General features: G+C 20.1%; 10 protein-coding genes across 12 annotated transcripts; 4 read left to right on the top strand and 6 right to left on the bottom strand.

Annotated features, from left to right (window-relative positions):
• Positions 1-9,213: 9,213 nt before the first annotated feature.
• LOC105361480 (uncharacterized) lies at positions 9,214-14,534 on the bottom strand. The gene is made up of 6 exons (XM_011498672.1): positions 14,095-14,534; positions 12,697-13,265; positions 12,234-12,480; positions 12,001-12,132; positions 10,979-11,517; positions 9,214-10,046 (listed from the first exon to the last, which is right to left on the bottom strand). The coding sequence occupies exons 1-6, from the start codon at positions 14,516-14,518 to the stop codon at positions 9,378-9,380; spliced, it is 2,580 nt and encodes an 859-aa protein (XP_011496974.1). The 5' UTR covers positions 14,519-14,534; the 3' UTR covers positions 9,214-9,377.
• A 146-nt stretch (positions 14,535-14,680) lies between these two features.
• On the top strand, positions 14,681-32,574 carry LOC105361483 (protein fem-1 homolog C). Of its 3 annotated transcripts, XM_011498675.1 has the most exons (10): positions 24,402-24,622; positions 27,245-27,728; positions 28,125-28,433; positions 28,944-29,310; positions 29,700-29,760; positions 30,503-30,682; positions 30,789-31,034; positions 31,580-31,705; positions 32,162-32,386; positions 32,485-32,574. In XM_011498675.1, exons 2-9 carry the CDS (start codon positions 27,287-27,289, stop codon positions 32,381-32,383), a joined length of 1,953 nt encoding a protein of 650 aa, XP_011496977.1. In that variant the 5' UTR covers positions 24,402-24,622; positions 27,245-27,286; the 3' UTR covers positions 32,384-32,386; positions 32,485-32,574. The 3 variants fall into 3 exon arrangements, with proteins under 3 accessions (XP_011496978.1, XP_011496977.1, XP_011496976.1); XM_011498676.1 differs by lacking the exon at positions 24,402-24,622 and adding an exon at positions 14,681-14,757 and having other exon boundaries at positions 32,162-32,574; XM_011498674.1 differs by having other exon boundaries at positions 32,162-32,574.
• On the bottom strand, positions 16,215-19,555 carry St2 (Sulfotransferase 2). The gene is made up of 6 exons (XM_011498673.1): positions 19,112-19,555; positions 18,188-18,287; positions 17,960-18,116; positions 17,558-17,678; positions 17,363-17,457; positions 16,215-16,617 (listed from the first exon to the last, which is right to left on the bottom strand). The coding sequence occupies exons 1-6, from the start codon at positions 19,305-19,307 to the stop codon at positions 16,306-16,308; spliced, it is 981 nt and encodes a 326-aa protein (XP_011496975.1). The 5' UTR covers positions 19,308-19,555; the 3' UTR covers positions 16,215-16,305.
• A 1,399-nt stretch (positions 32,575-33,973) lies between the features above and the next one.
• On the bottom strand, positions 33,974-40,832 carry LOC105361686 (protein Skeletor knk). The gene is made up of 13 exons (XM_011498938.1): positions 40,829-40,832; positions 40,517-40,733; positions 39,934-40,042; positions 39,096-39,334; positions 38,486-38,654; positions 38,296-38,407; positions 37,899-38,035; positions 37,334-37,469; positions 36,887-37,076; positions 36,610-36,710; positions 35,688-35,942; positions 35,261-35,368; positions 33,974-34,171 (listed from the first exon to the last, which is right to left on the bottom strand). Exons 1-13 carry the CDS (start codon positions 40,830-40,832, stop codon positions 33,984-33,986), a joined length of 1,965 nt encoding a protein of 654 aa, XP_011497240.1. The 3' UTR covers positions 33,974-33,983.
• Positions 40,833-49,636: 8,804 nt separating this feature from the next.
• Positions 49,637-58,157, bottom strand: LOC105361685 (uncharacterized). Its single transcript, XM_011498937.1, has 11 exons — positions 57,458-58,157; positions 55,598-55,969; positions 54,995-55,262; positions 53,864-54,337; positions 53,508-53,772; positions 52,770-53,322; positions 52,152-52,458; positions 51,406-51,733; positions 50,603-50,972; positions 50,244-50,418; positions 49,637-49,908 (listed from the first exon to the last, which is right to left on the bottom strand). The coding sequence occupies exons 1-11, from the start codon at positions 57,608-57,610 to the stop codon at positions 49,685-49,687; spliced, it is 3,489 nt and encodes a 1,162-aa protein (XP_011497239.1). The 5' UTR covers positions 57,611-58,157; the 3' UTR covers positions 49,637-49,684.
• A 5,009-nt stretch (positions 58,158-63,166) lies between these two features.
• Positions 63,167-67,079, top strand: eIF3j (eukaryotic translation initiation factor 3 subunit J). Its single transcript, XM_011498671.1, has 6 exons — positions 63,167-63,403; positions 63,496-63,575; positions 64,681-64,794; positions 64,882-65,020; positions 66,347-66,508; positions 66,801-67,079. Exons 1-6 carry the CDS (start codon positions 63,391-63,393, stop codon positions 66,980-66,982), a joined length of 690 nt encoding a protein of 229 aa, XP_011496973.1. The 5' UTR covers positions 63,167-63,390; the 3' UTR covers positions 66,983-67,079.
• Positions 67,080-68,340: 1,261 nt separating this feature from the next.
• Positions 68,341-71,856, bottom strand: Rcd5 (microspherule protein Rcd5). The gene is made up of 6 exons (XM_011498670.1): positions 71,720-71,856; positions 71,281-71,647; positions 70,986-71,186; positions 70,033-70,452; positions 69,304-69,519; positions 68,341-68,458 (listed from the first exon to the last, which is right to left on the bottom strand). Exons 1-6 carry the CDS (start codon positions 71,776-71,778, stop codon positions 68,369-68,371), a joined length of 1,353 nt encoding a protein of 450 aa, XP_011496972.1. The 5' UTR covers positions 71,779-71,856; the 3' UTR covers positions 68,341-68,368.
• Positions 71,857-78,364: 6,508 nt separating this feature from the next.
• LOC105361684 (cleft lip and palate transmembrane protein 1-like protein) lies at positions 78,365-83,754 on the bottom strand (the record flags this gene model as incomplete). The annotated part of the gene is made up of 8 exons (XM_011498936.1): positions 83,446-83,754; positions 83,241-83,355; positions 82,920-83,146; positions 82,540-82,825; positions 82,168-82,356; positions 78,972-79,180; positions 78,642-78,893; positions 78,365-78,449 (listed from the first exon to the last, which is right to left on the bottom strand). Coding segments are annotated over exons 1-8 (1,617 nt in total), but the record flags the coding sequence as incomplete, so codon positions are not given.
• A 6,797-nt stretch (positions 83,755-90,551) lies between these two features.
• LOC105361683 (serpin B4) lies at positions 90,552-100,502 on the top strand. Its single transcript, XM_011498935.1, has 4 exons — positions 90,552-90,563; positions 96,874-97,236; positions 97,882-98,257; positions 99,925-100,502. The coding sequence occupies exons 1-4, from the start codon at positions 90,552-90,554 to the stop codon at positions 100,500-100,502; spliced, it is 1,329 nt and encodes a 442-aa protein (XP_011497237.1).
• Positions 100,503-114,394: 13,892 nt separating this feature from the next.
• Positions 114,395-116,115, top strand: LOC105361477 (odorant receptor 46a, isoform A-like). The gene is made up of 4 exons (XM_011498669.1): positions 114,395-115,171; positions 115,454-115,558; positions 115,813-115,968; positions 116,062-116,115. The coding sequence occupies exons 1-4, from the start codon at positions 114,395-114,397 to the stop codon at positions 116,113-116,115; spliced, it is 1,092 nt and encodes a 363-aa protein (XP_011496971.1).
• Positions 116,116-120,812: the final 4,697 nt, after the last annotated feature.

The raw sequence follows: 120,812 nt of genomic DNA, 5'->3' as shown, positions 1-120,812 counted from the left end.
ATAGAGAATATAACTTCTCGTAATTTATGTACTTCATTATAAATTTAAAACCATGGATATCTTTATATGAACTGTAAAAATTAATATATTTTAAATTATTGCGTAAGACATTATTAAAAGTTTGTATTTTAATATATAACTCCTTCCAATTTATAATTTTTACATTTATCAGTAAGTAAATTAAATCACTACTATTTTTATTTTATGGTTACTTACAAGTATAAATGTGTAAAATTTTCATTTGACAATATATTTATACCTTTCATAATACTTGGCTTTTAAAAGTTACTATAATGCTTATCCATTGACAATTGGGATTTTCCTCTTAATTTATTGAAAAGCATATCGTTGAATATTTATTTGATTTTATATTGCGTAAGTGTATATATGAAATGTGTTTTATGATCAATAAGAATATAAAATAACATTTTAAAATTATGTACCAAATTTATGGATATTAAATAGTATGAATCTGAATTAAAATCATAATAATAGTAATAATATCTTAACTTGATAAACCATGTTTGTCTATACATATACAGTCACGTAATACTAATTGTCTCAATGGTAAAGTAAAATACTTAAGAAAAATATATTTGAAAAGTTTGAAATTATAATTTATTATTTGTCAAAACTAATTTAAGCTGAGTAATTTAAATATGATTCAATAACATCGAATGAATTATATTTTATTTTCCAATTAATTCTTCTGTATTATAATTAGCAAATATAATAGTTGTAAAATAAAATCACGTTTTAATATAATACAGATAAAATTCTGAACAGATACAATGTTCTTTAAATTCAAATTTAAATTAATTTGAAATTAAAAAAATATATATATAATAAAACAAATTGGTTTCGTATGAAAATTATTAATCTCTAAAAACATGTAATGATAATTAAAAATACATACAATTAAAAAAGTTGTAAATTTTAAAAAACTCAAACTGAACTGGAAAGTTATAATATTTTTTATACAAATCAAAACTATTCCAGTAACGGGAAAATAATACAATTTCACAAAAAGGTAAGAAATATATAATAAAAAATAATATTAAAAAAAACAATTATCAACGTAACAAATACGAATTAATTACAAAGAAAAGCATCAATTAAACGTTTATTTTTTATCTCTTGGTCGTTTATATTACACGAATTGTATTTGCAATGTATTATTGTACAATTGTATTAACATTTTTTGGACTGTAAATAACGTGAAGGTTCTATTCGCGAAAATTAATTTTTGTAAAAATTATAATACACGTCAATATCAAACCAAAAGTATCTTGTAAGCAAAACTTCTTACCGTCACTAGAAACAGCAAATGTCCGCGTTTGTCAACACATACTGCCTTTTTGATTGCACCACTCCAAATGCGAAGAGAGAGGGAACGTAACCACGCCGCCTGCAACGTGATCATACGGAATCCGTAAGTGGTCAGCATGCATGCGTCCAATCACGTGTCCAATCACGTTGTGCCTGCGGTGCATTTAGTCGAGGCCACAGGTTAGCCATTATCTCTATCCGATCGACGAGATTATCACCATTCTCTTTTTCATGGAGGCCGGCTCAAAAATATTTTCAGGTGAAATTTTCTATATTTTATCTGGATTACCTTCAATTATTGGAAATTATATAATTTACAATGAAATAGCTTAAAAATATCATAGCATGCATTATAAAATACAAGCTATTTTATAGAAGCTACTTATGTATTATTGATTAAGGCAGCATGCCAAGCTCTCTTTCATATTAAAATATTGATTTTTTATTCTTATACCGAATAATATCAATATTTTTATTCTATACATATGAATTCACTATAGCATGCGTGACAAATTCGAGTTTCGATGCAATTTACTTAATAATTCAAATAAATCCTTTATCTAATGTCATTGACTTAAACTAATAATAATTAAATTTGTGCAATGTTAATATTATGATTTTGAGAATACAAGATTAATAATTCAACTATATAATATATATTAGAATTCTATGTTTCATATTCTATCTATAAATTTAATATTTATAGATATTTATAGATTATATAAATAGGTTTATAATAAATTATTTATTTACAAACATAAAAAATTTTGTCTCTTTCTTTTATTATCCGTTATCTTCCTCATTTTCATAATAAAACAAGTAGAACCTAATTCACATATAATAATAATTATAATATAAAATATGAAAATTATTTTTCAGTATTCAATGTCTATTTAAATAAAATGATTTTATCTATAAATATAATAACATGGCATTTATATTAATATTCACATCAATTAATTTTTTTAGTATTACATTTTCTTAAATTTACAATTGAAAAATAAAATTTTTTATTTATCTTCTATATAACGTGTTTAAGAAATATAGTTATTAATTGTCATTATAGATTTTCACGTTAAATATATTTAATTTTATAGATTCAAAATATTCAAATGGTAATATTCTTTATTTTCTACTTTTATCAAAGTATTTTTTCTTATTTTAAAAAAGTTATTAAATTTGTATTATCTAGAAATAGTTCCACTTCCCTAAATATAAACTTAATACTATAAAACTATATAAGAATTCTATATAGAATATAGGACTACACAGGATATTCTAATTATAAAGGTAATTAAACGAGTTCCTTATTTACAATTAAAGTAAATGTGTATATATTTTCATTTATAATAATTTTATCGAGTGTTAATAATTGCATATAAATGTATTTTGAATGAATAAGAAACAAATTTTTAAAAATATTCAGATATTTTTCGCTTTCTACTCTAAGAATTAATGGTAAACTTTTCATTTCATAGACTTACTTCTCTATTAATTTATTATTTTATTTAAACCTACACAAGTGGAATTATTTTCTCTTTTTGTAAAATAGTTTTTTTGAATTTCTCATATTATTGATAAAAAAAAATAAAAATTTAATTGTATTATTTAAACCCTGGTATACAGGTAACCTATACTAAAGAAATAATTTTCGTTATATAATATCAATAATATCAACAATAGTATACTTACCTTTTATTAAATGTGATTTCCAATAACTTGGAATATTTTTATATAGTCTTAATTACAATATTATTATATTAGAAATATTTTAAATAACTTCTTTGATTAATTTAATATTTTAATATAACTAAATTAATCAAAAGTTTTGTATCATTAAAATTATTATAGAAATTATTATTATACAAATAGGTATTTATCTGTATAATTATTAATTCTACATTTACACAATTTTATTATGTAAAAAAACATTGACTAATAGATTAAAATTTGTAAAAATAATAAGAATATTAATGCTAATAAATAATTATTGGACTATGACATTTTGAATGTATATATATATATATATACGATTCAAATATAAATATATATATATTACATTTTTTAAAATATATTTTAAATTATTTATATAATATAAATAATGGATTAATTTAATTAATTATGTATAATACATTAAAAGAAAAACATATATTTCTGTACATGAACAAAAGTAATGGGATTAATATAACTAGAATTATTTAAATTTCAAAATATAAATTTCATATTAAAACAATTACATATATTAACAAAAATTCAATTTTTAATGAGTAGTGCCTTAATATTATGGTAACACTATAATTATGATTTAAAACAGATTATAAATATTATTTTTCAGTTAATAGAATTATATGTTTATTCATTGGTAATTATGTTTAACATGAATTTTATATGTAGATTGCACATATCTATACTTAATAATAATATACTTGTTTCGTAAGTACACGCAGAAATGAGTTGCTATTTATTCAAATTTTAATAAAGATTTTGTTTCACTTTTGAAATGATTTATAATATAATAAACGATCATGCTTAAGCATGTTATAAATATAATATCAATTTATTTCTTTGGATCCTATATAATCCTTATAACCACCTACTGATATACTTCTATACATATATAACGTATCTATATACATATATAATATTATATTATATTATAATATATATTATATAATATATACAAGATTGATTAAACTTGGCATTGTAGTTATTTTCATTTTTTTTATATACAATTCTGTATAATTATTATAAATGTGTCTGTGGTTGGCTATTATTGATAAAAATTGTTTTATTAAAAATGTTAATTTTTTAAAAATACTTTTTGTAGTTATAAGATCAACTTTTATAAATAAGATTATTCAAAATATTATATAAGATAACATTCATTTTTTATAAAATATATAATACATAATTTAAATATTTTATAAATTAAATCGTGAAAAGCCTTTTATTGTTTATTCAATCGTAATAATTCTAAAAACGCTAAATTTTCATCATCTTTGTTATTTGATAGGAATAATTATGTATATTAAAACATTAATATTAAATAAAATGTATAGCCAACTTTGAGTTACAAAAGTTAATTGAATTTGGAAGAATGAAGGTAAATTTAAAAAAAAATTATAAACTTATAAACTTGTAATTAATAATTGTATTTATTTTTAATAATTTGTGCAACTTTTTCATTATACATATTTAATATTATTTGCACATACTTTTATTAGAAATAAAAAACATTAAAAATTACAAACGTAATTGTTTATCCTTTTTAATTATAAATTATACGTGGTATTTATTAAAAAATTCTATCTATTTGTTACAAGTAATAAAAGTATGTAACTTAATTTTATATAACATGTATTGTATGGATTAACCAAATAGTTTATTATAAGTATAATTAATTTTAATTAATTTTTATTTTTTTAATTTAAAAAATTTTTCCAATTACATTTAAAATTTTTTATTTTACGATTATTTTAAATTTTAAATATGTTTGTTTCATATTTGCTGAAAAAATCTTATATTATAAACTTTTCGCTTTACAATAAATTTTTGTAACTAGTTCCTAACTATTATTATTTATATAACTATTTATATTTACATTAATACAGTTAATTTCACAAGGTTTTTACTTTAAACAGTGAATTAAACAGCAAAATAAAAAGTCAACTTTTTATTAAAAATATTATATTTTTATTTGAATATAATAGTTTTTTCATTTTAATTAATATCTAAGATGATCATAAAACATGAGGACAAAAATCATTATAAATCATAATTCAGTTAATATACGTGCATATTTTATCGTGTATTTTTTAAACAGTACCTTATTTAAAAATATGTTTAATTTATATAAATAGCACTTTTAATAATGTTTTTATTGATTACATTTAAAGTAGTTTTTACAGATTTTTTTAATTCATTTTTGGAAAAGCATCTACAATTTTGCGTACAGTAAGTAAAACATCGATACAAAATTATATAATACAAAAAATAGACTAAATGTACATTTATATTTCTTAAGATTTATTTATCAATATTAAATTTTATATATTTTTATCTGGACGATTAATAGAAAATCCCGTAAGAAACACATTACATAATACTAGAATTATTTTTTATAATTTTAGTATTATGAATAAATAGTATTGTACAAATTAAATCATAATCGTAGCAAAATATACAGTAATTGATATTTTACACGTCATTATACATCATATATATCGATATTAACGTACAAAAATAATAAAATTAATTCATTTAGCAACTGCTATTTATTATTCACTTCCAAGCAAACATTGAATATAAATGTACGTTTGTATGAAATATGCACGAATACACACTATCAAAATATTTAACCATACATTCGCACTATATATTTTAATCATACATATATAAGAAAATTTTATAACAATACGATTTTTATTATTTGTCTGTACATTATATGACAAAAACCTGACAATAACTATTTTTTGTCAAAAATGAAAAACTGAGTTTGTTCGAATTACATTTGTTTTGATTTTTTCAAGTACATTAAGTAGGATTCGATTAAAATTTTGTTGATAATAACAATAGAGTTATGTAATTTATAATACTCATTCAAAAATAACAAAATAATGTAAAAGTGGCACATAATATGAATAAAAATACTGTTAATCTTTAATGTAATATAAAGCATAGTAATCACCGGTGCTGAATAATAAATAATGGATTTATATAATTATATTCCAAAAAATATATTCAATTAATATATAAAAATTAATTCTCTACTTGTCTATTATAAAAATATAATTATTTATTATTTATTTAATAGAAATCATATTTATCTGTAATACCTGAGTTTAAATTATATATGTATATAAACAAATTCCGAAAATTAAAAAAATTATTAGAATAAAAACATCAGAAATAATATTAGAGTCTGATAAGAAACATAATCAATTTAGGTGTACTTAACAAAATTGTTGATATTTATAATTTTCAGTTTCTATTTCAATTTAAATTAAAATAAAAAATTATTTTTAACAAAAGATATTGATTACTACTTTACTAAAATAGAGATACATATTAAAAGAAAGTTTTTCAGTGATAAATTACAACAATATTTTCATTTTAATCGAACTCAAAATTCCAAAATCCGGAAACTAAACTATCAAAATGTTATGAGTTTCATTTACGTTACTACATTGCTATTTAAAGAACTAATAGATGTTTGATAAATGTATGATGTCAAATACAAAGTTATAAATATATTGTTTCGTTAAATTACATATTTTATATTAAATGCTATTTATGTAATGTTACTTTTTTTGGTGTTAATTAAAATTAATAAAATAATTTTTTTAATTAAAGTAATATTTCATAAAATATTAATTTATCGTGAATAAAAAAGATATTGTTTGTAAATAATTATATATAATTAGTCTATGCACTAAAAACTAAAGAACTTTTAAATAAAATTAACATTCTCCAAATAAATATTTTTTCATCGTTTAATATTCTTATACAGAACATATTGTATTTTTAATAATTTACTTTTTAAATTAAAACTATAAATTAAAATATCATCAATAAAATACAACTAATTTGATCACGTTTTCACTGTCGTTCAAAATGTTATTTCTATTGCTATAGAAAAAGCCTGAAGTGGAATGTAATCACTTATATAATTAAAAATTGAACAAGTTTTTATTAAATATATTCTGTATTAATTTTTATATTGTCCAATAAATAAAATTTTATGCTTCACGGAAGCTAATCTTAAATTTTATTTTTAATACAAATATAATTTATAATTTTTTGACTATATATTTAGAAATTAATAAAATTTATTTTATATTCTTATTCTATATACTATAATTAATAATTTAAAATAAGTAATTGAATTTTTTAAAATGTCTGAAGTTTTGAAAAAGATACCTTTGTAAAATAAAAATATTTTTGAAACTATAAAATAAAATATAATAAATATTTTTATGTTTCAAATAACAAATTTTCTCAAAGGTGGCTATTTTAAAGATGGAAAGTGCAGTAACTTTTACATAGTCTGAACATTAAACATGTATATTTATATGAATGATAAATATGGACCATTTTTTGTTCATAGATAAAATGAAGTTCTTGTTAATACTTTTGAACAGATCTTAAATTACAGAGATAATAAATAGGAACAATGCTGCTAAATAACACCTTGAATATGCGAAAAACATAAACTAAACACAATTTTTGTTTTCGTTTCATTAAAAATGCATATTTTAATTTATAAAATTATGAAGACGTATAATTATACTGTATTTAGAAAAGATTAATAATTTTAGTTTATTGATTTACCTAATAATTGTTAATAAGTATAATTTAAAAATTATTTATAGTTTAAAATATTTTTACAATGCACTAATAGTATTGCAATAGTTTACTATTTTCGAGGATTACTATGTAACCGTTAGTATATCACAAGAAGCATTCTATAAAAAAATGTTTAGATTTTATTTTATAAAAATCTATTTTAAGTATTATTCTTAAATGACACTAATAATTTTAAATTTTTTATTTTATTATAACAGAAAGATAAGTGGGTATAAAATAATTACGATAATATAGGTAGTGACGTGTTTTAAATGCAAGATTACAGTTAATCTTAGTTAATTTACATTTAAATTTTATAAATATATCATTAAAGAAAATTTATATAATTATTTGTATTTAAAAAATGTTTAACCTGTTATTTTAATCGAATTATTTTAAAATTATTTCATCACAAAATCACAACCAACAATTAGTTATAAAACATTTATACCTTAAATATCATGATAAAATTGAAACTAACCGCATTTAACAAAAAAAGACTGCAAGAAAATTCATTTGAATCATAATTAAAATAGTTTGTTCTTTTTAATGATTTGTGCAAATAGAGTAATATATTAGAAAACTCCCTCAAATGGAGTAATATATTAGAAAACCTCCACTGTCTCCCAAAAATATGACAATGTAAAAACAAATAGTTTGTTTTATGCTTTATATTATATTTTTTTATTGTATCGTTTACTATATTTGCAATTTGTTTTATAACATGAATTTTTAATAACAAATGTTAAACATTTAGAAAAACGCTTCTTTGCATTTTTATGAATCACTTGAAACAAAAAAATATATATTAAAAAAATTTTCTAATTTTTTAAAATATACACTTTCTAATTTTATGCAATTCATAAAAATATAAAAATGTGTTTATGTAACGTAAATGCTTAATTTTTACATCATATAAATTTAAAACAAGCAAAATTTATATAAAAGGGTGCTTTTCAAAATAAAATTATTTAATCCAATGATATAATAAATCGAAGTTTATTGTTCTCTCTAATCTTTTATATTATAACTCTACTGAACAAAGTATAAATGTATAATAATTACTTTAAGGCATGAAAAAATATGTATCTTAAAAAATGAAGCAATATAATAAAGGAAAGGTTTTTTAATGTAAAGGAAAAAATTGCATTCCAAATAAAAATTAAATGGCATCTTAGGCACAAATTAAATTAATAAAATATAAATTACTAATTATTTTATTTTACACTAATTGTTTGAACTAATTGTTCAAAATATTGTGATTTAGCAATATGGGATTGAGCACGATCTTTTATAAAATAACTGTTATATAAAACAGAGCTATTGCTACATAATTCGATTGTCTTTGTTCTTAGTCTTTAATAAGTCTGTTTAATTAACAAAAAAAACCAATATCAAATTTAATACAAAATTTGTTTTCATCAAATAATCCGAAATTTTTATAACATGCTTCTCATTGGAATAAAAATGTTGAATTATTTAATATACGAAGTAAATACTTAATCTACTTTTTAAAATGACTATTTAAATATCTTATAATAAATCTGTTATTGGAATCTATTGTAACCACTTGCTTCTTAATAATTTTTCTTAATAATAAAAATTATCTTTTAATCAGTTAAGAGTGAACAAAATTGCCATTTGCAACCTTTTTTGATACTTATGAGTATCTTAAAAATATTGATTAAAATACACTCGATCTACTAATTTAGTAAAGGATTGGGTATACGAGCAGCTCCACGCCTTGTCCTTCCAGCAATTCGTTCCATAGCATTGAAACGGGCTTGTAATTTAAAGGCAAGTTCGCGATCTTCACGCTCCTGTACTGCTAATTGCTCAAGCCGCTGTTGTTCCTTAATGATCTCCTTTTCTTCGTCATCGTTAGAATTCGGGGAAGTTTTAGCAACTATAGTCATTGTAGTAGCTGCTGCAGTTGAAATTGATTTTTTTATTTTCTTCTGTTTACTATTTTTACAATAATTTTTTGAAGACGTCAAATATGAACAATTTACATTGAATCTGTTGAGCTCCACTTTCTCATTCATATTCATTTGTTTTTGTTTCTGTATTCCATCCAAAATAATATTTTCTTCTTCATTTTCCTCCTCCTCTCGCTCAACCTCATTATCTTCCTCCTCTTCCCGTTCAACCTCATTTGCTTCCTCCTCTGAATCCTCAGTGTATTTACGACGCTTTATGGATTTCGCCGTTAACCTTTTAATCTGACTCGTTACTGTTGTCACTGTCCGCATTTTCGTCTTAGTTTTTGGCTTCATCTTTATGGTCATATTCATTTCCATTATTTTTGACTTAAGACTTTTTGTATGGGATTTTTTACTTTTAAGTTTTATTAACTGCTCATCAGTTGTCATCTACAAAACGTAAATTATTAATATATTTAAATATTCTTTTTATTCCTAATGTTATTTTAAGATATTTTGCCAAACAAGATATACTAAAATAATTACTTGTAAATTTATTTTACTTTAATTATTTATACAATATCTATTCAACTATCTTTATTCAGATTTTAAATAATAATACTTTTTTCTTGTTTATAATTTTCCTAGATAAATGCTTAGTTAATTTATATTTATACATAACCCATTAGAAAAAAATTTTAATTTATATAAATTTTTAAAAATATTTTAATAGTTTTAATTAAGAAGTTGTAAAATGAAAATTATTTAAATATAAATCTGTAATCTTAAAATTTTTCGATTAATTTGAAGAAAACAGAAATACATATTGATATTTTATAAAATCAACAATTAAATTTTTTTATACTTCAATTATTTTTGTATTTAAAACCGATTCTTAAGTAAACAAAATTAAATTAACGAAGTTAATAAGAACGAGTAAGAATATTTATTAATTTAATTTAAAATTTATTTTTATTTATTCACATGTACTGAATTTATCATTATAAAAAATAAATATTTAAAAACTTATTTTTTATAATACATTTATTGAAACTAATATTAAATATATTGTTTGTTTTCTTAAGTTCTGTACACTGAAGGAACAAATAATTATTCTGTACCATTAATGGTATTTTTTATATTTTTATAAAATGATATAACATTTAAATTGTACAAGTAAAAATATAGATTTTTCAGTAAGCTAATTTTTCTATTTGTAAGCTATAAAACATAAAATAAGTTACTTTAATAATTTGTTGGAAAGTCATATTAAAATTACATTCAAATATTATAACTATAATTATATCTACTTATATTTATAAGATTACAGGATGATAGATTATAAAATTACTTGATGCTAATTTATAAAAATATTTACTAACCAAGTTAAATGGACTTTGGACGTTTTCAGTATTATTACTTGTTCTAGTAATCTTTCTTTTTTTAATTCTCTCAGCAATATTTTCCATAGCTATTTCTAGCACTGGACTCAATGGTTTAGTTTTAAATTTGGATATAATTTTCAAAGGATCTGAAGTGTATATGTGTTGCGAATTCTGCTTATTATCTTCAATTTCTACGATCTCAATAGTTTTATTGATGCTCTTCTTATTTTTACGAAGTAACCCATTTTTAAGCTTACCTTCCTTGCTCCTTTTTACTGAAATACTGTCATTTGGTTCTTTACAATCTAAGTTTAGTTTTTTATTAAACTTAGCACCATTTATTATTTGTGTAACGTTTTTAGTATAATTTTTATTTTTATCAAAATTCATGGGTGTGTTATGCATATCGATTTCTTGCAGAGATTTGTTTGATTTGATGATTTGCAATTGCTCTGATTTTATTTCAGTCTTTTGTGTTTCTTGTTGATAGATACTAGATACATCTTTCAATAACGTTTGTTGTTGCCTTGATATTCCTAAAATAATTTTTATATATTAAATGACAAAAAATCAATAATTATATAATTATATATTATTAGAAACTATAAATTATATTATTTCAAAAAATTTTTAATTTGTTCAAATAATTTTAAAATAATACCTTATTTATTATATAATTTGAATTAATAAAATTTTTTTACTAAGAAACAAACATACCGAATTATTATTTTATGATTTTAATATTTATAGTCTTATATTACACAAATTTCACTCATATTCATTTATAAAAAAATAATATTAATAGTTATATTATTGTACAAAATTCAGTAATTTTTCAATTTAAAATTAATAAAATAATAGTTTTTACATAAAAAAATTCACATACATTAAACGTAAGAACAACGAACAAATAGTAAATTTAAAATACTTCTTTAAATGCTTAGAAGTTTACACTAGTTCAAAATATAAAAATAATATATTTAATAAATAAGAGAATTTACAATAACTTAAGTATTTACTTTTAAAAGCACTCCAAGAACATCCAAATATTTTTTTTAAATGTGTTGGTGTAGGAGGTTTTGGTATAACATTAGATACTTGTTTCAAAACAGGCAATACCCTAATGAGTTTTGGATCGATTTGTCTTCCATCTAAAAATAGTATTACATATAATATAATTAAATTATCATTGAATCAATTGCATTCATTTAATGAATAAAATTATTAAAATTTCAAATGGAACACATAATACCCAATGTTATTCTTAATGGGGTACGAGGCAAAGCTTTGATTGGTTTAAAGTGATGAATTTCCTGATTTATACTATCATGACTACCAGCACTTTCAGCACTTCCAATCCTCTCTTCACCCTCAATTGTTCCAATACAAATTTCTACACCCAATTTTTTCTTCTTATTACTAAGAATATCTTTGGGTACATGTAGTTCTTCTTTATTCTGTAATCCATATATTTTAGAAGTGGAACCAATGAAATCTCCCTAATTATAAAATTTAAATTTAAATAAAAGTAATAAGATTAGCAATACACTTATTACTACAATAATACAATTTAGTAATACAATATAAATGTAAAGGCTTAGTAAAATAATAAATAATAAAGATTTAATTGAACATTGAATTTAGATAATTCCTTAAAAATTATTTATAAAAAATTATAAAAAACAAATTCTGAAAAATAGTTAAAATTTTCTAACCATAACATATGAACAGGTAGAATTGTTAGATTGACTAACTCTACTTTGATGAGTTACAATTCTAGTAACAGCATTATAAATTGGCACTGGTTTATGAGAACTGAATGTCTCTGAAGAATCTTTATATGCATTTGTTGAATTGCACTTTACACTACATGCATACCTTTCAGATCTAATTTTAGATATTAGAATCAAATTTTGTTTTCTTTTATCAATAGTTTCCTTTGTCTTAACTGACATTTTCTGATTAACTATAGATTTTGATTGATTAACATCAGATTTTGATTTATAAGAATTTAATATTGTAGACTTATTAGAACAATTATGTTTGGTATTTGAATTCTTGAGAACTTCTTGTTTTGCTAATGTTTTAGCTAATAACTGATCCTGTGCCAATTGCATCAATTTATGCTGCTCTTCCTCTTCTTGAATTTTTTGTATAAAAGTCTCACTTGCTAGTCTTTCTTTTTCTTGCTGTCGCCATGTTTCTTCTTTGGCCATTTGAAGTTGAACTTCATATTCTCTTCTAATCTCACCAGCTGCACTGATTATCTTTTTTGTATTAAATTCTTAAATAAAAAAAAGTATTTTTGCTAATACTTAGATTTATCATTTCTTAATGTTTAAAAAATAATTATGTTTTATTTAATAAATATTCATTATAGTATTAAAAAAGTACTTAAATAACACAATAAATTGTCATTTTTCTAAAATATTATGTAATTGAATATTAGTATTTTATAGTTTATTATACTAAAATATAATTTATTGTATTATTTATAATATACTAAATAATTTAATTAATTATATTTAGTATAATAAATTACATTAGTGATAATTATATCGATACCTTGTTTATTATACTAAAATTATATTTGAATTTGTTAAAACAAAAATATGCTATTACAGCTATTTTCGTTAAATTGTTGGTATTTATATTGAAAATTAAATACAAAAATAAATATATATGTTTTTAATTATTATTAGCTTTGAAATATAAAGTCTACATAAACACCATTAATCAAAACAATATTATTTAAATACTTAAAATTCTGGAAGTACTAACACTAAAATGTCTAATTAAATTAATTAAAATAATATCACTAATCCAGAAATGAAATATTCACTGACTTTTTACAATTAAGCTAAAAAACTGAATATTATTTTAAAACTACATACTCTACCCAATAAAGTCAAAAACTTCCTGTATTCTTATATGATATATTCTAGACCGTCATTCTATATAAAAAAAATTCAATATACGGATTCAAGGTAAGGTTAGCCCTTGTTTATTTATCAGTCGCACCCAATCATAAACCATTCATATATATTCTTAAGTATTTCAGGGATGCAATTATCTCTTTCTTTTTTCTTTCTTTGCTAACTTCCAAGGCTCACCAGAATGAAGATCGAGGTCTATACCAACGGCACCGTCACCGCTGCTTTCGCCAACAGCTAATTCAAGCTCGTCAGGAAATCTTCGTCTAATCAGATGCCAGAGTTCAATATTGACTAGGCTTTCGGTTTTAGTAGCGTTACGTAGCCAAGAACCAACCCTCTGTCTGCAAAGCGGGCAGCTGAGACTATTATACTCAACTGTGCCGCGAAGGCAGCGCAGACAGAGGTTATGAGCACAAGGTAGCGTAACCGGCTCACGTAAAATCGTACGACACACCGGGCAAATAACGTCGCGCAGCAACGGTTCTATGGATATACGATTATTGTTTCGGGTGCTGCTAGTGTTACTGTTGTTTGTGCGACCCGAGTTGACGGCAGCCAGTCGCTCAAGTAGCTTTGAAGATCTTTTTAAATATGTCGCCATCTTTCCTCCGCGAACCCTCGAACGTCTCCCGATTTCTCTCTGCATGATAGTTCGCATGTAGTTGTATCTCCGTGTGTATGTACACTATGGCTTGATATGAAGAAAGAGAGCATGTCTGTCTCTCTCAACAGATAGTATCACGCCAATAAAATCTCACCTTTATAAAGGTTAAAATCAACTATCTCACTCGTGCAATTCTGCCAAACACAGTAAAATGAGAAATTATACTATCACTAAAGGTACAAAAACTGTTTTGTAATTTGCATTAAAAAAGCATAGAGTATAAGACATATTAAGATGAATTACATACTAATGTGTATTTCATAATTTACAGTAATTACAGTATTTTCAATAATGAACTTGGTATAATGCACAAATAGAGGTTAAAACTTGAATCTTAAATTTTAATTGTATCTTATTTCGCAATAAAAATAGTATAACATTTTATAATTTTTTGCAAACAATTCAATTTTCGCTTTTATAATCAAATCTGAGTATTAAACTGAGAATTATAAATATGCAAGCAATAAAAGTTTGATTGTATTATTTAATTGTGTAATTTATTTCCACATTACAAAGAATTCAACAATTGGTTTTAATAACGATAAAAAAATTGAATTTTGTATTTTAAAAGTGTATGTACCAAAATTATTAAGTATATTGTAAAAACTGAATATTTCCATTTATACAATTTTTATGGAATATAATTTTAATTAGAATATTACAAAACTATTAAACCTGCAATATTAATTAAAATTTATAAAAGTTATATTTAGAAAATATCGCTAATATTTTCTTAATTTATTTTTTAATGATTGATTAAACATTTGATTGTTTAATTATTTTAATTAAACTGTAAAATTAATAAGGGAAACCATTTAACTATTTATTTTGTTATTGATACTTATATTTTTGTAAAAAAGTATAAAATCATATTTTCTTCAATATTATAAATAAAAAAGTGATTACTAATAATTATTATCTAAATATGTATATGAAAGATAATTTATATTAGATTTATCAAAATAGTATAACATAAGTTAAAAACAAATCTAATGATAAAATATAGAATACATTATCAATAGCTAATTTAATTCTTTATTTCTAAATAACCACAAATTTTAATTCATGAATCAGATTACATTTTAAATGGAAATCAATTTTATTTTTTAATGTTTTATATTGTTTTTTATAAATAATTTAAATTAAAAAATATAGAATATTATAATTATTTAATATAACATAAATAATCTTATTATAAACATAATAAATCTCATGCCCACAACAATGCAGTTAAAATTATAAAAAGTTTACCAATATAATATTTTTATAAATTTAAAATTAAAACATTTAATTATAGTTTTATTACACTGTAACTTTTAATAAATGAATTTTAATTTGATTATGCACTTTATATATTTACATATACTTTTATCTTTCATGTAAATCTATCAAAACCAATTATAAATGTTTTCCATATTCTTAATACATGTTTTTTATTATAAAAATCCAAAAATTATTAATATTGTAACTTTAGTTCTCAATTACTTTTATTTTACTCATGAACAAATATTTGAAATCAACCATTAATCATTTCAATGTTATACATGCAATATTGATATTCAAAACAACTTTATATTTTGAAGCTTATGAATATTATAATATTTACTTAAAATTAAAAATATAACTTCAAAACTTTACTGTACAATAAAGGGATATATCGTAAGTTAGAGTAAGAGTAAATATGCCTTTATACAGTTTAAAAGAAATAAAATTTTCCTGAAAATTCAATCTTGAAAATCAGCCATCATAAACTTTAGATTTATTCCTTTAAGATTTCTGTCAGTCCAGTCATTAAACTTACATGATAAATTATCAGTCATGTAATGACGCCAATCACCCACTTTACCTTTACGAATAAATTTAGTGTTGGGATCATTTGAACAGACATTTTTTTGTGCCAATATTTGTTCAAAGTTTATTGAAGGGTTAGCTGCCATTTTTGAAAATGATAAGTGATCAGTCAATTGAATGATTTGATTATCTGTTAATTTTTTTTTTAAAAATTTTGCTGTTTCCTTTATAGCTGCTTCTTGATCCTTAACAAATAAAGCCTTTAATAATTACTGAAAATAGGTATTCATATTTTGATTCGATATATAAATTATGAAATAGATAAATGCATATAAAAATGATAAAATCTGTTATAAATACATAATTGTATGTGGACATAGATTTTCAAATATATAATATCATATCTTAGGTTATATATTTATATAGGGTATATAAAGTTATATATTTCAAATATATAACTGATATACATTTAATTTTTGATGTGTGAAAGTGTAAAACAGTGTTTTTTTATCATGTTATTGATATAAATTATTAATATTATTACTGTAAATATTAAATAATTTTTGAGCTTTAAATAAAATAAATATTTTATTATATTATTTTAAATATATATATTTTTTTTTTCTTTTATCTCAAATTATAATATAAATAATCATCAACACCATTAAATTTATATTTTTTTGTATGTTGCACAATAATTTTGAATAGCATATATGAATATATTGTTAAATTTATTAATATACTACAGCATATATAATATTAATAATATATACATCATAATATCATACAAATATTATCAACTTATATCTATTATAAAGTTTAATATTGGCTTATGTAGAACATATAACAAGTAAATATCTATTCCATACAGTTAAACTTTTACTTTGTAATTATAAAATCAATATTATTCATAAATTTAAATTTTTTATTGTTACATTTAATTATATTTTTACTAAGTTTAAATTAATGAATTTAATAAATTTATATTACTTTTTTCATTTCTTCATAAGTAAGAAAAAGAATATTTTCTTGATGACGACGTTCCCAAAAAGGTAAAACATGACTCCAAAAAGGTCCTGGTGGAGCTACAAAATTTCGAATTTAAATTAATAGAATATTTATATATATTTAAATGTAAAATCTTGTTATTAAAATAATCATCGCATGTTTAATATATATAAATACCATTATCTGCTAACATTAGTTCAGCAAATTCTTCAAAAGATCCATGAAAATCATGAAAAAGTCTACAATAATGAAAAAAACTTACACACATGTCCTTTGGATTTCTCGTAATGTAGATTATCTGGAAATCAAAATATATAATCAATTTTTATCTGCTTATAATAAAACGAAAATAATAGTTTTTTCTTTAATATTTTTCAATATTATAATTAAATTTTTTAAGTATAATCTATATTTACTTTAATAAAAATATTCAATATTAATCCAATAATACACAGATTTTAAATAATTAAATAAATAAATTATAAAGAAAATTGGTGTGAAACACTATCAAGATTATCAAAATTAATGAAATCAATACTATTTTACAAGTGAAAGTGTATTTGAAAGCAATTATGATACCTTTGGTTTCTTCTCAAAAAGTTGTTTTGGAAGTAAATCTAACGGCAAGTGAGTTTTTATATATCGTGGACTGGGTAACTTTTCTACCGTCTCAACAGACTCTCCTAGTTTTGAAAACCATTCAACAAATGATCCATTAACCATTAGAGCAGATGATCTAAATATTCAATAATTTTTATAAATTAATATTGAATTGTTATACTAAATAATTATGTATATACAATTTACTCTAAAAGAGGACTTCTTAGTACAAAATGAGTTTTTCGAGCTTCTTCAAAATTCAAATCATTGCCAATTAACCATGCCATTTCCTGTACCCAATGGCTTCCTACGATAGAACAGAAATATATTTTATTAGCATTAATTGATACTAGGGCTTATACAATATCATTTTGAGTAATATATACAATATAACTGAAAAATAAGTTAAATTTCTTAAGCATAAACAATATCCATAAAAAGTGCAAATATTTTATTAATATAACTATCTAATAAATGATGAATTTTGTATTGTTAATCCATAATTTGTATAATGTTTGAAAAAAACTAAGTATACTAAAAAACTAAAAACATTTTGTAAATTCTGATGTATCTAAAATCTAAATATTAAAAAATTATTTTTCAATTGTTTTTTTCAAAAACAATTCGTATAAAGAAAAAAGTATTACAAACAAAATTATAAAAACAGTTATTAAACTTTACCACTATAAATTATAGACTATAAAATGTAATTTTTAATTATTTTGTTTTAATGAATAACTTTTTATGTGTTCTTTATATTTAAAAAATAATGAGAGTATATATTGAAGAAATTGTTATAGTGTTTTTGAATATATCTTTCCAAATTTTTCAAATTTTTAAACAGATGTATTCTAATTTTTTAATTATTCTATTTGAAAACCAATAAGCCCTAGTTCCATATTAATGCTTTCAACTTATATTAAGTTATTGCTTGAATTTAAAAAAAAAGTTAAGTTAATGGAAATGTTGTTTTTTACATTTACTGTTGTATTAAATACTATTAAGATTTTAAAATATTTCATACAAATTTTGTATTATAAATTTTTTAAAAATAAAAATACTATTTTTTTATAAAAAGTATGTAAGTATACAAAATTGGGAGCCATCTAAAAGTTATCACTATTGTCATACCTGTTCTGGGATAAGACACCAACCAGACATCACTATCACGTACTTCCAAGTCACGTATTTTTTGCCCAATAAAAACATAATTTGGTGGTAGTAAACAGTTTCCAGGATTAACACGTAAAAAACTATATTTTACACCGAACATCTTGTCCAGCTTTTGCCCTAATAAATCTTCTACTGTTGAATATGAAATTGCCATTTTTAATTCTTTCTATCTCTGATTCGTCGATTGCCTCACAATACTTAAGAAAAAAAAAACAAATAAAAAAAATAATATACGTGTTAAAGAGAAAATAAGTTTTTATTTAGATGTTAATAATGCAAGTGCACAGAACAGAATGACGATTGAACTTCATTGCATCTTTTCACTTTAATTAAGTTCAGACTTGGTCGATTCGTTACCACTTTTTCTTTTCTTTTCTCTTTTATTGGGCCTACCGCGCAACTTTCATTCAGTATATACATGTATTAATTAAGGATTATTAGTATACTTCAAAATGTTGCAGTATCATATATTTATTTACCTCCTATATTTAATTATATCCGTATCACGATAGTTATCGTTATTTAATATATCTATTTAAAATATATTTAAAGAGTAACATTAACAATAAAAATATTTGAAAGTTATGAAAAGAATGGCATGAATATTTGTTAAAAAAAAAAATGAAATAAGATTGATTTTCGAGATATTTTCATAATATTAAATTGAAAATGTATATTCCAAGATTATGAAAAAATTATTAGTAATTATCTTCCTTTTTATTTATTTATTAATTTGAGTTTCTAATTTTTTTTTTCGATCATAATTTATCGGATAATTTAGTAAAATATTAATGGTACCTTCTCTCTCTTGCATGCATACATCACGCGCGCGCGCGCGCGCGCACACGCATTTATTCATTACAAATTATTATAAAATACTAATTAAATAATAATTAAATGACAAATAATAAGCATATATTATAAATATTTAGAAATTCAATAATTATAAAAACAACTTTTATTTCTATAAATTGAAAAATATAGAATCAATTTTTAACGAATACTACTTAATATATACATAATTTTATAATACACGATACACTCCGCTTGGATTAGTTAACTCTAGTTGAATTAGTGTTGAGACTTTTTACCTATTTTAATAAAAACTTTTAGTAAATAAAGAACAATATATTATTTATATTATTTTTTTTGACGAATTGAAAATACTAAAAATTTATACCGTTTAAATTTGTAATAATAATTTGTTTTATAACTTAATTAATAACAATTATATATAAAAACTTCGAAATCGTATTAAATTTTCAGTATAAATGAAATTTTAATTGTAAATAATACATATTAATTTACATAACTTCAAATTATCTGATGTAAAGAAAGAATTATTAAATATAAATAAATATTATATATGATATGTATAAAAGTATATTACATTATATAAATAAATATAAATAAATAATATTTGCATACAACGTAAGCATATTATTTTTTCTGATATGACTTTTTTTATAAAATATAATATTTTTCTGGTTTCAATTATTATACATTAATTAATTAAATTTTAAAAAATTGATACTATATTTAAAATATTATAATATATATTATACTATATAATACTATAATAATAATAAACAATAGATACATAAATTTCTTTATAATTTAATTGTATTAAAAGTACATATTAAAAATAAAATCTTAACTAAACATTCTAGTTAAAAAATTTAGATGTTCCAATTAATTATTAATTTCCTGAAAATAAAATTTGTGAAAAAATTGTAACAATAAAAGATAATTGTATCAATAAAAAATCTGTACACAATAAATATTTTATATTAATCAATCTTATTTATCATGATTTATTTTAGCTTAATATAAATCTATAATTTAAAAAAAGAAATTTTTTTAATGAGTATTTTTTTCTAAATTTTTGTAATAGTTATAAAGTATATCATTTATGAAAATATAATTGAATGTATGTTTGTTTTATTGATAAGATGTAAATTATAATATATTCTAATATATTATTCTAATAAATTATAATATATTCTAATATATTATAATTATTTATAGTTAATCAATCGTATTTATTATTTTATAACAACAAATTTAGTTTAACTTGATCATATTCACAAATCGTTGAAGAATTCATCAATCATGAGCCATATGCAAATAATAAGAAATTTTTTTTTTAACCACTCTAACTAAATGATTTTAATTATTAGTAATGCATAATTAAGCTTTAGTGTATCATATTTAATGATAATTGTCCAAAATAAACAACCAAATTTAAAATTCTAAAATAAATTTACAATGAAATTAATGCACGTGATTATCTGTCTTAATGTCGTACAATTTTTTAATATTTGCAATTGAAGATCTAATAACAATCATAGTAATAAACATATGGAAAGTATATTAAGACTATACTAGATATAATTAGTTATATATGACATAAAGTCGCTTATGGTAAAGGCTGCACTTAAATTTCACTCTTGAGAGAAAGTACAATCAGCCTATTGACCCCTTTGTCCTTCTTTCAACACCTTTCTTTTCCATCAACTCTCTCTCTCTCTCTCTCCCTCCCACTCTCTCCCTCCCTCTCTCTCCCTCTCCCTGTATATATATAAATATATATGTATATATGGATCCTGAAAGATATACTTATTCTTTCCTAAATTACAAATTACAGCTGAATGCCAGACGCTCATTGAAGCTATCAGTATTTGTAATACTATATCAAAAATAGTAAGTATAATACAAATATAACAATGTGTAAATATTTAGATACATATAATTACAGATTTATGTTTATTGTTTATTTACGTATGTTAAAGTTTAACTATATTTTACAACCTGAATATCTATCATTTTTTATACAAATAGTTTGCAAATAAAATAATACTTTAATAACGATTTTACAAACTGTATATTATTAAATAATTCCTACAGCCTCTAAATTTTTAATGATTAAAAATATAAATAACTGATAATTTCTTATTAATATTAATTAATTTTTATTGACGTTTTTAATTGACTGCATTTATTAGTAGAATTTTACATATTCTACATTTTTTACATAGAAAAAATTATGAATTTAAAGTTTATAGCAAATAATTAATTTAATATAAAAATATTATACGTACAATAAAATCAAACAAATGCAATGATTACATTAAAAATTTATAATTAATATTTCAAAATAAATTATAATTTATTGTAAATTTTACCTTAATATACATTTAATTGATTTTTTATTATTAATCGAGTTCTATTTTAAATAATTATAATATTAATAAAACATGAAATAAAATTCAATTATATATATAGATATATGAGATATATATACTATGTATTTGTACTATATATATATATGTAAATAACATTTCATAAAAATTAGGAAGATAACATAAGCATTGTAACAAATTTAGAAGTTGTTGAAAAGTAATAATTTAAAAATGTTAAATAAAAAATTGTGTTAAAAAACTAAGAAATGATTCTTACTTTTAAATTATATGTTATTTATTTTACAAACTAAAGTTTTTCATGTTTGTTTAAATTTATAATATAATGTATAATATTTACAATAAAAATATAATTTACGTTAATAACATAGTATAAATAAATAATAAAAATATTAAAGTTTAATTAAAGAAAAATATCAATCTATATATATTAATAATAACAAAATAGTATAATATTCAATACTGTCTTGAAAGCATAGTCTCTTAATTTCTAAAAATGTCATTTAACATAAAATATATCCAGTATATACATATTTTTTTACATTTAAATATTCAATATATAAAAATATAAATATATAAGTAAAATCCTCAATATGTAAAAAAAATTTATTACACTTTAATTCCTAAGAAATAAAAGCTTAGACTTTAATATTATTTAAATAATTTTTTATGTCTTAAATTTTGTTATTGTTGACACGTTTAATTAATATTTAATATCAAATCGTTATTATAAAATTCATAATAATTTTAAGAAATTTATTTAAGAATAATAATGTTAATGAATTTGTTTAAATACTAAAAAGAAATTTACATTTTTTCAATAATTCAATGAAATAAAATTCGATCTCAAAATAACATGTTAAAATCTAATGCGATTAATGATACGAAATAAAAATCTTTTTTTTTTAATTAATTTCAAAATTATTTATTTTAATAACTAAGTTTTATAGTTAGAAGTGTAATATATTTAACAATAGAAAATTTTATTATTAATTTAATTTGATATTTGTATATGATATATCATTCAGCATTTTAAAGTTAGTTTATTAATATTTATTAAACGACATTTTTCATTGTATTACAAACAAATTTAAACTTAATAAATAGAAAATAAACAAAATGAAAATATAAAAGTATTTTATTACGAAACCCCAACAGTACATGAATAATATTTAATTAAACTAGCAAAAAAAAAACTTATATTTCGTTCCCATTTTTAAATGTGGGACAAAATTACGTAATTCATTAATTCAGTTATATCATTGGCTTCTATCTATGCATTGTTAAAGGTATGAACAAATTGAGGCTAATTCATATTTATACAATGAAAAATAAATATAACTTTAAATTTTAGTCAATACATAATTTATATATTTTATTTTAATCACTTTGAAAATTATTAACTGTTATACTTATTAGTATATGCACATATTATTATATTATACGCATATGCGTACCTCCCACTATTATGACACTCGTATTTTACACATTCCCATACAATTTATTATATGGATCTTTTGATTCTTATGCAGATATACAAATATGAAGTTTTTTAGGCTACAGTACGTCTATATAAATAATTCGTGTTAAGAATAACTTAACCCCTTATGAAAGACAAATCGGGAGAAAGAAAAAATATTTAATAACTGTAATTAAAAAAAATCTGTTGGCAAAAATTAGAAAACATGAATAAATACTTAAACAATCAGGTATAGTATTTTGATTATTTGATAAATCATACTGTAATAAAAATAATTACAAATTTTTAGATAATAAAAAAATACAAAACAACGCTTTTTTCATTTACACAAGTGTATAACTGTATTATAAAAAATGTTAAGTAATAAAAAGATATAAAGATAAATATAAAAATGGCTAATCTTATTATTTTATCTGAAAAATTGTAATAATGTTTCTAAAAAAAAAAATTATTTATTAATTAAATATCTAAAGAGTTAAATGTATTTTTTTAAAGCAAATAATAAATATGTCGTTACTTCTATGGTTCAATCTTTCTATCTATTACAGTTTTATCTTTCTATCTATGAAAAAGATAGAATGTACAACATATTCAGACAATTCAGATGTCAGCAATGTTAATTTGTAGAAAGTTTGTGAAATGTTTTATGCAAAATCAAACTATATCAATTGAAACCTACATAAATTCTTAACATCACAAAAAGAATTTTATTTATAATAATATATCCGAGAATGAATTTGTGACAAGTTTATAAATTTATATAAATGGAACTTCCACAGCATTCTAAAGGTTAGAATTTTCATTTAATAAAATAATACACACACATATATATATATATATATATATATATTAGCTCTTAAAAATTAAAAAATTTTTAAATATTTTAAACATTTTTACCTTTTTCTAAATTATTATTCCTCCGTCATTGTATTATTTAAAAATTTCAGGAATACTTAAGATATATATTTTTTCTTTCCTATTTTGAAACTACAAAAATAATACATAGTTTTATAAAAAATAATTAATAATTTATGTTTTTCTTATCAGTATTTACTATATAAATAATTATAACTTGCTTTTACTATTTTAATATATTTAATCTTCACCATGGCATAGAATTATTTTATATATTAAATAGATATTTAAAAATTCATTGTTACATTAAAGTATAATGTAATGTATAAATGTAATGTACAACATTTATTGAATAATAGTAATAATAAATTATGTATTAAATTAAGAAAAAACTAGAATCTAATTTAATGACATTTTACTGAACTAATTTTTATGATCAAATCTAAAATATTCAAAATTGTCTTAATTAGATTTTATTATAATCAATACTTATATTGTTATAGTTATAAAACATCATGATATTAATACATCATTGTATGACAGTTTTATGGGTTTTTATATTTATGAGTTTTGTAAATATTTTAAATACAAAATGTATTAAAGCATAAATAAAAAATCTTGATTATAATTTATAAATCTTTTACAATATATAATTATTTAAAAATGAACAGTAAAATTAATTTTTCTTAATATATTCAATTGTTAATAAACTCAATTGTTTAATGAATATTTTAAAATATAACAATTCAAAATGAATTTTTTTTAATTCAATTTTAAATTCAAAATAGAAATTCAATGTGATGTTTATTTTAAAAATGTTTAAAATTAGAGTTTTTAACAATAAACATGATCTAATTCAATGAAACTGAAAATTGAAATCACTTATAAACAGTTGTAATTTATAACGAATGCTTATTATTTTAATTAATTAGTACCTTTATACTTTTAAGAACAAAGTTTTATTAACTTTTTTTTTATTAAATATACTTATTTCCTCTGACATCTGTTAATAATTGTATATGTTAGAAATGAATATTTCTTTTTGATATGTACTTTTGATTTCTAGTTTTTTTTAATCAAATAATATACAAATGTATAATCTACTAGAAAAAAATTCACTGACAGATATCCCTGTAATAGTATCCCTGTAATAATATTCACAGTTTTCTTCTCATTTTTTTTCGTTCCATGTTACAGCGTCGCTTAGTTAATCGTAGTTCTAATTAAAGTTTTTATGCATTAATTATTTAAAATATATAAATTTTGACTTGATCTTGAATACGTTGTAATAATTATTTTTACTTTAAATGATTTTCAGATAGTTAATCAGTAATTAGTATTGTAATATAAACAATTTTAATGTAAACAAAATTGATGTTTTATAAAGAATTATTTTTATTGAATATTTAAAATTAGCGTTAAATGATAAAATATTACTAATAAACATTTTATAAATAATTAGTTTTTAAATATATTAGTTAATTTTACTTTATTTTACTTTATTTACTGTAATATGAAATATTTTTTATGTTATTTTTATAATAAATATTTTTATTTATATTACGAAGTAATTTTTTAATATGAAGCAAGTTATGTATTCTTTATTTATTTATAAAAAATTGATAAGAATTTATGGACTAATATTAACAATACATTTTATTATTAATTTATATGTTTTATAACTAATTGAAAAATAAGTTTGTGTATGAAAATATTAAATATGAATATATAAAAATATGAAAATATATAAAATATGAAAATATAAAATATGAAAATATTCTATTCTAAAACTTAAAAACTATTCTATTCTTTTAATTTTTCATGATAACTTATTTTATATTTAAAAATTTAAAATGTTAATAATTTTAATGTGACATATAAATCAATTCAAATATATTTTAATATGATTAAGATTTTATTTGATGAAATACTGTAATATCAAATGTTTACTTATCATAAATTTCAATATATCAATTCATCTAAGATAATTTAATATTTTAACACTTTAATAACACGACGTATTCATCTGATAATTTTCTAAATTTTACACAAATCTTCTTTCGGTATTATTTAAATACAATTAATATAAATAATACATTCATATAATAGTTACAACTATTAGATTATATTATTTATGATTCAAAAATTTTAACCAGTGTGATTAAATTAATAATTTAAGTTGAATTTAAATGTATAACTCTACTTGATAAATTATTTAAAATTAAAAATTATAATTAATTATCTTGAGAAAATATTGTTTTTAAATTTGGTTAAATAACAATATCTCCCATAGACTTTATAAATTAATATGTAATAAACATCCGTACTTATTAATTATTTATATTTTACGTGATTATTAATTATATTTTTATTATTTCAATTATAATTTTTTTATTCTATTTATTTCACGATAATAAATAAATATTATTATTTTATTCTGAATAGCATACACTATTTATATAACAGACATAAACATTATTTTATAATACATATTTATAAAATTTTTTTTCTATAAATAAATTATTAAGACATTTACTGTAATTTTTTAAAATACAGAAAGAAGTAGTTTCTAAAAGAACTTACTTTCATTGGAATACAATGTGGTTCAAAAGTCCAGAGATCAATACTTCCATAGATTATTTATTTCATGATCTTATTAAAGAATGTGATGATGAAACACCAGGTGCCAAGTTGTCAAATAATTTGCAGTATCGATTGGAAAAACACAAGCCAGAGGATTTAAAAGAACTGGTTAGTCGTGAAATTGAAGGATGTGCTCCTCTTTTTATAGCTTGTAAAAGGGGTCATGTAGATATTGTGGACTATTTAATAAAAGTTTGTCATGCAGATATAGAACAAACAGGTGTCTATGAAGTACCAGAAGATCGTTCAGTTCACATTGTTACACCTCTCTGGTGTGCAGCTGTATCAGGAAAGCTGCGTATTTTAAAATATCTGGTTTCTCAAGGAGCTGAAATAAACACTGTGTCCGATACAGGCTCTACACCTGTTAGATCTGCTTGCTATATGACTCATGTTGGTAAGATATTGATTGCTCTTTAATTTTGATTGAAGAAAAAGCTACCTAAATCTACGTTTACTTTAATTAGAACTACAGTTAATAATTAGATAGATATATTATAAATTCTTTAAATGTATTAAAAAATTTAAACTTAGAAAAGGTTATATATTTTTATAGTAAATTACTTCAATATTTATTTTAAATGACATTGATAAATAAATTTAAACTTGAGCCAAGATTTTTATGCCAAGATAAGTCTAGGTCAATATTTAATTTTCAACATTATGTTGTAACGTTTTTTTAAATTTAATACTATATTTAAAAAAAAAATTTAATATTAAATTGGTATTTAAAAATTATTATAAAATCTATTTAATTTTTGTTAAAAATGTATTCATTAGCTTATGTTTTCAGATATTGTTTCCTATTTAGTAGAAAATGGTGCAGATATTTTAAAAGCAAATTACAATGGTGGAACTTGTTTAATCAATTCTGTACAGAGCTTGGAGCTCTGTTCGTTGCTTCTTAAGCATGGAGCTGATGTCAATGCCACAGATATACAAAGTAAAACTGCTTTGCATTATGCTATTCAAGAGCATAGATTTGAAACAACAAAACTTTTATTAAATCACAATGCTAATCCTCATTTGAGATCTAGATATAATGATGATGCACTGCAAACAGCATGTCTTAAGGGCGCAACACAAATTTTTGATGATCTAAGTAAATGTTCATACTGCTATTTGTTTTAATTAATAGATGATTTTCAGATAACTGTTTATTTGACATAAATTGTTTGTTATTTCATTGTGAAAAAATAATTTAATTGATGGCAATGTTGAATATTTGTAACAAAATAATGCAATGCAAATAGATTCAATGATAATTATGATTTTATTCTGATTAATGTCTGCTTGAATAATTGAACAATAAATATTTTAGATTTATACAAATTAGACAAGTCTAATCTAGATCAGTAGACTTGATTACTTTTTTATATTATTAATAAAAAATGTATTCATAATTCAATCTATGAGAATCCATTGAAATAAATTTTATTTAGAACTTGTATTACTTCTTAAAACATTTTCTCATTTTTGACTAATATCTAAATAATTCGATAATCTATGAAAATTATATTTAACATATGTAGTCGAGTATGTAAGTCGACGTACAAAATATATAAATAAAATACAAAGCATACAGTAATGAATAAATAAATTCTTTCTTTAGTTGAGAAAATAAAAGAATATTCGCCGGAACAATTAGCAGATGCACACGAACTCATTGGCTCAACATTTTTCGATGAGCATAGTGACACACATATGGCGTTTGAGTATTGGCGTAGGGCTTTGGTGATTCGCAGTGTTAATGAGATAGATGGTATACCACTTCCAAAGAGATCAATGTACCCAAAAAGAGGTAGTTTCAGTAATGTAACCGAGTTCACATCTTTAGAAGAACTAAACATTATAATGTTGGATCTTGATGCTATACGCATTCAAAGTTTATTAATATGTGAAAGAATTCTTGGGCCATACCACAAAGATACACTGTTTAGGTTAATGTATAGGGGAGCCTCCTATGCTGATGCCTTACGGTATATATATATATATATATATTGTATTTTATTATTTAATAAATTTAAAAATACATTAATACTATTAATCTAAATATTAATGATTTCAAACACTATTTTAAAAAATAATAAATAATTAATTTTCTTAAAATTATTTTGAACTTTATATTGTTTCTAAAAATAATGTTTTAATTTTATTGATCAATATTGATAGTTATTAATTAATTAATTATATTGTATTTGTTATTTATATTGTTTTAATTTTAATATAAATATATTTAAAACATCAATACGTTTATTTTTATATGTTAAAAATAATAAAAGTATAATTATTATAGAATTATAAAGTTATATATAAATATATATAAAATAAATAATTTAAATTAAATTGAAACTAAATAATTTTTCAGTTATCAGTATTGTATAGATATGTGGAGACGTGTTTTAGAAATTCGTGTCGATAAAGATTCCGTAAGTTCAGCTGTTATTCTTTTTGTATATTCAAACAGAATATATTTTTGTGCATTCAAATTATTGTTGAAATTAAACATAAATGTTTGCAGATGTTTGTATGCACTATCAATAAATTATATTAACTTAGAAAATAATCTCATAACAATGTTTTAAAAATATTTTAAATAATATAATATTATCAATAACGTTATTAAAAATAAAATATACAAAATTTTTCTATTTCTAAACAAATGAATCAATTTAGTTCATAAACTCTGAAATTTGATATATAATTTATAACCACCATTATAATAATTCGAACTTTCCATATTTTTCATTATATATTTCTTACAATAAGAATTTTTTAAATATATTTATAATGTACACATATATAAATTATATTGTAGCATAAAATGAAATATTTATTAATTTATAAAAGAAATTTTCAAAATTACTATTGCAATTAATTTATTTTTACTTTTATTGAAATTGTGAAAATATTAGTATTACCATAACTATTATTATTTGCTTACCAATTATAAATACTTTAAAAGTATTTATGTTAATGAATTAAAAAATGAATTATTCACACGTTTTTTTAATTAGATTTTGAGTAGGATTGATTTAGTTTTTTATAAAAAATCTGAAATCAAATAGTATACAAATTGTGGTTAAAGATAATTTATTAAGAGTTAAGCTACTCTATATTTATAATAATATAAATATAATATACTTTCCAAATAAGTTACTAATATTGTAGATTTTATATACCGATACATGCTTTACTGCTCAAGCCCTTGTCCGACTTATGGTTGATTTAAATGAAAAAACTCTAGAATTAGATAGAAATCGAGAGAACCAAGAACCAAGATTTTGTGACGTTGTGGAAATATTCAAATTACTCACCAATCAACTTACCGAAGCTAAACAATTACTTGAGGTATACTAAATAATGAAACAATAACATTTTTATTATCTGCAATATCATTTCTAATGCAAAAAATTAAAAATTAAATTAAATTTCTATTTTATATTTATTTTAAAAGCAACGTCCAGTACATCAAAGACAACGAGACAGTTTTGATAGTATTTTAAAATGTATTGCCTACTTAATATACTTACTTATTAAGACAGCACAATCAAGCGAAGAAATAATGGAAATGCGACAGTTAGTGTACAATTTAGTCAGAATAAATCCTAGAGCATCTTTAACAGAAGATACTCTTTTACATCTATGTGTCTCAAGTTTAACTGCAATTCATTCAAGTTACTTTAATGTTGAAGATGTTATAGTAAGTTAATGTCTATGCTCTTAATTTAAAAACGATTACAAAATAATTACTATTACAATATTATCAATTATGTTTATTGTTATTTTCTTAAGGCAATATTAACTATTTGACTATCAATAAAAGAGATAAATAAAAGACATCAATAATTTAATTGTTTTTAAATTATAAATATAGATTATGAAAATTAATTTCTTAAATAAGGTATTAATCAACAGTTTCATGATTTTATTTAGGACTATTAATTTGAATTACTTTATACTTTTTGGAAATAACATTAAAATTTCAAATGAGAAAGTTAATAAATTACATATCATATTTTGCTATATTAAAAATATGATAGAATTACAAATCATATGTATATATATTTCACTATAATAAATTGTAATTATTCTAAAATAAGCTATATTTAATAAGTTCGTCATTTACATTAAACATAAAATAAATTATAATTATAACAATAAATTTTATTTTACCATAGTATTTAAATTTCGTTAATATGGAATTTTTAATTTAATTAATTTGTAATTTATTTATGTAAATTTCAGAATATATTTCCTCACTATGAAGCAGTAAAACTTCTTCTAGAATGTGGAGCTCATGTTAATGCTCGTAATAGATTGCGATCTACACCTTTACATGTAGCAAGTAGTACATGCAATTTTCAAAATTCGGTAGGTAAATTTAATAAACATTAAGAAAAAGCTAAAAAAATTTCGATTTAAAAACTTTAAGAGTAAATATATTTTTAATCATTAAAATTCTAAAAATAAGAAAATGTGTTTATATTAAAAAGGTTGATATTTTTATGAATAAATTTTAAGAATCTACTAACATAGATTTTTCTTGATGTTTAATTATTTTAAATTAAAATTTTTAAATACAATAAAATGAATAAAATTAAATAAAAGATGCATTTCTAATTTAAAAAAAAGTGTTTTCTATAATTAAGCAGCTTTTAATTTTTCTAATAATAAAAAATTTTTTAAATATTAATAATACTATTAATCATTAATATTTATAATAGTAATGAAATCTTTTGAAATACAAAAAATAATAATAAATTAAAGGGTGCTACTCTGAAAATATTGATGAAAAAATATTAATAACTATTACCATTTTTTTTACAGTTGATAAAGCTACTGTTAGATTTTGGTGCACATGTTGATGTTCCTAATAAGATAGGGGACACTCCAGCTCGCTTAATATCTTCAAACACTGTAAACAATATCAATCTTGTTAACTATATAACACTTCGGTGCCATGCTGCTCAAGCTATTTGCAAATATGGTCTTAAGAGCAAAGAACTTCCTATTACATTACATCATTTTCTTGAATCTCATAGAAAATAATATGTGTGTACATGTGTTATTTAAAAATTCATAATTTTTTTATGTTTAGTAGTTTAAATAACGTTAATTTTTATTCATTTGCATATTTGACTTATTTCCAGGGTTTAAAATTAAAATATTTAAAACTATTTTTGTTACTCAACTAGAGTAGAGATAAATTGATGTTACAAATAGTAAAGAACAAATAAATAGACTAACTTGATTATTTAGAATATTTTTTAAATTATATTATTACAGCTGTGTACAATGTATAAAATAAAAAAGCATGATGTTTTAGTTTTAAACCTTCTATATTTTTATTTTTAATTTGTTTCTTATAAATAGAATTTTAAGCATAAAATATAACCTCTTCTATTTCAACTCCAAAATGGATATAGGTAAATGCAAGTATAAAAAAATTAAATTTTTAAATTTTGTATATCTAATTTTAATTAAAAGGCTGCAAAATATGACAAACTTAGCAAAGTTTGTACATGGTGATTAAATATAAGTCTTGTATTGGAGTGGAAATATTTTTTAAATGTGTAACTTTTAAAAACTATATAAAGAAAAACTTGGGAAGAACAAGTAAAGAAGAATAAAATACAAAATATAGTATTGAATAAATAATAATGAATTATTAATGATTTAAACATATTGGTAAAAAAATAGATGATGCATTTAGTATGTAAATATTGTGAAGTATAAACAATATTGTTTTTAGCTTCTATTATTGCAATAGCTATAATGATAATGATAACGATTTGTACAAACAATGATGTAGTGGTGGCGTCGATGGTGGTGGTAATTATAAGGAAGAGACGGAAAAGTTGGTGGATGATAATACAATAATATTCAATAGGATATCTAATCAATCATAACTTTTTAAGTAAAATACATCAAAAAATACAAAGCAAAAAGTAGTTGAGAACAATCAGAAGTAGTAAATTCTTAAAACAAAAAGCTTTTTTCATTTATATATTAGAATCATCTTATATTGTGGGTGAAGGTTGAAAATTTTATTCAACAAACACGTTTTCATAGAATTAGATTGAAATTGGCATATTGATTATCTTCTCTAGCAATCACTAGCAATATTTAAAATACCAGTTTTTAAACCAATTGAATAATTTAATTAAACTTAATTAAAATTTATCAATGTCATTTATTTAGTTATATTATAATATTTACATTCAATAAATTTATTTTGATTCATAGATAAATCAAGATCAACTTAATATAATGCTTTTATTATTTAAATCTTCAAAAGGTAAGTAGAATAAAAACGATTATGAACTTAAGATACTTTTTAAATTGAAATATTCAAATATTGATTATTATAAATTTGACTTAGTTGAAAATAAAACTAAAATTTAATTTAGAGTTACATGCTTTTTAAATTAAACTATTCAATATGGATTAACTTTTCATGTGAGATTTCAACTTGAAGCTAAATACATAAAAGAAAATAAATTGAGAATTTCTTACTATTTTATAACTTTTGACATGTAAATATTATAAAATATAAATACATTTTATTTTCTGCTCAATAAACATTCATTACAGAATTTTTTATATTCATAAATCGTTATAAAAATTAAACTATAAAAAACTAACCATATTATTGTATCATTAATATACTTGTTAAAAATATTATTATATAACTAAGACTTATTGAAGTAGCAATATTTTTAGAGTAGGCGTCAACTACATGAATTTTCCACCCCATATTTGCATGAGTAAAAGAATTGTAATAAACAATATCTGGCCAGGTAAAATTTGGGGTTACTTCCAATATTCCTGCATCTCCTGCAAATATATTTTATTATGTAATGTAGGCATGTATATTATTAAGTTAAATTTCTGAATACAAGTCATATTTATTTTGACATTTACAAATTTTAGAAATATAATAATTTATTGAATGATTTTCTATTAAATTCGTTATTTCGTACTTAAACCAATGAAAACCATAAATGTATTATTATCTACTAAATAAAAATGTTTTATATTGTTATTATTAATTATATTATCAAGTCATATAATATTTTATAGATATTTTATGTTTGCAAAATTTAAATAAAAGTGGGTTCTAATTTACATTTAGAAAATGAGAAAAATTTTATTTTCCAGTACATACTTTATGGCAAATGCATTACTTAAAAATAAGCTATATATTTAGAATAGTTTCACATTTTGTGTTATAAACTTGCAGTTATATATATTTTGTTATTAATTTTTTATATATTTTTAAAATAATTATAGCTAATATTTTATTATCTAGACTTCAAGAAAATATTTCTTTTTAATTTCTATGTAGGTAATGTAAATGCAAATTATTAATTAAATTTTTTAATTATACTTGAAGAATATACAATAAATATTGAGATCAAATTCGATATTAGTTTTTTGCTAAGTAAATTTGTACCCTTTTTGTAGTTTAAGTTATTTTCTGCTATTAACAAAAAATTGATTAGTGATTTAAATTCAATAAATATTTATGTTACATTTGGTAACAAAAATAAAAATTTAAAGATACTATATAGTTTAATCTTAAATTATTTTAAGTACCTTTGATTAAATTTTTCAAATATGTTGAATAATTTAAATAGTTGTAATTGCATTAAAAGGGCAGTTTTTAATAAATAAGTTATTTATTTGTACATATTATTTTCAATATTTGTTATTTACAATATAAATACTTTTATACTTAATTTGGTGGGAGTAAAAAAATTATACATCTTTTATTAAATTGCAGATAATTTAAAAATTGAAATTGTATTTATTTTATAAATTAAAGTTTTTGCACTATCTACGAAAATTACGATTATATTTAACTAAAACTATGATAAATGAATTTTATAATAAATTATAATAATTATAATAAAAAATATTCACCAGGTTCACACAAGTGAATCAAAGTTCTGTTGAATTTTTGAAAGGTTGGAAAATCATCATCAAGTCTTCTATCTTGAATACTATGATTACTTAAACATAATGGTCCAACTGAAAATTTATTATAAAATTTAATAAAAATTGAGATTTATTTTATTTTTATACATTAAAACTTTTCATATATTCAAAAGAATTAATTGTATAATTGCTTATATAATTAATGAATTACAATAAGAAGTATTTAAAACTTCAACATTTAATTCATAAGATAATTTCTTATTATTTTATAGGACAAACAAATAACTAAAAACATATTCCAATAAAATTAAGAAGTTAAATTTAAATAAAAATTTGAAAGATAAATGCAGTTATAGAAATACAATATGATAAAGATAAGAATTATCAAACAAAATATATAATGTATTTTAACCTGCTGTAGGTCTTGGTCGTCCTCTTCTCGTGAATTCGACGCCGGCTAAAACCCGAATTTTGTTTTGAGCAACATCACTCAGTCTGTCATAGCCACCATGGGGATCATCGGTTATAATTAGTGGATGATAGAGATTTGGACTATGAGGATTATTGCCTCCATAAACTAGGAAATTGTAAATTAAACCCCGACGTAGATAGAGTTCAGGAACTAACTGGCCATTTATGTACCAAGCTAGACCCATTGATGTTTGACCTGCATTATATTATCATTATTAATTATATTATTTCGATTTATAAATTAACATATATTATAAAATAACATAAATGTTGAATGTAAATGTAAATGTAAATTGAGTGTAAATGTTGAATGTCTTTCTGTAAATAAGGTTAAAATTTTTTTATTCTAAATTTATAAATTTTAAAAGTACTTAAAATATATAATAAAATTCTTCTATGAAACATAAATTATTTCAATTTTATCAATCAATTGATAAATTTAATATTAAAAAAAAACAAATATAATAATTTTAATGAAATGTTATATTTCTGATAAGTAACAATCTAAATTATCTAAAATATGAATAAGAATATATTTATTTATAAAAATATTATATTCCTTTGTTTTATCATGAATAGCACATTTATATTCAATTAAAATAATGAAGACTTAATTATTACAAATAATATTTAAAATTCAGTTTTTTATACTTCAGTTTCAATATTCATTATTTTAGTGTAATGAATAGTAATATAAAGTTAATATTAGTTCATATTTTACATTCTATTATTAGAATGTAAAATATGAATTACTACTCTTATATATATATATATATATATTTTTGTATATATTATAGATTATTAGAAAGATAACTGTAAACTATAATGAGGAAAATAGTTTAAATTAAATGAAAATATTATACCAGTAATAGCTTGGTAGCCTCTTGTTCCTCCAGATAGTCCTACAGTTGCTTTAAATGTTCTTATGCTTCTATCAAATATCTCTTCCTTTTCCCAAGACTTTCTAAAAAAATATGTTCATACATTATATGTTAAATATACATAAATTTGAATTACACTAAAATAGCAAAAAATTCATATCAATAATAATAAATATAATAAATTTAACAAAATTTGTTTATAAAATAAATACGGCATATTTTAATAATCAAATGGAATTGTGCAAATTCATATATTTACCTCAATTTTTCATGAATAACTGTAAAATCCATACAGGTATTTTCAGACATTGTATGGCCAAATTCAAGTTTTAAATGACTTTTTGGATAAATATCATGAAAGCTAGGCTCGTTATTTTCATCTAATCTTCCAAGTGCCCATATAATAAACACAGGCTCATTGGTAAGATATTCCATGTCTCCTGGATCAGCTGTTTGGTGTGTATTAAAAAATATTTTTGTAATATTTCAAGTTAGATATATAAAACAAAATTTCTTTTATTTATAATTTTTTGTAAATATAATTTAATTGTACATTATTATGATTCTAAACACTTTATTCTATGACTAATTTAATTAATGGAAACTTGGTATATGAATCTTTTTTCATTATATTATAAGCTATTTATTCATTTTTCAATATACATTGAAAAATTTAACCACAGTAAATCAATGTTGATTAACTTACGAGAAACTAAAAATCTTCTATAAGTAATGATAGTTATTTCATTATCTCTAACCGCAGTATAAAGTTGATTACTATCTTGACCACCTACAAGTTCATCTTTACACACTCCTTTATATTGTCCTAGAACTTTGGCACACTATAAAAAAACAAAACAAAAATATTTTTCTTAATTACTTAATTAGATAAAAATAAATTTTTTAATATTTTCAATGTTCTGAATTATCTTCATTAAGTAACAAAGATAAAAAATACTCATAATATGGGAAATTATAATTTCTCTAAAACTATTAAAATATAAAAATAAATGAAATATGAATTTAAAAATATTTTATATAATTTGTATGCAATTTCAAGTAGTTTTAAGTATAACATTTCAAATAACATTTTGAAAGAACTAAATTTCATTAAATATAATATTAATATTCTACTTTCAGTAAAATATTTTTAATAGTCGATTTAATAGTAGTTTAATTGCTGAAAAGTAATTTAGTTAAATTGTCTATATTAATCAAACTAAGTTCAATTTTATAATAATATTACATATATTATCTAAGTAATTATTTACTGGCGTTTTTGCAGTAATATTATAGTCAGTGGCAAAACCTCTAGTACCGTCCATGTATGCAATCGTTATATCTGCCCCTTCCATTTGACTCTTATCTTGTGAACCAGAAATTCCAAATGCCATATATTCAAATTCAGCTAAAAATGTAATAAATAGTGTTATGAATATTATTTTTATCAATATTAATGAATAAAAAAAATTATTTATTATATAATCCCAAACTATTTATTCATTGAAAATGTTAAAGTTTTAAATAAAATTGAAAATATTTATATATTTACACAAAAAATATCTATTATAAATTTAATATTAATAAAATATTAAATTATTTAGGTTTTTTATATTTTTCTGCAACTACTCAAATTTTGAAAGAAAGAAATTAAATCAATATACTGACAAATTTGACCAGTAAGTTGGAGTGTTATTTGAGGTCCAAAGATTTCCCAGCCTATTTGAAGTCTTTTATGAAGTTGTATACAATTTGGCATTGATTTGGAATGCTTAATGATCTAATTGAATAAGAGAAAAGCATATAAATAAGTTATTAATATTTAATTGCAACATATAAGTTTAAAATTTATATATACTTTAACAAGAGATGGCGGTACATTAAGTTTATTTGGAATGGTAACAGAACCAAAGTTGGTTTTCGTTTTGACATCATAGATACTTAACCAATCAATATCAAAAATTGTAGTTTCTCCAGGCAACTGAATGATCACATTGTCTTCGTTATATGATCGAAGTGGATCTAAGCTAAATATAGAAAAAATCCATTATTGGAAAAAATGAAAATTTGAATGAAATAATCATGAAAATAATCTTATTTAATATAAAAGATTGTTGTTTAGTCTAAATTCTATAATTTAAGATCCTAATATTTTAAATATAAAAACATTAGAATAATAGGTAATTCTAGGAAATCACAAAAAAATAAATGAATAGAAATAATATTTGATTTTTCAGAAAATTCTTTGACAAAATATTTCACACCAAAAATACTACTATCTTATAAATATTCATTTTATGTGTTGAAAATGATGTATATTTACTTTTAAAACTTAATTCATAAAGTATTTATTACTGACTAATATCCGTAAATTAAAATCACAATGTATCTCTTATTAAATTTTATAAATCTGAATAAAAATATATAGTTAATTACTATTTATATATTGTTAATTAAATAAGACTTACTACCCATATTCATCTGGAACTTTCATACCTTTTGGTGATGGTTGTGAGCCTTGACCTACTAAAAAATAGGTATCCTCACCTTTTCTATTATACGTAAGTTTTTGAATACTAATAGTTTTGGCATCCAATATAATAATGGATTCTGATGACACATTATGCAATGATTTTGAGAGCTGTGTAATTCTTTGTGGTGCTGGTGGATCAAATTCCTCAGGAATATATATATCGCCGAAAATGTTCTTAAAAAAAAAATATTTATATATTTTCAATTTACACAAAATTTAAATTTAACAATATCTTATTTAATAATTTTATGTCACATATATTTAAAAGCATTGTTATTATGTTAATTTTCATAATATAGACATAAAACATAGGTTATGTAATTTTACATGTTATCAATCCTACCGTAGTATTAATATAAATTAAATAAATTATTAAATCCTATCAATATATTATAATGATACATTAACACAAATGTAACCTTCATAAATGATTTTGGAAACAAGCTGTATTTATAGAATAAAATAATTTGATAAGCCTAACAAAACACAATGCATATAATTATAAAATTATTTAAATTTAATTTCAAAGTATTTACTATTAATAAAAGTAATATTTAATATAATTAATTTCATATATATTTTCAGTTATATATTAAATTACATATGTTTCAATACTGAAAACATTTTAATTTCAAAAACATTTTAAAATCAAAAACATTGAAAATAATAAATACTCTTATTATTGTATCATAATTCTTGATTATTTTTTAAAAAATAAAATTTTTTTTATAGTTAATAGATTTATTATAAAAAAATATCTATTTAGATCCTACCTGTGTTGACAAATCATAAACTGCAAACCATTTAATTTCAGTGATTTTTTTATTATCTGGCAAATTTAAAGTAAAATCTTTGTTGTGATACCGCATAAGAACATTGGTTCTTAAAAAGAAAAGATCATTTTATTAGTTTTAATTAAAATATAATTTAATTATAGAGAAAAAATTATTGAATAGAATTTAAACTTGATCGTTATTTGTGGATATTATTAAAGGTATTAATTATTAGGTTTTATTTTTATATAATTTTTAATTTATATAAAAATTTATAATTATAATATAAAAGAATATACTTATAGTAAAAACAAATATTGAAAGCTCCTTTATTGAAAACAAGTACTGTAAAATTAGGGATCAACCACTTTGAAAAATTATGATACTAAATTATTTAAAAGATTGATTAGAGTTATTTTAGTTTTAAGAACAAAGAAATAATTTAGTTCTAAAAAAATTTAATATTAATATAAAATATGTATACTCTATTGTAATAATCTTATAAATTTAAAATCAAATAATTATATTGATTTCTTATATTCATTATTTAATTATTAAATATTTTCCAATATATTATACGTACTTGCCATATTCATCTGGTACAATAAAACCTTGAGATCCTGGACGATTTGAAGCTCCAGCCCAAAAAAATGTATCTGCTCCATTCCCATCATAATTGAATGATGTGAGTAAAAGTGTATATTCATCAACTGCATAAACATCACCATTAACCTGATGATGATATACATTTAATTTCCCAAGGTATTTGCCTTTGTATTCATTATCTTGTTGATTCCTAACTAAAACAATTTTTTTTAAATTAATTAATCTATGAAATATTATATATCAAATATAAAAACTTTAGATGTTTTTTTACTGCTTTTTATAAACCAACTCATTTGTGGTAATATAAAATATAAATAAATTTCTATGTATTAAACTATACAACTAATGCTAACGTAAAAGTAATTTAATAAAATTTAATATAATTTTATTTAATTTAAAATTCACTTAAAAAAGGATTTCATTATGTACATTTAAATATTGTATGAAATAATAATTTTACTGTAAAATATAAAATTCTGTATTAAATATTAATAAAAACATTATATAATTTGATTTCTTCAGTGCTGTAAATTTATTTAAAACACATAAAAATATTGCAACAAAAATCGTGTATTTTAATCCATCTTTGATAAAATTAATAATTCATTGGTAATTTTTTTTAATATGCCATTATAATAAAATAAAATTATTTCGAATTCCATTCTTTTAAGATAATGTTTTTAATGTACATCTCAAAAATGTTTATTACTTTATAATCCATAAAAAATAAAAATGAACAATTCAGGAATAATAACAATAATTTAACAGATACCAGGGAAGACGAAAACCAGTAGTAGCTGCAACGTGGGCCAACAGTGACACATTTTCAGAATAGTTGCCATACCTTTAACATTGCGTTTTCTTATACTTTGTAACATTAACTTCTATTCAGTTAAATCGTCATTTAACTCTATTATTTTTCATTTTTTTAAACACGTTTACGTGCACTATATAAATACTATTTAATATGCATTTGTATAAAAAGAATACTGATACTTAAAATATATATATTCCACAAAATTGTACCTTGCTCTTGACAATAAATGTCTGATTGGTTTCACTTTCATTGAAGTTTTCAACTACAGTTATAAAGACAATAGTCAGGCTTAGAAAGCAACGAAAGCGTGATGAAGGAGAAGGGATAATACGAAAAGAGATAGTCTTTTAATAATAGGGGCCTTCGAAATTCTTTAGATCTTTGTAATGATATTAATTTATATTAATGTCTCAGTCAACCTATACCTTTTTTAGAATTATTTCTAGCTTTCAATATATTTAATGAAACTTACGTATAATACATTTAGTTATAATATCTAGTTATAATACTTAAAATTTGGTGATGAATGATTTTTTGTATCACTAATATTTTGCTTATGTATAAACATCGAATTTTTACTATATTTTAAATGTTCTCAGACAAAATTAAATAGAAGATGATGTAAAAACTATTATTTTAATGTTATATTTGCATATACTTCAATATATAAAAATTAGTTCAAAAGTAATATATAGTATATAAAATGTGTCAATTTAAACTGACAATGAAAATTGAATGACAAATGTTTTTATTAGATAAATATTTAAAAAATCGCTTTATTTACATTAATTTTCTTATTAGATTTCTTATTATAATTGTTAGTTAAAATAAAATTTAGCTACATATTTGTTTTATTTTTCATTAGTTCTAAAGTGATGAAAATAAAGAAACACTGTGTCTCTTCTATTTTTTATAATAGAAATAAATTAAACAATCGAACGTTGTTCATGCTTTGTTAAATATTCCTAATTATATATATATATATATAATATACTCTTATATACAAATATATTAAAAATAAATATACTCTTATCATATAATTTAATATTATTACGTAATTTTTAGATAGTAAAATTAAGAAATTTCCAAGATAGATTACAATTCATTTTTATAATAAATTCGTCTGAATAAGTCTATCAAAGTTTAAAAATAGATTTAACATATTAACTTTGTTATTTGTTTATTTTGTTTGATTTTGCCAAGTTTTCAAGATTTTGTAATATTTTTGCATTTATTCTTAAATTAAAGTTTGCATTTTTATTATTGAATTATTCATTTTCTGTCCATTTTATTACGTATATATATACTATTATTAATTGAAGTTTAAACATGTTGGAATATAAAAAGAGTTGATTATTAATAACTATAATAAAGGAACTGTCTTTATTTTACTATTTAACTATTGCCATTCATCGATTTCATTGTTTACTTTATGTATTTATTTATTTATTTATTTATGATTTACTTGACTACGAGAAACAATGCGTAAAGGATTATTAGTATTCTACTTATAATTAATTTATTTCTGAATGCAATTGGATACAAATACATTTATTTTGTACAGTACTATTCTATTATTATTTTCAATTATTCACAGAATAATTACTAATTTAATCCAAAAATATTTACATAATAAATACTATTTAACTAAAATAATAATAATATTATATATAATTTTAATTTACGGAAATTACTCGGCAATATTGAAAAATTTTTCTTTATTATCTATTGGAATGAATATATATTCAATAAGTTTTGTTACGTGAATTGTAAAATATGTATATTTCTTTATGATTCATCTTATTTATTAGTACTTTTTATTCATATTTCAATTTATTTAACCACAGACTTTTTCGTATATGCATATATTGCCTTACAATCATTGCAATTTGCTATACATGACCATAATTTTTGTATGACCATTGAATTTCATTTTATAATCATACAATTTCAGATAAAACTTCACTTTCTACAGTGACTATATTGAACGTTTATGTAATATTATAAACAATTATCTATCTTATTTATTAAATACTAGAAGCTGGTGTTTGTGAATTTTAATTTTTTAATAAATGGATATTGTTTCTTTCTTTTATAAGTGATTAGATTATTTCTGTGCCGTTCGATGTTGGTTTTCATAAAGCATAATAGGCTAGTTAAAAATTTATTTATAATTTATTTTTTATTTATACACTATTGTATAATTTTGTCACTTTGATAATAAATTTGTTTTTATAATATTATTGTTTCTGTAACCTATTTCAGGTTTATTATTGATATAATCTTGATTTAAATTTAAATATTGTTTCTAATACACAATTTATATTTTATAGTGTATATTATAATTTACTTATAAAACACTGGGTTTTCATTAATGCACGTAATTTCCTTAAAAATCTTCATTTTTAAATGACAAACGAACTTAAATATCTTTTTTATAAAAATACTTTATAAATTTCTCTATTTTAAAAAAATCGCAATATTCTCATTCATAATTTTCTGAAAAACATTTTTATTTTGTATTTTTATTTTTGTATAAACAAATAATTCATAATAATTAAAAATTATTCAACACTAGATTATGTAATGTATCTATTAAATTTGTTACATTAAATTTCCAATCTGCACAATTTCAGTTACTTATATGTACATTGAAGTATATATTTGTTAAATCTAATTTAAGTTTTCTAATAAATTGTATAATAAGAAATTATATATCTATAACAATAAGAAACTCCATCTTGATTTTCAAACATTTTTGTTTTAATAAATCTCTTCAAAATTGAATGTTTTATTTTCATTTGAATATTATTTAGATATCTATAAAATGAATATTGACTTTAATTAAATGTAGTAATACAATAGATGTTTTTGTAATACAATGTAATTGTCATCCATTATCAATTATAATAGCTTAATTATTTTTAGAGTTTTTATCTCTGATATTTATTAAATTTATTGATAATAGTACTTGTGAAGAAATTCTGACACATTAATTTTTAATTCTACAAAAGTTCTATTTTTTTATATGAATTTAGACTATGCATTTAAGTAATAAAAATATTACTTGTTTTACAGGATTAGCTCGTTATCTAATGTCTATTTTTAAAATTATTATACGTATTAATATTTAATACAAATTTAATAAATGATATAGATTATTGTATTTACACAATAAAAACATTTATTTAGTTTTCAAATTTGATAACGATAAGAGACATTTTGAATGAATAAAATTAGGGATATTGAATACTACTTGAATATACTAATTTTTCGCATTTTTAATATCCATGAATCATGAATTTACTGTTCTTAATCTTTTCAAAAGGGTAAATGGGCGTAAAATCAATCGTTTGAACAAATTTCAAATAATGTAGTTTTTGGTGATACTGATTATTATAAATATTTTATTGTAATTTTTATGTAAATAAATATTAATAATAATAATTAATAAAAATTAATAATTAATAAAAATTAATATTTATGTAAATAAATATTTTATTTTAGAAGTTATGCTACAGTTTCTAGATATAAATTAGTTAAAAATTGTACTCCTCCACCTGATTCAGTAGTATAGGAATAACACTAGTTTTCATTATGTGCCTCCTAAATCTATGCATTACAATTATTATTAATTGAATAACAGTAATCTTTATTGAGAATAACAAATTTATTTAAATTATTAAGGAAAGACAATTCATTGTATGTAATTAATTATTAGATAAGTGTTGTTGGACGTCGCTCATCTGAAAAATATATGGTATATATTAAATAATTTTTATTATAAATTCTATGATATATCAAGTTTTCAATTATTGATTATTTTAATATCAATAAATCATTTACCATTTTTAAAACATATGAACCTTTTCAAACTGAATTTTTCGAATTCAAATAAATATGTAATTTATTAGAAATCCTTCGAATCGATTAATAAACAGTTTCGCTATAATATAAATTAACGAAGAATTGCTTATTGTTAACGAAATATGTATGAAACATTAAAAAATAAATTAACCACATGTTAATCTGTGTTTTCTTTAACTTATATTTTTACGTGATGTAAAAAATACCGTTTTAATATCGGATTATTAAAAATAAATGTACATATATTTATTATAATAATTGTAATTAGATATTTATATTATTTTATCATTCATTCTCACTGATTTTATTTTAGTAATAAATATTTTTGTCCTAAATTTATATTAATTACCGCAAATTTTATTTGATATTTTATTTTATTCCTTATATTTTTTTCGTATTTATTTTGTTTTATAATCATTGTTATTATTGATTTGAATGTTATAATTATTTTTTGTAAATAAATTAAACTAATATTAATAAAATTGTTATATATGTGTAATGTGTGTAATAAATGTTAACTTTAAATGTAAAGTGTAATCTTTAAATTCTGTCATAATTTCATGATTTTAGCTCATCTCGATTTTTTAGTCTTAATTTGAAAGCGAAACATATATATATATATATATATATATATATATATATATAAATAATCGAAAAATATTTATCTACATCGCAATAATTAAAATTATTACAGATTATAGGTTTCGGTAGTCTTAAATTAAATATTAAATGTATTAGAAATTGTCGAGTAAATAATAAAGATCATGTTTCTTTAATTATTCTCATTGTCTCATATTTGAGTAATTATTGACTTAGTAGAACAGTATTGAATTTTCAAAATATTCATTTTTTTTAATATCTTTTACATCAATTATATTACATTACATTACACATATTTCTAAGATATATTGTTAATTAATAAGTTTTATATAAACATGTGCGAGATAACTAATATATATAATATCTATTGATATTTCAAACAAGAACACATTTATTTTAATTCAATCACCATTAAATGTACTTTAAAATATTTTTCAGTTACTCCTTTTAAGATATGTGTATACTCTTGGGTAAGAGCGATATTGATAAAAGAATTATATATACATATATATATGTATTTCTTTTTATTGCACATATATAAAATATAATACATGGTCGTTATAAATATGTTTGAAATTTTGAAAATATTTAAGATGCTATTTGTGAATTTTTTTATAGAAGTTCTTTTTTATAGAAGAAATTTTTGTGTTTTTAAAACAATTTTTTTAAATCTTGAAATTGAATTTAAAGTTTCAAAGTATATTTTAAATTTAAATTCGTTATATAAATTTAATTTTTGTAAAATGATGTCGTAAGTAATAGAAAAGAATTCATATACATGAAACGGGTGACGTTAGTATATTTCAAAGTAATTACTTTTTTTAATTTAAATAAAAATAAAAAACAATAACTAAAACTGATAACTATTTATATATTATTTAAGGTTTATGGTAATTATACTAATTAAATAGTCGTTTATCACAGAGATTGTATATTAAAATTTTTTAATTACATACGATAAAATCAATAAAACTAGGTAAAAATGAAAACATGAAATCTAAAAAATTTAGTAAAATTATATTTTTGTAGTCAATTATAGGCATTATATATTTACACTCAGAAGTGATATATAATTGTAATATATTATATACCTTCCTGATGTATAATTTTTTTCCGCTTGTCACATATGTATCATAAATGTCCTACATTCTTAAAATTATCTAATACATCCATCACTATATGTTAAAGAATGCTGTTTTCGATGAACTTAAATTAATTAATTAAATTTTATAATTTTCATCTAAAAATTTTGAATAAATAACAATTTCATTTTACATAGATGAGTTATGTCTGGTTAGATTATCTTTCTAATATATCTATAAATATAAAAAAAAGATTGATTAATCAATATAATAAAAAATATTTTTTATATGCAGCTAAAAATGTACATATTTCTAAATACAGACAAATACGACAAATAAGACAAATAAATAAGTATCATAAAATATAATAATATTAAAGTTGTATATTTTAAACGATAAATGTATGATATTTTTAATTGAGTTCTTTTATATATGTATTGAAATACATCATAGAAAATTAAAAGCTAATCTTAAGAATATTAAATATGGTTTTGTATTCAATATGACTGATATAAATTTAAAAGCTCAATATTTTTCTTTATTATCATTTAATGTAGCTATTCTTTTAGATATATATAAATTATTATTTAATTTTCATGGTAATTTTTTAATAATTGTTTTGTAAATATATTTGTATTTTATTTACCTCTACAATATTTCGGAAATAAAACAAGATAACTGATAATCTTAAATATTTAACAACTGAATTGCATATATTTTTTATTGTCATATTTTTATGTGATTTTGTTGTTAAAAAATAACTTATAACAAAAAAGTATATTTTAATTAATATATTGGAAAAAAATAGTTTCTATTTTTATTTTAAAGTAATTTTCATTTATTTTTTGCATTACAAATTACTTATTGCATAAATTATAAAAGTTCATGTATTTTAACTCAAATATTATATTGATATAAAATGAAAATGTATTGTTTTTCATATCATAAATACATTTTACAATTTATATTTTTAATAACGTTATTTAAATATTATATAAAAATAGTATTATAAAAAGTTTTTATAAAAAATCTAAAATTTAACTGGTTAAGAATGTAATACTACATCATTATGCTTTAGATACTAGATTTATAGATTAAAATTCTAGAAGTTGGATTATATATACAGGTTACTATAATTACAAATTCATATATAATAAACACTATAATTTTGTATTGTTATTAATAATAAAAGATAATTATAATAAATAATAAACTTAAATACAAAAGCTAATATATAAAATTAAACACTACATGTTTAATATATGCTTATTATTTCAATTTTTATTTCTTTAGAATTGAATATAAATATTACTTTGAAATCATTTAATATAGGAACAGAATATTGCTGAAATAAGATAAGATTCTTGCCAGTTTATTCAAAAACAGTTTCATTAATCAACTTAAATTAAAAACAAACAGTACTTTTGTGCATTTACAAGTATTTACTATTCATAAAGTAGATTTTATTTGGCAAAAAATTATGATATTTACTATTTGGATATTAATATTTTAATTACATTCTATATTAGATATATAATTGTAATTATGATAGTATCTGTTTCTGAATATAAATTTTAAATATATTTAATATCTTTAAAAGATTATTTGGTCTTAGAAAATATATTCCCAAATATTTAAATTATAAAGTACTAAATATAAATTAATTAGAATGATTTTTAGTTTAATATTAATAATTACTAAAAAAATAATTACTCATTGTCTATTTAAGCATTATACACAAAAATATTAAAAATAAAATATTATTTAAAATTATATTCTGTTAATAATTTTCCTGAATGTAATTTTATAAAACTTAAATTGAAAACTAAAATTTCATTGCACAAACAATGTAATGATATTTGACTATATTTATATTACTGTAGACAGTTTTCATTACATAAAAATTATAATTTATTTGTAGAATAAATATTAAATTATTAAATATTTATTTAAAGCCAAAAAATTAATAATGTACTTTGAAAAGTAGAAATAATAGTGGTAGAAATCATAAGCATTAAACTTGATCTCAGATAATTTTTTTACCAAAAACATATACAATTGTATTTATAATTATATTTTATTAGAATATTATACAATATATTCCATTAAAAAAAAAAAAAGCTGTGTTTTACAATAAACAAATTTATAATATTTCGTATATACTTTTATATATATACTTATTTAGAGAAATATTTCAGTCTTTTTCTAATATATTAAATACTTCAATATGAATGAATACTTTTGATAAAATAAAAGTAGCCAATAAATTAATAACTTATTAAATTAATAAAACACTTTTAAAAATGATTTTATAAATGGAAACTTAAATATAAGTCATTAAGTTGTTATGCAGATTATTATATTTTTTTATTGTTCTTATATTTAAAGCCATACTTTTTTATTAAATATAATACTAAAAACGAAATATATAACTATGTTAATTTATGTTTTAAAAAATTAAAAGTTGTATGTCTCAAATTCTAAAGCTAAAATTACACTATCCTTAAATTATAAATATATGTATTTAATTTTTAAAGAATTTGGGCATACATATTTTGTAATAAAAAATGATCAATAATTTTCATTTAGATAGATTTTAGTTACAAACTTTTTAAAAACCAAAAATAATAATTATACGTACTATTAAAAATCACAAACATTTTTGGTAAATACTTTTAAGTAAATCAATAATTGTACAACTTTAAGAAATTGATGTTGTTTCATATTTAAATAAAATAAAATATTACAAATATTTTCTCTTTAGCAAGCATATTTGCTGCTATAAATTTGAAAGAACGCTTACGCTTTGAGATAGGTCAACCTGACCTCGCAATACCTTTTGCTGAAGTTTTTTACAAAATATTTTCGCCATTAGTTTGTTACATCTTGTTTCCTGTTGTAATTTTTGTTGTTTACGTTTAGTTTGATTTTCTGTTAACTGAGAATATCGTTTTCGCAGTCTCATTTTCATGTCTTTATCAGAAATTTTCCTCTGTGTATAATCTGTAAATGAAAAAAATATTTGGTGTAGATATATCTCCTCTTAAATTAATTTTTAACATAAATATAAATATAGGCATATCAAAATAAAAAATACTCTTGATATAGTTCTCTGTTTTAAAATAATGCGCTAATAAAAAATTGTTTAAATTTAAAATAACTTTTATTATTACTTAGTGGTATATTTTTAATAATTTTTATACGTAAACTATATCGAATAAAATATGTTTTATATCATTAAGTCTTAATGTACAATTATAATTCTTATGAAGAATACAAAATGCAAATATTTTATTAATTTAAAATATTTTTATTGTAGTCTATGTGTTAAAACTTACTCGTAACTTTAGCTTGTTTTGATGACATTACTAAATTAGTTGAAATAGTTTTCATTGACAGTAATTGTACTCGTTTCTTTTTCTTAAGTTGACGAAGTCGTTGTATTTCAGATACATACTGACGGCGTATTTCAACATTTTCAGTGAAACCAGGATTGTTAGCAATCAAATAATCCTGTGTTTATTTAAACGAAACAATATTTTATAAAGTCAATAATGTTTTTATTATGTAGACAAGTTTTAATAGAAAGAATGAATGAATTTTATGAAGAAATACAAAAGCTTGAAAAATTTTATGATAAATATGAAATAATATATATTATCTTAAAATTAATGAAAAAGGAAAACTTTCAACCAACCTGTAAAGTTATGCCTTTCTCACTATTCAATTTATATAGTTGTTCGTTATTGTAGTTGTGATTGTATAGATTAATTGTGTGCTGTGATATTTCACACATACAACTTTCTATATTATTCTCATGAATTAACTTGTTTGATATTAAATCTTCTTTTTCTACGTTTTTGGTTTCAAGATCAACCTTCTGTTGAAAGACTATTTCATTAATTTTCTTGTCATTAAAAAAAATTAACTCGTATGCGATAGATTTAGGGTAATTTTTAATAACACATCCACAATTCCGTTCATTTTGAAAAATCATACCACAAATTGGACAACATTTATATTCATTTGATATTGAATCATTGAACATTTGCATACTATGGTTTATACTAAACAAAATAAAATAAGTTTTTAACAAAATATTTATTTAAGTTGCATAAAGTATCGTTATAGCAAATAAATAATTTAATTTTATAACTTTTTAGTAATTCATATTAAAGGCGTTATTTTATAGATAATATTATATTGAAATAACAAAAATCATTAAATGTATTTTTTATAATATTATATCAATAGATGATAAGTAGACATAAAAGAAAATATAAAATTGAAAAAGCTTGAAGATACAAATTAAGAATTTATGAAAATTTCGATCGCATAATTTTATGCTATGCTATTTAATAAATATTTTATTCACTATATCTATTTATATATTTATTGAATACAGGAAATATTTTACTGTATAATTATATTAATAATTTATAAATAAATTATAAATGTTTGCACTATTTTTATTTTTATCTTTAATCATGTCTCATTTACCTGGGATAAATATTTTCTTGATCTTCAGATTTAATCATGCAGCAGTGATCTAAAAAATTATTGATCTCTTTATTTGAATTATCTAAACAGCAAGGTCGAATTTTTCGCTTACTAAAATAATTATTCTCAAGTCTTTTTTTTAAATTATTACACTTGCAATTGTAAACTGTACTAGAAGCATTAGGAAATTTCGTTTCCTTTGAAAATTTCTTTATATTCATTTTTTCAAAATTAGAAACGAATTTATTGTCTTCACAATTGCATTTTCTTGATAATTCTTCAGTAAGCTGTTCAGATAATTTGTATCTTCTACATAAACACATCAAACCTGCAATTAAATTAATTATAATTATACTTATATAAATCTTACAATTATTAAAGAATTGGAGAATATGAAATGTATATAATTATTAATTATCATAAAATGTTTACCAATTTATAATAATTCTTAATACATTCAATATTTTAATTAAATTAATTAATAAAAAAATTAATAGAATTGTCATTACTATTATTAATGCTTACATTTAATTTAAAAAATTATTTTTCAATATAAAAATTAATGACATTTCTAAGTGTAATAATTTTACTGTAAATAAGTTTGTACTTAAATATTATAATTAAAGTATTTATATAATATAAATAGCAATTAAAAAAATAATACAGTATTTATAAAAAACAAAAAATAAAATATTTACATAATACCTTCACTACTACTTAATAATGTATGGAACTTTATTACAAACCTTCACATCTACGTTTATTATGTATTTCTTTATAATCTGTAGATTTCCTTAGCTTTCCTACTTTCTGAATGTTGCATTTTTTATCATTCGGCTCACACATACATTTTACTTTAGTTTTATTAATTTGGTTCTTTATTTCTTTTTCTACATCATTAAATTTACAGTTAATTTTGCTAAGTACATCTGGATTATCATTTGTAAGTAACTGATGATGTAATGGATATTTAGAACTACAAAATAGGCAAACTTGCTCACTACAAGTACAAGTCAAAAAAACAGCTTGATGAACTGGACAACCTGCATATAACTAAAAATGTTTAAGATTATATAAATAAATTAAAATAAATATTAACTTATCAGTAAAATGGAATAATAAATTAATTTCCTTATAAATTTAATAATTAAGTAGGGATTAAGATAAATTTCATTTACGTGAATTAAATTAAAAAAATTATTTGTAAAATAAATTAAATTATGTTCCAGCATTTACATAAAATAGACTTAATTGTACTTGAAAACTTTATAAATAATATTATATATTCTATATTTACTATAAGTCTTATTAATTGCATGTAATATATTATTTCTAAATATTTGAATTCATTTATATTTATATACCTTTGAAGTGGATAAATCTGAAGTAAGAGATTTCAGTGGTTGTAATGTCTGTATATAAGCATTTGTCAATTTTATGTTGGAGCTTTCAACTTTTGCTGATACAATTTCACTACCAGTTCTTGAATAAGCAAATGAATGTTTAGTAGCTGTTTGTGTACAGCTATTACGTTTTTTAAAATGTCTGATTGTGTTTGTATTGATTAGCAATGAACTGTTTGCGAGATTATTGTGAGAAGACCATTGTTTGCTCAATAGATTATTGTCAGTAGCTTGTTGCTGATGATTGACTGTTTTAAATGAAAATTTACCAAGTTTCTTAGATTTTATTTTTGATTCTTCAAGAAGTTTTTTAAGATTTGATAAATGATTTATTTCATTATTTATCCATATGAGCTGATTGCGTTTTTCCTTTTTTGCATATGAGACAAGTTTTGTATCTTCTGAATCAGAATTACTGTATTGACGAAATTTATACATACGCTCCGATAGAGTGGCTGGTAAACGCCAATTCATACTTCTATCAGGTTCATTGCTTGATTCTATTTGATTTTGTCTATTATTATGAAATAAATTATTTTATAGTACAATATTTATATTACATAGATATATTTTTAAAATTTTAGTTAAAAATAATGAAGAAAATGTTTCTTATTAATAATTTTTTAATTATAAGAAATGATTTTAATTTAATTAATTCATTTCATATATCATATTTTATAATTAAATTTCATTTGTCACCTGCTATTAATAACAGCATCTAAAAATGCTCTATTTTTCTCTTGCAGTGAAGTAGAAGTTATGAATATATCTTTCATTTTATTATTTTTATTATATCTTTGTTGAGGTAAAAAACATTCAGAACTTTCACTTTTGGTAATTAGTAAATTACTACTATGTTTGTTACAATCATCATCTTGCAAACCCACGCTCGCATTTCGTCCATCTATTGTAGTTCTATCTATATTTCTATCAAGTTTGTCACTGTTACTACTTTCTATTTCAGCTATATATAAAAAAAACATAAAATATATTATTATTCAAAATAAAATTGAAATGAAATAAAACACAGTTTGTGTTCAATAAAAGAAAATTACTAGGTATATTGATAATATCCTTAATGGTGCTAAATTCATTTGTTGATGCTGATTTTTTAATATTTTTTCTCTTTTGTAATGGCTTCAAATCTTCTGATGATTCTGTAATATTCTTAGCAAGAGCTTGTAAAATTTCTGCTTGGTGAACTTTATTTCTTCCTTCAGCTGGATCCCATGGTACATTTTCTTCTAAATTATGTTTGATTTGATCATCTGTATACTTAGCATTAACAAGTCTTTTAATTACATGGTGTATGAGGCGCTTTTTAACGTGTTTATCAAGTTTATTTGCATCAACAAGACTCTTGAGAATATTAACACTACGTTCAATATCATGTACAAGACTATTAGAATTTCCCCATAATTTTTCATCAACACTTGAACTTGTATTTGGTACAGTTGAGTTTGAACAACCTGTTTCTATCGAAGACACCTGGCTACTACTGCTGTATGGTATATTTTCATAGATTAGAGCTAAATAATAAAATAAATATATATTTAATTTGGAATGATACAATATTTCATCAGAATTTTATACTAAGTCATTAAATTTCAACTTTCATACTAAATAAAAATATAAATAGAACTACTGTTTTTTATCAGCATTTAATTTAAATAATATAATTTGTAATTTATTTTTTGTATTTATTATAACAAAATTATTAATTTATCATTCTTCAAAAATTGCATTTTACATTTTTTAATCTATTAAGTATTTAAATGTTAACATACAACAAAAATATTTTTCTATAAACAAAATTGGTTTAATTTAAAACTGGATTTTAATTTTGTTTAAATTCCATAAGATCAGAAATTACATAGAGGTGGGATTGGACTGTATAGTCTTTCATACTGTTGCAGTCTATAAGTCAAGATCAATGTATAACAGCATTGTCGATGAATCTAATAAGAAGAAATGTCTACACATGGAGAAATATTACTGACATGTAAAAATTACAATAGAATTTTAAAAGTAAAAATACAATGTGAAAATAAACATAAGTTTACTGTCTAAAATTAATTTTATATAAAACAATTTTTATTTTGTTTCATAGGTTGGATAATTGAAATTTTCTATAAATATAAATCACTTTTGTATAATGTATATATCTGACTATATTATAAAGTTACCTGTAGAAATATTAGAACTATTTGGTAAACCAGTAATATTTTCAGTATTATTTTCTTGAAGCATCAATGCAATATTATATGATGAATTTGAACTATTATCTGCCTGTATACGATTTTGTTCATTTTCATTTGTATTTGATATATCCATTATGCTGGATTGTTTTGAGTTTTCATTTTTATATATACCTTTAGAGTTTTTTAATATGGAATTAAGCATCCTTGATGTAAAACTAGTTAATTTATCTGGAAGTGGTAGTTTTTCTTCTTCCTTTAATAAAATAGTAAAATCAAATATGAATTTTTATCTAAATAGTAAATTGATAATAAATAAAGTTTCTTTTGTAATTAAAAAGTAGTTTTATTTTTATGAAATTTTAAAATTAAAAATAAATTATTAATACTAAAAATGAAAACCATAATTTGTTACATAAAATAAGAACTGTTTAATTTTTTAATATTAATTAATACATAATTCATTTGCTATAAAAAATATAAAAGGAAATATGTATTAAATTTAATTAGCACAGTACGTTAATAAAATCTGAATATGTTAATATTAAATCATTTAAATAATGAAATCTAAAAAAAATATTAGTAACTTACCTTTAATACAGGGACCTGCAGCCCTAGAAACTCCTGTGTACACGTTTTTATACTGGTCTCTATAAATTTGTTATTCATGGACGGTTTGTTATCAACTATTGTTGCAGTGGAAGATGTTGAATTGAAAATTAATTGTGGTACAGTTTTTTCTTTACCGTGAAGGTTTAGTTCACTTTGACTGCGCTTAAGTGGTAATGTTGATGACGAGGAAGCCACTAGATGCATCGATGAGCTTCTTTTTAGAGGTAATACTTTGGTTGTATAATTACGGTTATAATATTTAGAGGATTTTAATGTTTTTAATTCATATTTTACAGTATAGAGTTTATATTTATTGGTAAACTCTGAAGTTTCGTTATTTTGTTTTAGATTCTGAAAAAAAATTAATTTTAGAATTGTTTAATAGTACTTTATGGAAGAAATAATATTTTGATGAAAAACAACATGAAAACAATTGCTTTAAATTGATATTAATATTATATAATTCTGAAAAAATATTTAGAAGTTAAATATATATAGATTTAAATATAGATTCAATTGTTTTATATTAACTATATAAAAATTAAATATTACACATTTTTTATAATATTGAAAATGCTAGTCACTTACTTGCTTAGATAAATTATTAGAAAGTCTCTGAATCATTTAATTAAATATAACTAAAAACTGAATTAATTTAAAGTGAAGACAATGAAAATGTAGAAAATACAATGCTATAATAAATTTCTAAATTTAATAAATATGTGAAAAATTTGATTACGTTGTTTAAATTAAATTTATCTAGTTCATTTATCTGTGTACGCTATATATAGTAAAACAATTTAATTATTAAGAGTTGTATTTTTAATTTTAAAATATTAATAATTTTTAAGATTTAATGTATTTAATGCTTTTATGCATATATATAATATTTAAAGTTTTTTATATATTGTTTAATCATAATTAAATCAAATATAAAATATTTTACTTTCTATTAATTTATCAACTATAAATAAAAATAGCAGTTTTAATCATTCATTTTTTCATGAGATTCACTTTAATTTATAAATTATAAATGCCATAATAAATGAGATTTTTAGGTGGTTTACAAAAGAAATAACTTTTTATTATATAAGAAGGTAAAACAACTTATAATGTATAAGCCTGTGATCATATAAAAATATCCTAGGTAAAGCATATGACAGAAATAATATTGATAGTCATTTTTGAAATATTATGATTATATATTAATTCAACCAAATATGTATACCTGACATTACAATAAAATAAATATGGATGTAAGTTTATCCTTCAATAAAATATATTGAGTATTATTAATATATATCTGCTAATTATATAATTTATTCTACTTATTTAAATTAACAATTCTATACTTATTTTAAATCAAATCGTATCTAAAGAAAGTAAAAATTTGTATAAAAAATAAAATATGTATTTTATATATTGTAAATTTATTTGAAGTCTTGAAAAATTTTAAGGATTGTATTAACTCTCAAGTATAATATATTGTGACTTTAAATAGATCTATATATTTAAGAAAATGATTTTTTGACTGAATTTGAATTTTTTTGAGCAAAAAAATCATGACAAATCCGTGTAGGAAAATGTGTTTCCAATTACTTTCTTATTATTTTTAAAATTTAAAATAATTGGGCATTAATATTTCTATTTTTACAACTATATATATCAGAATTATAATACTATAATGTAGTATAATATACTATATATTTTAGACTACATTTGTGAATATATTTATAAATATGTATAGTTCAAGTACAAGAATGGAAATACATAGAATGGAAGTATATATTTTAAATATAAAATATATTATCTACATAAAAATTTATCAAATTTACAAACCTTTATGTCATTACAGTTCTTAATGGTATATTTATTTGATTCTGATACACTTAACAAAAGACCTTTAATAATGGGTGTGATTTCAATTTCACTTTTACTGCTTGAAATGCTATCAAATAGTGGTGTTGAATTAGCATCAGGTTTATCAAGCATTGATGCACAACAGTACAAGATTGATGTTTTTGTTGTGCAGTGGTGCCTTTGGGATCAAGCCTTAAAATGACAGAACAATCATTTGCCAAGGCCATGTGTTTTGCTTCACTACTATACTGAAATTTATAATTGTTACTAGGTTGTTGCTGGTTACCCACTTTATAAACATAGTCTACATCGGCACCACTATTCCTTATAGGGATTTATACGAAGTTATACTAGATATCAGTGAAATCTGTTTAAGAATTATTTCACTATGCAAAATCTGTGGGTTAATCATATAAAGGATGTTTTTATTCTCATTTGTACTACTGGTAATAAATCTACTACTATCATAAATCAAATGCTGCATCTGTTATTCATGTTGCTGACTGTTAGAATCAATTGATTGGAGTTCTGTTGACTGTAGAGCAAATAAAACCATTTACATCTTGCTATATTTCATTATTGAAAAATGTGCAAATTAAAAAAAATTATTGTCTTTAAAAATAATTTAATCAATATTATGTATGTAGGATATCGTAATATGAAACATTTGTTTATTGAGTAACTTTATAAATACACCATTTTATCAATTAAAAAATATTTTTTATAGATAACTGATTTATAATCCACAAATTATTATAAAAACTTATGCTGAAAATATTTTTAAACTAAAAGTAATTTATTAAAAATATTAATTTAATAATTAATATTAAAAAGTATATTTTTATATTTGTTTTGTGTAAGAAAATGACTTTTAGTAAATTAACATAAATTTGCTTTTAGTTTTTAAGTAGCTCTAGAAATTACAAATGAATATTTGTAGCTTGTTTTAATTGATTTATAATTATCAAATAAAAAATGGTGTAACTAATACCAAATAATATTAAATTGTAATATATATATATATCTAAACATTTTAAAAATTATATAAGAATAATGAAAAAATAATTTAGTCTAAATAAGACAAAATCTTAAATAAATAAGAATCATAATTGACATTCTTTTAATTTTATGGATTATAGATGTATAAAAAACTTATAATTTATAAAATCCAAACTGACATTAATATATGTACAAGATTTATCAATAAAAAAAGAGGTCTATCCCATAGTTCTTTTCTTTTGAAATATAAAAATTTAGATAATCTTGATTGATCAAGAGTTATTTTCAATTCTATTAGTAAAAAATGGCAGTTTAATGTAATATTTAAATTTGAAGTCTATGAAAATCCAAGTAAAAAATACCTTTAATATGTATAAACTAAATTGGATTTTATTGATAAAATTAATTGGTAAAATATCAACATTATATATTAAGAAAAATAACATAAGTATGTAATATTTTATTTATTTGAAGAAACATAATATAAAATTCAATTGCATATTATAACACTTTTTATTAAAAGAATTTTTTCAAAACTAAAAAAATATATTGATTTTAAATAAAATATTTGAACATCAGTTTAAAATTTATTAAATATTATTCCCAAAGGTATTTTTGTCTGTATGGAAGAATTTGTAATTATATGATTAATTAATTGACAAAACCTTGCAAAATGAATTGATGAATCTGCATTGTAAAATATTTGATATCCATACTAATTATTCAATTTCTCAGATATTTCTTTAATCTTATATTTATTTTATAATTCTGTACCTGAACGATATTCCATCATTTTTTACATATGAATGTAAATCGTCACATTTTTGAATAATCATGTTATTCCTATGTAGTTTTAGTAATAACACTATGGGTTTTGTTAAATTTATATAATACATAACAAAGAAATTTTCAATATCATCAACAGTTATATTCAAGATTTTGTATATAACACAACTAAAACTACACAAGAGATTATAATACAATGTTATTCGTTATTAAAAACTACTATATTTTTTCAAAAGATCAAATTTTTATGAAAAAATTGTAATTGAAGGATTAAAAAAAAATTACGAATGAATGTTCAAAATAAATTTGTACAAGTAAATTCGAATATAGTGATATCCAAATTATTTCAAGAGATAATTAAAACAGTGGATTCTAAAAATTTCGGTTTAGAGACGCGTCATCCGATGTTATACTATTAAACATTCATGATTTAGCAGTACAAAATGGCGGAATAATAGGCAATTGCATATTTAAGCATGTATTCTTTATGATTTATATGATTGGCTTAGAACTTGGGTACAAAGCAAAACTTTAAATATGATAAATAAAATAAAATGTATTCTTTTTCGAACCAGTATGTAATCAGTATTAAATTATACATTTATTTATTAACAAACCGTATACAAATATTTAGAATGACTAAGTAATAAAAGAATAAGTAAAAGCTAACATTGAAATTTTATTTCAGTTACAAAATTAGACTAGTACCATTTTTTAATTATACAATTCAATAATAATTTTAATCAGTTAGTTATAGGTGGGAATATTCACAATTAATTTAAATATTCTGTTGAGATTAATAACTATATGTATATATACATATATACATAGCATTATGACAAATAAAGTTGGAAGTGTGAACCAAATATTAATAAAAAAAATTTGTAAATATGTGTGCATTGAGAGACCATAAAACTTGGTAGTGTATTGAAAAAATAGAATATACATAATATTTATAAAAATAAAAATACATAATATGGAAGTCATAATTATATTCTAATTTTAATAAATATAAAACTTCAAAAGTTTATAAATTATTTGTGAAAAATTGTATTTTATATCTTATAAATGTTTTATTTGCATATTATCATTTTATAGAATAATCCATACTTATTTTTAATTTACATAGTATATAAAAATGGTAGATTTACAGAATAATTACAAAAGTTGTAGATTTATTGTGAAATAATAAATGTTATTAATCAAATATTTATGTTTAATGTTTTTAACAAGAACTTGATCATTTTTTTTTTATTTCGTAGAGAAAATCATCCATCATTTAAGAATGTAGAAAAGCACTATATAATGGATTAGCAAATTTATCAAATATGCACAGATTTCAATTGAAATTTCATCATACCTGAAAGTAAAAAGATGATATGGTATTATTATTAGAAATTTATCGAATTGTATTATAGAAATAGTGTTTTCTTTATTATATTTGTTTTTTTTAAGAATAAATAATTTTTATAGTATTTCAATATTCGGATGATAAATTATCAAAGTATTATATACTAAATGATATAATATATAAAATTTTACATTATAATTTTGTTAGTGCAAAATATGAAATAATTGCATATTTATATGAATTATAATTGTATTTAAGTTGTAAAAATATATTTGAACTTAAAAATGATTTTTTTTTAAGTTTGTTCATAAACATAATTCTCTTATTTGTATTTAGATAATTATTTATTAATATATTTATATTAATATTAGTATATTTATATTAATAAATAATAATAAAATTTTGGAACTATTCTATTTTTGAGTATTTGAAATATTTTTCTTGTTGAATTATTAATGTTTTTATTTTGTCTTTGTATTTAATATCACTAATATTTATGATATTTTCCAAATATTCTGTATTAGAATAAAATTAATTGTATATTATACAATTAGTTACTATTAAATAAAGTCAGCTGCAGTATCACAAATAATTTAATATTAATTAAAATTTATAATGGTATTTACTATAATTAAAACAATGAATTATTTTAATGTACCAATATGTTGTATTCAATATTTTGAAATAATTAAAGAATTATTTTAATAATCTAATAAAGAACAAGATTAATAACAAATAATAAAATAATCATTTGTATTAAATATATATAAGTTATGATTAATAAATTTGTTTAATTTTATTTTAGTTGAATATTGTGATTTTTCATATTTGAAGAGATAGGTTTTGTTTATAAATCTAGAAAGATTACCATAAATTTAGTTAAATTTTTATTATTTTCTAAATTGAAGCAAACAGAATATCTTTATTTATTTAACATTATTTAGAAGGAAAGTAAAATTTAGAGATTAAAATTAAAAGAATTTGTTTAACTTGAAATATAAATATAGTTTCTATTGAAGATAATAATTATACAAATATATTTTTGAAATGTATATATTAGAATGAATTATATATTAGAAAACAATTTTTTTCACATATATGCTTTTGTATACACAAGAGCTGCAAATCTGTAATTTTTATGTTGCAAAATTAAAGAGTAAAAAAATGATTTATTAACAATTACAAATTAAATACATCTACAAATTTATTTAATACTAAAAAAGATTGTTTATAATATATGAATGAATTGATTAAAAGAAATTAAAAATATATAGTATATTATTTAAGATAAAATCATGTTGATTTATTTAATATATTCTAATATGTATAATTTTACATCAACAGTAGTTGTATTTTTATTGTTGCAGAAAAAAAGTTAAACTACGAATTAAAAATAAATAATTATTTTTGTAATGCTAGCTTAAGATTATATTATATTGTTAAGTATATTAATAAGTATTGTTTTTTATTATATACAATACTTATGTTTTGAATATTTTTTATTTTATAAATATTTTAAATCAAGAATTTTAATATTTTTTTTATATATTTGCATATGCAAAATATACCAATTTTATTGAATAGCAAATTTCAAATGTTTTGGTTATTCGTTTGATCAGTTCAAACAAAAATATATTTGCAATTTGATTTTAATTTAATAAAATGAAATAAAAGTTGAAGTTAATTCTGAGACACAATGTAATGAAATAAGATATATTTTTTTAATAAAAATCATATTCATACATTTAATAATTATGAAAATATCATGTTTATCAGCATATACTTAAAAAAACTTTAGAATGCATATTAGAAAAGGGACTTTTTAGCAGATAGTTTATATTGAACAATTGCAATAATCTAGCATGCAATTACAGAATACATTATCGTTTGTAGATTTTATTGTATTTATTGATTATATTATTTAATGCTATACAATGCATTGTATGATAGAAATTTAATCTTTTGATACTGTTTATAATATAGTAAATGCTACAAAACACGAAATAAAATTAGTTACATGATTCAATATTTAGTATTAATTTATCTTATTAAAGTACATATATTCACTATTATCATCAATTTATGATTTTTATATAAAATTATTTACTTTTTTACATTTATTTGAAATCGTGATAAGTACCATTCATGTTATTTTGTTTTTTCTATTCAAAAATTGAAATTCGTCAAATTTATTATTTTTTACTATGCTATTAATTTAATTTGATGTTTAATGATTTATATAATAATATATTGTAAAGGAATACTTTTTGTTTTATATTCTTATTATTAAAATGTATACTTCAATTTATTTCGGGATATACTGATTAAACTACTTTTTCCAAATATATGGATATTTATTGTAAAGATATATAATTGAATTGAAATATTAAGGTAATTTTTTATTGAATATTGTAAATTGATACATAATATAAAAAAAATAATATAATTTAAATAAATTGAAAAATATAAGAAATGCAGTAAAATTTTTAATTTATCTTATTTAGAATCTATGTATGAAGATCGATCGCAACGCCAGCTACAGAGTTAATTTACATGCTAATATGGTGGGCCAGACACGTTCTTGTCGAATCCAATTTAGCAGTCAATACTGTCAGCAACGACAGGAGCAATATTATAAAATTATCAGAAAATATAAGCAAAGATAAATATTAAGATTGTAGGTGAAGTTTGTATGTACTTTTTAGTATTTTCAATCGGATGGATTTAATAGTGTGAAAGAACTTATACGTTAAAAAAGTATAATAAAATAATTACTATGGATGATTGGGGTAAAAATACTTTTCTCGAACTATTTGAAAATTTGGTTCATAGCATAATGTATTTGGTTGAAAGCATTCAAAATGAAATATTCTTATTGCAGAATCGGAAAAAATCGAGTCCGAGTTCGATCTTGGAATACGTTCTAATAAGTGGGAAGGCGAGGATGAAGAAGAAGTCATAGTACGTTTATTATATTGTTTTCTAAGGATCATGAAATTTAATATTATTTTATACATAAGTTTTACAGAATATATGCGTATTTATTATTTCGCACGTGCATTTCGTAGATGGACACACTTAAGTATGTGTAAATTATATATGAATTCAGATTTTTTAATTTGCCACATGGCTTATTTCCTTCAAAACGATTTATAATGATATAAATATATTTTAATATATAAAAAAATTATAAGATTTTTAATATTCACACATATTGATTAAATAATATTTTATTAATTTTTAAACGTCTAAATTTTTAATTTATTATAGAACTTGCAAGGGTTATGTTTTATATTAACGTCTGCCTTATATTCCTAATTATTTTTGATATCATTTTTTATAAAAACTATATATTATATATTTTACTTGTTTATGAAATCATGATACATTAAAAAGTTTTTACAAATAATGATATTTAATGTGCTGATAAAAGTGTCACTGATTAATGCTATCAACAGCTGTTTTTATCACTAAAATATCTTTTATTAAATTCTTCTATGAATTTTTTTTTATTTTTCTGCAATATAGATAAATTGATAATATATTGTGAAGTGAGATTGACTTCGTTTAATTTCATTTAAGTAAGAAATTAGAGAGCTATTAGCTTAAAAAAATTTATAATATAAAATACCTATAATATAGTATGTTGATAAAAAAAAAACTTAATTATATTTACACTAAAAAGGTAAGATTAGTTTTCAGTTTAACTGAAAAACTTGATTTGTTACATTTATATTTAAAAAATATGTAAATTTTTGTTTCTAAATATTTGAATTATTATAAGATATATATTATATGAATTACAAATGAAATTTAATTAAGTATTATGTGGTAAAAATTAATAAAATTTATGGATTTAAATTTTTTGTATTCCATAAAAGAATAAATAAATAAAAAAATAATACAAATGAACTTATATAATTATGTAAATCTATTAAAAATATAAATAACATAATAAGTGTACTAAAGCTATTAATTGATAATAGAATTATTTCTAATACATAAATGTATATTAATATGTAAGCTAAATAGATTTTATTTTAAAATTATATTTTTATTAATACAGGAAAGTTGGGAAGATATAAATGAAGAAAAAAAAGACGTTGAAAAACCAGCAGAAGTTTTGAAGGTTAAAGCAAAGCCTAAGAAAAATTTATCTGAAAAAATTGAAGAACGAGAGGTTTGTATAATCTAATGAAACTTTTGTTTTTAATTAATGATAAATAAAATTAAAGTAAAAAAAATAATGTAATAAACATTATGACAGAAAAAAGAACGAGAAGAAGAAGAAAGAAAAGTAAAAGAAAAGGATGAAGCCTTGACACCAGAAGAAAGAAGAGCTGAACTGCTCAGACGACAAAAATTACAAGAAGAAGCAGATCTCCGGCTTGCTATGGAAACTTTTGGTTTGTCAAACCTTGTAGACTTTAGTTGTCGTAAATCTCAAAAAGAAAAAAGTGAAAAGAAATAATATTAACTGTGTGAGATTTTTTTTCTTGCCATTCACTTGTGGACATTTCTCAAGTGATTGTAATTATGCATATCTCATTTGAATGTAAATTTAAAAAAACTAATTTTGTATTTTTAAACTTATAAAATATCTGTGATTTTTATTAATTCGAGATTTATAGGAATAAATGTGATTGCTTCTATTCAGTTTTATATATTTTTAGGAATATTTAATAATACTCATTGTAAAACAACATTCAATGTTAATGCGATAAGTATATACTTTGTTTACTTATTAAATTTTTTTAATATAATAATTTTAGAAAAAATTGTGTATCTTTATGCAATTTGTTCATAAATATATATATATATATTTACATGTAGATTTTTTATATATAATCATATGATTATGCTTTAATATTTTTTTCAATTAGTATACAATTTTTTAAAAAATTTCACTATTGGAATAAAATATTTTTGAGGAATTAACAAATAAATTTTCTAATAATTGTACATAATTATATATAATTATAATCATTGTGGAATAAATAAAAAATGGGTTCTTAGAACTGCAGTTCGTAAATATTTTTTTGGCACAACGGTAAGGAAATATGTATTTAAAAGTTATATCAATGTATAAGCACAAATGAATATAACAAATATATTTAAACAGTATTGTATACTATATATAAGATTAGTAGTTAATTATAAATGTTGCATTTCATTTAGTTATTTAATTTTAGCTTTAAAATGTTAATATAATCGTTTTTATGGTATCGGGAAAAAATTTGAATGAATTGCATTATGTACATTCAAGATATACGTTTATTATCATTAGTAATTTATTCATTTAGTTAATTCTGTATGTTAATAAAAATTATTATCTTATGACAATAAACCGTTGTGTCCAATTCAGTTCTTAAATAACCTTATTTTATATTTATAATTTATTGTTTGTGACAACCAAAGAAATTACAATTAATAATTTTATTAAATCAATTGTTAATTTAATACGTTTGAAATAAATTCTAATATTAATAAATTCATATGATACATATAAATTGTTTTAAATTTATAAATGACCATATATTTTTATATAATTAATTTTTATTATTTATTATAACGTTAAAATATTAAAATAAGAATGTACATATTACATTTTTAAATAAATATTTTTTATATTTTTTCATTATTAGTATTTTTTTTACATTTTTAAGTTAGTGAAATAAAATAATTTTAATGCAATAAATTAAATTATATTTCTTTTTATTTCTCTTTTAAAGGAGTATCAGAAGTATCAATGGGTATTGATGCTATGACACCGACGAATGCCAACGAATTTAAAGAATTTGGAGATGCATTGATAATGAAAATCAATCATTTTAATAAACATATGGATTATCTATTATTTGCTGAAGAATTAATTAAAAACGTTGCTCTAACTCGTGAGTAAACTATATATATTAATAATTTTTTAAGTTTTATAATTATATTCTATTTATATTTCATTTTCTACTAGTTAAAAGTAATATTTTGATTTTTTCCAATCAGTCACATTATTTTTAGACTATTAAACAAAAAATATTACATTAGTAATTATAATAAAACTTTGTTTTTATTAATTTTTAAAATTAATATAATCACTCTAATTTGAATAATTAAAAATATCTTTTATGTTAAAAATTTTATTTAAAATTGAATAATTCCGTTAAAATCACTTGATTTTTCTATTTTTAGTTCCAGTATCATCTTTAAGAAAAGTAAAAACAATAATAGAAAGTTTGCATACTGAAAAAATAAAAATGGAAAAAGAAAAAACAAAGAAGAATAAAGGCAAAGGTAAAGCAACATTAAGGATTGAAGGTAAAACTGATTATAATTTAAGTTCGTATGAAAATGATTACGATGACTTTATGTAGCGACTCCGTACGATTTTGTACATTCTAATTGCGTGCAAGTTTTTACAATTTTACTATACATATATGTGCTAAATTAATTACAAATTTTTATTTGAAAACGTAAACATTGTTTGCTATACAAATATGTAAAATTTACATTTATAACATCAATTTTATATTTAAAATGTGAGAACAATTTGTTAGAATATTAAATTGATGCTTTTTGATGTTGCCATTATTTTGTTATTATTATTTATTTTAAAAAGTTCATTATTAAAACAGTGTTAAAGTTTTATATTTACTTATTTAAAACAAAAATACAACTTATTTAGAAACATTGAATATATAAATAAAATATACTGTTAATTAATTTTTATAAAATAATTAATTTTAACATAAGTACGGCACAAATAAAACCAAAATAGTAAAAAAAAATTGTATTTTCGTGAAAAAATTTCAATATGTTGAAGTACTATAGTTAACTGAGCTTACTAATTATGAAAGAAATATATGTAAGTGCTTTAGATTTTGTTAAGAGAAAATTTGTATATAATATTTTTCCATTGATATCAATACATCCTGGTTCTATTAATAATGCTATCATGAAAGTTTCATTTTATTTTCAATTCAATACTCTTCATTAGTGAATTTACGAAACATTCATATATATTTTAATGGCCAAAAAAACTTTCATAGTAATATTATAAAAAAACTTATTGAGCAGATGAAAACAAAATAATTATAATTATATAGAAATGTACAATTACCAAATATTGATGATACATGTACTAAAATTATGTACAAACAATGTTTGGAAACATTAAATTAATAATGATCAAATTTGAAAATATATTTAATATTATTTGTCAGATTATATTTTGAAAGTATTTTTATGCTGAAGTTAAATTTAATACATTTAATTTTTTAGTTTTTTTTTTAAGGTAAAAATATAACTAATTCATTGTTTACTTTACATTAAAATTAATGTTTAATGTTCATTAAGTGACAATTAATTGAAATTATTTAGCTAGAAACTAGATAGCAGTGTGCTTGTTATACAAATAATATACTTTTGAAAAATTACTTATAAAATATATATATTTATGCCAAGCAGGATAAAAGCTGTTTTTCAAAAATGATTATATTTTAAAAAATTAATTTTTATACTTTTGAATTCAGAATATACTTATACAAAAGAATATTTGGTAAGTAACAAAACATATATTATATAATTACAGTTTTTAATTGTTTCTTAATGTTTGAAAACTAGTTTCTTTAAATATATAGTACATAAAATATTTGTATACATAATAAATTTACAAACGAATAAATGATCCAAAAATTGATAATTTAAATATTGTATATTTACAGAATTTATTTATAAACTTAACTTTAAATTAAATTGGTTCATGGATTTAAATTTAACTTTGCAGCTTCTTGTCTTATTACAGATATTAATTCTTGATTTATCAAAAAAATAAATCTTAAACCTGCAATCTAAACAAAAATATGAATTGAACCTATAAATAATTTATATTATTTTAATGATGCAGAGTAGTAAGAAAATAAATAAATATTATTTTCATTGCATTTCATTTTTATATTTGTTTTTTCCATTTATTCAATTTATTAATAATTAATTCTACAAGATTAAAAATTAATTTAATAATTTCAACACAATAATAAATACAAATAAATTATCCTAAAAAATTATAAGCTTCATAGATATATTGTTCAACATATATAATACATGTAAATAAGAAAGCAAATTAAAGATAATTATTTTAAATACATTTTATTTCGGATTTTTATAATTGTAATATGAACAAAATTTAATGTTTTTAACATTATAATATAATAACATTAATTATATTTATAATTTTATTTATAATTATACATATTTAACATTTTAATATTAATAATAAATTTGTAGTAAAAAACACTCTTAAATTTGATTAAAATTTACTTAATTATCAAAATACTTGAAATTACAAAAATTTAAATCTAAAAAAAATACAAAATAATAAAAAACAATAAATACAGGGTAAATTCTATTTTTTTGTAGGAATATATATATATATATATATATATTGTGTAATATTTGTATCTATTATTATATTCAAATTATATTGTCCATCCATACTATATTAATTTTAGAAGTTAGGCTTAATGCAAATTTCAAGAATTTGTTATATTTTAAATCTTTTTCTATTAATTTTTATATATGTATTAAAAAGTAATTGTTTATCTCTATATTAAAACGAAAATTAGTACAGTAACTTTACAATACAACATTTATTTTGAGATTTTACTACTCTGTTTACTTATTTATGAATTTATACCTCAATAACACTGTTGTTGTTGAGCTTCATTTTATTACTAGCAAGAATTGGTCGACTATCAACGAAAATTGGTCGCTTGCCTTCAGAAGATAAAAAGAAGTCTCCATTGTTTCTTAATCTTATTGTACCTTGACGTCGAGAAATTTTCCATGCTGGGCCTTCTAGAGTTAAATCGACATCTACACTGTGATCTTTTGTAGATCGACCAACAGTAATCTATATATACATAATTTTTATGTACAAACTAATTTTATTCAGAATAAACATTTTACTGATATTTTAGAAATATTAAAATAGTATTTAATATTTTATTTGCTTTAAATATCTAAATTAAAAGTTCAAATTAATTCATAGTTTGATTAAAAGAAATAAATTGCAGTTAAAATATTTAATAATTATTGTTTTTCGATATATTACAATAAATAGTATGAATTAATATGAAACATTTATAAATTATAATTTTTTATAATTCAACTAACCATTACATTGTATTTATTCGTCACTTTTACAACAAATACATACAATAAATCGAGCTGAAAAATATTCAAATTATACAATAAACAATCTAATCTTCGAAATTTTAAACAAAATAATTTAAATTATTAGTAATTTTAAATATATTATTAGATTTTTTTTAATTATATTATTTTTTTTAAGGTTGAAACAATTTTTGAAATAAGTAAAATCGTATTAATAAATTCAAGTTTTTAAATAAATATGACAATTTACCTCTCGTGACCTCATTAAATATCTAACAAGTCGTCCTCGCAATATTGCTAATGTTTGATTATCGAAATCAGGTTGATTGCTTCCAGTGACATTATCAACAAGAACTTGCCACCTTCCTAACTCATTTTCTAATATTCTTATTTCCTTCTTATTCTTTCTGTCCATTATCTGCAATTCTCCATATAGAATTTCATCTTTTTGATCAACTAATTCAGAATCATTGATCATATCCTCTGCATCTGAAAAATTTAAAACACTTTCACCTCTAGGCAAACTTTGAACAGTTTGATCAGGAAGAAGATGATATTGTTTCATTAATTGCCAATGAGCCAATAATGATTTTGGTGTTCTTGCAGGATAAAAAGTTTGACCATTTATTTCTAAAAGATTGTGGAAATCTTCTAAATTTGGTTGTGAAATCTAGAATGAAGAAATGTATAAATGAATATAATATAATATAATATACGTCAAGGTACAATAAGATTAAGAAACAATATATATATATATATATATATAAATATATTTTTTTTTATTAACTTGAAAATAAAAATAATTTCAATATTTCTATTAATACTTTAAAGTACTTAGAATCGAAATTCTTTTAATCTTAAATACCATTTATATATCTTTTCTATTATTTAAATTCTTTCCTTTATTATTTAAATATAGATTGATCGATTATTATTTTATTTATTATAAGATGTAATTATTTTAAATATAAAATTCGTTACTTACTAATAAAAAAATCTTGAAATATAAAATAAACGATTACTTGAAATATTTAATAGCATTGGATCAAAAATATATTATAACATAATTTAAATGTTAAATAAATTAAATGATAATATGAAATTTTACATTAATTTAATGTACTTATGAGATATACTATTTATTTTATTTATTTTTAAAATGATTATGATTGATTTTTAAGAATTGTAAAAACAAATACATACAGATTTAATTGTTCCCAAAAGATCTTCTTCATTTTTGCTATATAACGTTCTTGACTGAATACTTGCAATTAGTTCAGGATGCAAATTTCGCATTGCTTGTACAGCTATACGAGATACTGCACTATCGTATAATAAAGCATACCATCTTTGTTGAATTTCCTGTAGAGTAAAACGACATGAAAATTTTGTTCCTCGATGTACCTATAAAGAAAATAAAATTCCTCAGCATTCTTATCTTTCATAATTATGTTTTTAATATAATAATTAAATATTTATTTTTTATATATATACAAACCATTCTTAAATCATTTGTTTGTTGAACACAAGTTATAAGTGCTAAGTCGTCAGTTGGCTTCCATCGCCCTAGGTCTTTTGTAGCATTTATCGAATGGGGATGATTTTTATTTTTCTTATTTTTTCTATTATTTCCACTAGAACCTGTAGGTCTACTTGGTCTGCGATTAGTGCGGTCTAGATGAGGAATTACAACAGATGTTGACAAACTCGGAAGAGTTTGTGCCGATAAAATATCTAATCCAGATGAAACTGATACAGTTCGTGATCGGGGATTAGATTTGGTAGTTGTAGTAGTTGGTTGTAGGTTAAAAGTTGTTTCTACTAACTCGTCGTCAAATTTTTTTCGCTTTATTGTTCGGGATGAACTATTTAAAAAATTGAATAATTTCAATTATTATATATTATAAATTTTAAATGGTAAATTTAAATGTTTTAACCTTCTTCTTTTTGTTCCCATTGAATCTGAAGATGAATCCATAGGTAAATTTAATGCCATAATTGTATGTGAACATTCGGACAAGCCTACAAATAAAATTACTATACAAATTAGATAAATTCTATTAAAAACTTTTAAATGTAATGTTTGCAATATTTATTGTCTTCGTTTGCTTTAACTTTCTATTGATTTAAAAAAAGTGTACATCATTTAAGAAAATTAACAAATTGATTAATTCATGTTCCGTAATTTCTCCTGCCTGAATTTTGTGCTTTATGGTGGTTGGTTATTTAAATGCATGCAACTTGCATTGCATTGAATAAACGGAAGTCAAACTGTGGTGCGAAATCTACAAAATATTTTGTATATGATATATATTATTACTAATATTAATTCCAAATATTCAAAAATATTCTAAAAATATTAAAAATATTTTATAATAAATATTAATATAAACATATGTTTCCTTGTTTATATTATACTTTGTATGTATACGCTTATGAATATGTTTATTAAATGAATTTAGGTATATAAAGGATATGTGTAAATATGCATAATTGTACTATTAACAATAATACAAATTAAATTATTTTAATTTCTTTTTATGTTTTTCTAAATATGTATATACCAATGTGTATATGCATATGCAGATTCAAATATATATATAAATTTTATGTAGGTTTGTTAAAAACATTCCTCGTTAATATTTGCAAATTTAAAAAAATGAAACTACTTAATACATCATTCTTCTTTTATTTGATACATTTTATATCTGATATTATATTATAATTTTTTATAATATAGTGCATTATTCTCAATTTACAAATTTTTTCAGAATTTTTAAATATTTTTGAAAAAATTTTATAAAAAATTGTAATAATTTTTTTATTAGAAAAATTTTGCCATAATAATTCTATTTAAAAATTTTCCTAAATAGTAGAAATAAATAGTGTAATTATTTTGGTGTAAATAAATAGTGTAAATTAATCTTTTCATAATAATAATTTTAAATAGATATTTAAACGAATAGTAAATAATATATATTTACTGAAAATTTACTTATTTATATTTTATAATTAATTATTAATAATATATATCTTGTTTTAATAATAAACAAATATCCATTTGGATCTAATGGTCGAATGTTTTTTTAATTTTGCGCCAGTATTTGGCTCTTATTTTGATATGTCTCCTTTGCTTAATTACCTTTTTTTTTTTGAAAAAAAAAATTATGTGGGTCAGATTGAATGCTTAATTATAAAATTTATACACACATGAAAAAAAAATATTTTGAACGTCCTTTACTTTTTATGGGTTAGAATAGTTATGTTTACTATGTAAAACATAACAAAAATATTGGCAAGTATCATTAGCAGTCTTGAGTCAGCGTTAAACCATTTATATAGAGCACCACAGATAACGATTACTATACGTTAGTATAGAATGTGCGAGTTTGACAAATTTACTTTTGTGGTTCCATTCAAATAATCTCTGTATTTCTCATTAGTGGATCTTTTCGCAATCTTAAAAATCTAAGTACATTATTATCTCTTTTGTCATTATTCACTGAGTATAAAAAATGTACTTTTTAAAGACTACTTGATAAAGATATAAAGCTGGATTTTTTAAATATATGCCAAAATATTCATTTATGATCAATAGAATACTTAAAATAATTTACTTATTATTTTAAATTCTGTTTTGAATTGATATTGTGAAAATATGTATTTTTATATATTTATTAATTAAGATTAATTTTAAATTATATATTTGAAAATTTAATTATATGTTTATACTATTTATTATAAATAATAAATCCTATATAAAGTAAGTATAAAATTTTTTTGATTTATCATGTAGTTACTTTTAAACAAAATTAGTAAGATTATTGTAATATTTATATGCATAGTTCGAATTTCAAATTAAGTCAATAAATTAATATTTCGACGAAGTGTCTCATAAATTCGTATCTACTATACTCTTTGTATCTATTGTTTAATAGAAATAATAAGATAGTTAACTATAAAACGAGTATTTATTTAGTTAAAAAAGATTGTTTAGGGTAAGATGCTTTTATCAAATATATTAAACTTGGTATTTTTGTACTTTGGGGTAACCCTTGCTACTTGATCAGATTAGGCAATCAGGGTGAATCTATTCATGAACAAGGTCGTTTTATTATATTTACTTTTTTAAGCATATATCTTGTCAGTCTTCCTCCCTTATCGTCTGTTCTTGTAGTTTTAAGAAAGAATGCAATTGGGTGTACTCTTTTTCTCTATATATGACATACTATGTTGAAATTACTTTTTTCTGAAAATTAAGGCAGAGATTATAAGGTACATACTATTTTATGTGACAGTATCGCTAGTTTTTTTATTTGTTTGATTTGTTATTTCTGCATCCTTTAAATCTTTATATTCAGTTTTTATTGACTTAAGTTATCTTTGACTGATGTTAAAGTTGCAAATATCAAATATCAAATATTTAAATATTGAGTTCCACTTAGATTGGTTAAAATATAATGTTATTTATATATAATCCAGGAAGTATCTTAACTCTGTATGTCATTGATCTTCTCTTTTATTTCCAATTTCTTTTTATCTCCCATTTAACAGTAACTCTCCATATTATATGATTAAAAAGGTCTACTTTTAACACAAAATTCTTGATGGGACTGGAGTTGTAGTAAAAGTTTCTATATGCCCATCCTTATAAGAACAATGATATTGTAATCTTAGTATAATAATAAATTTTTTGTGATAGTAGATCTTTATTTTAAAAAATAAATAATTTTTATAAAGAGTATTTTAAAAATATGCTGGTATAATTTTGTTATAACTTGAAAAGATTTCATAAATTAGTTATTGTTATTATTACTTATTTATTGTTTTCTTATTCTTATAAAGGAATATTGCTTTTTTTCTTGTTTTTGAGAAGGCTTTTTAGTTTGACAATATATTCAAATATATTTAACAGTATAATTGCTCATTAATATAGTCATTAATAAATTTGGTAAAGTACTACAAGTAGATTTTGTATTAATTTTTCAATTCAAATTTTTGTTTTTTGTAATTGGCCAATTTATGAATATTTTTATTTACAATTATTAAAATGAGAGTATATGATTGTTTGTACTAATTTTGTGAAAGCATGTTTAAAAACATAATTAATCTTTATTCTTGGATACATAATATCAAGTTTAATATTGTAAGATGATAAATATAAAACGTAGTTTAAAAACGTTAATATATAATACATTGCACAAGCAAAAGTAATACATTTTTAGAAAAAAATAAACAATAATTTTATACGCATTTTCTTGTACAGTATGAGTATTATTTTTAAATTTATACTATAAAAGAATTTTTCTATCTCAATTCCTAATTTTATTCATATAAATATTAATTATTTTAACAGGTTGTTAATCTGAACTTATCATATTAAGAGAAAAACATTCATAAAAGCACAGAGCGTGTTAATTCGTTAGTTAATAAATGAATAATTATTATTCTAAATAATTGAGAAATTCAACCTTTTAATCATTATTGATTTCACTTATAAAATACAAAAATGTAAATATGAGTTTTTATGCCTGATAAATAAACCTGAAACAATAGTTTTTTTTTAAATTAAATTCATTTGTTTTAGTTATACATATGTTCATCATCAAAATGTTTGAAGTAGATGTAACAATCCAATTGAACCATATGCTCACATAAAAAATAAATGAATAAATACAAAAAACTGTTACTCATATAAGGACACATTGGCAAAGCAAAAACGAGCAAGAGTCATTGATGTAGTAAATTGGTTATGTTCATCGATCACTCATCTGTATTAATTATATAATTAAGAGAATTTTACATAATTAAACATTTTAAAATATTGATCAAATTATTTAATATAATTAAAATTCAATTTAATAATTTTTATACATTCACTGATGATATTTGTATTGTTATGATACATTATTGCTAAATTTAGATAAAATTGAACAACTGCAGGTGAAGATATTACAATATTCAAATTTCCAAACATAATTATTATAACGAATGGAATGACAAAAATGTCATGTATATATGGAAAAATTTTTTTAATATAAGAATTTATCAATTTGATGTAGCTAATAAAATTTCGAGCTAATGCTGTATTATTATATATTAATATTCATTGTACTCAACATAGATGTGATCATTTGTAATTTGCTTACAACGTAGCACGGACAATTATTAGTGACCAGATTCACATATTTTTATTAAAATACCCTGTCTTGTACATTTGCATATAAACAAACACATTATATATATATATATATTTTTTTCTATTATTGTATATATACATTTAAAATGGGTGACAGTGTAGACATATTATTAATTATATTAAATTAATTTATTATTTTGTCATATTAGGTTACTGAGAAACTGAATTATATATAATTTGAATAGTAATTAGAAAATGGTATAAAGTTAAAATGCTATTATCATTTTTATGTATTAAAAATTTTTATTTTTGTATTGTTTAAAAAAGTTAAATAACAATTATCACAAATTATTTAATTATTTAATTAAAAAACCGTAATAAAATTATTTACATTTAATGGTACATAGCATACATAGAATACATAATTTTTTTAGTTTTTATATTGCAGTACTTTCTTGTGATAAAGCAATAAAGATTAATGAATTATATATTTGTATAGGAAAATTCGCTATCTTTTACAATTTTAATACTTACGTAATATATATTAAATTGTTCCAACAATAATATGAATAAAGAAATATTTCTTAACATAAAACTTAGTCACACTAATATTTTATATATTTCTTAAATCAAATTTTATTGTAATAAACTGAAATAATCGCAAATTTTTATTATAATAGATGACATTTTTTATTAATATTCCTTGGTAATATGAATATATTTTTTGTTTTTACGTTAATAATATTAATATTTATTTATTTATTTTGTACTGAAATTTATTGATTTTTTACTTAAAAAAGTATGTATTGTTATAAATTCAAATTTATACTACAAATAAATCAGTTTGAATGCCTTGTATATATGTGTTTTAATTTCTCAGTATCGTTTAAAATGCTATTTTGAACATTCTATTTACTATTGGAATCCAATGGTTTTTGTCAGCTCCAAATACGTCCAAACAATAAATCATTTTAAATGGCCTAATATCTAAACGTTAAAATTTAATATTTAAATTCAATTCTTATATTTTGCCCTTATAAAATCATATTTTCTATCATTTTTCTTTATTAGTAATTTAAATAAATCGTTTTAAATTATAGTATAATCAATAAATTATTTTCTAATTATATATCATCATTGAATTTAATTTATATATTAGTAAAATTTTTTATTGTTTTGTATTAATTTAGGTTTTAAAGTTCATTTTCAATATTCATTTAAGGAATTTAAAATATTTAATTAACATCTCTCAATTCGTCTAATTTTTTTCTTTAAATGGTACAATTTAATAATCTTTCTTGAATTTTGTTACATTCATTAAATATAATGATTAAATCGTATTTTGTATAAATAAGTACGAGATTTTTTAAATGAAAAAGTGTTATAAGTAGTGTCAGTATAAAAAATTAATAGTGTTTAATTAATTTTTTTTATTAAATATTTTATTCGCAAATAAAGAATAAGTCTAGAAAAATCTTGTCTCATGTTTAGATTATAATCCCTAGTAATATTAAATATGATTGTAATTTTAAAAAAATAATGAAAATGTATTTAACAAATAAATAATTCTTAAGACTTTTTATAGTTATTTCTATAATTGTATATTTGATTGCGTAACTTTATCAACATTTATTATTTTTGTGCATAAATTGTTTATCTAAACGTAAATAAATCCATTATTCATTAGATTAATCAAATTTAGAAAAAAATTTTTTTAATATTCAATTTCGCGTTATAGTAAATGTAATAATAATTAAAAATAAGATATCAACAATCTCTTACTTTTATAAAAATCAAATATTTATAATTAGTCTCGACAGTGGCAAACACTTTCCTAGAATTTTGTTTAAAATATTATTTATTTTAGTAAATTAATTGATTAAAGATATTAAATATTCTATATTTTTAATTTTGCTTTAACTTTTACCATTTTTATCATTTTTAAATATATTATTGAAGAAAGAAAAATCTTATCGGTAGTAACAGCTTTTTGTATAAAGTTGAGGTGCAATTGTATAAAATTGTTTTTGTAAAAATAGATTTTTTAAATATTGCTGATATAAAAGTTTATTTCATTTGTACATAATGGATCACTTGGAAAAATATAAACAATCTTTATATAAATTGATGTAAACTGTGCTTTTTAAAGTAAAATATGTTTACAAAATTTTGATTATAGAAATAATTAAAAAAAATTTTGCAATTACTGTTTATTGAAAGTTTATTTAAAAAATTATTTTATAAATTAATATATTTTACAAATTCTTCATTATATTTTCATATTAATATAATAAATAATTATTAGATAATTATTTTAGAATTGGACCATAAAATTATTAATAAATTGTTGATGTAATTTTAATTAATTACTTATTAGATGCATTTTAAGAATTTATTTTAATTAATTTTATTAATTAATGAAATTTAAAATAAATTATCTTTTCTTCTTATTTGAAATATCATTCATAATTCTAGCATTTTCATCTATGGTAGAATAATCAATTCGAGTTTTATCAACTGGATATAACCTTTAAAAAAATATTTTATTTATTTAATTGATGTATTAAAATTATAAATATATGTACATACATGTCATAAAATTAAGCTATATCTGTAATTTGAATTAATATAATATTTTTTCTAATACATACGAAATATCCTTATTTTTAATGAATTGTAATATTAAGCTTTTTTGTTGATATATAAATCTTAAGACTCACCAACGTTGATAAAGATAAACAAGAAAAACTGCATCATCTCTAAAACATGCTACTCTGTGAACTACTGGCATTGTGATAATAAATGCAAATACATCATCAATAAAAGTATTGAAGGCTTTGTACATAAATGATCTCCAGGGTAAGTGAGCTACAGATTTTAGTTTATAATTAACAAATAATTGTGGTAACATAAAAAGGAATCCAAAAGCATATACACCATTAACTAAGGAATATATACACCAAGAGTACCAACTGCAAGTATTTATGTATTTATATTTTTTAAAGGTTTCACAGTAATCGGTTATTATCATAAAATATGTTTTATATTACCTTTTGTGTGGTAGATATAGAAGAGAATATATTGCACCTAATACAACCAAAGGATATAATAAATAACTAAGATATCGCATACTTTCTATGTCGAATTCTCTTGTTATCGATTCAACAGATGAACATTTGTTCCAATTAAATATTATTTTAGGAAAATAACGTTTTTTCCAAATAAATTCTGCTTTTAAAATTTTTTTTGTTTTCCAAAACTTTAAAAATAATTAATATATTTACACATATATAATTAATACTTTAAATAATAGGTTTTATTAAAATAGTAAATATAAATAATATAAATTATATCTAAAATTTTTATGTGAATTTGAGAAATCTTATATTTAATTTAATAATATTAACATTTAACAATATTTTTAAATTATAATTTTTTTCTAGCTTTGTAGTATAGTACAAAATTTTCGTTTATTATTTTGGGCATTTCAATTATTTCAGTTTGTAAATATTTTCAATGTTTTTGTAAATATGCGTATAAAAACATATTCAGTTTTAATAGATATTAAAAAAAATCTTTCCGGCTTTCAATGAAGGTGAAATGTGAGTTTTACGTAATAAGTGGTCTCGCAAGTCCATATTACGCATTAGTGTTTTTATAACAGGAATTCTAAATGATTATTATTTTAAACGTTGTTAACATGGTTCCTCCACGTATATAGATAAGTGAAAATTGTCGCAGAACTAAGGTATTATACTTGGATGGGCTTCTATTAAATAACACTATGGATTTATAACACTATGGATATAAACATTTTGGATATATCTCTTTGTCTAGTAAATGGAAATGCATCTCAATAATTTATTCATTATTACAAGGCATTTTTTAATGTAGTACATATAGTAGAGTTGAATAATATTACTAGTATGGATAAAATAATCTAAACAACTTGAGAAGCTTAACAGAGGGTAGGAGTAGCTAGTGGTGATTAAGGATCCATAGAAAAGTATAATAGAAAAAACGGATGTGGCACTCTCAAACCACTTACTATACCATAATTCCAGAAACAAAATTCTTCTAATCTATATAATTGCATAACAATTTGTTTAACTTTAGGTAGAAATGGAATCGGATAGTAGTTATATTCAATCTAATATGAAAAATTATTATACCAAAGATTAACGATGAAATAACCCTTAGGAAAATTAAAAAATATTCTAAAGATTATACCAGAGAGTGTTTCGACTACCCATATTGTTCGAAATTTTTATGGCTAACGAGTTTCAGTAGCGAATAACAAATTTCAATTGCAAAGATCAGTTGAACAAGAAGATTTGAAATAAACATAAGAAAACATCAGCTAAGCAAGTATTGATTATTTTTATTTACGCGAAAAATTAACAATAAATTAGTCATAAGTTAATAACTGAAATAATAGAATGATAGTGGAGACATTTTTTATATATAAAGGACTATCCTTTTACAAAGGTCGTTGTAGTTAAGCATTATGAAATTAGGATATTATAGTAAATCGTAATTAGTACATAGTATGAATTTATTAATATGAAAATTTTTAGTGTTCATTATTCATAACGGTGTATGTTTTTTAAAACAAAGTCCTATTAAAAATATGTTGTAAAGGATAAATTGTTACCATTATCATAAAAGTACCAAAGGAAACTTTCGTTACCAATTGCATCTGTGTATGAATTGGAGGCAGAAGCATTTTAAAAATATTATTAGAGAATTTAAATATAACCAACTAGATTATATGTTGATGAAATGCAAAATTGATTTTTTTCGTCTACTTACAAATATTATGTATACTAATATTATAAAGACATATAAAACGATAAAATGAAAAATAAAAAGAACAAATTATACATTAATAAAATAAATCATACATTTTTGTAAAAACCTTTACAATATATAAAGATGTCAAAATTCAGAACACGAGTAATAGAGGTTTAGAGAAAGAGAGAGAGAGAGAGAGAACGAACATTTTAAGCTAATCGGCTCTTATTATCATCAACAAAGAAGATATTATAATCAAATTTATGTTTCAAATCATATACATTTAAATGTGATTGTAACACAGAATTATAAGTAAATGTCTTTATAATATATATACCACGTCTAATAAACAAATATTAAAAAATATCGTTATATACCACACCTTTATAATGTATCACGTATCAGAATCGAAAAATAGAGAGAAATAAATATATTCGTTAGTGAAAAAGGCAGTTGCGTTTTATACAAAATGTGATATATTAAAATGAAACGATATTATAAGGTGAATATAAAATGTATTAATCATTGTAAAATATATTCGGAATAAGGACTTGTTAACACGAGAGATCTAATTACAACAGTCTACTATAAAAAGTAATAATGCATTAAAAATGATGTGGCATAAGCACAATCATTTTATCAAAAATCTACCGAATAAAATATGCAAAATGATTATTCCGATTATAGGAATATTTAAAGTAAATTCACATAATTTTGGAATATAATGTGGGAATATAATAATACTCAGATGTTTCCAAGTCAATTAGGAGTAAATTGGGAAGCCAGGAGCAAACAGTTTACACAAAATTATGAACTCTTTACCGTATTCTTAGGACAAAATTAAAGTCATAATAGAATACAATAACAAGATAATTTTTAAAATATACTATTACTAAGTACTTTTTCTTGTCTGTTCATAATTAAGAGTTTCTGTGGACTCTGGATAACATTAGTATAAACTATCGTGATATATAAAGTATGGAATGAATCAATTTAATTAAAATCAATGTAAGTAATGAGAAATCTTGAAAGCTAATCTCTTAATTTATTCATTGCTAGAAAAAAATTACAAAATAAATATTCTCATAAAATTTTAGAATTTAATAGTTAGAGTCAACTGAATATATATCTTCATTTTAATACCATTTATAAACATTTATATTACTATCTTTTTCAATAATTGATTTATTTGTTATTTTTAGACATCCTTTTACTTTTTTCTCAGAATGCAAAAATAAAAAAATATATATTTATAATATTTTCTAAAATTAAGGTTACTTAAGAAATACTTATAACTTTTACTTTGAAATTATTTCAGCTCAGCTGTGATAATATTAACAAAATTTAATCATGAAGGTACATTCTTATAATTAATTTTCAGAAATAAAAGGTTTTTATATAGTCTCAGAAAATTGGTATTAAAACGAATTATGTGTAAATTATAACTTTTACCTCTATCATAGTGCCAACACCTGTGGGTATTAAAACAAGTAAAGAAGATCCTTCATCAATCAGATAAAGAAATATTATTGCTTGACTAAAAGCACGCCAAAGTATAGTTTGCATACTTAGACCAGCGAGATTATTTTTACTTCTCCAAAAACTTACATCATTTTTGAAGGCAAGAAAATCAAACAGAAGCTATAAATTGAATTTTTTATGAATATACATTTTCTTATACATTAAATTTTTAATTTTATGTTTATTTCTATATTTTACAAAAAAATATTATTAGTTAAATTAAGTTATAAAACTTGTTGGGGATTTATAAATTCAAACAATTTATATTTATGAGAAAAACAAACTATTAAAATATAAGCTTACATGCATTGCTGATATAAATACTGTTCCAGCTAAGAGATATAAATTGGTATCTGCAAATATGCCTTTTACTTCATCAATATCTTTATCAGTGAAATCAAGTTGTTTGAAACTCTGCATGGCAGCTTCAACATGTAAAATTAATCTAAGCTTTCCAATAGATATTGGTGCATATGAGACAGTTATATTAATGCTATGGGTATTTTGTGTAATTTTAATTAGATCTTTATTTCTTGTATCCAAAAAGTTATAATTTAACAGTGGCAAGAACTTATAGTCTTTGGAAAGTCTAAAAATATAAAATAAAATTATAATATATGATTTAATTAGATTTAGACATTTGTTTTATATTATTTAATATTATTTAAGTAAATAATATGTACCTTAGATTATTTGATAACTCTATTGGTATATTATTTAATGGAAGCTTAATTTTATCAGTCATTATCATGAATGTTATTCTACTTTTTATATGTGAAATGGATTGACTTAAATCTTTCTTTTTTTCTTTATCTTTTTCATCTTTTTCTTCACCTAATAAATTAAATGTTTCTGCTTGTGGAATAGCATATTCAGTCATTTTAATAGTAATATAAACAGCATTTTGATCCTTGAAAATTAATTTATTTATCAATTAATAAAATTTTGATATAAATTTAAAAATTATTTCTCATTATTCAACAACTTTGATATTTCCAACTTACATTAACTAATTGATTAAATTGTTTTATTTGATTTATAGACTTAGGTGATAGGATTACATGTAAAAATAGAGTACCATTGTATCTAGTCTTATTAGGAATTTTTAGTGTTAATGGACTAAAATTAAAAATAAATTAATTAAAACAAATAAAAAGTAATTTAATATTTTATTAATCATATTATATTTTATATATTCTATATACGTACATGTCTTGATCATGCATGTAATCAAATTCTGTATTTGTATAGACTTTTATAACTTCTGTTCTTAAGGGACGACTCATAGTGGATATAAACAAGTTTAATTGTAATTTTGGATTTTGACATAAATAAGATTCACTGCAATACTTTTCATTTGTGCATAATGGTGGAGTAAAGAGTAAAGATACTGTGTAAATTGAATAAGAGATATATGCTATAAATACCCCACAGAGTATTAGGCTAAATGATGGCAACTGCATATTATTTATTTATTTAGTTATGATCATTCTCAAAAATTTATTATTTTTTAAATAAAATTTCATTAGCTAAAGATTTTAATACTATAATAAAACTAAAATATTAATAATGCAAAATTCTTTATAATATGAATAAATATTTACATGTATGGATATGTATAAATTTCTTTTATTAAAAAACGCAAATATGATCAAATATGCACTTTTATTTATTACATAATATTCTCTTATTATTTTTATTTAAACGTTTATATAATTATTTCTGTTTGACTTGTTAGCTAAAACATATGTTAAATTAAACTTGTTTTTGTATTACAATTTTATTAGATACGAATTATGTATATGCATAGAGTATATAGATGTTAATGATATGCTGTGGTATGATCAGCAATTTACCAGATAAAAGAAATTAAACGAGGGATTGCTAATACAATTTTAATACAGTTTTATAAATTTATTAGATTTATATGAAATTGATTTTATCCACTCAAACAGTTAAGAGAGAATATACAAAAGTGAGAGAGTACATAAAATACAAAATTTATATCTTTGTGTAATTGAAGTAGTATTGGAGGAAATATGTATACTTGACTTAGGTTAGGCTTTGACAATCCAATTCTTATAGGTGTTTAGTTAACACGCAATATAAAAAGGTGAAAAGAAAAAAAAGTATTATCGAAATGAATTTAATGATATATCCATTATTATTTATCTAAAATTTAAAAAACAAATTGATGATTTTTATGCCTTTGCACGAAATTGTATACATTTCTATTACTTATTTACATAGTATTTTTTACACATTATGGGTAATTTCTTTATTATAAATTTCATAATAAATAATCTATGAAAAATTGATATTTATAGGAATCAGAATTTTTATATTTTGTACAATAGAAGAAAAATATATAATGCATTAAGTTACTTAAGTAAATTTTTAAATGATTTTATTGTTTTTTTCGATTTAAATTTAGTCCTTCGTGTCTTTCTACATTTCCAGTGTACATTTGATTTTGCTTCGTTTGCAATCTATATCTAGACTTCAATTAACTACTTTGCCTTTTTTATTTTTTTATTTATTTTACCTACTATAATTATAATTTTATTTATATGTTAATATATTTTTTTTACTAATCTTCGTGTACTATTTATATCATAAATTAATTCTTATTTAAAAAGCTTACATACTTATAATTTAAAATATATTAATATTATATTTAATTACGCTATAAACAAGTTTATTAATAATTACAATATGAATATTATTATTATTAAATTATTATTATTAAATCAATTTTAAAACTTCGAGAAAGTAACTTTGACTATTATATTTTAAAATCGAAAAATTTAATTATTAACAAATTTTTTTAATTATAATAAGAAATTAGAATTATACTGTAACTATTGACTAAAAGAATTTAATAAAATCTTTATTAATATAATCTTCTAATTATTATTTATAAATAATATATTTGTCACTTTAGATGCCTTAATAGTAATATTCTTTTCTATAAATAAATAATTATCTAATATTTACCTTTTTAATTGAGTCGATATATAGTAATGAAACGTTTAATATTATATTTTAATTTATTATAATATATTTTTTTATTTTACGATTGCATAAACCTTTCAATTTTTTGTATCAATTTGTGCTTACAACATATAATTAATAATAATATTTAATAATAACTTTTAATGACAAAGATTCATAAAAATATATTTAATACAGAAATAGAACCAGTAGCTTAAAGGACTGCTAATTAATAATTAATAAATGAAAAAATACGTACATATAGATAATTACTTTATAAGATATAACTATATAAGTTTAGAATTCATTGAATTTATTTCAATAATTTTATCATATTATTTTATATTACTGTTAATTTTAATTTAAAAATAGAATCATTAAATGTAAATATTAGCATTTACTACTCTCTGAAATCAGTTTCGTTATAAGCTGCTAACAATATAAATCCCATTAATTAATGGTATATTCATTAAAGTGGACGTTTTTCACGTATTTGTCGCATGCGCACTATTAATCTATCTTGATTGGTTTATTTGGAATACTTAATACGTAAGTTTTAAATTCCATAAAAACTAACAAAAGGAATAATACCTTAAATTTGTTATCATAAGCCAAATTAAATTTATTTATAAGTTTTGTAACTTGAAGAGTTTGAACGTAATTATTAATTAAAAAAAAGTTGTTAACAAGAAGTGCATATATAAACTTTTTATTTATATTTTAAACGTAATATTTATATACTTTATTAATAAATTTTTTTTTACAGTTCTTATTATATATTCAAACAATAATAGATCAATGTTAGTCATACTCAGAAAATATATGATCTTTTAAAGATCTAGTAATAAATATTAAAAATATCATGTTTGTTATTATGGATAAATTATATATAAGTTTCATTCCAAATTTGAAATTCGTTTAATCTATTTGAAGCTGGAATTTTTAAAATTCAGAAAAAAATGAAATATTTATTAATTGAGACTTGTAATGATACCTTATAATGATATTTTATGCTAATTTTATGTAATTTAATATTCTATAATTATTGAAAGATATAAAATTCTATAAACACGCACAATTGCCACATTGTTTAACTTATAAAAATCAATGCATTAAATTAAAAATAAATTTTTAGTTATCATTTATTAACGAATATTTCCGAACTTTTTAATTAAAATTTATTTTATACCATATAGTAGGTATCTGTGATAGCGTACATATCTTCATAATTATATTACATAATTATTATAAGAATAAACAGAGTATAGATAGGATATTGAATTCAAATGTACAGCTTCATTATGTATTGATGAATTAGACAGGAATATTAAGATCATCACAGATCAATAATTAAAAGTTACTAAATAGTAATGATTTATGTATTAATTTAGTGGCTATTTTTAAAAGAAAACTTACGTACAATATATAATATAAAGGTTTAGTTAATAATGCTTGTCTCAGTATAATATTAATCTCTAGAATAAATATTTACTAAATAACGTATAAAATATAATGTATTTATTAATTTATCCGAAAAGAAATTGGAAATTTATATTTATAAAAAATATTTGTTCATATAAAATGATTTTTTGTATATACCTACCGTATTTTTATTATCGAATATTTACAATAATAAATTTCCACTGATATAGTATAGTATTTTTAAAATTTTTTATATTTTTTATATTTTTATATCTTTTATAAATATGTGTATAAAAGTATAAAATTTTAAATTTTCACACTAGTAGTGTGATATTTATTATTATTGTGTGTAATATATTTGTATTGTAATATATTTAATATGTATAATAATATATACATTATTATAGTGTGATATTTATTATTATGATATAATATTCTAATATATATATATATATATATATATATAGGTCATTTTCAATAAATTGTAATTTATATTTCATTTTCTAATAATTATGTCTATAGTTATATCTTATTTTAATACATTTATTTAATACATTTTTTAATACATGATAAGTAGTTTTCGTAAATAAATATTTCAAATAATAGTTTCTTTTTATACATGATCGTTTACTTTTTTAGATTTGTAGGCTATTACATATATAAATATAAAATACTAATTTCAATCTATTTAGAATTAAATATTTAACGTTTTTTATTATTTAACGTAATTTTCTTAATTTCATAAAACTAAGTTTTCTTTATTAATTTATATAATTTAAATATTTACATAATTTAATTTTTATCTATTATTTGCAGTATGCCAAGTTAAATTATATCGTTGTTTTTATTTTAAACATTAAAAGAATCAAAATTTTATTTAATTTAATTTCAGTTCAAAGACAATAAATAAATATAGATACATAAAAATTGTAATATGTATCCGATATTGTCTTGAACTTAGTAATATTAAAATTGAAATGAAGATTTATATTCTGTTGATATCAGTTTATTAAATTCTGTATTCAAATATAATAGTTATTAATTAGTTGAATAGTTTCATATAAGTGCAAAATTAAATATACTTATAATAAATTATAAATATATGCTTTATCTTGATTTTTATTTAGATTGGAAGAAAATATTTTCAATTCAACTTTTGTATTTCTAAATCAAATTTTTAGTGTTTGCTTACGTAAACCATGAATTTTTATTTTATAAGTATTTTCAAAATGGATAATATTATTAATTATTATACCATTCAAATGACATTTCATATTGTATTTTATATTTTACTAAATTTTAGAATTCTATAATTAATGTGTATAAAAATATAAGAATATATATATATATATATTAAGTTGCTTCGTTTTAAAATTAACTTGACCTTTACTACGATTATATTAGTATCTGGAAAATCCAGTTGACGGTAATCGTAACTTAGAAAATAGAAAATATTTATGCTCGTATACCGTACTTTTATAACATTGGTTTTTCCTGATTGTACGTTAGCAAGTATTTAATTATCTATGCTTAAAGGAATTTTATTCATTTATAATTCTTTGATTAATTTTTATGGTATGTCCATAATTTATTAAACGCTAGAAAATATGAAATGTATTTACATTCAATTTTTTTTTTATAAGTATAGTTTATTTTTTAGGCAATATGTTTATAAAAATAAAATAAATACATTTTATATAAATGAATAAGAAAAATCAAAATGTCATATTAATAATTATTTTTAAATTATGATAATAATAAAATATACCATACTACTAGCATTAATCAATATCATAAAATTAGTATTTTGTAACGTTATAATGAAAAAACTGCAAGTTTGAATAAATATATACAATTCTTAAAAAATAATCTTATTTATTTGATTGTAATTAAAGAAAAGATTTGAAAATTTGAAAAATAAAAGATTTCATAGTTTAGATTTGTTGAAATTTTAAAATTAATTTATTTACATTAATACCTATATAATTATATTTATAAATATAATAATGATTAATATTTAGTAAGCAATATTAAAATTAATCACGAATGAAGTATTTCTAAAAAATTAATTTATATATAAAACTCAGTAATAAATATTATGTTAAAATTATATTAGAATACAAATTTATTCACTTACTACGTATTAACCTAGTAAGTACTATTAATTAAATTGTGGATTTGAAGATTAGTTTTTATAAATAATTATCAATTATATTAATAAAATACAATCTATTTTTTGTATCATTTATAAATAAATATAAAATTAAAAGGCTATAATAAAACATTTTAATTTAATTCTTCTTGTTTAGATTAATCAATAACCTATAGGAATTAAAATAATAATTATGAGTCTAAAAAATAATGGTATAAAATCGAATGATAATTTTTTTTTAACTTTTTAATTTGTTTTATTTGGTTATAGTCATAAAGTGTGTTCATATTGTTTTTTATATTTTGTTGAACAAAATTTAAAGTTATAAGTTTATGTAAGTTTTAAAAATTTTGTATTAATAATATTTTAAATAAAAGAATTTTTACATTAAATTAGAGAAATTGAAAAATTATAAGGTTGTTTTATATGGTAAATTAATTGCAATAAATCTTGATTTTTTGTAAATATAATTAAAGTAATTGAGTGATATAATGTTTCAAAAAATTTGAATACAGAAAAATGTCTATGAAGAAACATAGAATTATACTTTTATTTTATGTAAAAAATATTTTATCAATGATTAAGTATTATAATGTTTGATTCTTTAGTGATAATTGTTTAGATTAATCCTTTCAAGGAAAATCATATATTAAATATTTTTAAATATTCAACATCTTTTTAAAAAATTAAACTTAGAAATGAGTTTCATTATACAATATACTTATATAATTAAGCATTGCAGTTTATTAATTAAAATTAGACGCATAATTAAAAATACCATGTAGTCTAATCTTTCATGAATAATTAAAATTATTTAGTATAAATATAAATATATCTAATTTATATTTATTTCCACATTTCATCTGTATATATTTTAAAGATTCTTGAACATAATTATAAACTAATTAAAACAGAATTATATTATGTTGTTTCCTATTTCTAATTTAAGTTTCCATAATAATTTCACATAGTAAGATTATACTGATAATTATTGTATTGTTTATAAATTTTAAATTAAATTAGAATATATTAATAATGTATTATTAATTGAATTATTTTTATAAAATATTGTACATTTATAGTGAAATTTCAGATATCGATTTGATATATTGATAGATATATAATTATAAGACATTTTTTACTATTGCTTACATTTGCCGAGTACTATTTTATTTAGATATTGAAATATATTAAATTATAAACATATAGATATAAATTCAAAAATGAAATATTTTAATATAATTTAAGGTGGAATTGAAATTTGAATCAATTTGAATTATAATTGAATAAGATATGTTATTACAAATTATTTGATTATTATCATCTCTGACAGATACAGTAATGAATATAAAATTTGAAAACTAATGTCAAAGAAATAGGAATATAATGGCAAAAAAAAATTGGCAAACTGTAGCGTTAGAATGAAATATTAAAAGCGATCGGGTAAATCTGACCAGAATACGGAGAGTCGCGTCGCACGTAGAGCGTAACTACGCCAGAAGTGGGGAGACATAAAAGGAAGTATCGACTGCTTTCTTGAATCAGTTTTCGGTAAGTCACGAAACATACGTGACTAGCTATTGTTTAAGGTTTAACATTTATGTATTCTATTGTATATATATATATATATATATATATATATATATATATAGGCAAACGATATTTTACTTCATAAGATTGAATTTATAAAAACATAATTTCTGATTAACATATATTTAAAAAAAAAATTGTAACTGATATTTCAACAATGACCAGTTTGGTGAGTATATGTATGCGTCATTTTTTGGTTTGGTGAAAGTTTACAGTATTATAGTTCAGTTTTTAATTTGAAAGTGTTTTAATGTTATTAGTTACGAGATTTTAATTATTGTGAAATTGATCTATTATATTCTTAGTCGTTTGTAGATGAAAACTAAATTTTTTTATTATGACTGTCTAAATATTTTATTACAAATTTCTTAATAATATTACATTTTAACGAATATATAACAAATTTTAATTGATACATTCATGTACATTTTATGTAAGTTATATAATACTTCTAAAATTTGTGTATGTTTGAACTCAATTAGTTTTCTATTAGACTTAAATTACATACAAAAAAAAATTAATTTTTATCATTATACAGGTAAATTTTTATGTTGTTTGATAGAAATAATTAATATTATAAAATAAAAATATTTTTCTTATGATTGTCAGGAATTTTATATAATAATATTAAAGTTATAAAAATAAAAAATTGCAATATATTGAATGATCAATCAAACTATATAATTATTCTTATACGCGTTTCAGTCAGATACATGTATTGTTTTACTATATGGTTATATGATTAATAATATACAAATATATTAAAAAAATTAAAGAAATTATACGAGAAAATTAGTTTATTATTAATTATTAATTATTAATTAATATGACTTTATATATTATATATTATGTATAATTTATGTACTTTGTCATATACAAAGTACAGATTCTAAATTTAAATCAATCATCATCATAAAATTAGTTTTGTTTTAAATATTATTTATTTCTTATCATCGTTTCACAAAAGAATTCGCGTTTTCATTAACATGTCTAACATAAAATTATTTTACTATGGTAATGCAGTCATTTAATTTCTAGCTTCTATTATAATTATATTATTCTAATGTAAGTTACACATTTTGAATTACTGAAAAATAATGAAATTTGGTTTTCTACCACAAGCATTAGAATTTTATATATTTTTAAATATTATTAAATTTTGTTTTTATTAACAATATCAAAATTAATTTTTTTTTATGTATACAAAAACTAAGAAAGTAAATAAATTAATATTTATTAGCGGATTAATATTCGTCACATATTTAATCATGTAATAATAATACGTACAATTAATATAATAATTAATTGTATATAATAATCTAAACAAATGTAATATCTCACTATATTGCTATATTTTTATAAATAGTTCTGTTGATTATGTGAAGGATAATATAAATTTTATTTATACATTAGGTTTTTTTGTGAAAATTTTTTTAATATTAAATAGAAATATTTCTATTCCATATCAAACAAAATAGTTTACAAAATCAGCCAACTAAAATTAATTATATTAATAATAATTAATCGAAAGTATAATAATTATCCTAATTATTTTTTAGTATTGAAATTTCTAACAAATCTAATAGCCAATAAAATATGTTTATTATATTTTCTTGTAATTTCGAAATAATTATACAATAATAATTCAGAATAATAAAATAATTATATATAATTTTTTATTTATGACAATATTATATAATAATAAATTTTGTTTAGTATTAGAATAGCAATATTTTATTTCATAATTAATATATACGTAGTACATTAAGAAATCATTATTTATAACTATATTATTAGCTAATTTATAACTTTCAAATTTATTTAAAATTTACAAATGGTTAAATTGTAGGAAAAAAATTCATATTTATTAAACTACAAAATGTGTACAATAAACTTTACAATAAATTATAGTTTTTTGTAATGATTAAATATTGAATTTACATATTTCTTTTGAAACGTATAAAGAAAGTAATTTTTATTGCTGAAATGTGTTTAATTACTTTTCGAAAGGAAATATTAATTATGTAAAAATAATTTAGAATTGAAATAAAATATCAAGTTTATTGGTAAAGATTTTTAAATTTCAAATTTAAGGTACAATATTCATGTATGATACTATTAATGACGCAATATGTACGAATGTCACACAGCGTATCATTATATGATAAATTTGTTGGCAATGTTACGACTTTTCATATTCTATTTAAAAAAGGGTAAAGTTCAATAAGTTATCAAAAATATAGAGTATCGATTATGTGACGGACATTTGTGTGACAAACAAAAAAATTTAATTTCTTTTTCTCTTTTCTATGTTTTAAGAATTATCTCTTATTTTTATTATTAATGTTTTTCATGTTATACTAAATTAATTTCATTATGCCAATATATTTGCATTGTTTAGAAAGTACCACTAAATTCTTTTCATTTTTCTATTTTTTATTTAAACAAATTATATAATAATACAATTGTTTACATTAATTTATTTGACTTGAAAAGATTTCATATTTCTTTATGATCATTTTTTTATTATAAGTAACTCAATTATATTTTTAAATTATAGAAATAAATTTCTCAAATTATAGTTTTTTATTATATATAATCTGTAATTCGTTGCATATGCAATTAGTTATTAATGATAAAAATTTTCTAATTACTTATCGTTTGTATTTATATCTTAAATTAAAAACAAAACAAGTATAATTATAGATTAGCTAAATTTTTATTTGAATGTAAGAGTGGAAATTTTAGTATTATATTATTTAAAATTTTTCGTTTAATATTTGTTGATAAAAGTTATAATTGATTTACCATTATCGAAAACATTTAATTAATTACAACAGAATATTAATATCAATTAGTTTATTAAAATTTATGTAATTTTTTTCTATAATTATTTTTTATATGTAATTAATTGTTGTATTTATTTATAATATAAATAAACTATTTGTATATATATATATATATATCAATTGATTTTAAATATTATTAGTTAAGACCATTTTGCTGATGAACATAGAATGCTTTCACGCTGTTGTTTCTTAATCCAGAAATCATAAATCAAATTCTAGGACTAGTGCACACCATTACTATTTAAATATTATGAAAAAATATAAAATAGTTATTGTTATGAAAGTAATAAACTACACAAATATTTTTAATTTAAGTTAATTTATCTTAAAAATAAATAATACTATAATTCTTGCTATGTTAGTAGTACAAATAATAAAATAAACTAACATAAATCCAATAAAAGTTATATGAGTTGATAAATTTATAATCTGTATTCAAAACAAAAATTATATATTTTCAAATTTTTTCTTCAAATCTTTTCAATTACTTTAAGTACAACTAATAGATCATTTGTATATATAACTCTTTATAATATTTTAGTATTGTTGATTCCGAGACTGAATCATATTAAAAGTATTAAAATACGAAAGCCGGATTTAGTGACGTCATTTGATAGGCGCTTTCACTGTTCTTTATGAAATGCATGATATTGTGTAAGTTAGTTTTGCTTCTGTAGAAAAAGTTAGCATCTGTTTTCTTTATATATTTTTCAAATAACAAATTTCAAATAATATTTCATAAAAACATATTTTAGTACCAACATGGTAAAAGTAACTAAGCAGTAAAGCACTTTAATTATCATAAAAGTAAGTCGTAATCATTATAATTTTAGGGGATAATATTATTAATTGTATTTCTATATTTTAGCATTATTAGTCTGAAATTTTTGTATATGTTATGATTTATTGTCCGATATTTTTGGTTTACTTCAACAAATATTTAATATCTATTATAAAATAGCTGTAATATTTTGGTTTTTACATAAGGCTGATATTAAATAAATATTTAAATTCAAAATGAATAAACAAATTTTGTACTTTTGTTTGAAATTTTTTTAATTTTTTTTTTTTTAATACATGAAACTAATATTACTACTAATTTCTAATTTATTTTTTTTTCAATTTGTTCCTTTATTTTTGATGCTCGTACCAGTATGTACTAAAAGATACATTATATTCATCAAACAATTGTATCAATATTCCTAACGACGAAACACGATGCAAATTAGGCATTTTCATATTTTCACGCTTTTAACACTTTACTGTATACTTCCAGCGACAATCAAGAATCACGAATGTTTTTTCTATTATACCCATTCATTAACTTATATTACTTAATAACACGTTAGCCATTTTATAAAATATTTCTTTATTTGTTCTATTTTTAATTTTTTCATCAAATTATAATACATTCTATATTATTAAGTATTATAGAGCATATTACTGGAATACAAAATGATGTAGCTGTTTATTTTAAAATAAACGCATTACATATGCCTATGGTGGTTGTTATCAAAGTATTATTAGCTGCTTACAGGAGGACCTCAGTAAGAGTTACAAAATTTCAATTGAAAAACTATAATATCGTTATAAAAGCTTATATTCAGTTCACTAAGGAATTTAGTGTGAAATACTCAGCGATTTGGTGCAATATACAATATTCAATCGATTTCCCGTTTAAATACTAAATAAAACAAATAGTTTTTTATTTTAATATTTTTAAACTCTAATGATAAACTATTCTATATATTAAAAAGTATAAAAATACAAAAATCTAATAAATATTAAAAATATGTATTTTTCAAACTTCAATGAATAAATAATTGTTTTATGTCACTTTACTTTATCAATAAATAAATATTTAAAAATGACAGCTGAACTGCTTTAAAATAATCATTTATATTAATTTATTACAATTAAACACAGTACGTGTTTTACTGTTTTACGATCACTGAATGACCATCGCGTGAAAAACTATTATGCGATAGAAGTATACAATAAATATTTGTCAATCTTTAAATTTATAATACGTGTAGGATAACTACTTATTATTAAAATATTATCCTATACTGCTAAAATCATTGAGTCTTAATTAATACTATAAATTCTTTAAGAAATGAACAAAGAAACATTTAATCATTTAAAATATTTAGCTTATTTTGAGTTATTTTTATACAAAGTTTTCCTTATAATTTATTCAGACGAGTTTCTTTTTCTTTTGTATCTTGAACAACTTCTAGTTATAACGGTAATATTTGAAAAGTAGGCAATAAATTATTTATAACATTAGTGATCCGTAAATAGAAAATTATCTACTTTGATATGTTAAATATATTATTTCGAAATATATTTTAGATTTATACTACTTTTATATACTATCATTTCTAATGAAAATGAATATAATATCATTTATTTTGTAATTAAATTTTAAATATATATCTCAGTAAATCTAATTGTTTGATAGAATTAAACTGCAAAAGAAAAAATTAAATTTTATAATAAATAAAACATTTGAATAGACTTTCACAATGTTCATACATAGTTTGTGACTAAGTTCAAAAATAAAATTCAAATAAATAATAGTTTTACGATTGAGAGTATTTTTTTATATATTATTTACTTAAATCATTGAGTGTTCTAGTTGTATGTCGATGAAGTTTTATAATATATTATAATTAAAGTTTAAATATATTTGTATAACAATGATTTTATAGAATTTATTCTAAAATGTGTATTATATGGTTTATTTTATAATTTCCATATAATTTTTATGAAGTATTTAAAATTTACATGCGTATAGTTTATAAATTTTGATATTATATAATTCTTTCTATTGATACTTATAGTTATTTAAGTAACATGTAAAAAATGAAAATCTAAAAAATATACATAGTAAAATATATAGTATTCATATTTTATTAAAAAAGAAAAAATAATTATAATTGTGTTCTTTTGGTAAGTTTTAAATAGAGTGATGGAATATTAATATATATGGATTTACAATGATGCAGATTCAAACAGAAGCAATAAATTACATTTTCATATTAATTATAATAATGTTATGTTTAGTTTTTAAAATAGTTATATATATTGAGTAATATTAAATAATATTATTGTATAATATTCCAAATATTATCTATAAAAGTAAATGTTGTAAGTATATTTCGTATTGTTATATGTGTATAACAAACCAATATTTATAATTTGTCAAAAAAAGATTTTGGAATGCTCATATTATTGATATTTTGCATAAAATCCAGATGTACTATTAAACAAATATTAATCTATATCGCCATTCAACATATGCTTAAATCCACAAATAAAGATAAACTACAGATATTAAAATTTTTTCAGTTTATTGTATACATAAATAAAATTTATAATAATTATATTAATAATAAAGTATTTTTTTAATTTTTCAAAAAATAATATTGTAATGTAAATATTTTGTCAATAAAGTTAATAACTAATAAATTTATTTAATCACTATAGCATTTCAATTGTTTCTATAAATTTAACTTTATCCATTAAGATTATCTATTTTTTGTTGTTTTACATATTATAAATGATCATATCTATTTTGTTTAAGCTAAAGTTGTTTATTTGAAATTTTTTTTTTCATAATTATAGTCACCAGCATTAATAGCGGTAATATTACTATTAGTTTCTAATAAATCTGTACCATGCAAAGGTCAATGCCTAACTGGAAATGATAATCCAGTAACATTACGAATAGATGCTGCTCAGAAATTAAGTGATGCACGATTTAATTTTGCCCTTGAAGCTTTGAAACGGGTTGCTGACATTGATACTCAGGATAATATTTTCTTCAGTCCGCATAGTTTATACGAGGCTTTAAGCTTAGCTTACTTTGGAGCTCGTAATACTACAGAAGCAATTCTTAAAAAAGCGCTTAATATACCCGAGGATTTTTCTAAGATTGATGTACAAAGATTTTATGCATTTAAGAAGTCATTGGAAGAGGAACGCAAGGTCAGATTTATAGTGTTTATACTATGTATTTTTAATAATGACGGGTATTTATTGCTATGTAGCTTTTTTTTTATTTTTTAATTTAAAATGATAGAAATAAAATTTTCGATAGATTAAAAACAGTATATTTAGATAAATAATATGTATTTTCGGAAAATAAACTTTTACATCAAATTTTAGAAACGTAAATTTAGAGAAATTAATTAGTGATTTAATTAAGAATTTGTTTTGATTTAAAATAATTAAAAATTTTAAATAATGCTAATTACATTTCAATGAGTTACTATTACAATTACTTAAAAAAATAGTTTTAATATTTTAAATACTTGTAATCAATGTTTTTACAAATAGTATTAAGATTTATGCACGTATTTGTAAATTTCATATTAAATAAAAAGAGGACTATATAAATACTTCGATAGTTATATTATTTCTTAAAGATAATAAATATAATAAATAATCATATATTATATATTATATATTATAATTAATATTATCTTTAAATTAAGAATTATTTATAAAAATTCAGTTGTATATAATTAAGTAATAAAATAATTTGAAGTTTTATTTATCTTGTATATGTAAATTATAATTATGAATACGTAATATATAAAAAAGAAAATTGTAATTTTATTTTCTTTATAGATAAACTCATCTGGTAACTATGATTATAAAGTAGCAAATCACTTATGGCTAAGTGAAGCGAAGAAAGTTCGCGAATGTATGCTCGATTTTTTTGGTGGAGATATTGACCGAGCAGATTTCAGACAAAAGGCTGAGGTAGTGAGACTGCAAATTAACGCATGGGTGAAAAATACTACTCATGGGAACATTTGTGATCTGCTACCTAAAAATGCTATCGATGAAAGTACCGATGCTATTTTGGCAAATGCTGTTTATTTTAAAGGACTGTGGCAAAGTAGATTTTTATTCAGTAATACAAAAAAAGATGTGTTCTATCTTGGCCAAGATAATATGACTATTGTGCAATTTATGAATCAGAAAGGGTCATTTAATCATAGTAAGTACTTATTTATAGGAAATAATTTGTATTTGTTAATAACATTACAAGAATATCTTTCATAATCTTTAAGAAATGTACTATAAAAAAATACATTAATAATTTGTTACTTATAATTTGTTAGCGTATATACGTAAAAAACTTATGTTATTCAGTCAATCTAAAACAATGATTAACTAACTAGAAATTAACTAGTTAGTTTTATCATTTGTATAATAACAATTTTTATTTACATAAGTAAAAACTTTAAATTTATAAATACTTATAAATAAATAGTAACATTTGTGATAAAAAATTTATAATTATAGCAGTTAAGAGAAAATATTATTATGTTTTTATATAAATATAAAATAAGATAATTCGAAATTATATTTTTTATTAGAAGATACTTAAACAATATTGAAATACTATTTTCATTTTTAAAACAAGAAATATTTTATTTGATATAAAATCTAATATTGAAATTTTATTACTTAAAAAATTTAGAAAGGAGAGTGCGTGAAATAAAAAATTTTTTAAATTTTAGATATGCAATATTTTCACTTGAATATATTTTTGTTAGATACATGCAAATTTGTGTAGATAATATAATACAACATTTAGAATGTTTATTTTATTAACAAATTTTAATAGCTGAAATATAAAAATGATAGATTAACTTTATTCATTAGAACATTGTATACAATTAATTTCATAACTGTTAAATTTTTTAGTTTTAAATTGAAATTTAATATTAATTATGTAAAAATAATATTATAAGATTGATACAAAAGAATAAACAATAAAGTATAGATTTGAATAAATAATTTAATTTTTTTCATACCAAAAATAATAATAATGAATTTTTTATACACATGAAATTAATCTAAAATAATTAACTTTTAAGATAATATTTTTATTATAATATTAACATATATATAGTTATTGTTTTATTTTACATACTAAATTGGTATTGTACAATATTGCTGATATTGATACGTAATATACATGTTTATAGAGAATGAGAAAGCTTAATGATTCGCAATATGAAATGCTACATATAATATACATATAAAATACATGTCAAATAAAAAAAATGACAAAATAATATATGAAACTTTAAATAGCTATTAATAATGTATATAGTTTGATTATCGAATTAAATCGGTTTTGTACAATACTAATGTAATAATACTGTATTCCAACGGATTTGAATAAAATCAGTTTTTTCTTTTTATATTATTACCTTTATATTTACTAATTTTTTCATTAACTGTTTTTCAATATTTTCCAAACTTTATTTCTATTGATTTGTAGTTTTAATTTACTTCTAAGGTTGTGTTAGTTATTAGGGACTTAATAAAATTATTTAAAATATTAAATGCTTATCCGTCTTTTCTTAAGCTTTTTTTATTAAACATTGATCATCCTTTTACATAGGAAAAGACTTTATAAAGTCTTTATTGTGTTTTCTATTCCAAAAGAGGATTTTTTATTGCATATTCGTTCATTTTAATAGTTTATTGATATACTATATTTATATTTATATTTTTTCAAAGTCGATGTTTCGAATAGTTTATATTTAAACAGCATGCTAAGTATTTATATATTTCGTTATACTAGCATTTATTTTCTTTCATTACAGATAAAACTATTTTACAAATTCTAAATAAAATGTATGCTTTTAGTGGTTTCTGAGGAACTCGGTGTACACATCTTACAGCTGCCCTACAAAGGAGAAGATATTTCGATGTATATTTTACTGCCGCCATTCGTATCCAGTCAGCAAAATACTGCATTACTTAATCATTCTAAAGTTGATGGTGTACGCCAGTTGTTACAACGTATCTCCGATAATATAGACAGCGCTGCTGAATTACGAGACATCCTAGATAATGGTATGCCGTCCCGTGATGTTGAACTTGCTATTCCCAAATTCAATCTAGAGCGTGAACTGCCAGTTAAAGATCTTTTGCAAGCTATGGGCGCTGGAGTTATTTTTGATTCTTCGGCTGATTTTAGAGGTTTTACTGCCGATGGCGAAACTAGTGTACATTTAGGCGATGCAATACATAGAGCCAAAATTGAAGTGACTGAAGATGGTACAACAGCTGCCGCCGCAACAGCACTCTTTAGTTTTCGATCCAGTAGGCCCACAGAACCTGCTTATTTTATGGCTAATCATCCTTTTGCATATTTTATATATGATAGACCATCCCAATCAGTATTGTTTGCTGGTATTTTTCGAAAACCTATTAAAAAATAAATTCTTATTATTTATAAAAATTTATTGAATTTAAAGCAAAAATTATGATTAAAAATCATAAGAAAAGAATTGTTATCAAACGAAAAATTTAGATTTTCATTCAATTTAGATTAATCATTCAGAATGGTATAAATTCAAATATTTCTTCTTTGTTACACTTAAATACTTCTATAAAATAATTCTAAGGTGTATCTCGTGTAAATATTTTATCCATATTATAGAATTAAGTTTTTATTAACATTGAAAATATATTATACACCGACAAAACTTTATTATTAAAACATCAACATTTTATTTTCAATATCATGTCTTTAAATTGTTTTTTATGTATAATTAAATTTCAATTAAGATTTTATGCGTTTATTATTAGAATAATGATTAATGATTTTTTAAACTAATAATATTTGTTTAAAAATACCATAAAGAATATATAATATTATATTTAAATCATACTAAACGATAGTCACTTTGATATAGCATAATTTAAATTTAAATTCTCATTGAGTACGTTATATTCCCCGAATTACATAAAGAATCTTAAAATGTAAAGGTCTTGAGACTTTACATAAGCCCGAATAATTAATTGAATGCTGGAAAATAATTTTGGAATTACTCAAATCAGTAAACATTTATTTTATAAATAAAATAAAGGGATTATGAATTGACATACTTTTTTAATCAATTTATACTTTTTAAGTTATTAAATTATTAATGTAAATTATTTATATTTTTGTTATTATATGATAATGTAGATTCTTCTTTACAAATAATCAGTTCTTTATTTTTGAAAGTAATAATTGGTATATATAAAATAATTTTATTATGACATATCAACAAAATGATGTTAAACTATATTGTTTGTCAAATTAATAAATTTAATATTTAAGGACTTCATATAATGAACACTAAAAAATATAGATTCATTTATATTCATAATAAATTTAATATAATAGTGATATTTATTAAAAACCGATTGAATTACAAAATATAATTAAATATAAAAATTCCCCGAAATTTAATATGGTAAAAATTTATTTATATTTTTATAATTTACTTTTTTATTTTTAATGTTAAAGTTAAAATTAGTATTTTTAACAAGTAATAAACTACGAGTTTTAAATTCAAATATTTAAAAAAGTTTTCATTTAAATAAATTTTTACCAGATGTTTACCTTAAAAAAATTTTATTTAAAGTTTATAATATTTAAAATAAGTTATGAATTATGAGAAATAAGTAGAATAAAATAATTTAAAGTTTTAATGTAGCTAAAATGTCGAATTAAATTTAAAATTCAAATTAATTATTTTTTGAGGGTAGATTTTACTATTAACATGTTTTGAAAATATAATACCGTAATATTTTTATATTAAATTTTATATCTTGTATAAAAAATTCTATTGATATAAAGAAATGCATATATGTTAAATATATGAATTAAAAAATTTATATTATAGAACATAAAAAGGTCATTTATAATGCATGAAATAATAAAATTAGAAATTTATTCATAGTAGGTTACAACATATACTAATTATTTTAGTAATGAATGAATACTTTTTAAAAACTATATACATACCATTATTTGAGATTTTTAATTATATTACGCTTTATAAATATGTTATTCAAAAAATTAAAATATATAATACTTTCCTAATATATACATGAAATTTAGAATGCCAAAAAGCTATTAATTTTTAATTAATCAAATTATTTATTACTATTTTTCATCTTTTTCATGTAATTTTTTTTATTCATCATTTTGATCCAATTTTTATATTCAATTTTACACAAATATTTAAAAATTAAAGGAAATTTTATTTCTTATAATTCCTGCCATTTTTTATTTTGTAATTTAGTTTTTATTTCCTTGGCTATTTAATAAATTATCAAACAAGATATATTTAATGATTTCAAATTTGTAACAAAAGTGCGTATAAGTTTTTTTTTACAAATTGTAGAATAATATTATTAAGTACTTATAAATAATTATAGTATTTTAATAATATTAATAATAATAATAAAATTCGATTTTAAGTTATAATAGTTATTAAAACACTTGTAATAACTTTTCTTTTATTTTTAACAATAAATTTTAGCAATATACATTGAAGGTTTATATCCAGATTTTTTATTTTATATTACATTTTACTTTAATTAAAAATTTTATGTTGAATTATTATAATGTTACAAATACAATTTAAATATATAAGCAAAATAATATTGTATTAATTATTTCAATAAGTTTTATTTATCACTTAAAAAAAATTAGTTAATATATAAAAAATTATAAGAATTTATGTAATATTTCCGACAAATTATTAGTATCTATTTTATTCATTTAGATTTAAGTTTTGTTACTAAAGCAGACTTTCAATGTATAAAGTTAAAATAATAAATTGAAATTATAAATAATCATTTTATATTCTGTAATTAATTTTCTTATTGCCCACTTTTCTTTCATTTTATTTTAAATAAATAATTATCAACAATATAAATAACATATAAGGATGTATCACCATCTAAAAATATTTTCATTAATTTTCTTTACCATCATGTTTTTAAATTATGTATAGTTATATACTATGATTTTCAACTCAGTTTACATTGAAATCGTAATTAACGAATGTAAGTTTTAATAATTCGATCGCATAATTGCAAGAATTATTCGAAAATGTTACAGTATGATATAATATAATGTTATATATAATTTTAAATGAATAGCTAAATAAATGGAAAATTAATTAAATAAAAATATACGAGTTTTATAGAATTATTTAAACTAAGCATTTATGAAATAACTAACTTCGTCAATATTATTTTATTGTTTTGAATAAAAATTTATATTGGGAAACGTTATTCACAAGAATTAATAATTAAAAATAAAAAAAAATACAAATTTTAGATGTTCAAATAAAAATATGGACTTATTATAAAAAACATATGATGCGTTGTTCATAGTGAAATTGTAAATATTAATATTTTTGACAATTAATTTTAATCCAAATTTAATAATAAAATCATATAAATTTTTACAAAGTTCTAACTGAATAAATTATTCTACCCATTACATTTACTTTAAATTATTAAATCTTACCTTAAATATATTTCATTTGACAAATGACGAATATCCTTGGTAATCCTATTGAAATTATGAAAATTAGATATAGAGTATTATAACATTACATATTCATATTATTTGTAACAATAAATTCTTTTTCATAATTAATGTTTTATTAAAATCCTATAAAATAATTTATTTAGAAATTTGAAATTTTTACTCTTATAAATATAATCTTTTTCATCTTTCGTAATTATTTATTTATTTATTTCGATTTATTTAAATGAAATTATTTTTATTTAAAATGCTCCCAGATTCTATAATATATTATTATCTAATTATGATACATGTTAAAATTTAAGTAATGAAGCTAATTTAGAAAAAAAAATTTAAGAAAATTTGGGTAGATTGTGAATTGAATTTATATTTTTTCAATCAAATTATGCTTGAAGAAATTAAATTGCATTAAAAAATTTTGTTGTATCCCACAAAGTGTATTAAGTAAAATGTTAGAAGATAAATATACAATATTAATTTTTCATTATTAATGTTAACACATTTTATAATGATATAAAGTTAAAGTAATATATAAATTATAATATTCATTTATTATAAATATAATAAATGATAAATGTAATTGTTAAAAATAAAAGTAATAATAAAAAGAATAATTTTGAAACTGAAAAACTGTAATATTAAAAAAATTTAATTTCCCAGTTTAGCATTTCTTTTCCTATAAACTCAAACGACTTATGAACTTCAATAGATACCCATTTTCATGTCTAATATATTTTCATACGTTTAACTGGGCGGGATACATGTTAAATAGGGAATAATTTATTATAGTTTTAGTAAAATATGAAGTATATAAAATAATAAATAATAAATAATAATAAATAAAATATAATAATGTAAAAAGTCTTATTGGAAGTTTGGTTATATTGTAAAAGTATCTTCAAGGCAATACAATATTATAAACCTCAGAATACATAGATCTATAACATGAGTTTTATTTTAGTCTGTTGATTAAGTATGTAGTATTATCATTTTCTGATGCAAACTATTAATACTAGTATACTATATAGTCGGTATAAAAGTAAAAAAATTAATATTTAATATTTATTAACTATGAAAGAAAATTTATTATTAAATGTAACCCATTCTAAATGATTAGTGTATTAAGATTATTTGTATATATAATCATGTTTACTTCATTTTATGTATTTCATTTATTTATTTATATTATTAATATTTACTTTTTATGTTTATATACTATTCTGCAATATTTTTGTATACAATAAATTAATAAATTTGACTACATATGAAACAACTTGGAAGTCATACTAACTTTAATGTTATAACGTTATGATGGATTAGCATAAACAGTATATAGAATAAGAATTTAAAAAATCGCACGTTGATTAAAATTTTACATAAAACATTATAAATTCAAAGTTTTCGGATTTGAGTTTTTGGATATAAATGAATGTTTTAATAAATTTTCAGAGAGAAAAAATTGTAATTAATTATCAAACTAAAAAAAATAATTTGAAATATTAATAATTTAATAATGAATGTTTCACATCCTTTAAAAAAAATAAAATAATTATTAACTATTAATTTTATATGCTATCGACTATTAATAGACATATTAATTAGCTATAAATATAAATCGAATAATCAAATTATGCTTATGGTCAATTATACTTGTACAAAGTATTTAAACAGATCCAAATCGAAATTCGTGTAATAACTGATTTCAGTAAATTTTAATTAATTATTTTAGTTTTTATTATTTATGAATTGGAAATCATTACTACTTTTAAAGCTGGTATACGATAGAACAAACAAATCTTTATGCATATTATATTAATTTATAGCAATAAATTAAAAAAATGCAACAAATTAAAATATTCATTTTAATTTATTCGTAAGACAAATGTTTGAATCTACATAGTTAATAACTAAAATTGGAATAGAAATACTTGGAGTATCTAAGAGCTAGGAAGAGGATGGAATTTATAAAATCAATGAAAGCTAATCGAATTTAAAAGTAATAATAATTGAAAAAAATATTGAATAAGTATTAAATTAAAGAAAATTTTTTTATATGTATATAGTAAAAAAAAGAGAGAGAAAGAGAGAAAGAGTAGAGCTGTAATTAGTATTCTATGGACAGAGAAGAGAGGGAGAGATGCCCCTTGTAGTGATGTAGGTTATGCGCACCTAAAAACAAAAAGAAAAGAAATAATGTGAAGAAGATAAACAGACTTTTATACTTTGCATTTAGCATATTTAGCATTTTACAATAGCACTAATTAATATTAATGGGAAAATTTGTAAAAAAACTCTGTCTCCTAAATTTATTATAATAGTGATTTTAGTTACATTTTATTATTGAAGATTTTCTAAAGTATTATACTACGTAGAATATTATTGTCATAAAATGTTCGATATATATGAGTATAAATATTTAATAGTCAAAAATGTTTGAATATAAAGAAAATATTGAATTTTGTATTATTGCTAACATTCAGTATCCAATTATCTGAATATGATATATATATTCTAAATATTCTAATTAATTCGAAAATTCAATATTTTATAAATAAAAACAATGTAAAATATGAATTTTAATGTATAATATAGTATTAATATACATAATATAAAGCAAATTAAAGTATAACTTACACATTAAGTAACATTCTTGAATTATTAACATCAAATTGAAATAAAAATTATTAATAAAAATTGAAATTCTTATCAAAGTTCATAGATTTTGTAATTCGAGTGAAAATAATGAAGATACTTCTCTTTTATATTACATTAATAAGATATTTATTGACAGATATAAAATCAAATTGATGAACTTAGAATTTTAAAGAGATGTATAAATTACTATATTCTACCAATATATTTATTTTTCAACAGCTATTATGCCAAACATATTTAATTTTTAGAAATATTTTATTTAGTTTAATAATAATATATATACGGTGATAATAAATGTTTAAGATTTGTCATACTAGTTATTTCATTTAGTCGAGAATCCATAATACTAATATTCTAAATGTTTCTATTTAGGCTTGACTGAATAATTTTTAATATATTTTCTTTGATTAAATATATTTGAATAAATTTATTAAATTTGATATTTATGGAATCTTTGTATTTAATATTATTCTTATTATGTATAAGAAGTACATAAAATTGAACATATTGAAAATAAATTATTATTTATAAATTAATATTTTCCATTAACTTATTTATATTTATATTTTGTATCATAAATTTTATTATTTCTTTTAATCTTATATTATGGAAACCGTTACCTTTGATTTCATTTGTATTGTACACCTTTTATTTTTTAAAATTTTAGATATGAATTTTATTATTTATTTTCTTTTTCTTTTTATTTTTGTATAAACTATCATTAAATTATCTAAAAAATGTATTTGTATCAAATGAAATATGAATTGATTTGTTAATTTTATTATTTAACTTAAAAAAATCTATAGTTTTGTGCGGAGTATTTGTATATGAAATTATCAGTTTTTAAACATTTATGGCATAAATCCGCATCATAGCTTTTATTATATGGAGTTTCATCAATTGTTGCATATCAATATGAATTATTTTATATTTCTTATTAATTATATCTATACAATTTATTTTCAGACTAAACTAATTTTTCAATACATTTTCTGACAGATACCGAGGAATTACTCTCTAATGCAGTATTGTAACGGTAAAATAATGTGATTTATTTTACATTAGTTTCATATATAATTTTCATTTTAATAGTTTGAGGTTATTTGTTAATTCAATGCTAATTTATTACTTTGCTTATTAGGAGTCCTAGTTGTATTTCTTTTTGTATAAATATCGGATGCAATTATTAAAACATTTTCTGTTAATAATTTTTATTTATTTTGTTTATTCTATCGTAACTAAGATTCCATAAAATGTGTCAAACGATTATCAGTATTTAGATAAAGTAATCATAAATATTAAAAGAGTAATGAGCGTTATTCACGAGAATGTATTCATAATTTCAAGTGATAATATATAAAATACTAGTGAATCTTTATTTATTGAAAATTTGTTTGTATTGAAAATTATTAAAGAAATTATATAGTCTGCGTTAACATATATTTATTCATTTTTACATTTAGTAGTAACGATGATTGGAATATTAAAATCTTCACGATCCACATTTAAACAATTAGGATCAATTCAAATTCAACTTCATAATCAAACAACCATAATTAAGAATTATTACACTAAAGAAAAAAGCCATCTATAGAAACGGAAATTTCATTTCCTACATTTTCTCATTTCCATACTTTTTCATTATCCTCTTTTTCGAATTAATTAATGTTATTGATTTATCTTCGTCCACCAATTAAAATATGTTGCGATTTTATAATTAGAACTGAAATTATAAATTGATAATTTTTAATAAAGACATTTAAATATTATATATTTAAGTACAATATTTTATATTTTTTAATTCTTCTTAATTATCTATAGAACAGAATTTATTATTAGTAAAGAAATTTGTGATTTTCACAATTCTGTTTTTCTTTGAACCGTTTGAACAGGTGGAAATCTATCCAATATCGACAAGTATTATGATTAATAGCAATGTGACTTACATTTAATTAATTAAAATCAATTAAATTAATTGTTTTTGTATTAATTATATAAATATATTTATTTTGTTGAAATGTTATTGGAGTTTTTTTAATAATAAGCATAACAATCTAGATTATAAATAATTGAAAAATATTATTAGGCGATTTTTTATAAAAATTTAAAACTTCATTTCACTCAAAACTAGTAATAGAAAACTTCAATAATTTTATGTTAAATTACATATATTATCTTTAAAATAAAAATATTTTTTCAACTTTAACATGTAGGGTATATACCAATAAAATATAATATGTACATATAATAACGGATCCGAGAACTTTTTATTATTTTTTTTAGATTCTCTTATAACATATTATTAAAATATAAAACAAAACGTATAAATAAAATGATAAATTTAAAATTAAAGAATTAATTTGTTTACTAGATTGACAATCAAATTTTTGTTTCCTATCACATTTCGTACTTAAGTATAATGGCAATTCGCAGATATGTTTATCTAATAGCAAATAAATTAGATTTTTATTATGCCGCATTTTATTATGAGTAATATTGTTCCCTATAGGTAACCACTTTTTAAGTGAGATCTCATGCTCGTCAATGACAGCATTGACGATGGTTTATTTTAATGGAAAATTATAATTAAAAGAGTATTTTAATTGTGGTTGAACTGAATATTTAACTATTAAAATTAAATAATATAAAATTTATTTGATCTAATTTTTTAAACTTCTGTTACCGAATTCTGAACATGGAATTTGAAATCATAGCTATTTGAAATCTTTTATGACGGCATTCTACACTGCTTCTAACCTAAAATGCACGAATAATTTATTAATATATTTTATATTTTTGGTAACTAACTTATATCTAAATATTTTTTAAAGATGTGTTATTTTGAAAATTTGAAATATAAGATTTTTCAAACTAAATTGTAAAAAATATTTCAAAATTAATTTTGTAACTAGCACTACCAGTAAATAAAATTTTACTAAATTAAAAGAACAACTGCTTCCATTATAATTTAAAATATTTAAATGTTTTTTTATTATTAAATAATAACGTATATGAATATTTAATAAAATTAATTAAAAAAAATTCTTTTTAAATGATACGCATGATAAATATATATTTTTAGTTATAATTAATAGTATAAAATATAATATTTATTAAGACTAAATATTTACACATGTTTGTAAATCCAGTTAATTTTATTTATCCATTTTCAGGTTTACATTGACTTCACTGATTTTTACATTATATTTAAAGTTATTTTATAACAAACGATTAATTTTTTATACATTCTGACTTTTCTTAAAAATTCTAAATTATTATTATTTATATAATATTGATTAGAATTTAGAATATCTAATTTAAATTTCAGTATTCATTATAATTATAAAACCCTTAGAGTAAACATTATTGAGATACTCTCATTCTTTTCTTAATTTTTTTCCATATTATTTTAATATATTTTAATTAATAATTATTAATAACATTAGAATATTTTCTATCTATATAAATATTTTCTAAACATTCATTGTAAACAAAATCCAGTATTATATTTTATTTACTTCATTTTGATATTTTGTTTAAAAATTTATTTAAAAATATATAAATTTATATTTATTTAAATTATAGTTAGAATAAATTCTTTATTTAATTATTAATGCTATTTATATTATTTATAATAAAAACTACAAAAGAAAGTCATAGCTAATTGTTATTTACTAATTGAAACAGAATTTAAGAAAATGATTCAATCTAAATAAACAATAAGAAATATGGAGTTTTTCTATATTTCATCAATTTTGCATTTCAAATAATTTTATTTATTTATTTTATTTAAGTTAAAAATTTTATTTTTATTATAAATATATTAGTCATTTTATTTGGATATGGGAAAAACTGGAATTAATCTTTCTTTATGAAATGTTATTATTTTATATTTAACTTCAAAATAGTTGTCGATTTTATAGATTTGTTTATTTAATAGACATACTTTTTTAATTTTGCTACTATATAGTAAATCCTCTTGTTAATCTTAGATCATCTTTTTGTATAAAAATATTTATATACATTTTTACCATAAGTACATTCAAAGTAACTTTACTTTGCAATTATCACCGGATATTAAAGGGTTTATTAAGACTTTAAAAAATTTCTTATAATTTATTCAATTACAATGACAATGACTATTGTAATTATTTGATGACTTTTGTGTTATTATAATTCTTGAATATTTTATCATTTTTGACTAAATTATAATTTTTGAAAATTTTATAATTTTGTGTTATAATAATTTTTGAATATTTTATAATCTTGTGTTATTATAATTTTTGAATATATATTATAATTTTCTATCATTATAATTTTAAAATATTTTATAATTTTCTATCTATGTTCTTGGTATCGCAGTAAATTAATTATTGGAATATTTTGATTTCTACATAATATTATAAGAAAATTAATATCATTTTGAAAAGATCGATTTACGTAGGGAGGCGTGATTAACACTTATAGATTAACTAATTCGGCGTTGATTTATTACTTCTTTCTGCACAAATGCAATAACTGACGATTCGTTTGTTCTAATCACCAAAAACTCTTCAAATGCTAAAATGTTAAAATTTTTTTATTTTTGTATAATCAAAACTATATTTTCTTCGGAATTGAAGATTGTAAGTTAAAATTTGCTTTTTTATCAAATAATTTTTTATTCTTTCCAAGTAATACGATAATTGTAAAATGAATATTCAATGTTCTTCATTTTAATAATTTTAAGTAGATTTACTCAGAAAGCTGAACCTAACTTTCTGTATAAAAAGTAAATTTTCATGAAAATGGAAATTTTTAGTTATTATTCATTTAAAATACAAATAAATCATATTCTAAATCTGAAAGTTTTTATTACAATTAAAAGTTTTATTGATATATATTTCATGTTCTAATAATACATTGCTAAAAATAAAGCATAACAAAATTATGAGTATATTGATAAAAAAAAAAAATTTGTACAGGCATATAATTCGTAATAATCGTTGCAGTCGAAACAGTGTAAAAATAGTTATTGATTATTAAAAACAAAATGTGATTTAATTTTGTTTAACACTTTTATAATAAGAATTAAAAATGTCAAAAATATTAAAAAATAATAATTAAAATTATTAAAAATCAATAAATAATAATAAAAAATACATATAGCTACAAAATGAATTACAATTAATATTTTATTTAAATTAAAATATTATTATAGTGAAGGATATAAATAAATGCAAGTTTTAACAGACATATAATGATTTCAAAAGTTATATATAAATACGGTTAGTATTATAGAAAATGAATATAAATTAGGAATTTTTAATATTGATTGTATATTATAACTATATATTTATATACTTATTTCTTTTTACATATAAATTTACTAACGTCAAATTATAAAATGTTTTATTTTCAATTATGTTTATAAGAAATGGTATAGGAAAAGATCAAAGTCTACCGTATTAAAAAATTACATTAAACCCGTTTTAATTCTTAAATTTTTTTATTAATTATAGAAAATTCATTTAATAACAGTTTATCTCAATTATTACATCAATTTTTAATAGAACAATATTGAGAGACGACTAATAGTAATATTATAATTTTAACGAAAAAAATCCATTGATTTAATCGTTCTCGAAAGTCTGTTTAGAAAGAAATTTTATTTAAAACTGCTATTTAAAAATAACGTTTAATATTCAAAGTTTTTTTGATTGCTTGCAGTTTTTAACTCTGATTTTTATTATAAGAAAGGAAAGAATGACACTGTCAATAGAGAGTAAAATTTATATAAGAACATAGGAATTGCAGCTTCATCATGGAGGAAACTATTATAGCGATGAATTAGAAAAAGTGTATATGTAAATTGTGGTATTTTTAAGAGATGATAAGATTTTTTTAAGAAGGCTTTAGGAGTCGAATGAGTCTAGATATACTGCATTTGCAATTATAATTACAGTATGTAGATATTTCTTACATAATTTTTATTTCATTTATATACGATGATTGGTTAAGCTATGTTTTAAGTCAATAGGCTACAAGTTTGAATATAATACAAATTAGTTGAACCATGTAATAGGTGTTTGATTTTAACATATTTCATTATACTTGAGTCAATTTGAAGACGTTTGGTCATTATATTAGTTGGACAAAGTGATTTTCATCGCAAATTATTTAACGCATTTAAATAGAAGAATCATAAGTTTTGACGTAAAATGTACAGGAAATCAACGCCTTATAATTAAATTGCCTGCTACAGGTTCCCTTATAAAATAAGTAGGCATTAGAATAATCTGAGGTATGCATGTTGCGCGTGTGCGCCTTTTCTTACTTTTTAAAGTAGAAAACGAAAAGAAAAAAGTAGGTGGCAGACCAGCACCTGTATCTTATATATACCAATTTTGCTTGTGTTCAGGACTTATACAGTTTAAGTAACTATACCAAACCATTTACAAACTATCTAATCAAAATAAGAACTTGTATCATAGGCAATTTATTTGCTTTTTCTAAAATTCAGTCATCTCAAAAGCATACTCAAAAAAGAGTATATTATTTATTAAATATTAGTTTTTTTCGGGTATTTAGGCACAATTATTTAGTACAATTCTTGCAAGCTAAAGAAGACAGCATTCATACAATACCAGGTAATGAATCATATAAATTACAGGTATATATAATTTTTTAAAGAAGAATTTCAGATTTTATTTGACAATCATTTGCCATTGTATATCTGAAGTCTTCTAGAAATTTGCGTACTATTACAGAATTTTGTGCACAATTTAAGGAATTTATAGATCATTCTAATAAAAAAATGTTGTTTCAAAAGAAATAATATAGAATATAAATTATAAATAATTTATAAATAAAATAGAAATAAATGCTGAAAGATAATTCAATTATTATTTAAATAAATAGTACGTTAAATAATACAAAAAAAATTAATGAATAATACGAAGAACAATATTTCAATTCTATTTCACTAAAAATAAATTAAAAAGTTATAAATTTGTTCATATTGATATTTGTTTATATTTTCATTTACATTAAAATAAAATTTTATGTAGTATTATATTTAATTACTTAATAGGTTCTTGTTATTATAGTATTAAACTATTCAGTAAGTAAGCAGAAAATAATATATTAGTAATTTTAATCTAATCTTGTCATTATATAAACATAAAATTCCATAAATTATTACAAATATCAAATACATAATTGAATTTATAAAAACTTAAATATCTTACAGTTAATTATAAATTCTATAATTTTTACTGAAAATACAGTATCTATTTGTAAATGTGATCTTGATATATTATAAATAACGAAACATGTATTAATTTTTTAATTTCCATATTAGTTTAAATAGTAAATATTCATATTTTATTGTTAAAAAATATAAATTACTTTGTATTAAAACTAACAGTTTCATCTTATTAAATTAATGAATCAATGTATGCTTAGCGATATTAAAAATATTTTGTATTCAATTTCATTGTATAAATTATAATTAGTTTATTAATTATTTTATTATTTAATTAGTTTATATTAGTTCATTAACGTTTAAGGCAGTTTTTGAATATTTACCTACTATAAAAACTAAAATATTAGAAAAAACAATAAAAAAAAATATATCATATTTTTTATTCGAGCAATCAATATATGTCTATAATTTACATATTATATTTATATACATATAAAAATTTCAGTTAAATTCAAGATTAATTGATTTCCATAATATGACAGAATGTATAAAAAAGAAATACCTAAGATCTTATTAAAAAAAAAAACAAAATTGAGGATAATGTAATAACTACATTAAGTAATATATCAGAAAATAAAATAATACCTTATTCATATAAATGCTTGCTAAATGTATTCTCAATGAAATACCCTATACTCAGCAATTATGTATGCATAATAGAAAAGCGATTTTAATAAGTTATTGTGATAGTGATGATATACGAAGTACGTTAATGCATACGATTATTTCTAATAAAATGATACACTCAGAATTCATATTAAATTCAGTTGAAATTTATACACTCATTTGTGCAGTTAATACAATTAAATATATAGAAATTGAAAAAAACTGTATTTATTAACTATATATAACTTTTGTGTTTAAGTAGTATCAAAATGGATATTTTGCCATTTCATTTCCGTACTTTGCAATTATGTGGGATGTGGTATGAGGATAATAGATTTGTTATATTAAAAATTATTTATAGAATTACAGCAATGTTTGTCGTTTTTACTGTAATAATTGGTCAATTTATAAGACTTATTACAATGCAAGATAACATAGATGATTTAAGTGACAACCTTTTTATAACACTTACTTTTATTTCTTTTTGTTTAAAAATTTTGAATTTTATAATTCGACGACATGAAATGGAGGATTTACTTCATGATTTTCGACTGCCAGTTTATCAATCAAGGTCGTTTGAAGAGGAAAAAATAATTTTAGAATATTCAAATACTGCAAAGAATATTTTCTTTTTTTTTTTATGCATTACACAAATAAGTGGTATTATTTTACTGATAATGCCAATTTTAATTTCTACAGATAATGTTTTTTATTTACCTTATAAAACTTATCGACCCTATAGCACTTCCAATATTAGTTTCTGGATTACTTATGCAATGCAAGTATTTACTTCATTTTATGGGATTTCTTTAAATGTGTCATTGGATACGATGACATATGGATTTATTATATTAACTGTTGGGCAGTTCAAGATAAATAGTTATAGACTGATAAATTGCACATTATCAATAAAAGATTTTATTATACATCACAAATTAATACAAAATACAGCAATAAAAATTGAATCGTTTTTCATTTGTGTTATTGTACCTCATTTCTTTTTTACTCTTCTTGTGATATGTTGTAGTATCTTTCAAATATCTCAGGTAATTAGTAATAATAATTTATTAATTTACAATGAATTCTGCATATAAATAAATAAATAAATAAATAAATATATATATATATATATATATATATATATATATATATGTATATATACATATATGTATATATATATATATATATGTATATACATGTATATATATATGTATATATATGTATATATATATACACATATATATATATATGTATATAAATTTTATATATTTATAAAAATACAAGAACGAAACATAAAAGATTTTTAATTCTAAATATTTTTTATACAGAAGCCAGTAGCTAGTTATGAATTTTTTACTATTTGTATGTATATCATCTGTATACTTTGGGAAATTTTTTTTTATTGTTGGTTTGGAAATGAACTGGGATTACAAGTAAGCAGAACGTTAAAACATTTCATTTTACATCTAGAGTTAACATTTACAATATTGATATTTTTAACACAAAAAAATTAAAATAATTAAAATTACTTAAATATAATGATTCAATTTATATACTTTATATATGAATGTAGTTGAAAATATACTATACCTTAAATTATGATATAAAAATATATAGTATATTTTATATAAATATAAAAATACCAAAATAAAAATATACATAAATAAAATTACTTTTTATTTAACAGAGTCAGAGTGTAGCGGATTCACTTTATTCAAGTAAATGGTTAAGTTGTACTACACAAGAAAAAAGAAATTTGTGGTTGGCTATGTTGTATGCGCAATCTGGCTCTAATATTTCCTTTCATGGGCAGTGCACTTTATCACTTCGTACATTTTTATGGGTATATTATTAATAATTATATTTAATAATTAATTTTAATCTTTAAGTAATTAAATAAATCGAAATATAACTTAAAAGAAATATGATATTACAGATAATAAAAACTTCATATGCACTGTTTAGTTTATTAAAACAAATATCAAATTAAAATATAGAATTTTTGATTTATAATTGTAAGTATGTTTTAAGCTTAAATATATGAAATATTTAATTATATAAACATCTATTAATATAAATATCCAGATAATTTTGTAGAAAATTAAAAGTATTATTTAGTAGTAGTTTATCAAGTAGCTATTTATTAATAATTTATGTTTTTCAATTATGATTTATAATTTTTATTTTTATACCATATAAATATATAATGTTCAATTAAAAATAATTAAATTTTGCTGTTAAATATGAGACTTCGTATATAGGTTTTTGTAAATAAAATGTTCATATTTTAATTTTTACATTTAATAGATAAATTTGGCAATAAATAGTGGGATTATTAAATCCTCTATTTTTTAAATTATGATTATTATTAGTAATATATTGAATATAGTTATTGTAATTAGTCATCTATTTATACATTCATATATAAAAACTCTTGTATAAGCTGACATTTATCTATTACTAAAAATAAATCAATTTTTTAGACAGTTGTATAATATTTCACTCAAGAATATTAAAATTAAATTATTAATATGAAAGATATTTTTATGAATTAAATGCATTTTAAATGAGTTATGTATTATGTGTGTGTTATTTTTGTTACAGATTACATATTAGAGTACTTATTGATGTTTGGAACAAAAACTTAAAGGAAATTAATTTAATAAATTTCTCAAATATTTAAAAATTTTTTTTTCATAAACAATGATAATATATGAAAGAATTATCTTTTATAATTCTACCCAATTCTGATTATCAAAATATTATTATTCTTTTTGAAGAAATTATGACGAATAATTAATTTAAGTAATCAGGAGAATTCAATACTTGTTTAATACAAAACTTAATCTACTTCGATTATACAAATACTATACCTTCAATTTGGCAGTAATAGATGTTTTATAATACACATATACTAATAAATACCCATCCGCTAACTACACACAAATCCACGTACGCATGTTCATATGCATATACAGAAAACACAGAGGACAGACACAAATATTTATGCACATACACATTTACATATTAAGACTTTCATAAAAAAATTAATTCTAAATCATAAACATTTCTTTAAAATCATCTTATATAATCCTATTTTTCATATCTTCTATTGAACTATACCATTACAAAAATAATATACTCCTAGTATATTATATACTACTTAGAAATATTATAAATATTGTACAGAAAGATCTTCGTGCTACATTTTTTTACCGAAACTGAAATATTGAATACGACATTATTAAGAAATCCGAATTATATATTTATATAGTATTCAGGATGCTTTATGAAAAATTATGGATTTAAAATAACTTTTTTGATAATTGTTTATTTATTTTATAATTTATATTGTAAACATTTATTTATTATTGTAGATAAGATGATGTAAGAATCTGAATTTTTAAAAAACCTATTTTTCATTAACATTAATTAAAAAAATTTTTTCATTTAGATAATTTTGAATGTTAATAAAAATGAGTATATGACAAGTATTATAAATTTTATAGATTATGTGTTATGTAATTTTTAAACTGTTTCTGAGATTAGAAGACAATCATAAATATGATAATATAATATGTCACTTTAGGTTTATGAAACATAATGAATAAAATAAAGGAAACTGAGAAATAAAATAAAATAAAAATAAAGGAAGAAAGAACATTAAAAAATTTGATAATCCAAAAACCTAGAATGATTAATGATTATAAAATAGAAACAGAATATAATCCAAATATAAATGAAATGTCAATAAACAAATAATGTGTATTTAAATAAATAACCATACTTTGTAAGTATGAATTATTAATTGCTATTAAAATATACTGTACTATAACTTTTTGATTATTTAATAAAAAATATTATCAGAATGTGAATTAAAAAAACTTTGGTTAGAATATTGTTTGTTCAAATTTATGAAATTGAATATTTTTAAATGTTTTAACTTGTAATACATAAGTAAAAGCATTGCGATTTTTAACTTTTTTAATTGATCAAAATTTTAAGATCGATCAGATTAGATGATAAAAATGAGAAATCAACTGCTTTCATAAAAATAAATAAATCTGAAAGCTTTGAAAACGGGCATTGCTTATATTAACATAGAAATAAAAATTATATAATTGTTATAATTTTATATATACAAAAGTATGGGAACTATACCCCTATTTTATTCGATACAAGTAATGCAAAATTTAAGACAAGTAATATCTTCATGAAGAATTTATTTAAATATACATTTAAATTGTTTTACTTCAATAAAAAATTAAAATTTTTAAATATTATTTGAAATTATTATATTCAAACAGATAATCAAAAGTAAATATTTGCAGTACAAATTGTTAAAAGATAATTTGATATATTTAATATTGGCCATAAGAGTTGCAACATGGTACACTGTACTATTTTATTTTAGTTTAATACTAATGTAGTAAAGAACATTAAAAAGACTAATATTACAATATGTAAACAATATTAAAATATCTTAAAATTACTATACCATAGTAATAAAGTAAAAAAATATCTTTTGCAAATAAATGGATGGAACAATAAAAATTGTAGCTTTAATTTAATTATTGAATAGTTGAGCAGCAGTGAATCTTCTATCCCAATGGTCGAATCTCTCTATATAGAATAGCGGCTATTTCTCACTTGAGAATACGACTGATTCTTCCTTGAATGTTTGAGCACATGTGTAACTTTAAAATATTCAAGTATCAATGTATCGCTCTAAGCAATTAGTTTTTAGCAAGAATTTTTTATTTTCATTTGTAGAAATTTTTTACATCATTTCCACTTTAATTTTCTTGCAGTATCATTTTCATTTTTTCTTTGAAAATACTTTATTTATATCACATATTTAATTTTGTCTACTTCATACTATTATATTTCAGATTATATTTGAAGTCTTAGATAGGATTAATTTCTGAAAAATATTTAGAAAAATACTTTTGTTTTTGTATGAGAATATAAAAATAATCTGATAATGTTTATCGCGTTGTGACTTATGCACGAGAATCAAATAAATCAGAGTTGTAATTTTTCTTTTAATATTCTCTTCAATAAAGATAGGTAATTTTTTTGGTTTTGTGTTATTATGTTATTCTCATATAAGAATTGTAGGAATTAATAAAATTCAATAAAATAAAAAGATATTCTTTTATATTAATAACTTTCCATAATAAAAATAGGAATGAACTAGAACAGTTAGGTTTGATAATGAAAAATTTTGCAACATATAATGTTAAATTTATTAATGTTAATTATTTATTACATTTATTAATAATTAAATAATTTTTATTGATTATAATATAATATTTATTATAAAATTTGATTAAACATGGTAATGAAAAATAGTATTTATAATATTTTATTATTAATTTAAGAATTAGAAAGTAAGAACAAATCTCAATTCATAAAGTACTATAAATAAATAATTACATCCTACAAAATTATGTATAAATGTGTAAAAAATGTATATAAATTTTACTTTCATAATACAAGAGTCTCAAGAATATTTTTTATTCATTATTTATATATCGTAGTTAATGATTGTTAGCAATACTTATCAATGTATCAATCACTACTTATAAGTTTCTCATAAAAAATATTCAAACATAATTTACAATAATCAATAAGGTAATAAAACTACGTTATAAATTTTATATATATTCTAATAGCTCTACTTGTTCTAAAATTAATGTGAAATTATTTATATTTATGAAGCCGAAGTTACAGAAAATAGTAGACTAATTAATATTTATATAAAAACATTGCTATTATCAATTATTATAAGATTAGGTAAATTATTATTAATATGAATAGTAATATTAGTAGTGGCAAATTAATGCATGTTGATTTTGAAAAAAATATTATTAATTTTACAAACTTTATGGTCGATAGAATAAATAATTATAATTTCATACATTTAATGAAGTTTTGAAATTGATATTTATATATAAAAAAAATATTTTGTTTGATACATGGCTATTATTAAATAGACTTATATAATTGTAATATATATTATCTATATAAATCTTATTTACGAAGTATAAAATTTATATTTATTATTTATAAATCAAGAATATTATTTTTCTTTTAATTTTTAAAATTTAGACGATTTCAATTTCACGCAACAGAAAATTAATGAAATAGTGATGATTTATTAAATACTTATTATTTGTCTATCCATAATGCCAATACTCAATTAATTTCTACATGTAATAGACCAATCTTTTATACGGATGATAAAATATAGATATATTATTATATTTTAAATGTTTGGTTTTATATATTTAAGATTCAAGAAAAAAGATATCCTATGAAACATTGTAGTCAGCGGTAAAAAATTTAATAAAATTTCAATTTAAATAAAATTAGAATACTCATTTTTTTTTTTTATGAAGATACAAAAAGATGTATTCTGTATCTAATGATATTCATATCTTATTAAAAGTTCAGAATCCATTATTACTTAATTGAACTGCATATTCAAAGTACTGTTTAATATGTACAATATTTTTATAAATATTTTGTTATAAAAATATAAAATATATTATATATATATATACTTTTTGGTGTATTTCTTTTTATGTTTTATGCAATAATACAGAATATTAAGTAATAGACAAAACTTGTAACAAACAAAATATTTTTTTTATATAAATATCAATTTTAAATTTCTTTCAA

This window comes from Ceratosolen solmsi, unplaced genomic scaffold, assembly GCF_000503995.2.
Source record: "Ceratosolen solmsi marchali unplaced genomic scaffold, CerSol_1.0 scaffold30, whole genome shotgun sequence".
Lineage (NCBI taxonomy): Eukaryota > Metazoa > Arthropoda > Insecta > Hymenoptera > Agaonidae > Ceratosolen > Ceratosolen solmsi.
Note: the sequence above shows the minus strand (reverse complement) of the source record. Positions and strands in the feature narration are given on the sequence as shown.

What these genes read in the sequence shown, in the direction of transcription:
- LOC105361480 (XM_011498672.1), bottom strand. Translation starts at nt 14,518, where the DNA reads ATGGCGACATATTTAAAAAGATCTTCAAAGCTACTTGAGCGACTGGCT. An exon ending in CCCATTAAGAATAACATTGG is followed by an intron (nt 12,133 to 12,233) that starts GTATTATGTGTT and finishes TACTATTTTTAG; the next exon opens with ATGGAAGACAAATCGATCCA. An exon ending in TCCAAAGTCCATTTAACTTG is followed by an intron (nt 10,047 to 10,978) that starts GTTAGTAAATAT and finishes TACGTTTTGTAG; the next exon opens with ATGACAACTGATGAGCAGTT.
- St2 (XM_011498673.1), bottom strand. Translation starts at nt 19,307, where the DNA reads ATGGCAATTTCATATTCAACAGTAGAAGATTTATTAGGGCAAAAGCTG. An exon ending in GGTGTCTTATCCCAGAACAG is followed by an intron (nt 18,288 to 19,111) that starts GTATGACAATAG and finishes GTTCTATCGTAG; the next exon opens with GAAGCCATTGGGTACAGGAA. An exon ending in CTTATGAAGAAATGAAAAAA is followed by an intron (nt 16,618 to 17,362) that starts GTAATATAAATT and finishes TTATTTGTTAAG; the next exon opens with GATCAAGAAGCAGCTATAAA.
- LOC105361483 (XM_011498676.1), top strand. Translation starts at nt 27,287, where the DNA reads ATGTGGTTCAAAAGTCCAGAGATCAATACTTCCATAGATTATTTATTT. An exon ending in TTCGTGTCGATAAAGATTCC is followed by an intron (nt 29,761 to 30,502) that starts GTAAGTTCAGCT and finishes CTAATATTGTAG; the next exon opens with ATTTTATATACCGATACATG. An exon ending in CATGCAATTTTCAAAATTCG is followed by an intron (nt 31,706 to 32,161) that starts GTAGGTAAATTT and finishes TTTTTTTTACAG; the next exon opens with TTGATAAAGCTACTGTTAGA.
- LOC105361686 (XM_011498938.1), bottom strand. An exon ending in TTTATGATTTGTCAACACAG is followed by an intron (nt 39,335 to 39,933) that starts GTAGGATCTAAA and finishes TTTTTTTTTAAG; the next exon opens with AACATTTTCGGCGATATATA. An exon ending in CCAACTTACTGGTCAAATTT is followed by an intron (nt 38,036 to 38,295) that starts GTCAGTATATTG and finishes TTACATTTTTAG; the next exon opens with CTGAATTTGAATATATGGCA.
- LOC105361685 (XM_011498937.1), bottom strand. Translation starts at nt 57,610, where the DNA reads ATGCTTGATAAACCTGATGCTAATTCAACACCACTATTTGATAGCATT. An exon ending in CAAGAAAATATTTATCCCAG is followed by an intron (nt 50,973 to 51,405) that starts GTAAATGAGACA and finishes TATTTTGTTTAG; the next exon opens with TATAAACCATAGTATGCAAA. An exon ending in AGAAAGGCATAACTTTACAG is followed by an intron (nt 50,419 to 50,602) that starts GTTGGTTGAAAG and finishes AAATAAACACAG; the next exon opens with GATTATTTGATTGCTAACAA.
- eIF3j (XM_011498671.1), top strand. An exon ending in AGGATGAAGAAGAAGTCATA is followed by an intron (nt 63,576 to 64,680) that starts GTACGTTTATTA and finishes TTATTAATACAG; the next exon opens with GAAAGTTGGGAAGATATAAA. An exon ending in GCTTGCTATGGAAACTTTTG is followed by an intron (nt 65,021 to 66,346) that starts GTTTGTCAAACC and finishes TCTCTTTTAAAG; the next exon opens with GAGTATCAGAAGTATCAATG.
- Rcd5 (XM_011498670.1), bottom strand. Translation starts at nt 71,778, where the DNA reads ATGGCATTAAATTTACCTATGGATTCATCTTCAGATTCAATGGGAACA. An exon ending in AAACAAATGATTTAAGAATG is followed by an intron (nt 71,187 to 71,280) that starts GTTTGTATATAT and finishes TTTTCTTTATAG; the next exon opens with GTACATCGAGGAACAAAATT. An exon ending in ATTTAATGAGGTCACGAGAG is followed by an intron (nt 69,520 to 70,032) that starts GTAAATTGTCAT and finishes ATGTATATATAG; the next exon opens with ATTACTGTTGGTCGATCTAC.
- LOC105361683 (XM_011498935.1), top strand. An exon ending in CATTGGAAGAGGAACGCAAG is followed by an intron (nt 97,237 to 97,881) that starts GTCAGATTTATA and finishes TTTTCTTTATAG; the next exon opens with ATAAACTCATCTGGTAACTA. An exon ending in GAAAGGGTCATTTAATCATA is followed by an intron (nt 98,258 to 99,924) that starts GTAAGTACTTAT and finishes GTATGCTTTTAG; the next exon opens with TGGTTTCTGAGGAACTCGGT.
- LOC105361477 (XM_011498669.1), top strand. Translation starts at nt 114,395, where the DNA reads ATGGATATTTTGCCATTTCATTTCCGTACTTTGCAATTATGTGGGATG. An exon ending in GAAATGAACTGGGATTACAA is followed by an intron (nt 115,559 to 115,812) that starts GTAAGCAGAACG and finishes TTTATTTAACAG; the next exon opens with AGTCAGAGTGTAGCGGATTC. An exon ending in CACTTCGTACATTTTTATGG is followed by an intron (nt 115,969 to 116,061) that starts GTATATTATTAA and finishes ATGATATTACAG; the next exon opens with ATAATAAAAACTTCATATGC.